This window comes from Cryptomeria japonica, chromosome 9, assembly GCF_030272615.1.
Source record: "Cryptomeria japonica chromosome 9, Sugi_1.0, whole genome shotgun sequence".
Taxonomy (NCBI): Eukaryota; Viridiplantae; Streptophyta; class Pinopsida; order Cupressales; family Cupressaceae; genus Cryptomeria; species Cryptomeria japonica.
In genome coordinates, this window is record NC_081413.1 from 318,365,236 (window position 1) to 318,509,414 (window position 144,179).

Consider the following 144,179-nt stretch of genomic DNA (forward strand, 5'->3'; position numbering starts at 1 on the left):
TACTTATTGTCAAAATGTCTGCATCATGAAATTCAATATGTAATGGTATCTCATCTTGTAAAGGTGCATTAGCTAATTGATCAGCAATGACATGTCCTTTGATATCTTTTCGACCAACATATTCTATATCAAACTCACTTAGTACCATAACCCACTTTTCCAGTTTCCCTGTCAAAGTTGACTTGTTCAACAAATACTTTAGTGGATCTATTTTTGCTATTAGTTTCACAAAATGAGTCAGCATATAATGTCGTAGCTTCTAAGTGGCAAATACAACTCCTAGGCATGTCTTCTCTGTTGATGTATAATTCAATTCATAGCCAACAAGTGTTCTACTGATGTAATACATTGCTCTTTCTTTTCCTTCTTCATCATTTTGTGCTAGGAGAGCTCCTAATGATACATTTGTCGCTGGGATATAAAGTAAAAATGGTTTCCCTTTGATTGGTGATACAAGTACTGGAGGATTCATGAGATATTCTTTGATTTTCATAAAAGCCTCTTCACACTTCTAATCCCATTTGAATGGAACATTCTTATGTAAAAGATGAGTGAATGGATGGCATCTATCTTTTAATTGAGAGACAAATCTTTTGATTGATTGCAATCTTCTTTGTAAAGAACATAATTGACTTATGTTCCTAGGTGACTCCATTTCCATGATAGCTTTGACCTTTTCTGGATCTACTTCAATTCCATGAGCTGATATAATGTACCCAAGAAGTTTTCCAGAGGTTACTCCTATTATGCCTTGTAGATCTATTTCCCCATTAGTCTCCTTGCGTCAAAATTTGGGTCCCCTTTGTTTTCCCTTTGCTTCCCTTTCGTTTTTGACCTTGGAACTCTGGAGTCCTGGAGTCCCGAGGTCCTTTTGCTTTCCTTTCATTTTTTACCTCGGAACTCCGAAGTCCCAGAGTCTCGAGGTCCCTTTGCTTTCCTTTCGGTTTTGACCTCTAAACTCCAGAGTCCCAAGGTCCCTTTGCTTTCCTTTCAGTTTTGACCTTAGAACTCCGAAGTACCGGAGCCCCGAGGTTTTGCATCTTCTGCCTTAGAACTCTGAAGTCCCAAGGTAGGGGCCTCCTTTTCCTTGCTTCGAAACCCCGGACCCCCGGAGTTCTGGGGTGGGGTGTTCCTTTTTATCGAGCTCAGAACCTCGGGAACCCAGAATCCCGAGGTCGTGTTTAAGGCCTTCGTATGGACAGACTTGGGGGGAGCTATAAATAGATATGATGGACTTTTAAAGTTCATTTGTGCCTTCAGAGCTCCTTCTCCCTAGCTCCAAGTCGCGAACCTCCAGACCTCCGAGTTTTTCCTTGGCATTTTCGGGCATTTCAATTCACTAGGTTGGTGATTTTTCTTGCTCATGTTGGTGGTTTCTAGTTTAGATTTTTCTTTCCTCATTTTTTTGTGATTGTTGGTTTTTTTTTTTTGTGTTGTTTTCGTGTGCCCTAGTTTTTAAGCCCAGAACCCCAGAGTTTAGGGTGGCTCTCACTTCACTTAATCTTGGAACCTCGGAGTTCTGGGTGTCTTCCACTTAGGCATAAGCCCGGAACCCCGGACCTCCAGAGTCCCAGGATTCCTTTTGCACCCAACCTAAGCCTGGAACCCTGGGGTTCCGGGCCTTCTTCACTTATGCTTATCCCAGGACCTTGGGACCCCGAAGTCCTGAGGTAAATCAACTTTTATGCTTGTTATAAAAAACTGAGGATTTGTGTTATGCTTGTAGGTTCGAGTGGTTAGATGGACTCATCCTCCAGCAAAAGAGGCAAAGAAATTGATAGACTTCTAGCCACAATGAAATACCATTACCAAGGACAGGTCTATGTTTCAAAGCTAGAGGATCAAATCAGATGGGTCACGGATACTGAAATCGGCCATATAAAAATTGAAGATATCAAGGCTCAATTGGACAAACCTATTTTGGAGGCCCTCCACCAGAGAATCAAGAGGTCCGGCCTAGTTGAAGCTATTGTCTTCCCACAGTCATTACAAGCACCAAAGTTCATAATGACCATTGCCCCATTTTATAACTCAGAAACTAGAAAGTGCATAGATGCACAAGGAAAAACAGTCATAGACTTGTCTCCAGATATGCTTGGGTTCGTCTTTGGAGTCCCAACCAGGGAGGAGGTATTTCTGTTAACCGAAGAAGAGGCCTTAAAGGCATGGAATGACAAAATATTAGCTAGTAAGAGGCACATGAATACAAACTGGTTATAAGAGGAAAGAAAGACAGGACTCAAGGCAATGGAGATCCTAAGGGCGGACTTTAGAAAGCCTCAAAGAGACTTAATCATTATGCTCAGCAGGGCCTTTGGCAAGCCGGATTGCAAACATTTTCATCGTTAGATGTTCCAATTCATGAGCACTATTTTAATAGGAAAATAATATTTTGATTGGTCGCAGATCCTCTCTGACAATATCTATAAGAAGATGAAAGAAGTTCAGCATACTCAAAACTTCTTTTTCACATCATATGTCATCTGGATAGCCACTAGAGTTGGAAATTTTCCAGGGCTACAAGTAGAAGGTCAATTGGGAGAAGAGGAAGGACAAAAGAAGATATGGGAGTAGTATGCTCAGCTCACTCTAGCCAATGCAAAGACTCATTTTAAAAGAGTTAATGATGCCTTCGTCTTCCCAATAATAGTCAAATTGATAGGAGATGCAGGATATCTGATTAGCCCAGAGGAGATGGCTATCATCCGAGAATGGGCATGTTGGTTTATCCAAAACCCACACTCTACTTACATCAGGGTTAGCGGATTCATAGGAAACCCCATGTTGTTGCCCCGATACTGCAATGATAGGATAATTTTGCTAGAGTATGTGAGGCAGCTTGTGAGCCTCCAATCACTTTTATCATCAAAACACAAAGAAGGTATCAATTTCTCAGTATCTATTGGATACTTTGCATGTTCAAAAATACAAGTAGCAAAATTAGCAGAATAAGAGCTTCAAGATTTGAACTTGAAAGAGTATGATCATGTTAAGGAGTTCTATGATCCCTACGGGAAACTTAAACAAGCTATGCCTAAGGCATATGAGGGGCACAGGCCCAGCTTGAAGGAATTTTGGGTCAACCTTCAAGACAATTTTGAGGTTAGGGAGAAGAACTATAGCAGGTTGTCTGTGTCACAGGTAAGAGATTTCGAAATCGACACTAACCTCCCTAAAAACCTTAGGGATGATAGTGACTTACTTGATCCAGCTTATAGGGAATCAAGGATAGATAAAAGGCCCCTCTCCCCAATAAAATGGTCTGCAAGTGAAGACACAAATATGGAAAAGGTCTCCCAAGTGGTCATCAACAGGACCAAGCAATGGTTACGCCAGAGGGTAAGGCCTAGCATCTCAAAGGCGAAACAGAAGGAATCCACTTCACAGGTACCTCAATCGAGGGACCATAAAGAGTATGCTTGAAAGACAAGGTCAACCTCGAGGCAAAATACGTCCACCAATCCAGGTGAAGAAGACAAACCTCAAGAAAGCACTGAGGACTTACTGAAGAAACTCCAAGAAAAGATGAGGGAGTCTGAATTATTAAAGAAGCCTGCGAACCTGGGAGTGACTGATGGATTGGGAGTGGTACCACTTGCCAAAGTTCTCCCATCGAGGATGACTATAGGGAACACTAAAGGAGAGGGTACCCAAGAACAAGATGAAAATATAGAAATCACTTGGGAGATACCCGCTCAACCACCTTCAACAAATGCCACAAATGCTCTAGGTACCAATTCCCTTGCACCACCACTAGTCAATATATTGGCAGGACAGCCCGAAGTGCAAGGCTTCAAGTCTACCACTGAAGGAATAAAATTTAGAAACATCGAGTCTAATTCGGATCAGGAGGAAGAGGATCTTGAGCAACAATGACCGCTAGAAGGTGAACAAGAAGGGGATGAGGTAGGAGACCTCTTGAATGAAAGACTAGTGCTAACCCCTCAAGATCAAGAAGACCTTCTTAAGGATATAGTAGTTGGGCAAGGGGAAACAGAGGCAGGTCACAAAGAAATGGCATTTAATGAGGAGGTCAATGGTAAACTAGGAGAGTTGCATAAGAAACAAGCTCTCTAAACCAATTTAGCTCGTCAAGTTATACCACCTCAAGACCCCAGGCAAACGGAAGTAGATGTAAGAGGCGGAGCAGAGGAGCAGGTAGAGGTTCATGTTATAACTACAGATATAGTGTCATATCAAGGTGACAAGGATGAAGATATACCACAATGGATGGAATTTACCTTTGGGAAGAAAAAGAGAAAAGCAGAGCTCCCTAAGGTCACTGTACAACAAGTAATAACTAAGGAGCCACCAAAGGCTAAGAAGCTGAAAACTATTCATCACCTATCAAAAACTAGTTCCAGTGAAGTGATTGCAGATGTGGCAGTTCCATCTCAGGCCGAGGGACAAGCTTCTCCCAAATACCAAATATCACGGATAAATTTGGGAAAAAAAACCAAGTGGGGGGAGCTAGATACTTTGGAGTTAGCCACGAGTGTCGTTAGAGGATGTGTAGAGAAGGAGCATACTTCCAACGTGGACCTCAAAGCACAACTAGGACAATATAAGTAGCTGCTAATTGAAATGAGCAAACCCCTGGACTCCTGCAGAACTGATGACTTACCTTCTACCTCATCGCTGCCAGAGGAAGAAGTAAAAGCGCTAATGGAGGTGAGGCGGGGTGCCGCTGCAACCAAGTCATGGGCCCAAGTAAATACGACCAAAATAAGATTATTTTTGCAAGATACTATGGGGATGTATAGTAAGGTGGTATAGGTAGGTGGAGATTTGGCTTCTTGTTCCACACAATGGGAACAGAAGTCGAACATTTTCACCAAACAATTCCAAGTTTTAAAGAAGATATTGCAGCTAGGGGAAGAGACGGTGATAAAGGAGGACCTCTTAGGGGGTGACAACTATAAAAACTTACAGTCTTATGTATACATCTTGGAGCTGAAGATTGAAATGTTTCAGCAATATATCAAGGATATGATCGAGATTTGGGACCCCCTCCTTAGGGAAATTTTGTCATACGAGAATTTTGTAAAGAAGATGCTAGAACCTTTTGGCCTCAGATTAGCTGATATAGGAATAATGGACCAGCAGTAAGTTTTGAATCAGTGGGATGCATATGAGGCACAACACCTAGGACTCATGGCCCAGTTTGATGTCACCCTTATGGACAGGTACACATATCTAATTACTCAGTATCAAGAGGTGGCACACATAGTGAAAGAGTTAGAGGAGGGGAGAACGCATGCGGATGAAGTTTTGAAGAAGTATAAATTTAGAGTTAAGCATGTAGCAGATCCTCCAGTTCAAGAAGTTGCATGTATTGTTGATGATTTTATTTCCATAAATTTGTGAAATTGATGATTTTGCAGGTTTTCTGGAGGTCCGTTGTTGAATGTTAACTTGGATAATATTTGATAATTGCTCGGATTACTAATTGAGTAGTTCATTAAGTTGTCATTATATTGGTTTTTATTGTTACTTTATTGTTTCCCTTTATGCTTCGTATTTTATTTCCCAAAGAGTCTTAAACCATAAGAATACAAAAAGAAAGGAAGTGTAGTTATCCATAACCAGCGAGATTTAGTCCCAACCAACAGGCCCCTTTACAGGTGTAACCACATCAACCATTGGGTTGCCCATCATCGTCGAGACTCGACTATAGAGACCTTGGAGTAGTGAGTTTTCCAAACTTGTTACTTTTCAGGAGAGGTGGTGAGTGTTCACACTAGCTACCTGACTGTTGGCGGGGGTGTCAAAAACAGTCATCAACAACTCCAAATGCACATTTCTTTGGATTTAATCTTAACTGATATATTTCAAGCCTATCGAATATTTTGCCCAAGATGTTCAAATGTTATTTTCTTGTATGAGATTTGCAAGTATATCATCTACATAATCTTCCATAAATGTATGCATCATATCATGGAAAATTGTTGTCATAGCTCTTTGATAAGTTACTCCTGCATTCTTAAGCCCAAATGGCATAACATTCCAGCAGTAAGTACCCCATGCATAGGTGAATGTTGTCTTTTCTTGATCTTCAGGGCGATTCTTATTTGATTGCATCCTAAGAATCCATCCATTAATGAAAACATCTCATGTCCTGTTGATAAATCCATAATTATATCAATGTTGGGTAGTGGGAAATCATCTTTGGGACATGCCTTGTTCAAATCTTTGAAATCGGTGTAGACTCTTATGCTTTTATCTAGCTTTGATACTGGCACAATGCTTGAAACCCATTCTAGATAGGCAACAGGTCTTATGAAACCCACATCTAATAGCTTTTTAAACTCAGCTTTTACAAGGAGAGCGATGTGTGGATGCATCTTCCTTAGTTTTTGTTTAACTGGTTTTGCTTTTAGATACACATTGAGATGATGCATGATAAGATCTAGATTAAGTCCTTGCATGTTTGCATAAGACCAAGCAAAATGTATTTGTCTTTGTCTAAAGATTTTTATGTATTCTTTCCTCTCTTCATCTGATAATGATGCAACAGAATGAAGTATCTTGGGATCCTTTGGTGTGCCAATGTTTATTGCTTCTGTTGGTTCTATTAGAATAGTGAATCTCTCCTGAAAATACATAGGGAGGATGTCAAATTTTCCATCTTCTAGCGCCTCAAAGAGGTTTTCACCGTCAAATACATCCTTTATTTTTCCTTTTGATTGATCTAGTGTTACCATAAAATTGTTTTCAACACTAGGTCTTTTTCCTTGTTTTATTTCAATTTTGCAACTAGAAAGTTTGGCATTCTCCTTACTGCGAGAAACGTTACTTGATTCCATGATGAAAGATATCTTAGGTGTTATGGGTTCAACAACATTAAGATACATAGCTAAGGCATGGTCATTGGAAAAGACATCCAATTCAGGGTTTTCTAAGTTAGCCCAATCAATTAGTTCTCGATGAAGAAGGGGTAAGTCATAATCATCGTCATTGTTAGGTGCTTCAAGGTTCATGACATAATAGTCATAATTTGGTGTAGAGTAGGTGATGTCATAGATAGAATGATCTTGAGGTTGGTCTCTCCCAAGTGTTCTCCAATCAGTTCTAATGAAATTAGTATTGGTATTTTGTGGTTCATACTCAAGTGACTCTTCAGCTGACGTTTGGCCCTTAAACAAATGGATTATATCAACACACACATCTTTAGTACTGCAAGTTCCTTCTTGATTAATTTCAATAGATTCATTTGTATTTTGAAGTTGACATACTTGTGCATATGATATAGAGGATTCTTTTGCTAGCTTTTGTCTTCTCTCGAACTCAACTTCTTCTGGACTAATAGCCAATCTTGCTTGACTATCTCTTAGTTCCTCTATGGTTCTTCCATACCTTGGTACATCTTGATCATCATTTGATAGAAAAATGATATTTCTTGATGCTTGATCAATATCTGTTTGTGCTTCTTGTGGCGTTACTTCTTGGTCTTTTTCATCCTCTTTCTTTTGTTGTCTTGTATATGCCTCTTTTCTCTAGATCCTGAGTTCTTCTTGTCTTCTTTCTAACTCTATCTTTTGTTTTTGATTAAGGTAAAATTAGGTTTTGAAGGGGCCCTGAAACCCTTTACAAATAGAACTTAAATAGCAAAATCGACGAGATACAAAAAGGAATAGTCCAACGAAAAGCCGACAGAAAACCAAAGAAAACCAGAAAAAGCCCCACAATGCCAGCAGGCCATCCAGATTCCAGAAGAGAAACTAGTTGATATTTTCTAGGGCATTTGCCAGGGTGTTGCTAATTTCATGTAGCTCTTTGATGTTATCCTTGAGATTAGGGAGATCCTTTGCAGAAGCGGCCACAGCTTTCTTGACACTAGCCCTGGTCCTCTTTGCAGTGCCACCAATTGGAGTAGCATCACCGCTACCAGTCTGGATAGTCTCTTCATCCAAGTCAAGTTCCACAACCGGTTTTGGAGAGTAGGTATGATCAAAGACCTTAGCAATATCCTCCAGGTTTTTAGTGACAACAAAAAGGATACTCAAGATAATGCCCATCAGATTTTTCATCGCCTCTCTCCCATCTTCCAATGATTTAACCTTATCCTCCATATTCTGCTTCCAGTTTATCTTCTCTATATTTTCATCCTCCCTCTTCTCATCCATATTTTTCCCCTTTTTTCCAGGTTCTTCAAGAGCTCATAGGTCCATCTGTCATAATCCATTCTCGCCTCAGAGAGTTTCTTGAGTTTATCCAAGATTAACCCTTTACCCACACTTTCCTTATCCTCACTAAACCTGTCCTTAGTTAGGTCCTTCTCAAAATCTTTGTTTATTTCCCTCTTAGAATTCACATCAGTTTCCTCATTATCCTTGAAATCCACTTCCTCCATCAGATGGCTATTGTCCTTACTAGGGCAATCACTGAGGATAGGGCTTTCATGACCAGGCGAATTATCACCACTTTCTTCTTCATTACCCAGCTCCTCATTATTCCAGTTGTCTTCACCGTTGGAGTCATCTGTCTCCATTTCACTGCTTTCCATTTCAATTTCCTTTGTTTCCATCCCAGGGACACATTTTCTTTTTTTGCTAGAGGACACCTTCTCCTTGTTGGAGTCTCCTCCTTCCATCTTTCTCTTACCCAGAGACACGGAAATCCTCTTATTTTCTAGTAGGGCGAGGGTTTTGCAATGCTCATAGATGAGCAGCAAAAGCCCGCAATGGAGAATCGGGCTGGAAGGGTTTTTCCTGTGTTTATTTAGGGACCTAAAAAGGTAGTAGGGCAAGGATACCTTTTTGTCGTGTCTGAAATGGTTTAAGAGAACAAAGTGGTAGGTGTGGGTCCTGGAGAAATAGCCTTCAACAATGATGTATTCCATAATTGCATTCAAAACCCAGCCCAACAGTTTCTTGATATTTGCAACTTCGTAGTAGCCCCCAGTGGCTTTGTCGATTTTAACCCTCTCTTTCTCTTTCTGCAGGAACAAATTGACCGCGTTGTTGGAGGCTTTAAGGTCTCAAAATAAATTAAGCCTAGTGTGGGGCATGCCAGTCACAGTAGATATGAGCCCAACATCCACCTTAAACTTAACTCCATATATTTTAAAGGAGCCATTAGACCAGTTTTCAAAAATCTTGGAAATGGTGAGGTTTACCCTACCTTTGTCATAGTCCACGAGCTTCTCCATGAAGCTGGTGAGAGAACCCTTTTCTAGTTTCGCCCATACTTTCGATATCACTTTCCAAGTCGACGTATTGTCTGGTTCCTAACTCTATCTTTTGTTTTGTTAAAGACAAGTCTTCATTTGTGATAGTTGCTTGCTCTTCATTCTTTTCTTCACTTGATATACTAGATGATACATCTGGACCCCATTCATATTCATTTGATTCTATATTTGAACCATTGTCTAGGATTACACCACTGTACCATATAGGAATATTGTATGGTGCAAATAGTTCTTTGATTTTTGCCATCTCCGCTTTTACTACTTCTGGAATATCTTGTTCAGATTTTGCATTTTCTTGTATTCCTTGAACTTGTTGACAAGATTCTTCTTCTCTTTTGATTGCAAGTTCTTGTTGTTTCTCATGTTCTTTTTGTTTTTGTTTTTTGGCTACTATTTTTGCTACATGATGTAGCTTTTCTTGCCATTGTTCTTCTTTAGGGACCGATTTCTTTCTCCACTTTGGCTATTGATAATTATGTTACTTTTGATTTGGTTTTGAATATCCAAGTCTTGATTTATCTTCTTTAGATTACGAGTGACGACAAATAGGTTTTGAAATACCTTGATGTCGCTTACCAATTGGTCCTTTTCCTTCATATCCCATTTTTTTCATGATCTTATAACCATTGCCATATTGCTCTATGGGAATATTGACTTCTGCAGTTGTTGCTATAGTTTCATTTTCATCTTTGTACAACCAACCGAGAATGTCCTTGTCTTCAGTTTCTTCTGCAAGTGTTCTAGTTCTAACAAATGCTCCATTAAATATTTCTTTTGATTTTTATGAAATCTATGGTTGGATATTTGTAGGATTTCCATATGATTTAGGTGAAAGTGGAAAATTATGCAAAGAATATTTTCCCATTCCTTCATCATTTAATTTGAGCTTTTTCTCAAAAGTTTCCCATAACTTTTCTTGAATTTCTTTGGTAGGATATATTGATTCTCTATTATGTGGAACTCTTATATCTTGTGTTGGCTTCAGATTATTGCAATATTGGCTTGAGTCTGCAATTATAGTGACCTCTTGTCCCTCATGAGGAAACTTTACACATTGGTGATATGTAGAAGGAACTGCTTACATGTTGTGAATCCATGGTCTTCCCAAAAGAATGTTATAAGAGAGATTCAAATCTAAAACCTAACATAATGTATTATTTTCCACGGGTCCTATTTTGATTGGTAACACCACGGTTCCTTTAGAATAACCCTCCTCTTCATCATAAGTCTTAATGGTTATTTTCTTCTTTAGATCTACTGCATGTTTTGAATATCCCACAGCCTTTATTAAACTTATTGCACAAATGTTTAAGCCATCTCCACCATCTATGAGTACACGTTTGACACGAGTTTTATTAATGGTGACCTCAAAATGTAAGGGAGCATTGTGAGAATGTTGCAAGGATATGTCATCATTTTCAAAAAATGATAAGCAATGAGGGGCTATAAGATGTCCCACCATGTTTTGGAAATGATCTACATCCAAGTCTTTTGAAATTGTTCTTTCCATTAGAGCTTTTTTAAAAATTTCCTTATGCATAGGTGAAACTTTGAGAAGTTCCAAAATTGATATTTGAGCCGGTATTCTTTACAATTATTCCACTAAGTTATATTGTCATGAAGTGGAGGTTGATTCATTCGTTATACCTAGAAATGTGACCTTCACTTTGCTTCTCGTAATAACGTTGATTGGTTCTGAAGGTGTGTTATCTTTAAGACATTTATCACATCATCATATGTATAAGTGTAGTTCACTTTGGCTTTGCCTTTGTCATCTTTTGATTTAGATTGTTCACCCTTTTCATAGTTTGGAAGCAGAGTTTTGAAGGCTAGGTGTGATTCGTTTGTCTTATGGCTATCCACTGTGAGAGTTCCATTATTGAATAAATCTTGGATAAGGTGTTTCAATCTTTGACAATCATTAGTTTGGTGTCCTTTATTTCGATGGTAATTGCAAAAATGATTGTCGTTCCACCAATTTGGTTTGATTTGTGGTTCATTACTTCTTACTTCTGGTAAAATAATCAGTTTGTTCATAAGAAGAGTTTTTAAAGTTGATTCCAAGGGTTCTCCAATGTTTGTGAATTTCCTGTGAGGATTGGAGAAGAAAGACTTGGATTTATTGTTTTCTTGATTGTTATTGCTTGGGATCTGACTTGATAGATTAAAGATTAGTTGTTATTTTGTAGCATAACTGTCGTCATTTCCTCCATTGATGACATTCCTATTCTTTGACCAGAACTTGGGTTTGTCATTGTTGTTGTTGTTGGTGGTGGTGTTGTTGTAAGAATTATTGTAAAGTTTTAGCTCTCCTTTCTTTATCATCACGTCTTCTATTTTTAGACCATTCTCAATCATCTTGGCGAAAGAAGGAGGACATTGCATTTTTAGACGATAACTCATTTCATTGATAAGATTATCAATGAATATACCCATCTTTTCTTCATCAGGTACATCTCTTGGATACCTATTAAACATTCATTTCCATCGCTGCAAGAAGATCATGAAAGATTCACCATTCTTTTGTTTAACATTGCATAAATCCAGCATTGTTATCTTATTTCTTACATTGTAGGAGTATTGTGAAATAAACCTATTCACGAGTTCTTCAAAAGATTTGTTTCCAGATGGTAATCTGGAGAACCATTCCATTGATTGTCCATTTAAACTCCTAGGGAATAGACACATCAGGAAAGTTTTGTCATGTGCAAATTCCATTCTCATAGTACAAAACTCCCTAATGCGATCTTGAGGGTCAGATTTCCCATCGTATTTATCATATTTAGGGATCTCGCAATGTGCATCATACTAGCACGGTAACCAAACTCCTGTCAACTAAAAACAAAAAAGGTAAAAGACAACATTTGAAAGAGTAGAAGCAACAATGCAAATAAAAACATAACATATATAATGTTGTATACAGTTACACACAAAGATATATATATATATGTGTGTGTGTGTGTGTGTGTGTGTGTGTGTGTGTGTGTGTGTGTGTGTGTTGTGGAAATGGTATCATATTTAAACTTTTATCAAAAGGATACGGGCAGATATCTTCCAATGAATACTTCTTGGAGCTTGTTCCATTTTGCATATCTTGTATCTATTGTTGTAGAGTTTGCATTTGTTGAGTGAGATTTAACAATGGATTATCCATATGGTTTTTCCTTGTCTCTTCGTAAGTTCTTCTATCACTACGCTCTCTTCTTGTGTCATCATGTTGTTTTCTTGTTTCTTCACGACTTTCTTTGTTTATATCTTCGTTATTTGGATCATCTGTGTTTTGAGTATTACTTGTTTCTGCATCTTGTTTCAAGCCTTCTATGTTAAAGTCTTGTGGCAATTTAGCTCCTGATTTTGCCAACATCAAAAGATATTTTTCTTTTTGCTTTGCTAATAATTTTTCCATTAGTCTATCAAATTTGAAATATTTCCCAAGGTCTCTAATGGTGTTACTAACTGCTTCTTCATCAACAGTCGTATACCCAAAAGTGTGGAACATTGAATTATTCTTCTTCCATTTGTTTTTGTTATTTTCTGAGTTGTTCATATTGAGCTCTAGTCCAAAACTGGCATGTGATTGTTTCAAAACTTTTGAAGTTTTCTAAAGACAACTCAATAGGTGATTATTACTTTAGGATGGTATACTTTGTTGATTTTACCACTATTGTTTGTTCGTTGTGATAAAGTGTCTCTTTGTTGAAAAGCACGTCCTTGCAAAAAAATTCTATCAAATTTTGTCCCACAGCCACATAAATAGTGACAAAAATGGTGTAGGAATGTCCTATATTTTAATAAGATCTTGCGATTGATATACAAGAATCTTATCCATTTCTGAGTAGCTTTATAACTAGGTTTTCTTTTCTTAAGGTGATACTTAAAAGTCATATAAGCATATGATAGTTTACATGTTTGCTTGATTCCAATGTGAGCACAATTTTGATTTTGATATAACCTAGGTTCAAAATAGGAAAGATATATCCAAGGTAATCAACACAAGGTGGATTGATCAAGTTTCGTGATAGAGGATTTGATACATCCTGATGAGAAACTGACAATAATGTTGATTTTTGCACTTAAGATGTTTGAATCAATATCTTGTTGAATGTTTTATGCTTATGAAAACCTTTTTGGAAATAGGTTGTTGGATTGGTGACCCAGCTATCGAACTAGTTTGAAAATGTGTGAGAAATCAAAGACAATTCTACTCAAGAAGTATTTTGATACTGATTTTAAAATTTTGGTTTGATATGCTTTGTTTCAGATGTGAAAAGGCCTTTGTGCTAATGTTTTTGGTCAAAAGTGCTAACTTATGGGATAAAAGTGTTGTTTTGTTGCTTGAAAGCGCTACTCTGACTATGTTTCAAGGATTCTTTTCAAATTTTCCAGCAAGTTGTCGGATTTTTGCTCATCTTTAGATAATGGCTTTCTTCAATTTTTGACCATTCTGAGCATATTATAGACATAGAAGACATGATGTTTGAAAAACAAAATGCACAAGCAAGTACAAATCTTATGGCAGGTTGAGATAATAATTGTTGAATCTCACATGGGGTTTCCCTCGAGGCTATGCTATTCAAAGTGGATATTTAGATGCTTGACCCCACTGACTCCACCCTCGGCACTCACTTCTCTAGGGCAGCCAAACACCAATTTCCATGAAAACTCCCCATGGAAAACTTTATCTCTACTAAGAATTGTATGTGTGTGAGCCGCTTCAGAGGTCCGACCTCCTGCGCCAACAATTAGAAGAATTTTGGCAACTAGTACAAGTGGTTTTTAGTAAAGGTTGCTGGTCATGTGGCCATACATGTTACACTTTTAGCTCTGTAAATACAGAAGGTTCGTAGCCTATAGAGGTTATGCTCCATAGGGTTTATGGGGAAACATAGTGTCGGTATGAACTTATCAGCACATGTTGCCTATGACTGTCGTCACAAACATGATTTATTTAGAGTGGATCGGAAGGACTCGGTATTAGCCCATTTCCACTTTGGGTCATTCCCCTCTCACTAACCCCCTCAAGGCAGCTCAGGAAGGCAAGCCCTCTAAAGGTTACACATAAAAGAAAGTGGGTCTAGTTTTCTGATCACTGTATGAGGGTGAGAGCATACTTACCTACTACTTCATCAAGCATGGAAAACACAAGTTTATTTTAGCCTTCTAAAATCTATGTGCAACTACTTTAAAGAAGTCACTCAAAATGCAAGTTGCATGCTGTCAATTTATCCTCTTAATTAAGTTAAATGAGCAAGATATGATGTGTTACTTTCCAAAATAAAACTCTTAATTAACTACGTGAGGAAATGCATGAAATTTGCTTAAAAATAAACCTGCACATAGATATGTTAGTAGTTTAAAAAAAATTAATTCTTGGACATTCGGACCTGCAGGAAAAGTTTGTTAGTTGTGAATAAAAGCGCTCTCCTAACAAATGTGTTGTCTTTCACCTCAAAAGTGCTAACCTAGAGGACAAAAGTGTGAACCTACGATACAAAAGCGTTGCTCTGCGGACTAAGAAGTGAGAAATCACTAACAAAAGAGCTAACCAAAATGACACATGCAGTAACCTGTAGGACAAAAGCGTTGCTCTAAGGATTAAATGTGTTGATTTGTAGACAAAAGCGCTAACCTAAATGCCAAATGCGCTAACCTGCAAGACAAAAGCGCTAACCTATTAAATAAAAGCATTGTCAGAACTCACACAGACGTGAATCTGGATTAAAAATGTGTTAAATTTGTTTTTGCGAGAGCTAGACATGATATTAGAAAGATATATGTGAGGCTCCAACCCCACGGTGGGCGCCAAAATGTGTCGACTTGAATTTCATCATCATAATACTACGTGCAACATGTTAGTTTCACAAAATAAAAAGGAAATGCTATAGGAAATCCAAACTCAACCAATGAAACTACATGAAATGAATATTAAAATAAAAACACTATTTTTACCTTCATGATTTAAGTCTCATTATGTCCTAACCCCACTCTTCCTAGTTGCAGATGATGTGCTCTCAGACAAGCACTGATAACTTCCAAGTTGGCATATGAAGAATGGACCGATAACTGATAGTTAACTGATACTATGATATGCAATGTTAAATGATTATGCTAAATGAGAAATGCTAAATGATTATGCTATCTGCTTCAAGATTAAAACTCACGGATGCATAAGTTTTCACAGGTTGTTAACTTAAAAACTCACTTGAAGAGTAAATCTTTCTCAACTCAAACTCTCACATTTATAGACTTTGAGAGGATAAGATGATGTGGCCTAGATCAACAGTCATGATCAGATCTGCAGATTTGGATGGTTGTGAGCAAAGGTGAAGGTTGAGAGAAAGGGGGAAGCAGAAGAGAAGTGCCACTCATCTCACCTTGACTGGGTTGTTGACTGAGGAAATATAGGGATGGTTGGAGAAGATTTAGGCATGAGAGGACAAGTGGACTCAAGTCCTTCCTAAGATGTAGGGATGTTGGAGAGAATATAGAAGAAGGTTAGGAAATATGTGTACGTACACAATATTTTATTTATTTTGGAATTTGGAGATAACTGGCTAATAAATGTTTATTTATTTTAATTTTGTTGAATTAATTTAGCCACATGATGGATGAGTTAGCAAAGGAAAGATGAAGTGGAGATGAAAGGATGAGTTGGAAATGAAACTAAATAATTTAAGAAATCGTTTAATAATTGAGACTATAGGATAGAAGAATAACCATTAAATATTAGATATTTAATTGATTGAGGAATAATTAAATATTAAATATTTAATTAATTGATTAGAGGAAAATGATAAATGAATTAATTAATAAAATATTTCAATTAAATTAATTAATAGAAAGACATGAAATGAATTAAATAAATTAATCTTTTCAAATTAACTATTTAATAGAATAATAATTATTAAATTAATAAAAAATATTTATTTAATCGCTCATAGCCATTTTTATGTGTATATAGGTATACATTGTAGTTTGAGTTGATAACTCATCTCACTATTTAGATTGTCTATGAAGATTTCTATCTTTTCCTTTTCAGGCACATCTCATGGATATCTTGAGACCACGTGCCTCCATCGTTGTAGAAACACCATGATTGTTTCATTGTTTTTTTGTTTCATGTTACACACATCCAACATGGTGATTGCGTGTTGGATGTTATAGGAGTATTATGTTATGAACCTGTTCACCAACTCATCAAATGATCTGATGGGAGGTGTGAGTTTTGACAACCACTCAATTGTTTTCCCTCCCAAACTTCTTGGGAATAATCTCATTAAGTAAGTGTCGTTGTGAGCAAACTCTAAGCTTATGGTACAAAATTCCCGAACGTGATCACGGGGATCACTTTTACCATCGTATTTGTCATACCTTGGTATATCTGAATTTGGGGGAAAAGGTACCATGTTCAAACTCCTATAAAAAGGATAAGGACAAATATTGTCTAATGAATATCGTACTGTGGTCCATTGTTGCATGTCCTGCATTTGTCTTTGAAGTGTTTGGAGTTGTTGTGTAAGAGCAGCTATGGGTGCGTTTGTCCTTCAATGGGGATCTTCCCCTCGTTCATTAAGATTATCTCGATTGTGGGCATGGTCTTGTTCATGAGTGTTGTCTTGTTCATGGGTGTGATCTTGGTTGCATATGTTTTCTGGATCATGTGTCTCTTCTTCTTTCCGTTGTTCTTGATAAGAATAGTTTCTCACTCTTGTTCTTGAAATTCTCTCATATGTATTCCTTAAGTTTTCTGTGTTGAAATCTTGAGGAATATTAACTCCTTTTCTAGTTAGCATGAGTATATATTTTTTCTTATCTTCTTCTATAAGTCTTTCTACAAGTTTTTGGAAAGTTGCATTTTCTTGACATTCTTGGAGAAGTGTCCTGATAATTTTGTTTCGATGATTTTGTTGTGATGTTGAGAAATAACTTGTGTGACTTGATGGATGATTTTCTAAATAATGACTTGAAAACACAACAGATAGAAGTGATAACAACTTGTCTATGCTAAACAAATAGTGTATGTTCTTTTGAGGATGTTTTCGAATCCCCGATGTTTTCACAGGCTTGGATTACAAAAAGAAAGATCAAGTAGGCTCTTTATTCAAAATTCATTGACAATATCATAGCCCACTAGTCTCGATACTCCGTCAGCTCAAACAACCTTGTCACCCCCTAGGGAGCGCCCGTTTTTTTGCCTTTTGCCAGAAATCAACCCAAAGTGAATTTTTTCACAATTGGGTAGCTATCTTGGGAGATATATGGTGAGTGATATTGGGGGTGAATTATTCCCCACCCTTGCACTATGATATTGCCAATGTTTGGTAACTGACTCAGCTCAAAGCTTCTAATTTTATGGTTTTTAATTAGGCTTTTATTTGGTCTTCAGTGATAAACTCCCTCGGGAGGCTTCCCAACCTTTAGAACAAAGGCTTTACGTATCTTAAAGATACTGGGAGAAGACTAATTACTGAGCAAAACCGTTGGAGGGGATTTTCATCAGCCTCCACATTTTATTATAGTGGGTTGGAACACTTGGCGATAAAGTCATTTCCCACTTAGGTCGTTCCCCTCTCACCGGCCTTAATGGTGCCTGAAGGGAAACTCAAGAGGGTAGGCCTTCTAAAGGATTTAATTGCTTGAAGTAAAAGAAAACATGAAAGAGTGGTCTGGTTTTTTGGTCACCCAATTAAGGGGAAAGCACATACCTACCACTTTCAAGACAAGGAAAACAATGTTCTTTTTATCATTTTCAAAGAAATGATTGGCTAAGACCTATTTGGAGATGTTGCTCCAACAAGCATGGTGTTATTTTTAATCCCACAAAGCAATTTGTTTGTTTAATCTAGGAAATGAAATCCTGGTCAACTTAAAAATAATGCCCGTTGCTTTGAGATGGAAATCACTTTGCAAAACAAAATGTGGATTGTTCTTTCTAATCTTGCAAACAAGTATTGATTGTGAATTTTAACCTTTGCAAGAAAATAAAAGATTGTTTGTGTTAAGGAATATAGATCAGTGATAGAGAAAAAGAATAAGAATAATGCTATATAGTAAGAACAGACTTCCAAAGTGATCATTGATATGTATATATTGATTACTGATATATATATTTGATTCATCTCAAATAATGACCAATTTAATTATCGATTGCTTATTGTATAACGTAATTACCATAGTTATTGATTATGTTGACAACAAGCATCGATATCATTGGGCATATATATATTGGTGAAGGGTTATGTGTACGTAGGGGCATGACCTCTACCTGGATTTATGCCACGTAGGGTCATCACCCTACATAACCATAACACTTCACCATATATTAGTTATTCATCGATATATTTATCGTGCTTAACCATAACTATTCAACAATATCGAACATGTCTTTGATAGTCATCGGATGATACAATGATAACAGTCATTAATCTGCTGTAAGGAAGTCATCAATATGTTAATATATTAGTTTACTTATAATATATTGCTTGCTTCAATCCGAATGAGGCTACATCCTTAACACTCCCTCTTAGAAAAAGAAGATTAAATTTCATAATTATGTTTAAGGAACAACATTCTAGATATATATTCATTTGGAATGAGCATATACATTCACTCAATAATGCTTACCAGTGAAATACTTCATATCTCAGGGAGATATGGATTATATGATCTCCAGCACTCTGGGACAACAACTACATGAAGTCTATTAGATAAAAACCTTGATAACAACTGTAAGATTGTCATTATCACAGGTATTATGTTCTTCAACATATTAATTTTTGTCATTATCATAGGAGCAATAATATCATGACATCCGACACATTCTAGGACAACAAATTAATGTAGTCAATCATGATATGATTGTTATCATAATCTCTGACATATTTCGGGACAACACTTAATGACAACAAATCAATAACTCAAATATAACAAATTCAGTATTAAGATTTCTGACACATTCCAAGACAACTACTTAATGTAGTCAATCTTGATAACAGATCAGGCTATTGTTGAGGTTATCACCTTACAATAGCGATCTTACACATACATCACATGAATTGTCACCTTTCATGACATAACACACAAATGCAATATTGCATCCAAAATATTCATGAATATACCAAATTACATATGACTGAGATTCAATATCAAAAATTTAAATTATAATTTAGTCATACCAAGTTTACCTCTAAAGTACTCCAGTTTCAACTTTGCAAGAGGTTTGGTGAATATGTCGGCACTTTGCTCTCCAGTGCTAATGTAGGCCAATTTGATAACATCTTTGTCTACCATTTATCTTATGTAATGGTAAGGGATTTCTATATGCTTGGATTGATTATGAAAAACTGGATTTATAGAAAGTTTGATGCAACTTTGATTATCACAGTGAATTACGGTGGGGTTTAGGGGCTTCCCAAATAGTCCAACTAGCAATTTCCTTAACCACACTACTTCATGAGCTTCCATGGAGGTAGCCATATATTCAACTTCAATGGAACTCTGAGCAACTACTAACTGTTTTCTGCTAAACTAGGATATCATAGCCGATCCACAATTGAAATAGCACCCCGTTGTACTTTTACGATCAATGGAACTGCTTGCCCAGTCGGAATCAGAATACCCTTGGAGTTGTATCTCAAAATTTTCATACTTCAGGCCAAGTCCAATAGTACCATGCATGTATCTTAGAATATGCTTAGCAACCATTAGGTGAAACTTCTTAGGTTCGCACATGAAATGACTTAACATATTAGTAGCATAACAAATATCAGGGCGAGTGTTTACCAGGTACATAAGAGATCCAATAATTTGTCTATAGTATGTAGGATATGTAGGTTTTGAATCTACTGCTTCACTTTTGAGCTTATGAAGATTTTTTTTCCATTGGAGTGGATAGGGGTTTACAATCCATCATACCAAATTTGGTCAAGATATCAGTGGTGTATTTTCCTTGATTTAGGAAAATATAATTCTCTTTTTGCCATACTTCTAGACCCAGAAAATAGTGCAGAAGACCTAGACCCTTCATATCAAATTCAGCCACAAGATCTTGTTTGCATTTTGCAATAAGATGATCTTCTCTTGTTATCAACAAGTCATCAACATAGAGAACAAGTATTAAAATGTCACCATTCGATATTTTGAAGTATATGTTAGGATCTGCTTCATTTTTGGAATATCCTAGCTTGGAGAGATAACTATCTATCCTTTCATACCATGCCCTGGGAGCTTGCTTAAGGTCATGGAGATCTTTTTTCAGTTTACACACATAGAGGTTTCTATCATGTGTAGCAAAGCCTTCAGGTTATTCTATATATACTTCTTCCTCAATAACACCATTCAAAAATGCGGTCTTTACGTCTATTTTATGTATCTTCCACCCTTTAGACGTTGCAATGGCAATAATGGTTCTTACAGAAGTATTTTGGGCAACTGGAGCAAATGTCTCTTCATAATCAATTCCAGCCTTTTGAGAAAACCTCCTGGCAACGAATATGGCTTTGTGTTTTTCAATACTACCATCTGGTGCATATTTGATTTTGAATAACCACTTTGAATAGACAATTGATTTGTCTTTTGGTCTAGGTACAATGTCCCAGGCATCATTTTTTAAGATAGATTGGTATTCCTCAATCATTGCATCTTTCCAAGTTTGACATGTTAAAGCCTCTTCAAAATTTGATGGTTCATATTTTGTAAGCTTGGTCATGAGTGCAACAGAGCATGATTGACTTCTTGTTTTCTTGTTCTCTCTGAAGATTTCATCGGGTGCCACATTATTTTCTTCAATCATATTTCTTGCCCATAGTGGTCTTTTCTTGTTGTTAGGATTTTTAGCATTCTCAAAATTATATGATTGAGGTTCATGATCTTCTATGCTATTCTCCCTTTGATTCTCAATTGTAAGATTTTCATCTGATTTTGTGATTTGGTCATATTCTGCACTTAGAGAGAGTTTATAAGCAGCATCTTCTTCAAATTTGACATCTCTACTGATTTCAATAGATCTTCGTCCTAGAATATAAACTCTGTGACAACCAAAGATTCTTAGATGGCTTAAATCTAGTTTATTCCCTATAAAGGCTTCTTCAGGTGTTATATTCTCTAAGATTGAATGAAGGCATCTATTTTGAATGTACACTGTTGTATTTGAGGCTTCAGCCCAAAATGAGATATGTAGATTTTGATCATGCATCATGGCTTTAACGGCTTCGATGATGGTTATGTTTTTCCTTTCCGCGACTCCATTCTGTTGAGGATTATAAGGTACTGTACACTCCCTCTTAATCCCAACAAAAATGCAGAATTCTTTAAAATTTTCAGAGATATATTCACCCCTATTATATGATCTTAGAGTCTTTATTTTCTTCCCAGTTTGATTTTCCACTAAGGCTTTAAATTCTTTGAATTTCAATAACACTTCATTTGATTATTTGAGTTTTATGAAATAGATCCAAGTTTTCCTAGAGTAGTCATCAACAAATATCACGTAATACAAAAAACCCCCTAGTGATGGTAATGACATTGGACCACACAAATCAGTGTGGACAAGTTCTAGTATAACTTTTGATTTGTGTTCACTTGAAGGAAAGGACCCTTTTGAGTTCTTCCCTAGAGCACATCCTTTACAAGTTCCAACATGATCATATTTTAGACTAGGTAATCCTGTGGTGATCTTTCCTATAGAAGGTAGGGCACTAAACCAAAGATGTCCTAATCTTCTATGCCAAATTTCATTAGAATTTGATACTTCATGATTTAGTGCATATTTTTTAGCATTACATAGTTTATATAAACTACCATCTCTAGATCCTACAGGAATAGTATTCTTTATGTTAGAATTTTTAGGTCAGAGTAGAACTTTATCTTCATGGAAGGTGATGCGATATCCTTGATCAGCTAGTCCTGAAATAGAGACCAAATTCCTTTTGATACCCAGTACAAAAAGAACATCTTTCAATTGTAATGTAACTCTTGTTCTTAATTGAATTGAGCAGGTCCCAATTCCTTTCACTGGATAGGTAGAATTGTCTCCAGTTGTGACTTATTCAGTTGAGTGCCCTTCAAAGGTTTCGATTTGATCTCTAAATCCGGTTATGTGTCGTGATGCTCCACTATCGATTATCCACACATGTTTGTTTGAATTTAGTTCGCTTGATAAGGCTAAGAAGAATAGATGATTCTCTACTTCCTTGACTTCAACTATGGTTGCTTGGGCTTTCTTTCTTTCTAGGCAGAACATGTGAGTGTGTCCAAATTTATCACACCTATAGCATTGAATCTTGGAGAAGTCTCTGTTTTTGTGATTATTTCCTCTCTTCCGTTTGAACTTATTTTTCTTCCCTTTGTTCCTTGTGTTAGCATGTAGTGCTTGAATTTCTCCCTCTTTGTTTGGACCCATCCCTCTTGTAATTAGTCGAGATTCTTCTTGAGTGCAATCGTTCTTGAGTTGATCAAATTTCGGTAGTGTAGTTCGAGCACTAATGCCTTGAATAAAGGATTCCCAACTGGAAGGTAATCCCTTAAGTGCTATTAGAGATAGCTCCATATCATCTACATTATTTCCAATTGTTGACAATTGGTCTTTCAACTCTGAAATCCTCATGAAATAGGATGTGATTGTTTCTCCTTTGTTCATGTTGATATGCATTAATTATTGTTTTAAAGTAAGCAATCTACTTGCATTATTTATTTCATATGTATTTTGGATGGTCTTGAACATATCATAAGCTATAGTTAGTTTTGATATGGTTGGAAGAATGTGATCTTTAACAACATCAATTATTATTTTCTTAGCCTTGTTGTTGTGTCTTTTCCAGGTTGCTTTCTCTGGTTCGTCTTTGGGCATCTTTGTGTCTTCTTCTATATATGCATCCAATTCAAGTTCTTGAAGAATTTCTATTATTCGAATTTTCCATGAGACAAAGTTGGATGCGCCTTTGAGTCTATCCTCCACTCTAACATTGTTCACCATGATTGTTCTTCCTTTGATTTCGAATGCAAGTTTGAATTTTAATTAAAAATGTCACTATCTTTTATTTATTTCTCTACCAACCTGGCTCTGACACCATGTTAAGGAATATAGATCAATGATAGAGAAAAATAATAAGAATAATGCTATATAGTAAGAACAAACTTCCAAAGTGATCGTCGATATGTATATATTGATTACTGATATATATATATATATATTTGTTTCTGTCAAATAATGACTGATTTAATTATCGATTGTTTGTTGTATAACGTAATTGCCACAGTTATTGATTATGTTGACAACAAGCATCGATATCATTGGGCATATATATATTGGTGAAGGGCTATGTGTATGTAGGGGCATGAACCCTACGTGGCTTTATGCAACGTAGGGTCATGACCCCACGTAACCATAACACTTCACCATATATTAGTTATGCACCGATATATTTATCATGCTCGATACTATCATGCTTAACCATAACTATTCAATGATAATAATATTGAACATGTCTTTGATAATCATCGGATGATACGATGATAACAATCATTAATTTGTCGTAAGGCAGTCGGCAATATGTTAATGTTATTTTCATTCAATATATATATATATTATTTTTCCATTCACACACACACACACACACACACAGATATATATATATATATATATATATATATATATATATATATATATTAGTTTTCTTATAATATATTGCTTGCTTCAAACCGAATGAGGCTACATCCTTAACAAATTGTTGTTCTTTTTATAACCTCAAATTTTGAAGCATGAACCTAACTTGCAAGAAGGAAAAAATGTGAAGTTGTTGTTATTTTTTACCTTGCAGATTTGATTCCTTTTAAACCCCCAAATTGAAATGTGAGATTCTTTCACCAATTGAAACTTAATGAGATTCTTTTGAGTTTGAAAAGAAAATGAGTTAATTTTAGCCAACTTTGAAAAAGCTAGAAAATTAAAATCAAATCCTACTTTAACTCCTTTAATCCTACATCAAATTGTTAGACCTACAAGAAAACACAAGTTAGAAAAATCAAAAATCATATGGTCAGCTTCACAAGCCTAAATTTTTCTGACTTTGTTATAACTTTTTATTTTTCTCTGTCAGAGCCACTTGCTAAACTTCCACACAGATGGGCTATAGAATGGTATAAAAGCACTAAAAGAAAACACCTACACGCTACTTTGATGCATAAATGCGCTATACTGATACTCCTATGTGCTGAGATATCAGAAAAGGTTATGTGCTAAAAAGAAGTTTAAACGAGCTGAGAGATGGTTCCCATGTGCTAAACAGTGCAATGAATGCACTAAACTTTGCCACAAATGCACTATAGTATGTTCCAGATGTGCTAAAAGAGTATTCTGGCATGCTTAAAATCCTTAGCCTGCACAAAAGATGATGTTATTTTTGGGGATGAGCCCCACAGTGGGAGCTAGAAATATATGCGGGAAAATACGATGACCAGAACAAATAAATTGAGATCAAAAGACCCACATACCAATGAGACTCTTGGTGCAAGTATATGAACTAATTGAATTAGTTTAACCTCCCAAGGGGTGTCCCATTGTTCTCTATCTTACAGGATCCATAAAGCCAATGTTTGGCTCTCAGATCATTGAGCAAATGACTTAGGAATGACAACTCCAAGAACGAGTGATATTTGATCTATATGCATGAATGCATTCTATGATCTATATGATATGTTAAAACTATGATGATTAAGCTAAAGATGAAGATAGTGATATGATAAAAGATTAACAAATTATGCTAACATGGTATACTAGCTAGCATGAATATTCTATGATATGGATGCTTCTAAAAGCTATGATGATGTTTTAACAAAGAGAGGCTAAAATGCTTAGTAAATTAGGCTATAATGTAGATGCATAAAAACTTGGAGATATATTGAAAATGGAGAATGAGAGCTCTATTTAAAGAGAAAATAGGGCAATGGATGGTTAAGACTGAGTAATCTTAACGAGGGCTAGGATTGAAAGTTAATCAATCCATGTTTACAATTCTCACCAATAAAATGGTGACAATTGTGATCAATAAGAGGTTGCTTGAGAGGAGATGCAAGAAGCATTAAATGCCTAAGAAGACATGAAGGTTACCCTAGGAGGTAAGGGTTAAGGTTAGGTTAGGGTTATCCAATGAATAAAGCTTTTATCCAAGGGGTAAACTCTTGTGCAAGGGTTAAAGGGTTAACTAGGGTCAAAGCCATGAGTGCTTGATGAGACCCCTGGGTTAGATGAGGGTTAAGTTAGAGAGAAAGTCTCTAACCATGCAAGAAGGTTGAGTTAACCATTAATGGTTAAGAAGACTTTGGGGATAAATTTGTAAGAGTCCTTCCAAATTTGGGGGAACTCAACAAGTTAGCTTGTTGAAGAAATAAAACCTTTAATGCATTTAGAAGACTTTCTTCCAATTTTGAGAAGAGACCTCCACAAACTTAGGGAAATGACATGATTATGTTAGATAATTGATTAATCCCAAAGACACTGAGAGGGGGGGGTGAATCAGTGTCTGACTGGTAAATGAAAGATTTAAACTTATTTACAATTCTGTAACTGAGATTAATATGTTTGTAAGCAAACAATAATGTGGTAAAGAGAAATAAAGGAATCAACATCAATGCACACCATAATACAAATATTTTGGTGAGGAAACCCGGTAAGGGAAAAACCTCGGTGGGATTTGTGACCCACAATATTTACTCACTGGCCATATGAATAAATATTACTAGTACATAAGGGGCCTGCACATGCAGGAAGGCCAACTGCCTAGAGCTCATTGCTCAACAACAAAAGTGGAGTCTTACTGACTACAACATCATACTGATGTAAACATAAAAATGAACTCTTACAACTTGCATCAAAATGTTGGATGAGTTCGTTGTTGTGCTCTGTCTGATATTGGTTCTGCCTTTGCCAAAAACCCTAGCCGGTATGCTGTCAAATGATTTTGCTTATACAAAATAGTCTTCGCTCTACTCTGCTTCTTATTCGCTCCAAAATTAACACATCAAAATGCATATACAACTATTCGCTATCATATCCTATATATATATCTCTATCTTATCTCATATCATCGCTTACTTCATTTTAAATGACCTACAAGAGCTCATAAACTTTACAATGCAACATGTCAGCCATAAAAATTATAATTTACATTACAATTTATTTTGCATAAGCAATATTTATTGTCAAGTCAGCCTGCAATACTAGTATAATCTTCTGCCGGTGTGAATAAGCCTTTGTTATATCTGTCGATGTCGGTAGGTGAAGTCTATGGCCGGTTGATCCTGTGGAACCTTGTTGCCATCAATGACAACATCCACCCTTCTCATCTAAGTGTATAATGCCAACAGATTAGAGGGATCAAGGCTAAATGATTAAGATTAGATGGGTTCTAAAAGAATGTTTAGGAGACAAGTGGGAGATGTAGGAAAATGCAACTGGATGAGGGAAAAGGATTTTAATTAAAATAAAATTACTGTATTTCAACTAAAATAGATGCAACTTGCATAAATACAAGTGGGGGATTTAATAAATAAATTAGATTTATCTATTTACAAGGATCAATTTAATTAAAAAAGGAGAAAGGGGAATTAATTAAATAAAGTGATTTATTTAATTAAAGGCTAGAAAAGGTTTAGGTGAATTTAATTAAATAAATTGAGTAACCCATTTAATCAAATAGATGAAAATGAAGAAATTAATTAAATAAGATTTAATTAATAAGAGGAATGAGACTAAAATAAATATTAAATATTTATTTAAGAAAGTGGTCAAATTTATACATCTACAGCTAGCAATGACAATTTTCAAGGTGATGAGATGAATCCCTTCCATCTCAACCCTAGGTCATGTGTGTCCTTGAGTAACTGTTTATTTGAAGAAGAGCTACAGGTTATCCATGCTTAGGCCCCCCTACTCCTCAGAAATTGAGTCTTAGTAATAAAAGGTCAAAGAATCCCCAGGGTCAAAATTTTTCACAACAACTGGCTCTGGACTCTATAATGGATAAAGATGCTCCCCCTCATGAATTGAAAATTGATATTCTTTCCATCAGCTCTAATCTCAAACGTAGTGATGAGGCCTATGGCAAATAAATTGTGGCTACTAATTTGTCTGAGCCACCTGGTATGAACTCGAGCTGCCTAAAACCAACCATGTGGTTGTTAGTAAAGATGATTAAAAAAGAGGAAAATTAAGGACAAACCAACTACCTTTGACTCAAGGTCAGAGAAGAAGGTTAAGAAAAAGGGGAAAGAGGACAACATCCCCAAGTGCTTTGATAGGTTATATAAGAATTAAAAAAATGTGCCTACTCCTCCCTAATCCTTATGAATTTTGACATATACGATTGGAATGTTAGGGGTTTAGAATAGAGGGATGGGAAGTATGTTGTGACAACTTGTTGCAAAAATAGGCCCAAACTTAATTTTTTCTACTTACAAGAAGTTAAAGTGTTGCATTTTCATGCTAAAAAGGTTCTTAATTTCATCTAGAAAAATGCATAATGTGTTGTATGGTCATGAGAAGAGAAAGGGGGGATCAATTATTCTAATTCACCTTAAGTGGGCACATAACATTGACCAAAAGGGTACATCTCCATGCAATAGATTAGTGTGTGTCTCTTTGGCCTTTGGTAATGAAAAAATTGGTATATGTTTACTTTATGCTTCTAATGAATACAAAGAAAGATCAATGTTGTGGTACTGGATGGCTATCTATTTCCCTAAAATCCCATGGGTTTGTATTAGATATTTTAATATGATTGAAAGTAAGGTGGATAAGAAAGGAGGCAAGGATTCTTTATGGAGAGGAGATTAGTATTTGTTCTAGTCTAAGATGAAAAGATCTTTGAATTTAGTTCACTCTTTAGAGAATCTTAAGGGTTCATCATGCTTAGTTTGGTGCACTTGGTGTAATAATCAGTCTCTTAATAAGAGGATCTATTGTAGATTAGATAGAGTATATAGCAATAAATCATGTTTTTCCTTAAGGGTCTTGTAGGGGATAATCTTGTTTCTGTGGTCTCACATGCAATGTCTAATCACTCCCCCATCTTCGCTAAGATTTTATGGGGTGGTTTTTTTAAAAATCCTAAATCTCACGGGCCATGTTCATTCAAACTTAATGCCTCTCTTTTCCATGATCCTGATTGTCTTGGGGGCATTAATATTGTCACTATCTTAACTAAGGCCCTTTTCAATAATATTTGCCATATTCAACTTTGGGACTCTTCGGTGGAGGTATGGAAGAAATTGTTCCAAATTATGAGTAAGAAGAAAGCTCTAGATATGAATAAACTTGATAATATTCTTCATTAGAAACTGTAAGAGATTGAGTGTTAGATTAAAATTGGTACCAAGCGAGGATCTTGAGATTAAACTTATTAGAACTAATGCCCTCATTAGGAAAAGTCTAAATTACAAGTTTCAAGGCCAAAATATTAGAGCCAGAATGAACGGGCTTAAGGAGGGGGACAAAGGCTCTAAATATTTTTTTCAATTTGATCAGACTTAAACAAGAAAGATAAATGATTGGACCTATTGCTAATAAAGGGGAGACCTATAATGAACTAGGGTTCATCAAAAAAGGTTTTCATGAATTCTGTCAAAACCTTTTTACATTTGAGCTCTGTAGTAACAATGAACAAGCGAGGGAATTTTATCTTATGTTGATTCCTAAAAGAGTATCTAATGAAGATGCTCAACATCTAGACAAAGATATATCTATACTAGAAATTTAATGCACCATTAGATCTCTTGCTAATGGGAAGTCATCGGGGGCAGATGGGCTTACTGCAAAATTCTATAAGGAGTACATTGACTGGATTGGTCAAGAGTTGATTCAATTGTATAAGTATACATTTGACAATGATTCCTTGGGGGTGAATATAAACAGGGGAATCATGAAATTTATTCCCAAAGATGGGGATAGATCCTTGGTAAAAAATTGGCACCTTATTACTCTTCTGAATGTATCATATAAAATTCTGGCCAAAACTTTAGTTAGGAGATTGACATATGATCTTGGAAAGGTAATCTTTGTTACTCAAAATGGGTTTATAAAGGGGAGATATTTATTAGAGAATATTATCACTAGATGGGAAGGCATGCATTGGGCTAAGGAAGATGGTCAGAACTTGATGAATACTAAGAGGGGGGGTGAATTAGTATGCCAAAAATCTTTTCACTAAAACACTTACACAGTCTAAAGATAAACCGGTAAAGCAGTCTGACAGTCAAATCGGTTACCACACATACAAATCAAAATGCGAATAATACATTCACCCACAAGTGCAATACAACCATAACTCAAGATATTTGACGTGGAAACCTGACTGGGAAAAACCACGGTGAGATGGAACTCACAAGTCACTATCTGCAGAATAGAAACCAGACCGGTTAAGGTCTTACAATGTTCTTCACCAGAACAGATCTTGTTAGGAATCTCAATCTTTGTTAGGAGATAAGTCCGATTAAAGACTACCTTGTTAGAGGATTTTAGATTCACATGTGTGAACCACCTTGTTGGAGGATTTTACAAAGGCTTTGAGGCCTACCCGGTTAGGGGCTACTGACTTGTTAAAGATGTGAGTAATCAACAAGTGTTTGATCTATCTAATAGCACAAACTACTTGGTTAGATCCAGTATTGCTCACAGCTAATGCATTCCAGCATTACTTCAATCTTCTCTATCTCTCTCTCAGTTACAACTCGATCTTCTCAGATAAGATCACTCTTCCAACAATTCAACATCCACTTTAAACCCTAGCTCAACATTAACCCTTTTTTGCAACAACCTAAAACCCTAGACATGATGTCCTTTTAAAGGAATCTGATTTCATGTTGGTCCAATAGGATTTCTTTACAATTTCCTAGGTTGAATGAACCTAGACATACTTAGTAACACGACACAGGAATCACCGTTAATGTGTCGGCACCGTCAAACAATTGGTGGATTGGTAACTCATCACAAAATGTTGGTTGGTAACTCATCATAGAGTATTACCGGTTCATACAAAATACCGGTTGCCGGTTTGACAAAAATGAAGATTGGTAAGAATGTGTTGTGCCGCTTTTCTCCCTCGTACCACTTGTGATCTGCGAACCACTTGGGGTCGTCATGCCACTTCAGACCGGGAAACACATTCTGCAAAATCACTACTAGTCTAAAGACTAGAATACAACATACCGGTTGGAACAAATACCTGTTGGAACAAATACCGGTTGAGCATGAGCTCATACATATAAAGGGGATCTCAATACAAGTGTGTGTCCATCAATGACAATCACAACATAAACATCAAAAATGCCAACAATCTCCCCCTTTGGCATTGATGGCAACACTTAGGAAAATAAAATTTTGACATCTAAGTGTTTTACAACAAAAACTTGCCATTAACAAAATTGCTCCCCCTAAGCATATGCACTATCCCTTAATCAACAGAGTGTATAGCAATTTTGCTTTCAGAGCATAATCATCAGAGCATATAGCATATATCACAGCATATATCAAAATTTTAAAACAGATACTTCTCCCTCTGATATACTTCTCCCCTGATATATCAAAATTTTAAAATTTTAAAACCATATACTTCTCCCCCTTTGCCAACAATGACAAAGTGTCTCTGAAAAACCTATTTCCATATATATATATATATATATATATATATATAAGAGTTTAAGACAATAATGAATAATACTTGTCAAAAACTGCTTTATAGTCCTGCAAAAATTGTTTCATGGAAAGAGACCAAGACTCAAGTAGGGAGGTCGCCACTTCCTTCTCTGTCTGTATTTGTGATACGTGTTCCTCCATGGCATCTATTGTGCTCAATTCTTGTGTGACTGTCAGGGCATCCAGGTTCAGATAGCATTTCTGGAGAATTTGCAGTCGTGGAAGCAATACTAGTTGAAGCTCCTGCAAATCCCTAGACCTTGTGCTGATCTCTTGCTCTATCTTGGCTGACTGGATCTGGAACCGGTGAACGGTTTGCCCATATGCTGCAAAGGAGTCATAAGGAGTCTTGAATGTACTCAAGTAGGACTGTAAGTCCATTTGAAGTTGTTGCTTCTTGGCTAGCACATCATCACAGAACAGATGAGGTTGATAGATTTTGTTGAGTAGCAAGTTTCCCTCATCCAAGGCACTCCTTATGTTCTTTTGATCCTTTAGCAGTTCAGTACTAAGCTCATTTAGTTTCTTCACGAGAGCAACATTAAGAGCCTTTTGGTGCTCTTTCTTTACATTGGCCTCTGCTACTTCTTCTAGACCCTACACCTGATCATCCACTAAAGTACACAGAAGTTTGAGTTGTGCTAGTGATGAATCAATGTCAGGAAGATTAGTACCGGGAATTAAACCGGTAAGTGTGTCTACATCTGCCTGAATGATGGCCTGTTCCTTTTTCTTGCGAATGATCTCAAGGTTCTCTTGAGCAACCTTGATGCTCTGCATAAGCTCTGACTCACTTGCAGATTGGAGATCAAAAGGACTAGAGAGATCAACCGGTGAGGGTTGACTTTCGGTTGCCTTCAGAGTCTCCACTTGAGAGCTTTTTGCCACTTCTCGTTCCTTGTCTTATTCGGCTTTCTTCTTTTCCGCTTCTCTTCTCTTTTCTTCTTCCTTGTCTTCCTCTGCCTTTTTCTTCTCCTCTGCTCTCCTCTTCTGCTCTTCCTTTTCTTCTTCTTCACTATTCTTCTTCTCTTCCTCTTCCTTTTTCTTCTTTTATTCCTCTTCCTTCTTCTTCTCTTCCTCTTCCTTCTTCTTCTTCTCCTCTTCTTTCTTCTTCTCTTCCTCTTCCTTCTTCTTCTTCTCCTCTTCTTTCTTCTTCTTTTCTTCCTCTTCCTTCTTTCTCTTTTCTTCTTCTTCCTTCTTCTTTTCTTCCTTGTCCTCTTCTTCTTTCTTCTTCCTTTCTTCTTCTTGCTTCTTCTTCTCTTCATCTTTTCTTTTCTCCTCTTCCTCTTTTCTCTTCTCTTCCTCTTTTTTCTGTTTCTCATCTTCATCCTTCTTCTTTTTCTCTTCCTGTTCTTTTGTTGCTTGATGTGTGTCCACAGCTTGTTCACCACCCTGATCGGCCTGTTGCCCCTATTCAGCTCCCTCAGAAGGTATGTCCTGAGTGACATCTTCTATATCCAGGGCATCGACATCTATGGTGTCGATTGGTTCCTCCACCAGGTTTCCTTCCTCATCAAAAACCTCATCCAGTTTGGAAATAACCATTTCCTTTTCCGCTTCGAGGTTGGCCATTCGAGCTTTGTGAAAGCTGATAGCATGGGCCATGTGTTGATGTGTATCCTTTTCTACATCATCAACTCTCCCCTCCAATAACCAGAGTCTTCTTCTCCTTGTGAAGAAGAGACCTTTATTTTGATCCAATACATCAAATAATTCTGAATTTGAGAGTTCGGGGAAGTACTGTGCAAAAAATTTCTCCCTAATCTCTTGTTCCTTTTCAATGGCAATGCGCCATTTGTTATCCAATGCTTTAAATAATGAATCCGGTGTCTGAGATTTAATCTCTGAAGGTGACCAGTCATTTTTACATAAATAAAGAATGATTTTCTGCAATACTTCATCTTTTTCTTCACTATTGAATTCATCATAATAATCTATTAAATCATGAAGTAACTTTCTCCTAATATTCTTTACTGTTCTTTGACAATGTGTCAAAGGTTTGTAAGAGGAGATATCTATATGTACCGGTGCGGATGTTGCTGGTTCATTCTTCTTCATCTTCTTGGTCTGTCTAGCCTTCTTTGGTTGTTCATCAGACTCGGTTTCTTCAGAGTCTGGTTCATTTGCCTTAGTCTTCCTCTTTCTTTCAAAGACTTTAGCCGGTGTTACCTCCGGTTTCTTCTTTTCCGGTGACCACTTGGTCACTCTTGGAGTCACAATGGTAGCTGGTGCTGATGCTTCAGGCACTGCCTTAGCTTTCTTAGCTACCGGTTATTTTCCCTTCTTCACCGATGGTTCTTCAACCGGTGCAATCCTCTCCAAGTAGGTTCCGGTTCGCTTAGCCTTTGGATCAAGAGGCGAGGCAATAAGGGTTGAAGCATACCCTTCCAACATGTCAAACATGACCTCATAGCCCATAGGCTCCACTTCCTCCATTCTAGGTTCAACAGCCTCCATTAGACATTTGTCCACCTGAACAGTGAAATAGATGTCATCTTCATACTTCTTCACTATGTCACCTAAGATTCGTACCCTCTGACCCATCTTTCTTCTGAACTCATCAAAGTATTTGTTCAATACCTCAGGGTAGTTGGTTCCAATGGCTTGCACACTTTCCTTTATCTGCTTGGTTACCAGTTGGTCAGGGGACCACTGGACATCTCCTACACCCGGAAAGTAGCCTTGGAAATAGAAAAAACAACCCTACCAATAGTTGTCCAAACTTAAATCTTGGTGAATTGTCCTTTTGATTACCTTAAGATTTAACAAGAGTTGCCTCTTCACACCAGTGCATATGTCAAATGATTTATGCTCTATAATCATCTGGTAAGCGGCATTTACCACTGCAACAGATACAGAATTAATCCTACTGGTGAGCTTGGTCATTTCCGTTTTTCTTACCGTTCTCAAGGCTGGCACTTCCCCTGTGTTGCAGAAACCGGTGACTGCATGAATTGCCTCGGGCGTGATATCATGCGTTCTCTCTAGGTACATCTTGTCACCATGGACTCTGCTCAAGATGATCCTGATGTGATCCTCTGTGAAATCTTCTAGAAAGTATACCGCATGATGGAGTTTCTTCTTCTCTAAGATACTGAACTCCGGTTTGATCCTTTTGTCCTTTCCGCAAAATAGACCTAATTGAGTATGAATGGCTAAGGACCCTAGGTCTTCTATCTTGCAATCAATATAATCTGAAATTCCTTCTTCGACTATGACTCCAGCTGGAACTTATGACAAAGCATTATACTTGGACTTCCTCTGAATGAAACTTTCTGACTCAATGGATGTGCTTGAACTGGTATGAGATGCGGAAGCCATTGAAGAGTATTTCAAGAACATGAAAAATACCTTTCAAACGCGAATTTAGGGCTTCCTGATTCTGCTTTACTTCACTCTCTGTCGGATGCCAAATCATCGCTTTGAGTTCTCCACTACCGCTTGCAAACTAGATTTGAATCCCTTTCAAAGTTATCCAATTTCTTGAAATCTAAGCTCAAATCGCCTTTTCTTCGCTCTGCACTTGAAAACTTTTCTTCGCTCAAAAACAGATAGTGAGAAATGATTTGAAAAATGCATTTATACATGTCTCTCACCTACCATCATTAATGCTCCTCTATTAGGTCGTAAACCCTAATTTGCCTTTTTACCATTTCTAATCTTCTACCAAGCGACAGGTATAGCATACCGGTTAAGGTCTTTTACCTGTGTTAACCGGGTGTTCGAAAGCATTTCGCCATTTGCTCCCCCTAAGCCTTTGAGGCTTAGTTTGCTGGTTCCGATATTTCCACACTAGGTGTAGAAACCGGTTCCTCTTCCGACATTGTTGGTTTCTTCTTCCATGTTTTCTTCATGTCTCCTTGAACTTTTTCAACATCTATTTCTCCTTCCAGAGTGACCGGTATATCATCAGATATACTTTTTCTACTTCTACAGAATCTTGCAATGTGACCCAGTTTGTTGCAGTGATAGCAAACAAGTCCAGGTGCTCTCCAAGGTCCATTGTACACGTTTCCAATCTTCCTCCTGCATGTTGCAGCAGTGTGACCATGACCATGATAGATCATACAACTTTCTCTCCTTGATGACCACCTCTTCTTGACTGATGATTGAAGTCATTAAACCGGTTGTGGTTCTAGTTCCTAAAAGATTCAGGACCAGTTCCTTGGGTCCTCTGAGGATATCTTCCAATGTTATCCACTACAGACCTGCATTCAAATGTTGTATGCCCAAACTTGTTGCATGCATAACAATGACCATTGAACTTATTGAATCTAGGTACATTGTTGATAAAATAAGGAAAATTATTGTAGGCTTTGCTCCTACATACATTGGCAGTGTGTCCTTCTTTAAGACAATTAAAGCAAACAGGTTTGAATTTTTGCTTACCTTTTCCTTTTAGTGTCGGTTGCTTCTTTTATGCTTCAAGATTTGTTCTTGAGGATTCTCCTTCCTCATGTCCAAAAAAACCAAGACCATTGGTATTCTTTGCTGGTCTAGGTGACTCAAGCTTTTGCTCTAGCTTGACTGTACTTTTGTCAAACTTAGCAAGTATTTCCTTTGACTCAAAGAGTTCTTTGGAAATAGCAGTGTTTGTCTCCATAAGACTTGCATTTTCAGAGATGGCAATGTTCAGTTCTCCTTGCATGTCTTCTTTTTCCATTCTACTCTCATGAAGGCGAGCAGTTAGTGCACTAATCTCATGTTTCAACTTGAAGATCTCATGATCTCTGTCTTTTACTAGATCTTCACCTTTTCTCCGGTTCTCAAGCTCTTGACTGAACCGAATAGTCGGTCCTTCCAACTCCTTTCTCAGATTGGAGTTTGAATCATTCAGCTTATTCACTTCAGCAATCATAGCTTCCATGTTAGCTTCATCTTCAAAACTACTTTTAGATAGTTCCATCAGCTTTTCTACATGTTCTCTTCTTTTTGCTTGAGATGCCTTGTATTTGACCATAAGATCATCATAGGCTTGCTTAGACTTAGTGAGCCATTGAGTAAGTTCCCTCAAGGTGTATTCCCCCATATCTCTTTCCAAGTGGTTAAACTTATAGAAAGGTTGGCTCTGACACCAATTGATGAATACTAAGAGGGGGGGGTGAATTAGTATGCCAAAAATCTTTGCACTAAAACACTTACATAGTCTAAAGATAAACCGGTAAAGCAGTCTGACAGTCAAACCGGTTACCACACATACAAACCAAAATGCGAATAAAACATTCACCCACAAGAGCAATACAACCATAACACAAGATATTTGACGTGGAAACCCAACTGAGAAAAACCACGGTGAGATGGAACTCACAAGTCACTATCTGCATAATAGAAACCAAACCAGTTAAGGTCTTACAATGTTCTTCACCAGAACAGATCCTGTTAGGAATCTCAATCTTTGTTAGGAGATAAGTCCGATTAAAGACTACCTTGTTAGAGGATTTTAGATTCACATGTGTGAACCACCTTGTTAGAGGATTTTACAAAGGCTTTGAGGCCTACCCGGTTAGGGGCTACTGACTTGTTAAAGATGTGAGTAATCAACAAGTGTTTGACCTATCTAATAGCACAAACTACTTGGTTAGATCCAGTATTGCTCACAGCTAATGCATTCCAGCATTACTTCAGTCTTCTCTATCTCTCTCTTAGTTATAACTCGATCTTCTCAGATAAGATCGCTCTTCCAACAACTCAACATCCACCTTAAACCCTAGCTCAACATTAACCCTTTTTCGCAACAACCTAAAACCCTAGACATGATGTCCTTTTAAAGGAATCTGATTTCATGTCGGTCCAATAGGATTTCTTTACAATTTCCTAGGTTCAATGAACCTAGACATACTTAGTAACACGACACAGGAATCACCGTTAATGTGTCAGCATCGTCAAACAATCGGTGGATTGGTAACTCATCACAAAATGACGGTTGGTAACTCATCACAGAGTATTACCGGTTCATACAAAATACCAGTTGCTGGTTTGACAAAAATGAAGACTGGTAAGAATGTGTTGTGTCGCTTTGCTCCCTCGTATCGCTTGTGATCTGTGAACCGCTTGGGGTCGTCCTGCCGCTTGAGACCGGGAAACACATTCTGCAAAATCACTACTAGTCTAAAGACTAGAATATAACATACCAGTTGGAACAAATATCGGTTGAGCATGAGCTCATACATATAAAGGGGATCTCAATACAAGTGTGTGTCCATCAATGACAATCACAACATAAACATCAAAAATGCCAACAGAACTTTGTCATGGCTTTGCTAGATTTTCAAAATGCATATGGCAAAATTGATTGGGCCTTTGTTCTTTAGATACTCAAATCTTTTAGATTCCCTCTAAACTTTTGTAAATGGATCAATATCTTGTTTAGTGACTCCTCTATGATTATTGATGTGAACGAAGAATTGTTTGAGCCTATTTTTCTTCAAAGATCTATTAGAAAAGTTTGTCCAATAGCTCCTGCTCATTTTGTTATTGTAGCAGATGTCTTGCATTACATTCTTAGGACTGATATGATTTCTCCTCCTCTCAAGGGCATTAGACTCCCTAATAATGAGAAACTCTTGAATGTTTAATTTGTAGATGACACTACCTTATTCATTGAGCTATCTGGGGCCAATTTTGATAATAATATTAATAGATTAAATATATTTTGTGATGCATATGAATCTATAAATTGCCCCTCATAAATCTACTATTATTGGTTGGACAATGGATCCACCTTAGTGGCTTTAAACAAGGGTTGGGGTTGGTTTGATCCCTTCAAGGTCATTAGATATCTTTAAATTCCACTTTCTATTTCTCTTTGATTAAAATATATGTGGGAGTGGGTCTATAAAAAGTAGGGAGGAAACATTTGAAATGGTAGACCCACATTTTGTCCCTTGTTGGTAGAATTTAGGTAGTGCAAAAGATTTTGGGATCTCATGACATCTATCATTCTTCTACCTAGTTGTTTGCCAATGGGAAATTTAACAAATTGTAAAGGATTATGAGAGAATTTGTCTGGTCTGATGGCAAAGGTACCCACAAAATGCATAGTGTTTCTTGGTGCTTGCCAAGAGACTAGGGAGGCTTGGGGTTGAAATATTTGATGACTCAAGGTATTGCAAATGCTTCAAAATGGATCTTCAATGCACTACATGGAGAGGAGCCATGGAAGGTCCTAATCAGTAATAACTTGAAGTTATTAATGCCCCAAAAAGGCAAACATCAGCAATCTCTACACAATCTAGATGTTCTCTTTAGACAATTTGAGATTAGAGTTCATGGATTGATGTTCTTTGCCTCTTTATGGAAGGCTTGGGCTCAAGTAAGGCACCTAGTTTCTAATTGTTGTACAATGTGAAGCAATTTCCTTCTCACGACGTTTTTAGTAGATCAATATGGTTTATTTTGGGATTCAATCTTGGAGAGCCAAATATTTCTCGGCTCCTTGCTCCTTTATGCAATTAGGCCTCATTTTTCCATTCACATATGATTTATTTAAAAAACATTTATATGGGTCTTAATTTGTCAAATTTGGCTAAGTGATTTCCTTTATTGTCCCCCATGTGTGTATCAACGTTGGATGTTACAAAATCTTAAAAAAATTAAGTGTGAGGAGTTGTTTTATTTTAAATTTCCAAGGTTTGTGCTTGTGTTAGACTTTTGGACTTTTGAGGTTTCCCTTATTGGAGTACCTTTTCTATTCAACCTCCAAAACCCTAACTCTTTGCAATATTTTCTTTTTACATTATAGTTTAAGACTTGCCCTTACCTAGGTACCCATTATATCTTCCTCCAAATCCTTGAGACCTTGACCATTTGCCTTAAAGTGCCTTTCAATGTTAGTAGTTTTGATCAGCCCTTTTATTGAGTACTCATTCATCGACATCTCTACTCCTCAATCCCTAAAATAAATAAAAAACTTTCACTCTTGATGTCTAGGTTTGATTCGTCTTTAAGTCCTTGCCTTGTCCCCCTCATTTGCATCACAAGTAAAAATGGAAAAGGAAAAGAGATGTCTTTGTAAGAATTTGTTGAATTTAGCCAAGATCAAGAGCACATTGAATATCACTGTTGTCATGAAGGATTGCACCTGTGATGCTAAGTATGAAACTCAACAATCCTGTGAAATGTGGGAATACTTTTAGGCTTTTGGGTAGCTCAATTTGAAGGTGAATCTTCGGGTTATGGGTAGACTTCCCTTGAATCCCTCCTAAAACTAAATGACTGATGTGGAAAAGAGAGAAATAATCTGAAAATGCTGAAAAAGAATTTGCAACTAAACTAGGAGGTGATACACCAAAATGATAATGATAATAGCCTAAAAACCCACAAAAATATGATAGAAACTTCGTCCACACAAAACAATTTTACTCTTCAACCACATAAATAATTCCTAGGAAGGCTAAGGGAATCATAAACTTGGAAGGAAAACCAATTTCACAACCAAATTGACAAATACCTCTTTTACACAACCTAAAACCTGTGACTATATGAAAAGCAAGGAAACATACACAAAAAAGAGACGGAAATTCAAAGGTTTCTAGATCAAAACATAGTAAATCTCTATCAAATTTGTAAGTGAACATGCACAATTAACAAGGCAAACACATGAAACTCTGTAATATTCAAAGGAATCCTACTATATAACTGAAAGACTATAGTGTTGGTTCTTTCTTTTTTGCATTGTATCTTAGCATTATAGTCTTTCAGTTTTTATAGTAGGATTATTTTGATTACAAAGTTTCATGTGTTTGCCTTGTTAATTGTGCACTTTCACTTGTACATTTGATAGAAATTTGTTGTGTTTTGATCTAGAAACCTTTGAATTTCCATCTCTTTTATGTGCATGTATCCTTGTTTTTCATAAAATCATGGGTTGTAAGTTGTGTAAAAGAGGTATTTGTCAATTTGGTTGTGAAATTGGTTTTCGTTCCAAGTTTATGATTCCCTTAGCCTTCCTAGGAAATATTTATGTGGTTGAAGAGTAAAATCATTTTGTGTGAACGAAGTTTTTGTCATATTTTTGTGGGTTTTTAGGCTATTATCATTATCATTTTGGTGTATCACCTCCTAGTTTAGTTGCAATTTTTCAGTATTTTCAGATTATTTCTCACTCTTTTTCACATCAATCATTTAGTTTTATGAGGGATTCAAGAGAAGTCAACTTATAACCTAGAGATTCACCTTCAACTTGAGCAACCCACAGGCTCGAAGGTGTTTCCATGTTTCACAGGATTGCTTAGTTTCACACTTAGCATCATGAGTGCAATCCTTCATGATATTAGTTTTTTTAAAATGTTTTGATTAATTAAAAATAGGTTTTTGAAAGGAACCCGAAACCTTGTTACAAAGAAGGAGAAAGTTAAAGCATGAAAAAGGCATGAAACAACAGTGCCTGGTCACCCATACATAGAACAAATCCTAGTCAAAACAGAAAGCGAGCACAAGACAAAGAGATCAACACTAGACAACCCAAGGAAAGCACAAAGACAACACCAAGACAACATAAGGATAGCTAAATGTTTCTCATGAGTTCTTCCGCATGAACCACCATCTACTTCATATTGATCATAGAATTTTTCATCTCTTCCAGCTCTTATTCCTTGATATCAACCTGCTTCTGAGTGTTGGCCCTTGTTCTTTTTTCATGACCCTTCTTCTCAGTCTAATCCTTATCATCCTCCTTGCCTTTAATCTATTCAAATTTGTTAATCAGGATGTTAACATGGTCAATCGTGGACTTTAAAAATGTTACCAAATTTTGCTACACCTAAATTTGGTGACCTCTTTTCATTGATCAAATGTTAATTGACTTAATTACGATAACAAAGTGTAAAAATGGTTTTAAAAGAAGCAGTCGTGTTTCAATCATATCTAAAAATTTATGATAAGGGGTTTCACAATTTTTACATAGAAAGTAGAAGACTTCAAGACGAAAAAACCCATTAAATTTTGTGTAAACCCAGTTTGTAGTTTTCAAGAAAAACCTTCACCGCAAAATAACAGAACTTGACTGTCAGTTTCAGTAGTTCAACATCAGTTTGGGTCAGTTTTGCATGTTTTTTCATCAAATTCGACCCAAGGAGAATCATTCATGCAATTGATAGAGATTTCAAGGTGGAAGATCAAGTTGGAACTACTAGTCGTTCTTAATTAAGTTATGTTTACAAAAAAAAAGAAAGATTTATTAGATTTAATATTTAATTTTATTATTTATTGAAATTAATAAGTAGATTGTTTCAATAAATATTAAAATAAAATTATTATAAGGAAAATAAATAATTTATTTTAGCACTAAAAAATAAAACAAATTGTTTAATATTTTAAGTGTTAAAATAAAATTATTTTAAAGAAAGAAGATAAAAGGAAATAAATTATTTCAAGAGATAAAGGGAGAGTGTTATTTTGGCATCATGACATGCAAAGTTTCAGTAAAGGGGGTGTTTCTTTTTCAACATTATTTTTGGCTAAGGGTTTCATGCAAAAAATTTCAAAAAAAAGATGATTTTTCATATTGACTATTTTTAACAAAGTTGACAGTTCTATATTTGGCAGGAGGGTGTCTTTTCATGTAGTTTGAGTTGGAGGCTTATTTTAAGCAACATAAGCTATTTTTGGCAGAGTTTTGCATGAGTTTTTTATACCATTTTGGGCAAATCCGCCTAAGGCTTTTTCCATGCAGTTTTTCATATTAAGGTTTCAAGATGCAGATTTCTTCATCTTCTCTTCTATATAGTCTCTCTCATATTCATTATTAGAGAGTTCTTTTTCTTTTCTTAGCGTGATTGTGGACTATTTTAGGCCCTTTCATACTCAAGGATAGGATTATAGCTCGCATTTTTGAGTTTGTAACAACAACAATTCATTAATTTTCAATAAGATAGCAACAGATTCCTTCTCGATACTTCTTATCTAGTGTTGAATGAAAGATATTGATGATTTTTTTGTGATTTATTCTTCGAATCCTTTAATGTTGCCTCTTTCAAGCAATATTTTTTTAGGAGGATACATGGTTAATGCAGGTGATAGTTTGTGTAATCTAATTTTGATGGGTTTGTAGTTGTGAAGATAGTTTATTTTCTTTCAAGCAAGATTTCTAATCAAGCCCTTTCTATAAAATATTTATGTATTCACATGTTCAGTTGAGTTGTGAAACTTTCAAAAGTTATTTGTTGAAGATTTTGTGGGTTAAGCGGTCGCAAATTTTAGAAGCAATATTTGGTGCATCACCTCGTAGGGTAGGTTTAATTTCAATATTCTTTCTATCCCTTTTCTCAAGAAAGTTTGTAGGAGATTCATCAGACAGGAAGCCAGCCTGATCTCTGGAGGTCTACTTTCACGATAGACATACCCACAAGCCTGAAAGTATTCTCATGTTTCACAAGATTGTTGAGTTTCATACTTAGCATCACAGGTGCAATCCTTCGTGACAACATCAATAAAAGAGAGACAAAATATTTGATAAGAATAAACTATATTATAATCAAGAGCAAAATAATGGATCACCCGGTTAGAGGATTTGAACAATGAAGCTTGTTAGAGCTTACCCGGTTAGGGGATTTGACTGTTGCAGTGATTAGAAAACAATAGTTGATGTGATCCAGTAGTAGCACAAATTGCTTGTATAGATCCTCTTCTGCGCACTTAACTCCTCTTTACCAACATACTCTTTGACTTAACACTTCTGTCTTTACACATAGCATATCACTTTCGCTCATACAAAATAATTTATTGTGATGTCAATATATAAACATTTTAGATTTCATGTCGGTATCTAGAAATCATAACACAATTACCTAGGTTCAATGTATCTGGTCAAGTGATCATAACTCATCACAAAAATACCACCAAATCTTGTCAGTAAGGATAACTCATCACATAATCAGTGAATATCGATTGGAACAATCAATATCGGTTGGAGTTAAACATATAAATCATTATCCTTAATGCTCCTGTGATAATCTTTACTGGATCTTCATGTTGTTGCCGAGTTATGTATATCCACCGGTTGTCTCCATATATATACCGGTTGTCACCAAATATCGGTTAGAAATAAACCTCTAGTATACCGGTTGTAGTATAAACAACTTTGAAGTTACACCGGTAGACAATATGAATATGTGTGTGTGTGTGTGTGTGTGTGTGTGTGTGTGTGTGTGTGTGTGTGTGTGTGTGTGTGTGTGTGTGTGTGTGTGTGCATTTCATTAATGACAACATATGATGAATTCATTACAATCATCATCAAGCCAACAATCTCCCCCTTTGACATTGATGACAACACTTAGAAAATTTAACAGTAATACCGCTAAGTGTGCTTACAAAAAAAATATACACATACTCCCCCTTACTACATACATCATACAAAATTTTCAAAAACACACATACATATTTCTACTCCCCCTTTGACAACAATGCCAAATTGAAAAGCAATATATATATATATATATATATATATATATATATATATATATATAGAAAAAATTGTATCAAAATGTTTTACATATACAAAAACTTGTAAAATTGAATTAAGATTCATGCATTCACAAGTCTCATGAAAATAACAATAAAGTTCCTCTCCAACTTTGATAAGGCATGTTTCTTGCACGTTCTCAGTGTACTCAAGTGTAGACATAATTTGTGTATGGAACTCTTCCATAGAATCAAGTGTACAGGTTTCTGGAGTAGCTAAAATAGCTTATGCATTCTTGTAGGCTCTCTGTAGTATGTCCACTTGAGATGTGAGTAGGCTCTTCAATTCGTTCAGTGACTAGAGTCTTTTTGCTTTCTTAAGATCATAGGTATCCAACTTGTTGTGCAAATCATCCACAAATTTGCTAAAAGCAAAAATAAAGTCTTGAAGTGGTACATATGCATTGCATATATTTTTTAGCTCTTGCTATGTTTCAGTTCGCCTTTTATTGATATCAGAATAAAAAAATGAAACATTAGAAGTAGAAGCAAGATATTTGCCTCCTGTTTCAATAGCTTTTCTTAACAAATCTTTATTCAAAGATAGAGCAAGTTTCCATGTATCATTTACTTTCATAAGATGCTCTCCACGCCTCTTCCTATAACTCTTCTCAACATAAGTTTGTGTTGCTTCTTCAAGTGACTTATTTTGGTCAGATGCATCAGCAACCAATTGACCAAGTTTGCTAATAGGGGTTGTCAGATGTCCTATAGAAGTTTTTGGTAGTAGACTTGATAAAATATCTACTCCATTCTGAATTGTTTCAATTTCCATTATTTGCTCTTTAAGTCTCTTCTTGTGTGCTCTAGATTGCATGATAGTTGCAATATTCATCATTCTAGATGCACTCATATTGTTAACAACTATAGGCCCTGATATGCCTAATGAGTCATCATCATCTTCATCAGTCTACTGAATGACTGATGCTTTTACCGGTTCAGAAGATGTTACCTTAGCAATTGCTTTCTCTTGTCCTTTCTCTATTTCCTGTTCAGAAATATGTGTGTCAACATTTTCATTAGATTCCTTTTGAATGTTTTGTGAAACCGGTGGGGATTGGGGTTTCTCAGGTTGTTCCTTTTCTGGTGGAATATCCATTGTTGGTTGAGTTGTCGATTTCTCAACTGAAGTAACCTGTAAGTCAGTGATTTTAGGTGGTTGCATATCTGGTACAATGATGTCTCCAGATAGATCAATTGTATCCTGAATATCATCAACAACTTGGATGATAGTGTCATCCTTCTTCTTGACAGGATAGACCACATCAACTTGCACTATTTCTTCTTCATCCATTTCAGGTCGATCAACATTGTCTTCCTCATCCTTAGAAGAATGTATAAGATCTTCTGAGTGTTTGATATTACGAGCAATCTGATGAGTCTCGGTCTCAACAGGTTGCACTTTTCCATTGATTAGCTTCAATCTTCTCGTTTTGTAAGCAAAATGAACTTTATACTTATCAACCAATTCATTCAACTCATCCTTTGACAACTCAGGAAAATATTGTACAAATATATCATCTATGATTCCTTTTTCTTTCTTTATTGCTTCCTCCCATTTATTCAAAAGAATAGTATACAAGGAATTAGAGATATCATTTTCAAGATCATGTGGTAATCTATTATAATGACACAAATGATTGATTACCTGTTGAATGATTTGCTTCTTTTCTTCTTCAGTGAAAGAATCAAAATGTTCTTTGACATTGTCAAATCTGTTTCTCCCTAATGTCTTCACTATCCTCTCAAAGGTAGTCTCGGGCTTGTAAGTTGAAATATCAAAAGGCACAGTTGCCTTCGACACTTCCTTCACTTGCTTTGCTACTCTATCGGTTGCTTTCATCTTCTTGGGTTCTTCCTCAGTGTCAGTACCTTCAGATTCTGCTTGGAGATTTAGTTTTCGACCTCTTTTCTTAGATGCATTCTCCTTCTTTGCATAAACTTTAAGTGTCGGTACCTTTTTGGTTTGGACACTTCGTGTCACTCTTGATTTTTCATCACCGGAGGTGCTTGCTTAGTCTTCTTTTTTCTTACCTTTACCACTCATGGTAGGAACAATATTGGTTCTGGCTTGTGCAGTCTGATCTTCAACAATATTCAATTTTGCCTTCTTTTTATCCTCTGGATATGCCAATAGGTTATTAGAATAACCAATCAATAAGTCATAGTTGACCTCATAACTCAAATCTTTCATTTCTTCTTCTCTAGGCTCAATTGCCTCCATTAAACAAAAATCAGTGGTAACTGTGAAAACAATGTCCTTAGCAAAATGTTTTACCACGTCCTCAGGGAATCTTACTCTCATGCTCATTTTCTTCTGAAACTCATTGAAGTATTTGTTCATTGTAGCAGAAAAGGTGTTCTTCACAACCTTGATACTGTTCTTAATTTAGGCAGATATTGGTAGATCCTTAGACCATTCAAGATCACCTATTCCCGACAGGAAATTCTAAAAAGAAAATAATAGCCCGATCAATAACTATCCAAATTTAAACTTTAGACTGTTGTCCTTCTTGATAGATTGGATATTTAACATTAATTGGCTCCTTGTGGCCTCACATAGGTCATAATTAGCATTTTCAGCCATCATCTTGTAAGCAGTATGCACCACTACTGATGGAACACTATTTAATCTGCTAGAGTAGAATACCCGGTAGCCTATAACCATAGCTGCCAACTTTACCATTGGGTCCCTGATGTTATTGACAGAAAAAGAATGCTTATCAAATATTGATCCGGTTAGAGTGTATATTGTCTCTTTTGAAATACGCCTCAACATAGGTACTTCACCGGTTGAGTAAAAACTAGTTACAACTTGAATAGCTTACTTGGTTATAGTATGAGTCCTTTCTAAATACATGTTTTCTCCATGAACTCGACTCAAAATAATTCGAATATGTTCTTCTTCAAAATCTTCAAGAAAGTAAGTTGTGTTATGAAAACCTTTTTCATAAACCCTTATATATTCTGATTGAATCTTTCTGTTCTCATCGCAAAGGGATTTTAACTGAGAATATATCGATAATGATCCTAAATCCTCAATGTTGCAATCAATGTAGCTGGACAAATCTCCTTTCACTACAACACCACTAGGAACTTGTGATAAATCATTATAAGACACAACTTGTTCTACTTCAATAACTTCCATAGGTTCAAATGTAATCATTAATCTCTCTACTGGTTTAGAAGACGATGCCATTCCAGATAAACTAGATTCGAAGCAGGATTTTTCAAAGAAATACCTTATTTCACGCACGCTACCTCTTTAACCGATTGAATGCTCAAGTGCACACCAGTTTAGTCTTCTCCAACCTTAAAATCTACTTGATTACTCAAATCACAATGCAACTTCGACAAATATCGACCAACAATCCTTTCTCAGCTCTACAAGCGCTCAAAAATTCTTTCTTGAATGCGTTAGGGTAAAAATAACAAAGTGAAAACTCACTTTTATCTTTTTTACCTACTGAATTAATTGCTTAATCGTTAAGGTTACAAACCCTAATTACACCGCTTAATGATACATAGATGTAAAACTAGTTTATAACTGATTGACAAAAAGTTATCAAAATTTTAAAATTCTCTTACCGCTCATTCATTTCAAGGGGTCCCAAGGTGGATTTAGCGTTAAGTTCCCCTTAGCCATATTGAAAAGGCTTAATTCACCGGTGCAGGATTCTCCACATTTGGTGAAGGAGCATTTTCTTCTCCAAGTGAGTCGTCACTCTTCTTCTTCCATATTCGATTCATTTCTTCTCTAGTTTCTTCAACATTAACTTTATGCTTTCCTTTCTGATCTTTAGAAGGGTTGACCGGTTTACTCTTTCTAGATCTACAGATTTTTGCCAAGTGTTCCAGTTTGTGACAGTGATAGCAGGCCATACCAGATGATTTACAAGGTCCTACATTACCTCTCCCGGTTCTTCTTCTACAATTCATAGCCATATGACCAAAGTTGTTACAGATGGTGCAAATGACATTTGTTACCTTTTCCATCTCAAATAGACTAAATCGGTTGTCATAGGGTCTTTGCCAGTTCATGTTGACCCGGTTGTCAAAGTTTCTCATCCAGTTGCCATTTGGTCTTGAATGCATATGTGGTATAGGATTATTCGCTCCATATCTGCATTCCACTGATCTATGTCCATACATTTTACATGTGAAGCAATGACCTTCAAATTTCTTGGACACATACCTAGCATTAGTATTGTAGCTTACATTTCTATTAAGTTTGTCTCTACAAACATTTGTAGTGTGACCAGGTTTATGGCAAACAAAATAAACAAGTTTAAAGGCCTTCTTATCGATAGGCTTTTTGACCTTAGGAGCAGATTTATTCTTGAGAGTGTTGCTCTTGGTACCAGAGGATTCACCTTTTTCAGATGTGTGAAAACCAAGTCCAAAGGTATCACCATTCATCCTTTGTGATTGAATTTGTTCTTCCAGCAAGATAGAACTTTTGTTGAACTTTTCCAATTTCTCATTTGCTTCAGTGAGTTGTCTAGTGAGATCTTCATTATGTTTTGACGGGTTCTCTCTCAGAGATGATGCTAATTCAAGATCTAGCTATAGGTTCTCTTTTTCTTCTCTTTTTGCATTCAAATGCTCATGCAAGGTAGCATTCTCTCGCTTGATCTTGGAAATCTCATGATCTTTTTCTCTGGTGAGATCTTCAGCAGTTCTCCTAGCTTCCAGTTCCTGACTCATGCAGATAGTAAGACCTTCTAGCTCTCTCCTTAGATTTAACTCTTTACTGTTTAGTTTTTCAACTTCCTCAACTAGAGCATCAATATTGGTCTCATCTAAAGAACTATTATCAGATATTTCTAATATTTGTTTAGTTATCTCTCTTCTTTTGACTTGAGAAGCTTTCAGTTTGACCCTTAGGGTTTCAAGCTCATTCATACTAGCCTCAAGCTCTCTAGCCATCTCTAAGTAGCTCATATCCCCCATGATATCTTTAGGGTTTTCTTCCAAGTGATTAGGCTTTAAGGAAGTTAGGCTCTAATACCAATTGATGGAATTGTAAAGCACTGAGAGGGGGGGCTTAATTTGTGACACCAAAAATAGTACTACTTTAAACACTGACTGGTAGATAAACTTAACAAGTTTGTTAAACAATATGCATGCAATCAAAAATGATATAACATCATCCACAATAAGTAAAACATCCACCATAACACAAGTGTTTATACATGGAAAACCCAAATATGTAAAAACCACGGTGAGATGGGACTCATAAGTTAACTATCTACAGTAATAGATAACTGACCGATTAGGGTCTACAAATGCTCTACTAGGAGTGAATCTTGTTAAAGATCCCAAAGCTTAGTAAAAAGCTATACACTGCAAAAGGTAGTACACTGTAAGGAGTAACCTCGGTGGAGGATTTCTAAATCCAAACTAATGGATCACCTGGTTAGAGGATTTGAACAATGAAGCTTGTAAGAGCTTAGTCGGTTAGGGGATATGGCTATTGCAGTGATTAGAAAACAACAGGTGATGTGATCTAGTAGTAGCACAAATTGCTTGTATAGATCCTCTTCTGCTCACTTAACTCCTCTTTACCAACATACTTTGCGACTTAACACTTCTGCCTTTACACATAGCGTATCACTTTCGTTCATACAAAATAATTCATTGTGATGTCAATATATAGACATTTTAGATTTCATGTCAGCCTCTAGAAATCATAACATAATTACCTAGGTGCAGTGTATTTGGTCAAGTGATCATAACTCATCACAAAAATACCACCAAATCTTGTCGGTAAGGATAACTCATCATGACTTGTGATAACTCATCACATAATCAGTGAATACCAGTTGGAGTTAAACATATAAACCGTTATCCTTGATGCTCCTGTGATAATCTCTATTGGGTCTTCATGTTGCTGCCGAGTTATGTATATCCACTAGTTGTCTCCATATATATACCGGTTGTCACCAAGTACCGGTTAGAAATAAACCTCTAGTATACCGGTTGTAGTATAAATAACTTCGAAGTTACACCGGTAGATAATATGAATATATGTGTGTGTTTGTGTTTCATCAATGACAACATATGATGAATTCATTACAATCATCATCAAGCCAACACTAAGCACTTCGCTCATTCCCAAGAAATTCGCTCTTTGTACGTGCCAAAACAACACCTTATCACTTCACACGAATTCAACCACGTCATCACCATCTTACAAACATAATGTAATACACTTCCGAACTCAAAATCATTACCGGTTATAAGATTTGAATATCGTCTCTTAAACCCTACTAAAAGCCTATAGAAAATACATCAGTCAATCACAAACATGACTTCCGGTAGCCAAAACATGATGCGGTTCCATTCATAACCTCATTACAATGTTACAAACACATATTCCAAACCACAACACCTAATTCCTCAACAATCTCTAGATCGAATTACTTAAGCATAACACAGTTTCACAATTACTGGTTAAAGTCCTATTTGACAGTTAATAGTCAAATCCATTCCATATATTTTCGGTCAATCATAGACAACTTAGATAACATGATAGAACAATGTAACCATAGTTGCCATTAATGAAAACATAAATTGTATAGGAGTTGAGAAAATACAACACCATAGGAGCCCAAATAATCTCTGCAAGTTGAAAAACCTGTTACAAGGAGAAGCAATGAAGCAAATCACAGAAGGAAAGAATACACAAGAAAAATATGCTCCAAAAGATGAGAGCTCAATAAACTCCAAAATGTATTGACAATAATAATCCTTCTTCATACAATGAAAAGAAAGAACTCAACTTTTAATAGGTCAAGAAACCCTAAAAAGGGAAAACCTAGGTTTGCACATAATAATTAATTAAAATAATTAATTATATGCACCTAAAGTTAGCTTAAGTGTAAAAGAGATAAAGGGAACTTAAATAATTAAACAAATAATATTTAATTAATCAAGTAAATACCCGAATACTCTAACACCCCCCCTTAAGCTAGACTTAGGGAGAAGCTAAAACCTAGAACAGCTACTAAAAGCAATAAAGATGGGTCCCGACAACAAGGCCTGATCAGGTACCCAAATACAATGAAATCTCTATGAACTGGAGAAATATAGAAAACCACATGGGAACAAAACTCTACTCCAAAAAGAGATGGAAAAGAATATCACTGAAGCATGAAGACCCTGCAAACTCTGTCGAAGAATAACTGTTGTTTTGAAGAACATCCACTGAACTAGAACATGACCAGGTAGAGAAGACTGTAATCTACATGAGTGCCCTCAAATGACACTACTCGAATCAGGAGGCAAATAAGACAAAAACAACTGAAATCGAAGATGCAGATGGCATGAAAAACCAAAGCCTAAAGAGCTGATCAATCGAACCACATAAGCATTAGAACCAATAGGATAAACCTCTCCATAATGCCGAAGTGGGAGAGGGACAGGAACACTGAAAAAGACAGCCAAAAACAACTGCATGACGAAGAACCAAGAATATCAAAGGTGTTGAGACACATCATCATGAGGCGAATGTCGTGGAAGGAACACTCACTTGACAAAGGAAGATGGCAAATAGCAGGCAAACATCAACCCCCTCATGGCACTTGATCAACAGTGCATGTACAACAAGACACAAGATATGCAAGATTCCAAGTAAACAATGTATGATGACACTTTATCTTAGTGCATTTGCATATATATAATGCTACAATGATAAGAAGATTGGAAATAGAAATGAGAATCAAAACAAAGACACCCTACTCAGAAAAGAGATCCCAGGACCTGAAACAACCACGATATCCACCAGAGTGCTGAAAAGCAAAAAACTAAATAAAATATGCATGGAGAAGAATCTAGAAAAAAAACTCATATTTCTGGAAAGTACACAACATAGGCTTTCCGAAAATATAAAGTTTTTGAAAAACAGAGTTTGGATGCTCATTCTACGTCTCTCGGAGTGCAAAAAAGAGACCTCACTTTGATTGAAAAAAAGAAATAGTCAAATAGAAAAATTGGAAAAAAATACCAACACCATGAGGTTGGCCTTGGAACCAGCTTTCCGATGCCTATTCATTTTCAAAAAAATGACTCTGTATGCCCAAGATAGGGCCAAAAAACCAAACCCCCTTGAAAGAGCCAAAAAAAGGGGTTTGGTGGTTGGTGGTGGTACGGTGGCCAGGGAGCGGCACTCCGGTGGTGCATCGGTGGCAGCCGGGTGGTAGGGTGGCGGGCCGGTGGTGGAGTGGTGGTCGGCTAGAAAAAAGGGCTGGGTAGCGGTGAGGCCAAGCGGCTGAGCGGCGGGGGCCAGGGCGGAGGCCGCAAGGTCGGCGGCGGGCTGGGCGGCAGGCAGGGAGATGGGGCCGCAAGTTGAGCGGCGGGGGCCAGGGTGGAGGCCGCAAGGCCTATGGCGGGCTGGGTGGCTGGGGCCGTACTAACACCTGCAGGGGTCCCACGGTACCCTGCGTACCGTGGGAACCCCCCATTAAAATTGCAAACAAACAATTTAAAAAAAAAAAAAAAAACCTATTTTCACCTTTGTTTTTTATTTATTTATTTTTTAAAATAAATTTTGGCCTACATGCCGTAAAAAGGAAAAAAAAATCATTTTTTCTCGATTTGCGTGCCAGGGTCGTACGACCTAGATCTGAGAAAAAAATTCACCCAGAGGCTCGGGAACCAAAATAGGTTGAATTTTATATGACCATAGGGGTTTTTGGGCCTTATGAGTACAATGGTGAGGTCCATTTAGGCCCAAAGTGCTCAAAAAAAAAGCTCAAACCCTAGGTACATAAAAAATTCCTGAAACCCCAAATTTGCTTCCAAAGCCAAAAAAATTCTCAAAACAAGAACAGGCAGCTGCAGATCTCAAGCTCTAATACCATATAGGAGTTGAGAAAATACAACACCATAGGAGCCCAAATAATCCTGCAAGCTGAAAAACCTGTTACAACTAGAAGCAATGAAGCAAATCACAGAAGGAAAGAATACACAAGAAAAATATGCTCCAAAAGATGAGAGCTCAATAATCTCCAAAATGTATTGACAATAATAATCCTTCTTCATACAATGAAAAGAAAGAACTCAACCTTTAATAGGTCAAGAAACCCTAAAAAGGGAAAACCTAGGTTTTCACATAACAATTAATTAAAATAATTAATTATATGCACCTAAAGTTAGCTTAAGTGTAAAAGAGATAAAGGGAACTTAAATAATTAAACAAATAATGTTTAATTAATCAAGTAAATACCCGAATACTCTAACAAACTGATCATCAAGTCATCAAACAACATCTCAACTATATCATCACCAATAGTCCTTATATCGGTTCATCAATATCATCAACAATAATGCCAATATGCCAACATTCTACCCCTTTGGCATTGATGGCAACACTGAAAAACCTCATCAACTGAACTGAAATGATATGTTATGTACTCGCTCTTATTTCTCAACATCTCCTTTGTATTTCTTCTGCCAGTTATCTAGTTCTTCTTCTTCTCAACTAGTTCTTCTCCCCCTTTGACAACAATGCCAAAGGTGCAAATACCTCTTTCGTCTTCATCTCTGTTGTTGCCATCTCTGTTTATCTCATCGTAGTTGCTCCCCTTGAGGAGTAGCCCACTTCTCATCAATCCAAAACTGAAAGATATTCAATGAATTCATTGGATTGATGCATCACCAACATCTTAGTTGATCTTGTGTAGATGTACAACCGCTAATCTACCTCTGAGATATTCAAAGGTTGTCTTAGGCAAAGGTTTAGTGAATATATCTGCTAACTGCTCTTTGCTAGACACATACTCCATTCTCACTTTCTTCTCCTATACTCTTTCCCTCAGAAAGTGATACTTCAACTCAATGTGCTTTGTCCTTGCATGCAATACAAGATTTTTTGAAATATTAATAGCACTAGTGTTATCAAAATGGATAGTCACTGGTTCAGACATGTATTCCTTAAAACCATCCAAAATATGTCTCATCCATATAGCCTTAGTACAATTCATTGAAGTTGCCACATATTCTGCTTCAGCTGTAGATTGTGAAATACAAGATTGTTTCTTACTTATCTAGGACACCAATCTTTCTCCTAAAAAGAAATCACCACCGATTGTGCTTTTCCGGTCATCAACATTTCTAGCCTAGTCTACATCTGTGAAAACTTTTAAAGAAAAATTATCATTGTAAGGACATTGCAAACCATAATCAATTATTCCTTTCAAATACTCGAATATCCTTTTTACCACTACCATGTGTATCTTCTTAGGATCTTTATGAAATCTTGCAACCAATCCAACAACATGTGCAATGTCTGGTCTACTGTGAACAACATAATGCAACTTTTCAATCATAGACTTGTATTATTTCTCATCCATAGATGGCGAATCATCTCGTTTTGACAATTTACAACCTGTCACCATCCTCATTAAGTTTGTTTCTAAATACCCATTTTGTCCCAATTACATTTTTGTCTTCCAGTCTAGGAACAAGAGACCATGTATTGTTCTTCTCAATCTGGTCAAGTTCTTCATTCATTGCATTCAACCAGTCTTCATCTTTCAAAGCTTCTCTAACAGTCTTCAGCTCAATAGTTGAAATCAAACAAGCACTTCATGTGATCTTTTTTCTCATTTGAACTCCAGAATTCCTATCTCTTATTATTTGATCAACAGAGTGATTTAACTTCACATATCTAGGTATAACTGGTTTTGGTATAGAAGTCTCTTCTTGTTCTTGTTCTTCATCTTCATCTTCATCTTCATCTTCATCTTCATCTTCATCATCTACCGATTGAGCATCATCATCTACACTATTTTGCTCAACATCTTTCTGCACTTCCAGTTCAATAATCACAAGTTTTTGATCATCATCTGCTTCATCAGATCTGCTAGTATCATCAAATTTGTTCGTGACTAGGGTTTCCAATGAGAATGTTCTTCCACCAATTCACAAATCTCCACAATCTGCTATCAACTTTAATCAAAGTAGTAGTCAAAAGCTCTTAAATGTTTATGACGTTCTCCAGATGTTCTCTCAACAATACTAAGTGAAAAAATATGAAACTATCAAATAACTTTTATTTTCCTTTTACTAAATCGGTTGAAAATACCCTAATCACTGTTCAACTCTAAAACTTGATATCGACACACATATCACATTCAGTTTACCAGTTTGATTACAAAATCACTTCATAACAACATTATGCATCAAAGTATGCAGATTTAACTTACCACATACCATTCAGGGGGTCCGAAAATGGATCTGACAGTATGTTCCCCCTAAGCCTCATATATAGCTTAGTTTTCTGGTGAAGGATTCTCCACACTAGGTGAAGAATTGGAGTCCTCAGACAATATCTCACTTTTCTTTTTCCAAATCTTGTTCATCTCATTCTTGGTTTCCTCCACATCTACTTTCTTCTTTCCTTTCTGATTAACAGACTGATTAACCGATTTGTTCATTTTAGCTCTACAAAACTTTGCAAGGTGTCTCGGTTTGTGACAATGGAAACATGCCATTCCAGATGCTCTCCAGGGTCCAACATTGCCTCTACTAGTTCTTCTTTTGCAATTCATAGGTACATGTCCATATTTATGACAAATAGTGCAAACTACATTCCATCTGTTCTCCATTTCATAAGGACTAGACCGGTTCACGTAAGGTCTCTGCCAAGTAGGGTTTCTCTAATCATAGTATGATCTCTGCCAATCACCATTAGATCTCTGACCCATGTAAGATCTTTGATTGTTCAACCTAGATCTGCACTCAACATCTCGATGCCCATACTTGTTGCAATTGTAGCAATAACCATTAAAAGTACTAGGCTTATATCCATCATATGTATTAGGTCTATTACCATTAACAACACTAGATCTATTTCTACAAACATTAGTAGTATGACCTACCTTATATGATAGTTAAAGCATACTGGCTTGTAGGATCTCTTATTGGTGTTCTTCTTTTTCTTCTTTGGTGCAGATTTGGCTTCATGCAAGGTGTCCTTGGTACCTGATGGTTCTCCTTGTTCAAAGGTTGTGTATCCCAATCCATGTGTATCTTCGTTCTGCCTTTGTGACTGAATCTGCCCATCAAGCATAACAGTGCTCTTGTTGTATTTAGTCAATATCTCATTAGCATCAGCCAACACCTTAGTAAAATTTTCATTCTTTTTCATAAGACTCTCTTTAAGAGACATAGCCATGTCTAGATCAATTTTCACTTCCTCTTTTTCCTCTTGAAGATGTGCATGCAAGGTACTAATCTCCCAATTCAGCTTAATAATGTCATTCTCCTTATCTCTTATTGTGTCTTCAACTATTATTCTGGCTTCCAACTCTTGACATATTCTGATAGTAAGGGCTTCCAGGTCTCTCCTTAGATTTGCCTTATCATCATTCAACTTTTCCACCTCATTCACCAAGGTATCAATGTTTGCTTCCTCAGATGAACTATTCTGACTAATTTCATACAACTGTTCAACTTGCTCTCTTCTTTTAGCCAATAAAGCTTTATACTTGACCCTTAACTCACCCAGGGCTTCTTTAGATTCTGCAAGCCTATTTGAAAGCTCATTGTAACTCATATCCCTCATGTTATCCTCAAGGATCTTTACCTCAAGCGGTTAAGCTTCTACACAAAGAGGAGCTAATGCTCTAATATTAATTGTTATTTGTGAAGATTTGATTGTTGCTGAGAGGGGGGGGGGGTGAATCAATAATAACAATAAACTTTAAAACTTTAACAATCAATAAAAACTTATTTTCAAAACAACTCATAAACAGTACCGGTAATAACTAAAATCATACTGCTAATCAGATTGATCAAACTATTATTCTAAGTGTTCATCAACATGCATGTAATAGAAAGATATCAACTCAACACATGAACACCAGGATTTTCATGTGGAGACCCAAATGGGAAAAACCACGGTGGGAATTGGTACCCGCAATATTTTTTCAATCTTTTGGAATGTGCCCTGCTAGGAGCCTAGCCCGATTAGGCGCTTACAATTATGCTTGACTAGGAGAAGACCTTGTTAGGAGTCCCCCGGTTAAGGGATTTACCTCAGCCCTGTTAGGAGCTTTACTCTAGGAGTAACCTTGTGAAAGGATTTAGAACCCAAGCTAATGAGTCACTCGGTGAAGGGATTTATACAATCAGGCCTGTTAAGACCTGCCCGGTTAAGGGATTTTGAGTCTGTTGCAACTGTTAGGGAACAATGGATGTATGATATGAAAATAACACTCTCTGCTTGCTTGTACAGATCCTTTCCTACTCCAATTTTCTTCTCTCTTACAAACACACATTGGTTCGACCACACACTCTTCTTTTGATCACTGACACAATAAATCATCACAGACTTACCCTAAATAAACTTTACAACTTAGTTGGTTACAAAACCCTAACCTCATACTAAGTTTTATATCATATATCATCACAAATCTTTACAAATCATTACAGATCATCATATGGATCATTACAACAAATTACAAATCAATTACAGTCATTGAATGATCAGCACACATTGATCTGATACACTTTCAAACCCTTAGCTCATTCTACTAAGAACTTCGCTTATTCCTAATAAATTCGCTCTTTGTGCGTGCCAAAACAACATCTTATCACTTCACACGGATTCAACCACGTCATCACCATCTTACAAACATAATGTAATACATTGTCGAACTCAAAATCATTACCAGTTATAAGATTTGAATACCGGTTCTTAAACCCTATGGAAAATACATCAGTCAATCACAAACATGACTTCTGGTAGCCAAAACATGATGCGGTTCTGGTCATAACCTCATTACAATGTTACAAACACATATTCCAAACTGTAACACCAAATTCCTCATCAATCTCTAGATCTAATTACTTAAGCATAACACAGTTTCACATTTACCGGTTAAAGTCCTATTTGCCAGTTAACTTTCAAATCCATTCCATAGCTTTCTGGTTAATCATAGACGACTTAGATAACATCATAGAACAATGTAACCATATTTACCATCAATGACAACACAAACTGGTCATCAAGTCATCAAACAACATCTCAACTATATCATCACTAACAGTCCTTATACTGGTTCATCAATATCATCAACAGTTATGCCAACAGTTTGTTGTTCTTAAAATGGTTGATCTTTAAGCCATCTTTTTTTGTCTAGAGAGGTCTTAGTATATTTTAGGACATCAAATATTGTATTTTTGGATTGTTAATTAAAGAATACATCTTGTAAAGATTAGGAATATTTTATTGTGCACATCTCCATGTAATGTTATGTATCCATGATAGTTTGTAATTTTATTTAGCTGAATGTATAGTTGTAGCTGTGAACTTTATCTCACCACATTTGTTGGTGTGATTGTAATAATGGTTATATGAAGAGTGACACCTACTAATGCATTACAAATACTTTGTAATTTTTTCCCTTTGTTACATGTGGGTTATTATAGCTATGAGATGTTTAATTAAGCATGTGCACCATATGGAATGTAATATTTAATTTGCATATAAATGAAATTTAGTTTTGTTAGTGCCATACTTCATGATTTATCTTTCATCTTTGTTGTTCATGACTTTGTTACCCAATGGAGAAGGTACTAGTCTATATTGACGATGGATTAACCATTCCGTTATTTAAACACCATCCATCCTTGTCAGCAATACGATTAGAATATGAATGTTTTTTATGATTTAGTGTTACAAACTAGGGAAATATCTTAAACAAACCCCAAGTTGTTAAGTAATCAACGAATCTTGAATTGTATACCTACACCTTGTGATGGTGCATGTGCAAGGTGTTAAATCAACCATATAAGAGGTCTTATGCAACTAATTAATCTCAAGCTAATCATAAATATATGGATCAAGTATACATTTGGGTATAGTTTTGATTATTTTTAATTAAAAGGTAATTGTTTTTTTGAAGGGACTTAAAGCCCTTTTACAAAGTGCTACCCAAATAAAAACACAACCAATTGACAACAAAAATACAACCAACAAAGAGAGACTAAACAACCAAAAACCAAAAAATAACAAGAAGCATTATTATAGCTTCTTCAAGGTTTCTATCTCATCCAAATCTTGATTATAGAAGTCCTCATGTAGTTTTACTAGGCCCAACAACTCATTCTTTCCCTCTTCAAACATTTTCTTCATGCTACCATGAGTTCGAGAGCTTGAACACTTTTGATTACTCCGCTTTGCTTGTTTACCCTTATCCTTGTTACCCTGATCCTTGTTACCCCAATCCTCATTACTTTTTTCATACGAAGAAAACCCAATGATGTTCTCCTCTTTCAACTCCTTTAACTTCTTAGTTAAAATATGAATTCCCTCTAATGTATTTTTGAATATGCAGTGGTTGATCCTAACAACTCTTTCCAAGTTCTAATTTATATCATGGGCATTCTCCTTTGGGCCCATAATCCTTTTCTCATAGTCATTTTTTCATGTTGAGGAGATCCTTAGTAATTTCTTCCAATATGGGATTAGTCTCCCTATCACTAGGCAGTTTCCTATCCATCTCCTCATTCAAGCCTCTCCTACTACTCATCCTTTCTTGTATCACTTTGAGCTTGACATTAATTTTGTTACTTTCTAGAAAGAACCTCTTAGTCAATTTGAATACGTAGCCCCCTCTCTGGCCAAACTCATAACATTTGAAATCTTCTCCCTCCTCACATGAATATAGGATAAATCCTCAGGTATTCTACAAGTAGTATTAATTCCCCATTCCTCCATACCACTACCCTCATTTAGCTTGTATCCCTGGCTTTCTCTTTCCCTTTCCCTTTTCCTTTATCTCTTTCTTTCTCCATCTCACCATCACCCTTTATATTATGATTCTACTTTTCCATAGCTTTCATTTTTTCCTCCTCATTATCATCATGATTTGAGAACCTTCAGACTAGGAGATTTATCTCTTGTATTTCTTCTTGAGGGTTTTCTTATTACCAACACTCTTCATTTTTTTAGGGTTATCTTCCTCATCCGAGGGGGGATGAGAGAATTTCCATAGAAGCCTCCCTATCATCCTCTTCAATCCATTCCTCCTCCTCATCTCTTCCCTTAGTATTAGAACTCATGTATAAGTAGTGAACAATATAGAGTTTTCATTTCTTTCTCCCATTGAACTTTTCCTTTGAGTCAATCTTAGGGAATTGGGCTTTCATAAACTCCATTATTGATAGAATTAACCCTTCGTTTAACATAGGGAGCTAAGGGTTTTTACAATGCTCCTAAATAGTTTAATTCATCAAGGCCAACTAAAAATAAGGAAATGAAACCGACATCTTATGACAAAATGATTCAACAAAATAAAATCCACACCATAAATAGTAGTGAATATAATGTCTAGAGTTATGTTTCTCATAATACATTATGTTACCTTTGCCTAAATTGGCTTTATGGAAAGGCAATCATAACCCCCAAATGAAAGCTCAACTACCTTACTTCTTTCCTTCCCTTTGAAAACTATGTTGCAACTTCATCACTCGCCTTCCTATCTCTAAAAAAAATTATCCACTACACAAGTAGACTAGTAATTTGTGTATTCATATCTTCATTTATCACCAACTCTTGACCATTCACATCTTCATTTATCATTTGAATGATCTTTGTTATTTTTTCGCTCCTTTTTGATATTTGAGGGGTAGTAGTATTTAAAACTAATTATAAAGGGTCATTATATATTGCTAGGAGACATGTTCTTTTAGGCCAACCCCCATAACCATGTACAAAAGTTTGAAGGTAATATGCAAGGGCCTTACAATGATGTACGTAGATCATTACTCATTTTAGTGCATTGATCAAAATACTTCAACATAGATTGTTCCTCTAATGTTCTAGGAGGAGAGATGATAATTAATGAAATAAACAATTAGATACAAACATTTAATGATGACATGCATATAGATACATAGGTAAATATAATAAATGCTCAAACTATATGATATATTAAAATATACACATATAAGAATAAAATTAAAAAAAAAATAAAAAAATGTTATAAAATATTTGAAAACTAAGAAAATAAATCCTACTCCTTGAAAGAAGATGCAAATTTCCATATTACAATTTAATTAAGGTATTTTATGGAGAGGTGTTCTTACCTCGATAATATAAAATACAAGGAAGCAATATATTTGAGCTTAACCAATTATAGGTTCCGATCGACAGTCGAGAACTCTTGAAGAGAATGGCTCCTAAGGCGAAGCCAAAACCCAAAATCAATGCCCAAGCGGCTGTTTCACAGCCTGATCAGCCAACGATCTCCATTGAAGAGCTGTTTACTAGCTTAGAGAAAGCCAGCAAAGGCAACGATTACAAGCAAATAATCAAAATAGCAGATGAGATTCTGGGTGCGGCTCCTGCGGACCAGGATGCGTTGCATTGCAAGGTGGTGGCCCTCATTCAATCCGACCGTGTCGATGAGGCTCTCGCCCTCATTCATGCTTCCTCCCATTTCCCCATCGATCTCACATTTCACAAGGTACCTCATCCATATTTTTCATTTTTTAGGGCACTAAACCATCAAAAGAGGCCGTTTGAAGTAGCTACTTTTACTTGGGCAAATGTTAGATGGGCGGAACTTCCTTCTTTTCTCCTTGAACAATCTAAATTGGAGACATGCTATGTTTCTATGTTCTCGAGTGAATACGCTCCTGAATTACAAAGGACTTGGTTGGCCTCTTATTATACTTCAGAGCACAGTGTTAGGACATGGATTCCCACACCCGTTTTGGGCTCGAGCAATGCAAAACTATTAAAATCAATCGAAATCATCTGTTTGCAAATAATTCGCTCAAATTGAGTATTTCGTGATTCAAATTCCGTATTTTTAAACTTCTTATCTCATGAGTGTTAATGTTTGTAACTTCAGGAGACATCATTACTTGCGATGGTTGCGAATTTCTTGTTGCTGTTGTTTTGTTTATCTTGTCGCATCTCTTCACAGTTCGTAAATTTTGCTCGACCGTTTTGAGTTCTATGTTCGTTGTGGCTTATTTCATCTCTTCTAAGTTTGCTGGAAGTGTTTCGGTTCTTTATCATATCTGTCACCGCACTTCTTGTATTGATTGTGCACTTTTGGATGCCTCGTGTCTCCTGCGATTCATCTCCTATTCTCTTCGTATTCCTTCCGAGGAGAGATTCATTCATGTCATCGTCTATCTGGCTCATGTCGGTGTGAGTTCATTTGTGACAACGCTTATGTGGCTCATGTCGGTGCGGGAGTATGCTTCGGTTTGCTTTGTAACTGCCTGCTGTCGAAGTTATGGCGTCGTGGCTTTCTGCCTTTGTCTCGAGATATCTATTCGAGCCCTTTTTTCTCCTATAAAGTAGTGTCTGTAGTTTGTCTGTTGCACGTGTGAAGTCCGTAAGGAAGACAATCTATTTTATATGCTTCAGTGTTCTTCTGTGCATAAAGTGTTTTTCTATTTGTATATTCTTCAGCGACTTTAAAGATTATGCTCTAGTCGCATTGAGGAAGCTTCAGTCTTCAGAAGATATAATCAACTTCTTCTCTTAACCGAAGTGTTAGCAATCAAATTTAGAGGACTGCTTATTCATGCTTGAGAGCTTTGTATTCTATTTCGCATCTTCAATAATACTTAATTTTTGGTGTGGCTGGGTTTTTCACCCTCAGGTGGAGGGTTTTCCCAGGATAAATTCTTGTGCTTCTTGTTCTTGTGTTTCTAATTTCGGAGTTTTAATCTTTCTGGCTTTATTCTTAACAATGAGCAGGAATATAGATATTAAATGAGAGAAATAGATAAAGTTTGCCAGCAAAGGTTTTTCGTTTTTGTTCTATCCTTTTAGTGGCTACTTTCCTAAGTGAGCGAGCTGGAATGAACTCACTAGGCTCATTTGATGAGTTTTAAGGGGGTTTTGGTTAATAGTCTCGAAAATATACATTAGATTCTTCCTTGGATCACATTATTCCATATTACCTGATATCAAAACCACGTCTACAAGTCACATTAGATGGACACCACTTAACATGGAAGGGGAAAGATGGTAAATTGAACTTGCTAAGGCTTAGTTAGTGAGCTTTTTGGTGGTTCGTAAGCTTACTATGCTTTAGAGTCTTCCTCAAAATGTAATATTCTACTTTAGTTGATGTGAAAACCAATTCCTTTATCACATCCTCCAAGTAATGTTTAGATGGAGACCACTTGAATTGGGGTGCGGATAGCTGCTTGATCACTGCCAAAATTGCCTCATCTTACTTCCATGCCACAACCAACAGATGTAAACATTTTGAATGGTAAATGTCTCTTGTTCAATAGCATTTTTGAGGAAGATCGGGAGTTTTTGTTGTCCAAATGTTTGAACTAGTGTTTTAAATCTTGGTGACTACTTTCCGGTTGGTGAGTACTTGCCAAGTTTTGGTGTCCAACTTTTCTGAAAAAACTTGCCGATTTACTTGGCGAGTCTAATAAAGTGAGCAACTCAGCAAATAAAGTTAAAATTCCTTTAAAATTGACTTCTGTTATTTTTTCCTTTAGAATTTGATTCTCAATTGCTTGAAGTGATTGTTGGGCGATTGGACAATTTATTGAAAGTTGGAGTGCAATTTGAGAGGTATTTTCTTGGGTTTATTGTTATTTTTTTCTTAAATTTTCTTTTGTATTTCAAAAACTTGGTGCTTAGGTTTGTTTTCAATGTCTAAATTCTCTATAGCATGTAGGGGCTTATTCAAGGTGGAAAGGACTTCACATGGAAGCATGGCACATTTCTTGTAACCCGCGATTATTGTGTATTTAGTATGAGAGAAGATATAAGCTGCCTCAAAGACCACCTTGCTCAAATCACAAGCCGAGATGTCAAGTTGTACAACCAAGTGGACGAAGGGCAATGAGATATGAGTACTTTCTAGCTAAGAGGAGAAGAAAATTAAAAACAAGAGGATGAGAGAAATCACTAAGTGCATGATGGATTCAACCTAATTTAATGAGAGACCCTTTTATTGGCTTGTAGATTTTGCATTCTTCTACTCATGTTGAAGAGAGTTCAAGTTGTATTATTTCTTCAAGCTTGTTTATTCCTTGCACTGTTTTAACTTCTAGGATAACAACCTTCACTTGAAGGTATTGCTTGACATCAAGAGAAACATCACGAGGCAAGGATGGTGGTTGCAATTTTTTGGAATGATAATAATATATCATTCGATGTGGTGAGTAGTTCATATTGAGATGCATTCGTAAATGCACTGACCATTGTTAGAGGGTTTAAGCTAAGTTACCGGTTCGGGTTCGGGTACCGGTTCGGGTTCGAAGAACCCGGTACGCCGGTATGGCAAAATTTTGAAAAGGGGTTTGGGTTCGTTTGGGTTCGTTAGTACAAAAACATGTAAATTATATATATATGCAACCTATAAGCATGAATTAAGATTAGCATGTCACATAGCATCATATAAACAACAAAACCAACATAAACTTGTAATCGTAGCATCATGATCATACCATAACAGCATCATATACATCAAGTCTAATATCAAAATGATAAAATATTCAAGTATCATTGTTTCAACTTTCAACAATTTAAAGTTTGATCATTAAATGGATTCAAACTAAGAACATCCAAGTTTAATTTTTCAAACTGAGGACCTGGATTTTGCCGGCAACACCCCCAACGGGGTCTGGGGGCAGCGCCCCCAGCGGGGTCAAGGGGCAGAGCCCCTTGCGGGGTCGAGGGGCAGCGCCCCTTGCAGGGTCCCGGGGCAGCGCCCAGGGCGCGCTCCCTGTCGTGGTACAGGGCGGGGTCGAGGGGCAGCGCCCCCGCCGCCAACACCAAATCACAACCTTCAAACCCACACGGAACTCCATGGCGTGCATCAGTTTTCTGTTTTTTTAAAACGTCTAATTTTCTGCTTATTAAGGTTATAACTTTCACTTTTTACAAGGCGGAATTGAAAAAAAAATTAAATTTGCATTGTTTTTTGACTTTACAGGCTGCCCAGCCACCCAGGTTCGACTGGGTCTGCCCGGGTTCAACCCCGGGTTCGACTGGGTTCGACCAGGGTCGAACCCACTCTGGGTTTTTCGAACCCTGGTTGAACCCAGGTCGAACCGGACCCGTACCACGGACCCGGTCGAACCCGGACCCGTACCAGGGGGGCCCAGAGGCGAACCCGGTAACTTAGGGTTTAAGATATCAAATTTGCATGATTTAGTAGGTCAATCTTAGAAGAAATCATAAAAAATACATGGCTAATAGTAGAAGACCAAAGAGAATATGGCAAAAGAACGGCTGCAACATTGTATCTAATTAGTGGATAGATGGTAGGAATAAAACCATAATTAGCTTTCTAGTGTCTTCATGTGGCTCATTGGCATTCTTTAATTTTGTAGATGCCTTACATAGAGTCAAGAATTTAGTTAGATACTCTATGTAATTTGTTGGAGATGGTGGTCCATGAGGTGGGGTTGGAGAGTGTCATTTAAGTTGCCATTGACATTGTAGCTATAGAGAAACTTCTTTAAGAGAGGCAATCCACCATTTTTTGGACTTATTGCATTGTCCATTGCGTTGAGGACATTTACAAAATTGGGTGGATATAAGAGTATGGTTGAAGATGCAAGAAACATCACAAAATTTCCTTTTTTCGAGCTTTAAGGTGTAGAGCCCTTGGTCAAGGTTTTGCATTTGGTTTATGGGATTTAATCGTAGAAGCATAAATCCTCAAAAAAACTCAATTTTTAAAAAATCCCTGGCCAAAATGATTTTTTCTCCAAAAAATCTCGATTTAATCAGCCAAGATTTTTAATGATGTTCATCAATTTTAAAAAGTTTACATCACAAAAAATTGCGTAAAAAATACTCGGGAAACACATTTACTATCCACCAACTTGTCATGATACCCTAATCGAGTGAAATTACTATTAATTGGGTTTTCTTTGATTTTTAGCACAAAATTAAGCGCTAGCCACTGGGATGTGGTTCACCTTCAAAGATTTGTTAGATTTCATCAGGTTGCTGAGGCAAATCGCATGTAGGTGACTTTTAATGGACATATATTTCTAATCTATATGTAAAGGACATTAAAATAGAGACACATATATTTCTAATCTATATGTCCAGGAAAATGTTTAGGTCATTTTCCTCAGGCTCATCTTATTGCTTTCCATGTATATAAATCCAAAGACACAATTTAATGGGAAATAGTAGACAATATCATAAATACTAAGTAAGACTTCTTTCTGATTATTTTAACATATTTGAACCTTATAAGAGTACTTGCCAAAAGTAAATATAGAAAGACAGACCAATATTGGCTTGATATCAACCTAAAGAGGTTTGTTTTCTTGGAATTCTTGTGAGCCTGACTATTCAAAAGAATTTTGACATTTCAATTGTCAACAATAATACCAAGGTGGTTGTTTAGATTATCAAGGTTAGGTCAGGACAAATTTCCTTTTCATCTGCTAACAAAGTGTGATAATTTGGAGCCTCAATTTGACAGTAGCTATCAAGTTTTAATGACAAGCTGGTATGGTAATGACAATTGTATAATCAAGTGGGAAGCAGAAGGACATACATAACAATATATAGATATTGTAGAACCAGAAGCAGAATGGCTCCTATCAGAAAGATAAAAATCAGCTTGTAGTGCTGAAAAAATGAACTGTAGCAAAATTTAATATCAAAATGAAGGCTTGTTTTGGTTATATTTAATATCCTATATATTCTACAGGCTTAGTGCTTTGTTAACTGGTGAAACTCATTGCTTAAATGCATGCCTTGCAATTATTAGGGAACTACATTCTATTTAGGTTTGTCATATACATGGAGGTTTAGAAGGCTTGCAAGGAGTACAATAGCAATACATGAATGCTTCAGACATATAGTGTAGCATTCCATGCATGTTAAAGAGGTATTAGGCAAACTAATACATGCCTTGACAAAAGTCATACCCTAGTCTTACGGGCTTATCTTAATACCTCCGAATGTAGGCCTCATATATTCCCTTCAATGATCTAGATGGATTTCAGCAACAATTGTCCCATTGAAAGTGAATGTTCCTCGTGCTTTGATTTTTCATTGAAACTTGTACCTATAATCTCCCAAATTCTCAACTCAAAGTCCAATGTTTTTAACTCTATCATCCATTTATACACAAAATGAAGGAAAATTTACTTGAATAATAATAGCTAAAATTGTGGCTCAAATAGTTGCTCTCTTCTTTGTACTAGCAGGTCTTTATTATCTAATGAAAAAATATTTAACACTCCCTTCACTGTTTTACAAATATTCTAAAAATGGTTATCAATGAGAACATTTTAATATCATTTATGGTCTTTTGAGATGTAAGATTCTGTTTCAAAAACATTTTCTATTACTCTATCCTGATCTTTTTGATTCAAAACCTATTGCAATTGCTTCCTTTGTCATATAATTTCCCTTTCACACTGTTCTAGAACTATTAAATCACAAAGCATTTGTCATATATTAACCAGTTGATTCCTGTTTTGTAAGTTATGATGCCTGCTTAGCAAAGGAAAGCTGTCTTTTTAATGACTTTTTTGAGCCTGAGGATTTTGAGATCTTCGAGACCAACTTGGATAGTCAATGAGGTTGAATGACTTAGGAGGGGCTCTAGACTAGGAATTTCATTTTTAGGACTTGCAACTGTCTAGCATAGCTCTATTTGTTGTAGCAAGCATCATTGGCTACGTTTGATTTTTGGGAACTTTGTACTTAGTTTATAGGTTGACTTTGTACAAACTATTTTGGAACTGAAATTTTGTCAATTGTAACCATTCAGTCATTATTTATGCACTATGAAGTATGTTTTGTGCAATGCAATGTAATCAGCAATATGAATATAAACAACAAAATCCTATTTTCTAGAATTCATGGGTTAGACTCTCTATTTTATTTGCTCTCTATATCTCTGTGCTTTGGAAATGCCTTTAAATTTTTAAAAAAATTAGTTTTTCTCTTAATTTTCTACAATTTTATTTTTTAAATCTGATTTTTTTTTTCAAAAAATCTTATGCTTTTGGTCTGCTGAATTTTTCTCCAAACGATTTTTGTTGCTATGGACAAAATGTTGATGTTTATTTCTACGAGTTATGATATTTCTATGAGGTCATAGACAAGACCAAGGAGGTTGTATTAGATTATTATGGTGGAAATAAGAGGAAAGTATGTCATTTGGTAAATTATTGATGCAAATGGACCTGCTATTGAGTCAATGCCTCGATATTTGGATGTAAAGTCCCCAGATTGATTCAACACAATAGGTTCTGTATTTTTATTCTAGTTTCAGTGTTATGCATCATTAATTAGACAGTTACTGATTCAGGTTCAGATTAAAGTATGACTTGTCATGTTTCAGATTGCCGCATAGTTACTGGGCATAAAAATTCTCTCCATGTGCCTATCTCTATTGCTTCAGACGTTTAAGGAAAAGATAGCAACTCAGTGACATAAAAATTCTCTCAATGTGCCTATCTCTCCATGTGTTATCTCTATTGCTTCAGAAGTTTAAGGAAAAGATAGCAACTCAATGACTTAAACAGATATTTAAATTCAACAGACAGAAATACTGCAACTTTATTTAATTTGTTAAACAACACACCCCGTGGGGTTACCTGTGTACTTCTGCCGTGCTCAATCTGGTCTGCTGCCAACTCCAAAGTATTGAATAACCTTCCAGCAAGCAGGGAAATTATATCCACGTGTACACTGAAACTGCTAGCCAATGAACAGCTCCAGAAAGTATGATTGAGAGTATGAACTATATTGGAACTTAAAATTGATGCCAACAGATTGGGATAATAACGTTTTAATGCAAAGAACCCGATATGGGGTTTTATCCAGTTCTGTGATTTTGCCTCTATAAACGCTGCAACCAACTCTTCGTGATAACTGTCTCTCCATCCTGAATTTAATATTCCAGATCACTCCCTTTAATAACTGTGTGCTAGATTGCTTCAGGGGCTATGCAATTATAGCCTTTGATCTTCATCTCTTTATTCATGAACTCCCATGTTACCGATGAGAGAATTTCTCATCTGGTCTGATGCCAATAAAGATATTCATGCGATTCTTAAAACTAAATTCACCAGTTTCAAACTACTTATGCCACCGTTGTCAATTCACAATCCTACTGGAGTCACCGCGTTTGCATATGTTTCTGAATAATTAATATTCACTGAAACTACTATGCATTCCGGTTATATCAAACAACAATGACCAGTGTTTCTGGCAGATGCTCAACCAGTAGGAGAGCAAAACTTCGATTATTTGGTCCCCCGAAGTATAGACGATGGCTTAAATATTTCAAATATTTGACTTGAGACTTTCTAATATAAACTTCTAACCACCTTCAAATGAATATTTATTAAGCCCGATAAATAAAGCTCATACCTTATTAAATCGTCAACTCTGATAATATATTATTCTTTGCAAACCTGTAGCTGCACTGTCAACTGTACCTACTCTGACCTGCTGTAGAATAGTTGTTATTTTCTGAACTTACTGGTCTCCATAACTCCATAATACACCCAACTGAAGACTCCGTGTGAATCTTCCAAGACCAATTTGGACAAATCTTGCACTGTTGAAACTGGTGACTCCCAGGCACTCAACTCGAGAATTCATTATCTGAGAAATCCTCAAATCAATGATATTGAATAATATAAACTGATGATAATCTCCAATCTCAATACCACTACTATAATATTATTTTTCCCGTACAATCAGCTCCACCAGTTATGAATTAATGTGACTTTTTTTAATTAAAACTTAAGTCACTTTATTAATTAATTATTTAATATTTCTTATAATTTTCACTTGAAGCAAAAATATTAAATAATTAATTTAATTCCTCCTTTTAAAGTTTAGCTTGGGATAGGGGACACTACATGGGATAGGGCATCAACCATACACTATGAGATATAGATCAAAATATCAACTGACTGGTAGAGGCATAAATCATTCACAAAACAAACAAGGCAAGCTATAAGCTACTTGTTGAGCTCCCCTCACTATCTCCCCTGTTGTCACCAATATTGTAGAAAATTGCATTATAAAGTAGGAAAGCAATAATGTTGATATTCTCATTCATTGTGACCTTTCTTTCCTCATTGAGACCAATACAACCTTTTATCACATTTTGAATTCCTCTTGACATATCAAGGGAAATCTTTCTCTAGCCATGTTTAAGTTTTTGTTTACCCCCATTCAAGAAGCTACCCTTTCTTAGAGCGAGAGCCCATCGACATTTGTCGAGTTGCTAAACAATTCATTTTCTTTGATTGCATTATCTAGGTTCTGAAGTTAATCCTCCAAAATGTATGACTGCTCTAATGCTTCCACTATACTTGATTCCTCAATGACATTTGTAAGATTTGATAGGAAGATGGAAGCCACTATGTTCAGGTGTCATTGCAGGAATTCCATCAAAAGCTTGTTACCAATTACCTTCTAGATTAAACTTTCAACCATAAGGAAACCAATCAAAAAAACCTTGCTAGGCCTAGATAGATCAAATCTAGCTATGTTTTGTTTTTCCCATTTCTTGGGCACAATGTATTCTTGCAGGTTCAATGCTTGTGGCAATAAGCTTGCTAGGTTGATCATATCAGGACATCAAGTCCTTATATCACTTATCTCCAGCACTTTGCCAATCTTGGACCAGCCAACAAATTTCTCCAAAGTGACCGTTGATGAATCTTTTTGCCAATCCTTGATGTAGGGGCATCCTTAGGAGCAAGGGCAATTGTGCATCATCTAAAATAGTTTTTATTTGCTTGTTTGCAGGTTTCAATTTACTAATTAGTTGTTGAAGAAGCCACCACATTTCACCTGAGTTTTTACTTTGGGTTTGTGGTTTTGAGAAGATTTTTAGATATTGTTGATGGATGTCATGTTAATGTTTGAGGTGATTCTGGTTAGTAAAAGATTTTAAATTTGTTTGTGCACAGTTTTAGTTGGTCCTATTTGTGATAGGGTAAACGGGGTTTATGCCAACAAAAGAATATTTGTAGGGATTTAATTGATTGTTGAGGATTTATGTCCTATACTACGTGGGTGATCTCCACCCATCAACTGTTTAATTAAGAAGTTAGTTATTTTCGGTTGATGACACATTTATGAAGCATTGAACTTTGTACCACCTTGAAGTTGATGTAGATCACTTGGAAGGTTAGAGATTACTATATAATTTTCATCTACAATCATTGGAAGGAGAGGAGGGAGAGTTAGGAAGAATTGAGGGCAGAATATTCTAGGTTCGAGTTTGAGCACAAGAATGAAGGTTTGAAATGAAGTTAAGGATGAGGTATCTGTTGTCACTGTAAGTGTCAAATATTAGCTGAATCATCAGTGTAATTGTTTTCATTAGTAGTAACAAATAAAGGAGCTGCAACCTACATGTACTAAGCTTGTAGCAACAAGTTGTAATAAGTTGAATGCAGGGATAATAATTTTGTTTTGATTTTTGTGTAGCTCCTTGTGATAGTGTGTTGTTTGGGTATTTAGCTTCATGGTTGGACAATCCTTCACTGGATCCTCCACTCATGACTAAATGAATCCCAAAAATTTCACCACCTTGCCTATGACCTAGAAGGTATCATTGTTGGACTATTTTGGTATTGACAAGGAGGCACTACTAATGTCATGTGACTATCCTTTCTTATCATGTTGTACCACTCAAATGTTGCTCCAAACTTCTCAGTATTGTAAAACCTAGTTCTATTATTTGCCGTCATCATTCTCTCTTCACTATTGATGGATTGATTGGCAAGAAAATGTACTATGACATTGGCTTCTTATAACAATGACAAAATTCATATGCTGTAAAAGAAACCAAAAACCTCTGAGATACCACTCAGGATGTTGTTGACTTTCCAATTCATTGTCTGACTTTTTTAATTGCATTGATCATAACCATAGAATCATCCTCAATGAATAAGTGCATGATTCTGTAGTTCTTGGCTAAAACAATTCAATGGGCCAATGTACAAATGCAAGAGAAAATGGCTTTGTTGTGAGGTTGCAACCAACATTGAAATAATGGGAGGGTTTGTGGGAGGGCCCCCACCCATCTTAGTCTTGCACACAACCATGACTAACATTTGTTGGTGAGGGAGCAACGAATTAGGAGATGGTTGGCTGACTCGTCATCATTTTCACATAGAATGCACTTGTATTGGTTGATAAGTTCCTATTTGACCAAACTATTCTTGGTCAAAATTTAGTTGTGCAATACAAGCTAGGAAAAGGCACCACATTTTAGAATGCACACCTTGTTGCAACATAGAGAGATTGGCAAATTTCCATGGTTATCCACACTTTTAAGTTGCCAAATAACCCAACTTGATTAAATAAGCCCCATATTTGGCACTAGCCCATTGAGTGTTGTCCTCACTATTATTATAACTTATTATTCTGTGTTATAGGGTCTTTCACAATCTCTCCTTTGCTTTGGCAAAGAAGTAGCAATTAGCAAAATTCCTTCCAAATGCCTTTGGGAAGACCATTCTCCCAATTGAGCCAAAAATAATATTTCACATTAATGCCCATTTAGCTTCTGGCCTACCTTTGGTGTCCACTAGCACCTAGCAATTTGCAAGGTGAAGATGCTTGTTCCATGAATCTTGCAAGAATTTTGCTTTCTCCCCATTTTATTCTTCCCAAGTGAGATGATTAAGGATTAATGGTCTGCAAGGCAAAAGGAAATTCTAGTTATGAAATCTGAAGGGAGAATTTGATATTGTAGGGATTTGAGCTTGATCATTAGAGTCCAAGTATTTTTTTGAAGGAGCTTGCACCACTTGCCATTATGTTTGGAAAACTAGCCTGGAATCAATTTGGCTCCTAATGTTGTGTTCTATGCTTTGATTTTGTGCATTCCCATGACACCATTTTCTTTGAGCCTATAAATCATATCCCACACTATTGGTTGCAGTTTCTTTTTATCCTCCAAACCTTGCAATATGATTTTTTTTAGCTATCTTTCAATGTTCTTAGAAACTTTTGTAGGAGCCTCTAGGATTGAGAGGAGGTAGATAGAAACAATAGCCACAACCAATTTGGCGATAAGTAGTTGCCTTGCTAAGGTCATAAATTTTCCTCTCCCATTTGAGAGCTTAACTCATGAAGTCTTTAAGTGTTTTGTTAGAGGGGAACACAACAAGCTTTGACAAATAAGGGGACATCAAGATGCTTGCTAGGTAGTGATTCATTGCTGAAATTTTGGCTATATTCTTTCTTGTAGGTTAGGTAGAGTGAAAAGGAAAAATAATGAAATTTGTTATTATAACAAATTGACTTGAGGCAGAAGAATAAGTAGACGGGACACTCTTAATGACATTTGCCTCTCTGATTTTAGGACTCCCAAAAAGCATGGTGTTGTTAGCAAATTGTTGATAGGTGAATGAATCCATGACCTTCATTGCAACAATACTATTCTAGTGACTCACCTTGTGAACTACTTGTATATATAATTACAAAGAGGAAAGGAGAGATGGGGTCTCCTTGTTGGAGTCCTTAGAGGCTAGGAAGAAGCTTGTTGGGTTGCCATTGACTATTATGGAGTATCAAAGGCTTGAGATGCAACTTAAGATCCATTACCTCCATTCTTTGCAAAAACCAAATCTATTGAGAATGCTGTCTAGAAAGGTGGTGTTGACTCTCTAGAGTCTCGACTCATCGAGATTGATTAGCATTACACTTCTTTTTTAGATGCCATATAATGAATCACCTAATGTGATCAACATGCCTTCCAAGATTTCTCTTTGTGGCATGAAACTCCCATGTCTTGAATGAGCTTGAAGGTGATGTCCTTGGTAATCATTTTGTATATAGTATTGCAAAGTGAGACAGGGTTGAACTTTGCAAAATACGTGGGAGAGTTGTTCTTTGGAATGAGTGCTATGAAAGTGTAGTTGAAGTTCTTCAATTTTTTTTTTCAGGTATACCTTTGCTACAAGTAGCTCGTCCTTTCCCATGATATACCAACATTTTTTGGAAGAAGAGGGTAAGGAATTCATCTAATTTGCCCCATTCATTGATTGGACTACCACACATAGCTCATCCAAAGTGAAAGGGGCATTCAATTCTTGGTTTTGCTCATTAGTTATGAGTCAAGGGATATGTTCTTGCAATATTGTGCTGTTCCTTAGGGCCTATCTTGACCTCCTAAGAATTCTTCAAAGAAACTAATAGCCTCCTTGCATGTATCCCTAGCATCCTCCAAAGTCTTCTTGACCTAGTCCTTGGTGGACATAATCCTATTAGTTTCTCTACATGCCTTGGTGGAGGGTGTGAAGGATCTAGTATCACGATCACCCTTGCCTAGCCATGTGTCTCTTGACTTATGGCTATAGTAGTTTTTCTCTCTTGCTAGAATTGCTTGTGACTTTTCTAGTAGAAACTTTTCTTGACAATATATTTCTTGTATCATCCCATTTGCCATTACCCATTCATTTTCCTCTTCAATTTTTTATTTTTTCCTTTTGAATTGTTCTTGAAGGAGTTGTGGTTCCAAACTTTGAAACATTCTTTCATGTAGCACAACTTTTTAGCTAATTTGAACATTCTAGACCTCATAAAACAAGGGATTTGCCCCGCCTTTTAAAAGGTTCATCAATGTTGGGTCCTTAAATCATATATCTATTTGAACCTAAAGGGAACCATTTCAAAGACTTATCCTAAGAGATGTTCAAAAGAATGGGATGATGATTGGAGCTTGAGGTAGATAGAATTTGACTATCCACCACGTAATCTTGCATGTGCTAGAATGACCTCATTTTGTAAATCTAAAAGATTATTGACCATGTGCATTTTGTTAGTGGCATTAATAGGACCTTCCTTGTGCTTGTGGGGGGATTTGGCTTGTGTTGACCTAAAAAAGGGAAGAGTAGTTTGGACATTAGAATTGACTTGTTCCATTGTTTTGGATTTTCTAGATTTCTCGACTTGCTTTTGAGAATATAGGAATTTTCTTTGAAATGGCCAAGGTCTTGTCTTCGATTGGATAAGTCTCAACAATCTCCTTTCCTCGTTCCATTCCAAGATGCCCTCTACACTACACTTGAGTCCAAAGTGCAATTTTCAAAGTTGAACTCTTCCAAGGCTTCTCTGTGAGTGTCATCCTCATAATGGGCAAAGATCTTATTCTTTTGTCTAAATCCTTGCTCTTGGACATATCTTACACGTCAAATGTGATAAGGGGAGCAATCTCCTTATCTTCCATTAGTTGAGGCTGATTTGAATTATCGTTTGTTGTAGGAGGAGTTGGATCCTTCCATATCTGCTTGGGTTTTCTCAAAGCAAGGGAAAACTTATTGACATGCTTGGGTTCTCTTGCAACCAAATCAAACGATGCTTGGATCTTCTTGTTAAATATGTTATTTCCAGAAGCCCACCTTTGAGTCGAGGATATTAGAGGGAAGGAGAGGAGTTGACGAATCTATTTTTTATGTATGTCCTTGTGAAGATACCTTCCTTCCCTTCAAGAACATTTTAATCAACTGAGAGAAATCACAAGGGGCAATGCCAATTTTATGCAAAGTTTAAGTCTCCCATTATTTCATAGGTAAGTTGTTAAGTTAGAGCAAACATAGGGCTTTGGAGATATTAGCTTGCAATGGATTGAAATTTTGTTTCCATTTTTTGGAATGCAAACCTAGCCCCTTGAAGCATCCACAAATCATTCAAAGTCTTGTGTAATTCTTGATTGGGAAAGTAACAATAAGGGATCCTTTGGACAATGTCGCGATCTTGGTTTTATCCCCCCAGTTTTTTGAGAATGCTTAGTAGGGGATGGGGACAAATGATGCTTAAGTTGAGATTGTGTCATGTTGTAGTCATCACCAGATCTATCATGTTTCCTATACCTTCGATCCCCCCCTCTCCCCCCATTTTCAGCCCGAGAAGGCTGCCCTCAATTTTTTTGAAAATCTTGCTCCTCAGCCTGCCATGTGCCATTGTATTGGTGGTTTGAAATTTGTGTCCATTAAAAACCATTTGTATGGGTGTGATTTCATGCTGATTCTTTGCCATGAACCAATAAGTCTAGATTATTTGGAATATTCGGAATTGTCCTTTGCACAGTTATTTAATAAATTCAATTTTAAGCTTTATGTTACAAAGTTGTACGTATCACTTATTATTTTTAAAATATCTTATTTATTTGTAGATTTATGGTGGGAGGATTATGGTGCTCAAATACCAAATCTTCTAAGGCTGGCCATTCATGTTTTGTGCCAGCCTTGTAGCACTTGTAGATGTGGGCCCAATTGGAGCTTGTTTGAGAACATTCACACCAAGAAGAGCAACAAGTTGACCCAAGAATACCTTAATGACTTTGTCTGTGTCTAATACAACCTTCACCTGCACTTCAAAGAGGTGGATGGGAAGGAGTCTCATGATGGCATTTACTTGGATGAAATTGATAAATACTTAAGTTGAATTGTTGAGGATTTGAATCTCATGTTCATTGACGAAGATCTCATTGAATTATAGAGAGTAGCAGTAGTAATAGAAGCAGAAGTACTGGGAGATGACATACTTGATGAGCCACTTTCTTAAGGACAATGATTTAAATTTGCCTTCTAATTCAATGTCAAGTACTACTAGGATGGGGAAAAAAGTAGTAAATTGTAATTGTACATTATTTAGAATTTTGAACTTTGAGCGTTGAGGGATATGACATGTAATCATTGATTCATGAATAATTGATAATCAAAATAGATTTATGCATTCTCTAAAGACTAAATTCATTCGTAATGCTTCTCATGCATTATTAAGTCTGTTTCATAACTTTTTGTAATTTATTCTATTTGTCCGGTGTGAATTTGACTAAAATTTTGGGCTGCCGAGTTTTGGTCGAGTGTGGACTATGGGTTGAACCATATTTTTAAAAACTCGGTCTTCACAAAATATTGACAACCAAATTTTTTGACTTAGATTTGGAACTTGGCAAAGATCAGTGACTTGACACATTAAGAAAATACGTAAATTCTTAAAAACTTAAATAACATGCAAAATACTGTTAAAAAGTGTAAAAATTTACATTTAGAGAAAGATTTGTAGTTACTTTTTGTATTAATTTGAGTAAAAAGGAGTACAATGAACATCATCATATTTTGATTGTTCATCATCATAGAAAATTACAAATCCATAAAATATTTGAAAAATCATTTTTGACTAAAACTCCTCATGGATTGCATTCTTCAATTAGATGGTAAGATTTCTCTTCAGGGACAATTCATCCTTGAGAATATCACCATTCAATGCAACCCCTCTTGATGCTACTGCTTTTGCTTCAGTTTCCGTTTGCATGGCTTCCCTCGCAAATTTAGAGATTTCCTCCTTGGTAAACAAGGGTCGTTGTCCTTAACAATGCAATCACATCATACTTATCCTTCCCCTCCAACTTTTTCTTGCAAAGAGGCTCTGTATTGCACCAAAATGAGGTCATCGGGGCACTTTTGTGTCAACTTGTCGCACATTTTTTGTGTGAATGTCCCCAAAAATGCTTCAGCTGTGGTCACACCAAGAAGCACTTAAGTGCTGGCACAAAAATGACAATTGCCAAGCTTTGATGATTTAGCATTTTTGCACTGTATTCTTCACACCACAAATCTGCAAAGAGAATGTTCATAATTCTGGAAGTTAACTAGAGTTGCACTTATCAAACAAGTCTACTATCTATGATATTGTGATTGAACTTTTGGAGGACTGGATTTGTTTTTAGCTAGCTGCTAGATTATTTTCCTTTAAATGCATAGATGGGAAGAAAACAACCTCCTCTTTGCAACTTTGTAAATCTACAACTTGTAATAAATTGCGTCTCTAAGGATTTCATCAAATGTTATCCTCTCTATCCATGTTTTGATGCTATTAACATTCTCTGATGCTATTAACATTCTCATCCTATTTAATGAAATCAAAGATGAAAAATTGGGAGTTCAAGTAATAGATTGTTGCATGTATTTGCTGGTGGAGCTGTTTGTTTTACCTTGAATCAATTATGCACTAAATGGGTTCATGTTTTTAAAATTTTCCCATACTTTAATGGATGGCCTTCTTAGCCTTGTCCTTGGCCTTATACACAACCCATTATTTCTATTATCCAGCAACTCTAGAAATCTAAGCAAATGTTTCATATCATAACAAATTAGTATGGAGTTTTAAAATTTATAAAATATCAGATAACATCAACAAATAAAAATTAAATGAGAAATCAAAGTATTAAAATTTAACAGTTTTACATACTTAAAAAAAATAATGAAATTGATTACTTTGTGTTGTGACCTTCTCACACATCGCCCCATTGCTAGCGAGGACCCCCTCTTTTCGAGCTTTCTACGTTGTTAGGTTAGGGTTTTGGATGCTTAGTGGGCAATTTTGCATTTCCCGTGCCCGAATCTTGGGGTTTTGATCATGCCTAGTGCCGTCTAGGGTTTTTGAAGTTATAGGATCAAGTTGCAAATGTTGATATTTTAATGATCCTAAGTTTTGTACAAGTGTTTGACCTCTTGAGCGTTAACGTGTTTTTAAACATGCACATCAGTGATTTTAAAGTGCCAAGGTATTGCCAGACCTTTGGGAGTTGTTTTCTCGCTCCTAAGGTATTATTTAAATTAATTTCGCACTTTATTCCAATATTTTCCTAGTGTTTCGCTCACATTCCATACTACCCAACCCATTCCCCCACTCAAAATCCACACTACACATGGGTTTCCCCTGAAATCCATACTGGCTACTATTTGCCCCCATTGTTTATCCATACCTAGATCGATTTTCCCCTAGGAGAGCTAAAATTTGGCTAAGTGTCAGGATTTATCTAGACTGCCATCGATTTTCCACCAGGAGTGCGGACTGGAGTGCGGACTAAAGTGCAGACAACATTGAGGACGATTCCATGCTTGGGTCGATTTTCCACCAGGATATTTGTGACAAGTGACTGCGGATTTTTGTCCGGATTTTCATCCAGACAGAGTTAGATTTTCCACTGGGTGCTTTTTGAAGAGTTTTGAGTCTGGATTTTCATCCAGACAGAGGTCGATTTTCCACCAGGGAGTATTTTTCCAAGTTAAGTGAGTTTGAAGTGTGGATTTTTCAATTCAGACTGCCATCGATTTTCCCTTGGGGAGTTTTGTGTGCATTTTTGATGAAGTTATGGATGGATTTTTATCCAAGCTAGGATCGATTTTCCCTTATAGGGAATTTTTGACAATTTTAATGATTCTTAAAGGGATTTTTCAATCCCAACCCAAGTCGATTTTCCCCTGGAGGCTTATTTTGGATTTAAATTGCAATATTTTAATAAGCCAGCCCCATTTAATTGCTTTTAAATAATGATTAACGATTATTTAAAATTTTAAAAGCAAAATTTAATAACTTGCAATAATCATTTAATATTTGAACCGTCTAGAAGCAAGTTAGGTTTTTACCAAGCAAGTATTTAAGCAAGTGATTTATCCCACATTGCTTGTGTGGTGAAAGTAAGAGGTAAAAGCAAGTATAAGAGAGGAGCCTTAGCATTATTTTATTATTAAATCTGCCAGGTGTCTCCATGAAAGGCAATTTTTCTCCAAGTTGGGTGAATTTTAGCAAGTGAGTGAAGTGAAGTGTTGGGTTGAGGATTCTTTCCTCCCCTATTTTTTCCGGCTTGCTGATCTATTCCCCTTTGTTGCCATTAAAGACCAGTTCCAGATTTTCGATTTTTGCTAAGTTTGGCGATTTTTCCAAATTTGGCAATTTTTGGTGAAAGTGGTGATTTTGTGTTTGAAGACTTGGGCGATATTTTCCTCCATTTTTTTGCTTGCTGTTCCAAGCCTCCATTGTTGCAGATCTAGGCTGCTATTAATAACATTTTTAGAATTTGACTTTGGCGCCATAGCTGGGAAAATTTCAATTTTGCTTGGAGAGTGGTTTGGTACCACATTTTGGTGATTTTCATGCATGCTTGGTGGCTGCCATCATTTCCAGCTGCTGATTCGCTTCAGATCTGAGGTTTGCTTCAGATTTGACCTCCATTAATGGCTGCCATTAATTTTCAGATTTCAAATTTCCTTGCCCAGCCAATTCCAACTTAGGCGATTTGCATTTGGAGGTATTTTGTGGAGTTTTCTGTGCATTTTCAAGACCATCTTATCACTATTACAGGTCTGAAAACTCCGTTGTTAGGCGGTTGTTTTCAGAAATTTTCATTTCCAGCCACCTAACCATTTTGGCGATTTTGCTTGGAGCTGATTCCTTAGCCATTTTTCATCATTTTCAGGGATTTTTAACTACTTTGCAAGGTGCTGGTAAGTCTGAAATAATCAATTTTCAGACTTGTCCTTAGAAATTAATTTTTTACCAGCCACACTTACATTCTTGAAAATGATTGTTTTCATCATTAGAGCTGATTTTTATTGAGTTTATGCACATTTTTGAAGATTACAACATGTTTTAAAAGTCTAATTTTTCAAGTTGTCTTCAGAGTTGTTGACCTCCATTTTTGACTGCGAAAGGTGTCTTCAGACATACTTTGTGTGAAAACACAACTTTTCACACCTCTCCTTAGTCATCATTAGTTCGGTATACTCCTTTGCATTTTAACTTACATATTTTCTAAGCATAAGGAGGTATTCATGAATTTTATGGAAGGCTTCCATGCCTTAGTGTTGTCACACTTTGAACTTAATTGTTAAAATTTACCAAGTGTATGGACTATTTTCCTGACTCCATGCTCTAAATTAGCTAAATCTTTAGAAAGTCAGGAATTTTATTAAGAACATTATTTATTTTCCTAAGTCTAACTTTGAGCTTCATACAGGTGCGATGTCAAAGTCTGGATATAAGGAAAGGAAAGAACTATTGAAGATGATGGAGACTGGATTTTATCTAGAGCTTAAGATTTCATCCAGATGGAAGGAGATCACTGATACAAACATGCATTTCCTAGACTTCTACCAGATGCACCGTCGGATGTTCAGAGTCGGAGATCAAGTTCCTTCCCCAACATATGCGAACATTATGAAGAGTGGCATTTTCCATGCCGCTGGATTTCCACAGTCCATACAGTGCAATGAGCTTATCCTGGAGTATGCACGATGCTATGATCCGTTCAGAAGAATGATCAAGACTCCTAAGGGCGTTGTCATCGAATACCTTGTTGAGGATGCTATTGCAGAGGTGTTCGAAATTCCACGCGGAACGAATATGAAGGATGTGAACAAGGAGGATTATGCAGAAAGATACACGAAGAAGATGGGTGTATGCAAGAATTTAATTAACAAAGAGTGGATGATCGAGCCTAGGTCTCATCATTCCAAGGCTCCCAAGACACACTTATGTGCATAGATATTAAGGAGGAATATAGTGATTTGATATTCCTACTCAGCAGAGTGATGGGGATGCCACAGAGGGCAATATTTGATGGATGGATGTTCTACTTCATCCAGGATTGTCTTAGAGGAACACTAATAAATTGGTCGAAGATTATGAGTGACAACTTGGAATTTCAGCTAAGGAATGTGGAGCGGTCCAAGTCATTCGCCATGACTTCTTACCTGGTATACCTGCTTGCACGGTTTGTTTCATACAAAGGATTAATATGCAAAGGTGAAATTGGGAATGGGCAAGGACAATTCCGGAGTCATGAATGCTACCCCCAGCTGAGCATGTATAGAATTGAAGACTATAAGAGAGTGAATGATGCATTCACTATGTACATCACACGGATGCTGCAAGGCGGAATCCACAAAAGATTGTCCAAGGAGGCAACAGAGTTAATAGAAAAGTATGGAACGTGGTATATACAGTTTCCCACTTTCACATACCTCAGGATTCATGGGTTTCAATCTGAACCCTACAGACTTCCTAGGTATCCAACTGACAAAATGATCTTGTTGGAAGTGGTGAGACAACTTCTAGAGTTCGATGTTATTCAAAGAAAGAAGCACATGACCTGCATGACATTCCCTATTTCAGTTGGGAAGATGTCAGAGGTTTGCCAGTCAGCCATAGCCACTAGCACTGCGAGTGAGGAGCTTGCATTCTATCAATTTGCTACATATAAGAAAAGAGAAAGATTTGATCCAGACAAGAAGGTCGGAAGGATTGGGGGAGAGAAGTTCACTCACAAAATTGACATAGAAGATTATTGGGCTAACCTGATGGACGAGCAAGTAGTAAAGAGAAGAATGTGGTCCAGAATGTCAGTGGATTTTATGAGGAAGTGTGGACTTTTCCTCATTCCTGATCAGGTATTAGATGATAGAGATCATACACATCCACTGTATGAGAGTGAAATGAAGGCAATCCTATTGTTAGAGTCAGAAGAGATTGACTTGAATATATATTGATGAGAGAGGTCTTGAATTTCTCCCGCACATGAGTAGATATACAGATGAATAAGTTAGTTGACATGGGTGTTCCCTTCACTTATGAAAGGATGAAGCCAGAAGAGTCTACTTCCGAGGATGATCAGAGGACTGTCAGTGATGTTAGGATTCATGCAGACGAAGAGAGTCAAGCTCCCAAGAGAAGGAAGAACATGCCAGGAGAAGTCAAGGCCAGAGGGAAGAAGATTGATGAGATGAAGAAGAAACAAAAGACTATCATTCCTCCACTTATCATTCCTTCACCCCCTCCCAGTGTCTCATCAATCAAAGTGATTGAAGTTACAAAGCAGAACAAGGAGACTCAGCAGTGTTCCAACACAGTGATACTACCAGGGAATACTCAGGAATTTCATGCCATAGCGACATCTGCACCTCCGAATGATAATAATAATCAGCCGGAATCCCCTACTGTCCTTTTGGAAGTTAGTTTGGGAAATGAGGTATATGATTGGACCAAGAACAACCTTGATGATAATGAGGATGTTATCTCGGCATTGAGAGGACTTGATCGAGAAATATGTCTCGATGATGGTATGTAGATGGCCGCTATTCCTGAATGGTTGATGAGAAGTATGGAGAAAAGTAAACAAATGATAGAGGTATAGCCTATTGACGTCATTGATGACTACCTAGCTAGGAGTGCTAAGGAGAAGGAGCCCAAGAGAGCGGAGATTTTGTCGCACATAGCTAGAGATGAGACAGGAATGTGGATTGCGCGGATTGCTGTTCCTATTGCAGGCGTGACAACAGACATGGCTACCCCTATGGATTTCCAGATCACTTCAGTTGCCCTTGGTCGTACATCCAGAAAGCAGGAATTTCACGAGGTTGGTGAAAACCTCAAGGCAATTGATGCAAGGTTAGATAGAGAGGTTGCAGAGAAAGAAAGGTACAATGAAGAGAATATTAGACTCAGAGAGTATATTGCAGGGACAAGGCGTGAAAATCCCACCCTTATTTCCCCTATTGCAGTTGGCCATGGAATACATTCACATTGTGAGGTAGCGAGAGCTACACAACTTGGATGGTGTCAACGTTTGATCGTGATAGCCTGAAAATCTTTAAGTATACCTTAGACGATTGCACTAAGGTTGTGTCAATACTTGATTGTGAGACCTTGCCTAGTTTGATTCCACTAAATTCTTTCATCATTTCCTACATTCCTAGGCTTAGAATAGATTTCCTGAACCCTATTCCTTTTGCTCATTTTTTAGTAAGAAGTAAATCCAGAGCCACATTGATAAATCTTGAGTTGTCAGCACACCTATTCCGCATCATTCATGATAATCCAAAAATTTGCGTAAGCCCCCAAGTGAAACATAACAATTCACATCGACCATTGAGTTACCCACTCGTCAAGACCTGACATGTAGAAACCTTGGAATCATTTTAGTTGATCTCATTCTTAGCATCTGAGGTGATTTTGTTCAAGAGAGGGTAAATTACCTTGGTATTTTATTCTGAAATGTTTTGTGCATAAAAAACACATCAACACTTTGCAAGTTCATAATTTTTAAAAGTTAAAGTTACACTTACATTGAGGATCTCATCCAAGCTCTTGGCAAACACATCATAAAAAAGTCTTGACAACCCTTTATCCTAAGGATTTCTTTGAACATGGACACTACAACCTCCTAGTGCTTGAGTGCTTGCAAATATTTGTGTAAGAGATTTTAGTGAGGTTGCAATGCTTTGCAATGTGATGAAGTGGCAAATTGTGTGACTTTTGATTGTACAAGCTTCATTTCTATGGTATGTTCTCTCATCAAGTTAAGCAATGAAAGGTGGCTGTAAATCTATTTGGTGATGTTTCTCATTTTTTCAATCATGGTTTTCATCCATCCAAGTTTGGCTATGTCCTCAAATAGGAGATTAATGGAAGGGGTGACACAACTCAAGGGCTCTGAAATGTGGTAAGGTGCTGCTCAGCAAGTCTTCTAGGTGCTACATATGTTGCTGGACTGTTGGGTACAACTTGTATAACATTCCCAATACTCATTTCCATGATCACCTCCTCCAAAATGTAACATGTAGTCTTTGTATTTTTCACTTATTGAAAGGCATCAGTTGACTTAAAGAACACCAGCTAACCACTTCAAGCTCACAAGGAAGTTGATAAACATGCAGTTCCTACCTCCTGTCTACTCATAAGACAAGATATTGGAGCTCTTTTTGCACCAATTTATTTTCTGACTTTCACTATCTCCTCAGTATTTTTCTCAATTTTCTTCAATAAGGGCTCATTCAAATCATGTGTTCTAGGTGCCTAGAATTCTTTTTCAACAAGATTCAATGCATTGACCAACAACTCAGAATATGGTCTCCTCATAACATGGAACGGTCTGTTGTTATAATACCAAAAATTTGTGGTAGCTATTCTTGCTTCACGACTCCCTAGTTCCAAACAGTTTTTTCTAGTGAAGGTTGCACACAAGTATTATGAGGAGCAAAAAAGCCTTGAGAATGCAATCAGATAGAATTCTTTATACTGGATGAGCCTTGTATCTGTGGGACAAGACAAGAGCCTATTAATTCAATATCTGAATTAGGATAAGAACTCATTACAACTGTTGATTGATTGGATTTAGTAGGCTTAAGCAAATGTAGCAAGTTTGTATGGATTCTGAATGATGATTAACCATCTTAGGGTGTGTATGCTTGATTAGATTTTAAGTGTGATTTAGAATGATTTTTGAAGTGAAAGCTGAGACTCTTGAATAAGGATTGCAGTTTATTTTATCTCATTTGATGTTGTGATGTTTGATTTGAAGTGTGTGGAGGTCATAGGTGAGGTGGAGCACTAGACAAAGTAGGAGGGTATTGTGTTCCATGGGGTATATGATTGGTGATTGAGGTGGCTTTGAGGTGATGCAATGACACTAACAACTGGGAGAAACAATAAAAGTGGATGACACATTATATTGTAGGTGAACAAAAGTGCCAAAACTGAGACATAATAAACACACAAAGAAAACCTGGCTAGAGAAATTCTGCCCAAAAAGTAGTGAGGCAGTGAAAGACAAGACCCTAAAGAAACCCAAGGTGACAAGAAATAACTGGATAAATGGGAGAATTGGCAGAAAAAAGTAGAATCCTAAGTGGGAACAAACTGAGCAAAGAAGTTAGCAGTGGATGAAAAGAAGGAAATTAACAGGAAAAGTAGGCAAAGGAAGGTGGTCAACATCTCACAGCCTTAGAACAGTTGGGCCTGGGGAATGCAACCAATTACAATGCTAAAAGGAGATAAAAAAAGGATGACTCATAAATGAATGGGTAGTCCAATTCCACCAATGGTTCAATGTAATGCTCCCACCTAGAAATGACAGTAAACAAAGTCATCAAGGGTGGACATGTTGCTAATAAAAATAAAACCAAGAAATCGTCCTTATTTGCGGGGCACTTATAGTGGAATTTATCAATGTTCAGCCAGCAACAAGTGTCTTCAGTCCTAAGTAAACATAATAGAATGTAATGTCCCCACTTTGAAATAAAATTTAATAAAAAATAATAAAAAATTTAAAATACAAAAAAAAAAAAAAAAAAAAAATTAAATTAAAATATAAAGAATATAATTAAATATAATTAAAATTTAATTAAGTTAATGAATGGTCAAAAGACGTGAAATGAAAAGCTGTGGCTCCCTCAAACATGAGATATAAAAGGGAGAAGAGAACCTCATTTGAGGAGGGATAATGGGAAATCACAAGTGCAGATCTGATTGCGAAAGGTTGTGTCCCTTTCAAAGCGCAGAATAATGAAGAGTTGCACTCTTTCAAAGGGTGCTAATGGTGAAAGGGTGTGTCTCTTGCCAAAGGGCGTAAATGATAAAGAGGTGTGACCTCTCCCTCACATTGAGAGATATAAAGGAAAGGAATCGAAAGCCTCCAGGGATATCGCGATCGATCAGATCAGATTGGAACTGTTATTGAGTTACAAGCAGTAACATCCTTGTTCTTGGTGGTATGGGGATGTATTAATAGACTACAATATGTATGACAGTCCTACTTAATTTCTTATACCTTCGTAATACTTGAAAAACCAATATATTAAACGGTCTAGTCCTTGATCTTCTGCTAATGCCTTCGTGAGGATAGGTTGGTTTGTGTAGGAAAAGGTGGAGTAATTCGGTCACAATATGGGTAGATCCCAAGCTGGGTACGGTCATGTATTCCTGAAACCTTTAGGGGAAGTTCCCAAGATGGGGTATGGATACACATGTCCCTAAGAAACCTTGAGGGAGCCCACTTGTAGACTGTTTCAAGCACCCTAGCACAGTAATTCCACCATCTTCCATTAGGGTTAGAGAAGTGAGGGCAAACCCTAAATTTAATTAGCTATTCATTGCATTATATATATTTCTAACCCCAATAACCTAATTTAAGACAGAATAATGTTTAATGATGTATGTTAATTATTGGGAAATTGGCTGCCTCCTAGTAGGGGACATTACATAGAAGGGGCAGCAATTTCTAAAATTCCACAAATGGGCCGACATGGTGTGATTCCTAAAGGGAGGGTTATGAAATAGTAAAGTAAAATTATATTTAAAGTTTAATTTTAATAAATATCAAGAGACATTCAAAGAGTGGCGACTCTTGGATAAATAAGATATATATGGGAGATCATTCCATGAGAAGAAGACATGATTCAGGAATTATTGGAAGAAAATATCAAGTGACTTTGCAATTAAATAATTACAGCCAAAGAGGACACAAATCCTCCAAGAGAAAATAAAGAGATTTAAGGATGAAAACCCTTAATTTCTCCTATCAAGTTATTGGACAAAAACTCATAACTTGTCTAGTTATCAAGGATAAACATTTAGGGAAATAGCTTTAAATTGGAAGAAGATACATAGCATAAGAAATGTTCTAGAAAGGGACATTACATTCAAAAGATATTTGTCCAAGGCAAAACAAAAGGAAACATGATAAATAGGGGATGAAGGTTACACGCTGAGTTTAGCAAAATCCTTGATTCATTCCCGGAGTGTGATTTCCAAAGTATTCCTATGAGCATTCAAAGCCAAGTCTAGTTTACTGAAAGACAGAAATCCTCAAGGAGAGGAGTGTTGAGGAGTAAGTTGAGATTAGTCAGAACAAGTTTCGTGTGGAGAGTAACTAAAGGGGCAATACCATGGGACAGGGAGAAGGAAGAGATTGAATTAGAGTAAGGCTGCAAAAAAAGACAAAAGATGAAATTGAAGAAGGCAGTTTTTCTTGTGGTTGCTGATGTGTCTATCTTTGTTTGAATTTGTGACATTGTTTGACTAGTATTGTCTTGTTATCCTTGTCATTTGGAGCCACCAACCTTTATTGTGAATGTTTGGGTTTACTTTGATATTCTTGGTAAACCTATAATATTGCTTTTGTAATCCTAATAGTACTCTAAGGCACTCTGTGGTACAAGAGTAACAATTGAATTATCCATATGATTTTAGGATTAAGAAAATGTGTATATGTATGTAACCTGGAAGCAAGGACTCCAAATTAAGTACCATGAGGTCCTATGTGACACAGGAAGTTGTGAAAAATATTGTACATCTATCTGTGCTCAGTTGGAAAAGATAGGAGGCACTAGCATTCTGGAGATTGGAGCTCCAGTGCATGGTAGGTGGTTGGCAGCCATCTGAGTTGGTGCTTGGTGGAGGGTTTAGAATTCATTTTTTCTGATTTATCCAAGCTTGGGCCCCCTGTATTATGAAGTGAGTTTCAATCTTCTTTTATGTTTTTTCTGAATTTGTGTCTAGATAGGAAATTGTATTTGTGTGGTTTTGTAGTCCTGGATGCGTCTCATCTATTCCTGAGTTTGGCTGTAGCCCATTGGTATTGAGGAACAAAAAGAATGTGAAGCATGACAGAGGAAGTTTGTAGGCATGTTACTCATCTCAGTGTGTCAGGATGGTTGCTAGTCTGCAGCAATCATCAGAAGCTACTCATATGCTGCTCTCATTACGCTGTATGGAACATGATACCCATTGTGAGGGTGGCCAGGTGGAACATTAGATCTGCACACTTTGTTTGGCTGGTTGGAGCGACTGGCAGTAATGCATGAGGAGATATTTGGTGATATCACTTAAGCTTGCGATCTTGTGTTCTCATATATGTCATGCCCCAACCCTAAGGAGGAAAAGACAACATATAAAATAAAATACTACACCCCTGATCTGGATATTACAAGAATCAGCCTTGTTGAAATGGCGATCCATGTGGCATAAGGAATAATATCTGAAGCAAACCATTTTCAAACAACTGCGATTTAGAGATGAAACAACCGTTAATTATGAAAGGATGCCTCTTGGTAAGGGTTGTGTCCCTATGCCCCTCTCAAAGGCTATATAAGGAGAATCTCCCCATTGAGAAATGAGGGGAGGACAAGAATAAGGGTTCAGATCTGATAGGAGTAGTAAAGAACAGAAAGGAATAAACTTAAGACACATTCAGTTTGATACTTCTTCATTGATCGACCAAATGCTTCTTCACTTAACCTATGTTTTGTTAAAAAAGGATGACTCAAACAAGTCAACGAAGGGTTGCCTCTAACAGTGTTTCCTTGGTTAAAAGGCAACAGTGTGAACAGAGATTCACTGGTAAAATACTTAAGTATTAACTGAGAAAAGATTACATTTATAGAAATTACAAAGCATTGTAGCTAATAATGAAACCAACTACTTCTAACTACCTGCTACTATAGACATCTAATATGCCAACTAACTAATTATATTATTGACCATTAGTAGTAAAGAAATATTATTCTAACACTCTCCCTTAATGGTCAATCTATCAAAAACACCAAGTTGCCCCCTGAATTTTACAAATTTATCCGGGCTCAGAGACTTGGTGAGAATATCCGCAGTTAGATCCGCTGTCGGAACATACTGCAACTGAACTGATCCATCTTCTACCAGTTTCGGATGTAGTGACAATGAAGCTTGACATGCTTGGTACGTTCATGGAAGATTGGATTTTTTGCTAGTTCGAGCACCCCTTGATTATCAGTATACAAGGGAGAAGGACTTGTTTGCGGCATCTGCATGTTACACAGCATCCTCCGTAGCCAAACTACCTCACATGCGGCCTTGACTGTTCCTCGATATTCGGCTTCGGTCGAGGAAAGAGCCATGACCTGTTGCTTCTGGCTGCTCCAAGTGACGGCACCAGTACCCAAATTGAATACATACCCAGAAGTGGATATTTTGTCATCCATTGATCCTGCCCAATCCGAGTCAGTATAACCAATCAGCTTTGGATTGTTGCACCTGCTATACAGAATGCCATAGTCTGAAGTGCCTTTCACTAGGCGCAGCACTTGCTTCGCTGGAATCCAATGATCAGCTTTTGGGGCAATCATGAAGCGAGAGATGTAGTTGACAGCAAAACAGATGTCAGGTCTAGTGGCAATGATGTAGATGAGGCTGCCTACTAGTTGCCTGAATTCGGTTTCATCTATTGCAGGTGAATCAGACTTGGCTGATAACTTCAGCCCTTTCTCTATAGGTGTGGAAGCAGGTTTACAATCCTTCATTTGAAACTTGTCAAGCAAATTGCATGCATACTTGGACTGTGAAATAAAGATATTGTATGTGCTGAATTACCAGTATTGATCAAGTCATCCACGTAGACAACAAGAAAAAGGATATCATCATTGAAGAGTTTGACATGCAAATTAGTGTTAGAGGGATTGCGCTAAAAACCATGTTCAACCAAGTACTGATCAATCTTGAAGTACCAAGCTCGAGAGGCTTGCTTCAGGCCATATAGGGCTTTTACCAATCTGCAATCCTGATGTTCCTTACCAAGAACCTTGAAGCCAGGAGGTTGAATCATATAAACTTCTTCTTGCAACTCACCGTTGAGGAATGCACTCTTAACATCCATCTGGTGAAGTTTCCATCCAAACTGAGCTGCAATGGCGAGAAGAAGACGAATTGTGCTCATCTTGGCAGTAGGAGCAAAAGTCTCCTCATAGTCAATGCCCTCCCGCTGTGTAAATCCCCGAGCAACCAATCTGGCCTTGTACTTATCCAAAGTACCATCTGCATGATACTTGACTTTATAAACCCATTTACAGTTGTTAGGTTTCTTCCCAGGAGGCAGATCAGAAAGAACCCAAGTGTTATACTTCAGAAGACTATGGTATTCTGTCTCCATAGCCTTTTCCCACTCAGGAATGCCTTTAGCCTCGGAATATGTTTGGGGCTCATGGATGCTGTGGATGTTGGCCATAAGTGCAAAGTTGATTGTATTCTGCTGCTTTCTTGTGGCAGACTGATCTATCCTCAAGAAGCTCATCATCACAAAAATCTCCTATTGTCTTGGCCCACCATTTAGGCCGGAGGGTAGAAGTACCAACATCTGGCATTGGAGGAACAACATCCCCTGGAGTTTCCGGAACAAAGTCATCTGGATGTGAGTCCTGAGGAAAATCAGGTAGTGCTATATCATGACCGGTAGACTCCTCATCTTCAGAGTCAGAATGCTCTGAAGCCTTCCCATCATGGGAACTAAGAGGAAGATGAACACCAACATTAGAAGTCTTCACAGACTGAGTCGTAGGACTAGGAGTAGTAGAAGGCATAAATGGACCAGTAGTCTCATCAACCACAACATCACGATTGAAAATGAGACGATTTGTCTCTACATCAATCAACCTGTAGGCCTTGGGGTTGTCGCTATAACCAGTAAACATAAGTGTTTGGTTCTTTGAATCCAGTTTACCATGCTTGGCATGTGGAATCCATGCATGAGCAGTAGAACCGAAGACTTTCAAATGGCCCACTTTAGGCTTGCATCCTGATTAGGCTTCTTCAAGAGTCATCTTCTTAACGACATGTGTAGGTGACAGATTCAGGAGGTAGGCTACAGTGTAAACTGCTTTAGCCTAGTATTTCTTAGGAACATTTCTATGCTCTATCATAGAACGAGCCATTTCAATAATGGTGCGATTCCTACGTTCAACGACACCATTCTATTGAGGGGTGTATGGTGCGGTGAGTTGGCGCTTAATGCCATGTGTAGCACAAAATGTAGAGAAGTCATTGGAACAAAACTGCCCCCCGTTATCTGACCTTAGAGTGACAATTTGAGAACATAATTCTTTCTCAACTAAGGCCTTAAACTACTGAAATGTATTGAACACGTGATTTATTTTTTAGAAAATACACCCACATTTTTCGATTGAAATCGTCAACAAATAACAAGAAGTTCTTGCAACTAGTAACAAAAGGTGTATTCATTGGCCCACATACATCATCGTGAACCAATTGAAGGATCTTGGAGGCTCACCAAGAATCAACATCCGAAAATGGTGTCCAATTTTGCTTCCCAGCTTGACAAGCTCCACATACTCCATGATTTTGAGGTTGGATCCCAGGTAGACCAGCAGCCAAACCCTCTCGAGATAATTGAGAGAGATAGTGCACATTTAAGTGCCCATAATGCTGACGCCTAAGTGTTCTGATGGATGTACTCCTAGCAACCAGAGCGTGCTCCTGAGTATCGCCAGAATCAACAAGTCTATACAAACCATGATCCTCAAGTCCCATAGCGATTGTAGTACGAGTCTCCCTATCAACAATGCTGCAGATGGATGAACTGAAGACAACATCTAATTGAGGAGAATGTCTCATGATCTGATTGAGGGAGAGGAGATTATGTTCCATGCTTGGAACATAGTAGACATCAAGAAAAAAAAAATTTCTACTGCCTAAGTGAATCTGGACGGTGCCCTTACTAGCAACTGTGTACTCTTCTCCTCCAAAGATTACTGAATCTGAGAATGGTTCAAATTTTGTGAACCAATCCCAACGATGAGTAAAATGCCGCGAAGCCCCTAAATTGATATACCAAGCAGAAGAGTGTACTGGATCTGCTGTTCTCTTGACCATAAAAGCATAGAATGCAGATTCTTTTTGCTTAGAGTGCTCGGCGACATTGGCCTTTTGTTGAGATCCTCCCTGCTTCTTTTGTTCAGAAGCCAATCGAATTCAACACTTGGCCTTCACGTGACCAAACTTATGACAATAATTGCACTGAACATTCTTGTTGTTGTTGTTCTGAGAAGAACCAGAGCCTTTCGGCTAAGAAGAGGGAGCCTTCCCTTTGTTCTTAGTAGAAGATTTGGCAGAGAACGCTTGCTCGATGGAGGTGGAATTGGTACTACTTCCAAATTGTTGTCATTATCGATCTTGCTGTAAAAGCTTGTTACAAAGATCGGGAAACTTCAAATCGACGTCAATGGAAGTGATATTGAGCGTTTCGATGAAATGCTCATAAGCTTTGGGCAAAGTCTTCAGAGTGATGACGACCATGTCCTCTTCCTCCATTGTCCGACCAATTGCCTCAAGTTGATCACGAATGTCCTTGATCTTTGTCAAGTTATCCTGTAGAGGTGTCCTCTCATCCATCATAATAAAAAAGAGCATGTTCTTCAGAAAGAATGTTCTACTCTTGTCAGAGGTTTCATGGAGACTCTTCAATTGATCCCATATCTCCTTTGCAGTTTTTCCGGACGATACCTGAGGTAGTTGCTCATCGGTGACAGAGAGTTTGATGAGTATGACGGCTTCCCGGTTGTGCTCATCCCATTTGTCTTGATCTTTTCCGGCAGTAGTTGGACGTGAAGACATCGATACTCAAAATTGTCAACATGCGTTGCTTCCAAGTGTTGTAGTTGCGGCCTGTTTTTTCCATGGTGGATTCGTTTTTCAGCGGGGATTTTTTTTGCCAAAAATCATCACGCGATTCTTTTTGCGTCGGTTTCTTCCGCAATGCGTTTATTCACGCAACTTTCTTTAACGCATGAAGTCATTTTTGTGCCCGTTGTTCGGCTTATATAGCCCGATTTTGTGTGCTTGCAACGTGTAGGGTTTGAACGTGATTTTGCAGCCTTAGTCTCTTTTTTTACACGTAAAGGAATTTTGTAACCCTCTGTTTACCCGCACGACATTTGCTAAATCTCGAAAATTATTTTCGCGACCTGTTCTGGCTGCTAATTCGTGACATCCGTATTTTTTGTCCACGATTTCATCTTTTTTTTGTGCAGCTTCTTGTTTTTCGGCAGCAGAGATTTGTTGCACGATTTTTTGCGCCTGTGTGGTATGTGCAGATTTCGTGTTTGCCGCCTAGGGTTTCTGCAACTTCGCCTAGGGTTTTGACCCTTTGTTTCAAGGCAATTTTTTTTTCCGATTGCAGATTCTTGGTGGGTTTTTGAAAACCTCAACTAGGTCGCTGCCAGAATTTTTTGGGTATTCCGAAAAATTTCTGCCTCAAAAACCATGCTAGGGTTTCAGTTTCTGCCTTAGAATCTGACTTGCAGATTTCTTTAAAAAACCCTCTGTTTTCATTTGTTGGTTTTCATGCATTGGAATTTGTGCCTTAACCAGTTCTACCTCAGGGTATGTGATGGCATCTATGGCAAACATTATGCTCGAAAGTAGCCATAAATTCAACGGCTTCACTGGTAAAATACTTAAGTATTAAATAAGAAAATATTACATTTATAGAAATTACAAAGCACTGTCGGTATTAATGAAACCAACTACTTCTAACTACCTGCTACTGTAGACATCTAATATGCCAACTAACTAATTACATTATTGACCATTAACAGTAACAAAATATTATTCTAACTAACAGATAGTCATGAAGAGATGCAACCTTGGGGAGGGTAATGATCGGGGAGAAGAACATAACCCTTCATTACCATTGGAGGGATATATAAGGCAGATTGGTGCTAGCAAAAGGGACATGGAATGGAGGAAGGATATCTGATGTGAGTAAGAGTTATTCAATACAGCAGATTAAGCAATCTACTAGTAATTTGGTATGAGATATAGTATATTGTGCATTAATTATTATATGAATATCTTGTTGACATGGATCCTAATAAGATTAATATGGCATTCTATTCCTTTAAATGTATAAATCGAGTATTTATTTATCCCATAATCAATCAGATTCAAAGTTGGAGGAGATAAGCTAGGGAGATGAAATTTATCAGTTCCCTAGAACTAAGTAGACCACCCCAAGGGATGGACCTTGTCATAGTGGGATGTTCTTGCCGCTTGTGGGCCGAGGGGCAAGTTGTCATAGTTGGATGCTACGTGCTCTTGGGCTTAGTTGGGCTGAGCAGTTTACTGGTGCCCTTTCAAGTTTTCCTACCGAACCGACTATAATATGTTATGGGTTAGTCAGCTAGTAATAATGTTTATAATTCCATATAATATACTTGCTCACTAATCCATGTATTTGTTTGTTGTTTCTTAAGTTTACTAATGATTAAATGAATTTACTTTAGTATGTTACTGTCAAAAATAAATTTCATTGTTGGAATTGTCAAATTTGGCCACAACACGATTAATCCCGATTTGGGGACACTACAATATATGATGTTTCTTGTGTAGAATGATGCTTGTGGTAACTAGTAGGTTTGGTATGAGATGTTTGTTAGTATGTCAATGTGAGAGTACTTGCTCACAGGATTGGTGGTGCCAAAGAGGTAGCACAACAGATGGGAGGCCAAGGTTTACAAGGTAAATCCACAAACTAAATGTTCAATCTGTTATTGGATGGGAACACAACAGAAGGAGGTCTTTTATTAGGCAAGGATCATATTCAAATGTTGAAGGAAAAGAGTGGCATAACACCATTCCTGACTTTGAACCTAGATTGCCTCCTGACTTTGAACCTAGATTGCCATACTTCCAAGCGGGGTACCTGGAGTTGCTACCACTGCAGCTACCTCAGGATGCATCTCTACTTGCAAAGTTGTGAACTCTGGCAAATACTCAAAAAACAATCAACAAAAAATTTAAACCCTAGCTTTGAAAGAAAGAAAATAGAAAAAAAGATAAAAGATTGAATCCCTAGAAGTGCTACCACCATTCCTGACTTTGAACCTAGATTGCCATACTTCCAAGCGGGGTACCTGGAGTTGCTACCCACTGCAGCTACCTCAGGATGCATCTCTTATTGCAAAGTTGGGAACTCTGGCAAATACTCAAAAAACAATCAACAAAAATTTTAAACCCTAGCTTTGAAAGAAAGAAAATAGAAAAAAAAGATAGAGATTGAATCCCTAGAAGTGCTAGAGCACAATAAAAATTATTCACATACCCAAAAAAACAATCAACAATAATTTTAAACCGTAGCTTTGAAAAGAAAGATAACACCATTCCTGACTTTGAACCTAGATTGCCATACTTCCAAGTGGGGTACCTGGAGTTGCTACCACTGCAGCTACCTCAGGATGCATCTCTACTTGCAAAGTTGGGAACTCTGGCAAATACTCAAAAAACAATCAACAAAAATTTTAAACCCTAGCTTTGAAAGAAAGAAAATAGAAAAAAAGATAAAGATTGAATCCCTAGAAGTGCTAGAGCACAATAAAAATTAGTCACATACCCAAAAAAACAATCAACAATAATTTTAAACCGTAGCTTTGAAAAAAAAGATAAAAAGCTGAAACCCTCGAAGTACTAGAGCACAATAAAAAAGAGAGAAAAACTGGCAAAAGCCAAGGTTGAAAAAACAAAAAATTAGTCACATACATTTCAATTCCAGTCGATAAATTTGTTGAAGTGGTTGATAGATGAACCAATGAACCAATAAGCATTCAAAAGTATAGAACAAATAAGGAAAATAAAGCATTTGATGAGCATGCAACAATTAATCATGGGATGAACCCGAAGTAATTAAAAAATAATGTGAATATGAGTTATTACAAGGTGAATTCCTCCAGCATATAGGTGGAACTTCTTGTGATGTGTGGGCAACTGCAGTTTTACCTTTTGTAAGCTTAATAAGACATGAACAAAACTTACCACCTCCAAGATGGCTTTTATTAAGTTATTACTTATTTTCAAATAAGGCTGTCCACCAATAGGGTCTGCCTGAATGCCGTCGCTAAAATTATTTTTAGTGATATGCAGAAGATGCTTTTATATGTCAGATTTGGTCTGCATGAAAAAAAGACGATGCACAGAAAATATCCAACACAGATTTTTTCAATAATTGTTAACATTTATTTTTTCTTATTTCAGAAATAGTTTTTCAAATAATGTTTGATATGGGATTTGACATTGGCTATCAAAGCATTTGGTAAAGGATTCCAAAACGCACTCGCATTAATTCAGATAAGTTTTTATAAAAGATAACTTTGTATATATTCTGAAACATGCTCTTTTAAAGGCTTCTAGGATGCATTAGTTTGAGAGTTCAAGTAATAGGACATGCTTTATAATTGAACTTTATACACTACCTACTAGAAACTTCTTTTAGTGACTGAAAGGCTCAAATGAGCTCAGCAAGCTAAGTCATCTTTTGTGTTCTCTTATGTTCAAACACTGTTTATGTTGCTTTTGCACATGAAGAACATAAATAGGTTACTATTAGCACATCTATGAAAAAAATTATCCTAAAATATGAAGCATTTGTCGTTAAGAATAATTCTGTAAGATAAAAATATCTCATAATTCTGGAGTGCAAAATAACAAAAATGTTGGCATAAAGCTGGTAGGATGCATCTTGGAATAGTCTTTATCCTAATGGTTCTGAGGAAGGGGTCACTGTATCCAGGAAATTGTATTGATAATCATCAGTTTCTTTTAGCTGACGTAGTTGCATCTGGACTAGAGGGTTCCTCAATTAAATGCTTCTAGAAGGATCTGTATTTCTTATAATCTCAAGGCCACTTTTTCAATAGGCATTTTGACAGGACACTGAAAAATATAAAAGCCCGTTATTGCAAAAAATATCAGCATAGTTTTGATAAGTCAGACTTAGAAAGATGTATTTATAAAATTGTTTGAGGCCCAATGGTATGCAAATTTAATAGAGATGCATTGTATTGGCTATTGTCACTATATCAATATTCTGCTATTGTATTATAACAGTGTGATGATCTTACACAAGTTTTGTGCACTGTCAGGCGTATTGCTTGTATCGGCTGAATCGATTGGATGAAGCATTAGCAGCCTTAAAAAGTCTTGAATCAGACTCCAATGTTTTGCAGTTAGAGGCACAAATACTTTATCGTCAAGGCGCAATGGATTTATGCATAAGTAAGCATGAGAAGCTTATCCAGAAGTTCAAGATTGATTCCATTGAGCTAAAGACAAATATTATTGCTGCATTCATTTCTGGTGGAAGGTCTCCAGAAGTCTCTTCCCTAATGGGGACAATGAAAGTAAACCCTAATAGCAGCTTTGAGCTGGCATATAATGCAGCTTGTGCTCTTATTGAGAAAAGTAGCTTTGCAGAAGCTGAAGAGCTTTTGCTTCTTGCACGCAGGTAATATATTTTGTTTCACTGGCTTTTTATGGTAGTGATTTGATTTGATTTGAATAAGAATAAAATGGGAGTGTGTAAAACCAAGATTAGTTTTAATTTATGAGATTTTTCTACACATGTTAATTTGAGGTACCTGCAATGTACTGTGTTTGTATTAAGTACAGATGTAAATCTTACTAATGCCTTGATGTTTATCAAAAATTCTGTGCTAGTGGGAGTGTTATTATTATTGGGATTTAGAATGCCACTAATTTGGATTATAGCAAAAGGACTGGCTTAGTTACATCATCAACATAGTGTAATGAATATTTCATTTCATTTTGCTGACTATTTCAGGATTGGCCAAGAGATGTTGATAGAAGAAGAATATACTGATGAAGAAATAGAAAACGAATTAGCACCCATATCTGTTCAGCTTGCATATGTGAAACAGGTTTTTTTGAGCTTTCAGTGAACAAAATCCAATTTTGAATAGTTGCTCCATTACGTTTTTTTTCAAATTTTTTTTTCACGGAAACTCATTCTAAATAAGTTAACTCTGACAGGTTTTAGGGACATCTGGGGATGCAATAACAACCTATAACAATATCCTAAAACAAAAGCTGGCTGATTCTTCATCAATTGTAGTGGCGACAACTAATCTCATTGCACTCAAGGGTACAAAGGATGTTTCTGATGGTTTGAAGAAATTAGACAAATTAATTGAAAAAAGTGATGGAGGACAAGGATTGCAGCTGGTTGATGGCCTTGAGTATAAGCTCTCATCTAGGCAGAAGGAAGCAATCTATTGCAATCGCTTGCTTTTGTTGCTTCATGCAAACAAGTTAGACCAGGTATTTTGATATTTTTAGCTACTTATGCATTTGTGTATTGAGTTCATATGATACTGAAGTTTGGAATTCTAATCTAGAAGTAGCTTTTGTTTGTTTAGGCGCGAGAACTAGTATCTGCCCTGCTCAGCATGTTCCCAGATAGTTTGATGCCAATTTTGCTTCAGGCATCCTTATTGGTTAGAGAAAATAAACCTAATCGAGCAGAAGAAATTTTAGGACAGTTTGCTGAAAAGCACCCAAATTATACTACATTGGCACTTCTTACGCAGGCACAAGTTGCTACAGCTGCTGGCCATTATCTGGTGGCTGTTGAGTCTTTGAGACGGATCCATGAAATACAAAACCAACCTGGTACTGTTGCTACCATGGTATCTTTGAAAGAGAAGGCAGGTGATGTTGATGGGGCAGAAGCTATACTTGACAGTGCTATAGACTGGTGGAACAACAACATGGGAGAGGATAAACAAACTTTGGATTTGATAATGCATGAAGCAGCTTCCTTCAAATTCAAACAGAAGAAGGTGAAAGCAGCAGGTGATTTGTTTGAACAGCTTGTCAGAAGCTCTTCACTTGTTGTTCGTGCAGAAGCTTTGACTGGGCTTGTATCTGCTACAGCTCATACAGATCCTGTTAAAGCAGAGGTTTATGAAAAGCAACTCCCACCCCTGCCAGGTCTATCAAGTGTTGATGTAATAGCATTAGAAAAAACACCTGGTGCGAATCCCACTTTGACAGGAAAACACCTTCGGGCTGAAGATGCTGCTAAAATGTCTGAACTAGGAGAAGATAAAAATAAAGCCAAATTAAGAAGAAAACGCAAGAGAAAACCTCGATATCCTAAAGGTTTTGATCCAACCAATCCAGGCCCACCACCTGATCCAGAAAGATGGCTACCAAAGAGGGAGAGGTCTTCCTACAGGCCAAAGAGAAAAGATAGAAGAGCTGCACAAGTAAGAGGTTCACAGGGGGCTGTTGTGAGGGATAAACCTGTTGATTCTTCAGCAAATGGTCCTAGCAGCTCCAAATCTGGTCAAGCATTGGGAAATGCTGGAAAGATGACAAACACAAAGGCTAGCTCAGAACCTGCGAAGCCCTCCACTAGCAGTTCCCAAAAATCCAAAAAGAAATCACGTAGGTGATTGAGAAGGAAACAATGGAACCTTTTAACTTACATTGCATTTTTTATATTTTATTGTGCATTAGATAATATCTTTAGTGATTCCTTTATCTCCATCTTTAAGCGTTTTTGACTTGCCTTTAGTGAGAGGAATGAACTTAAGGGAGTTCACTCATAGTCCAATTTTGGCCCACTTGAATTCGAAAGGGTTTTAGTTTTTTGCAATGTGTTGATTTATGTGTTTAAACTATTTGAAATTCTCGGAGTTAAAGCATCACTTTTTATTTTTCTTTTACTGGTTGCCCCTCATTTTCTATACCTTATTTGGAGGGATTTGTTTGTATCCTAGGAAGTTTTCTCATGTAAGAAGATTGGTTGTAATAACTTACTTTTCAGCATAGTGAGAGATTTATTTCTTTTCCTGTTCACATATGGCATATACTTAGCATTGTAATTGACGTTTTATTTGAAGGTTGCATGGATTTAATGATTATATGTTCAATTATTTGCAATGATGATTGATATTAATATATTTTTTTTCCCTATAAAATTTTTCATGATGCTATGACATTTCAGTGCCCTATGAAAGCAATTAGATAATCACAGTCCAGGTATGAGGAATAGGTAGATGCATGCAGTGAGTATTATCTGACTCCTTGAGTGCAATTGACAAATAACTGGCATTTTGCAATCAAGATGGAGAACATGTAAAGCAAAATCTTACACCTTTATTTTAGCTGGATTCTAATTTGTGATATAGAAAACCCTAAGGTTGTATCATGCAAACAAGGTATCCTTAACTCTAGTTAGCCATCACCTTGGCTTTGTGCTTCATGTCATAATTATTTGATAGGTTTTAGATAGATTGTATCTTATTGATGCGAAGAAAAGTTTCCAACAGGCTGCTTATGGAACGTTGATATAGCTATATATGCTTGGCGGAAAGGCCCTTTTCCATCATAGATTTCTCATACCCAATTCAATTCGAGTGCCATTGTTGTGCTTTTTATTAATAAGTTGGCAAGCTACTTAAGAGTATGTCATCCGCGACTCCGCAGTGTCTGGTCTTCTCTGCATCTTCAGGGAAGGTTGTATGACTGTCACAAACTTTCCATAAGAGATCTCTCTTACACTCACTTGATTGGCATGGCATTCTTGCATGAGTGCATATCTTGCTAGGTCACTCCACCACCTGTCAAAAAATTAGACACATGACGACTAACTCTAGTGCCTTAAGTCTGTTACAACAAGGTTACTTGAAATCTCATCATCATTTAATTTAATGCTTAACTGGAGGATGTTTGTTGGCTTTAGTTTTCCGATGTATCAATGCAACATAAGGGCCTTGCACAAACCTGCACATTAAAAAGACTTCTGCTTGATGCTGGCATATTACTTAACTGTGAGGCTTGAGCAATCATTGAAGGCATAGAGATTATCAAGACGGGTTAGGTGGAAGATGGAGTAAAGAATGTTGTCTATATCTACCATGTTTTCATGCACAAAGAAATTAACATAAGGAAAGTTGTAGGAACATTCTTCTACTTCGTTTCTCAAATCGGTTATGCTTGAAAAGGAATTTTATTCATAAAAGTTTACACACTTGTTCACAGGTACATCCTAGGTGTCAAAAGCTCTGTGCTATCACAATCATGTATTGTTTACATTTACCTCTGTTGGGTACAGATAAGGTCAGGGTACTGCTATTTATAGCTAGGGAATCTGATTGGAGGCCAACCAGGTGTATTCATCTGTGTACACCATGTGTGTCCAGCATATCAATGCTTGTACATCGCAGTCTTTTTGTCTGGCTTTTTGTGTTTTCTGGCATGGCATATCTATGTGTCTGACTTGCTTTACCTTGCGGCCTTTGGTATTTGTCTTTCTGTATTTTGGCACACGTATATTTGTTGGTATCCTGTTGCAATAGTCGTTGCCAATGACCCCAAACTTCTTTGTTGTTTGTGCACTTTGTTTTTGTAGATTAGTGTGCCTTGGAGACTGTTACAACAAGGTTACATCGAATCTCATCCCCATTTAATGTGTAATTGGAGGATGCTTGTTGGCTTTAGTTTCTCTATGTTGTTTCACAACATAAAGGCCCTTGTGCAAACTTGCACACTACAAAGGCTTACATGAAGCAACTATTGCTTGCATATTACTCAACCACGAGGCAAAGCAGTCATTAGAGGTGTAGAGAGTTTGTCAAGATTTGTTAGGTACAAAGCGAGCAATGTTGTCAATATGTGTTTACATGCACAAAGAAATTAACATAAAGAAAGTAATATGATCATGCATTCACATGCTTGCTCAAAGTAGTAAACTTAATAGGAATTATATTCATAGAAGCTTACACACTCTCACGTCCATTTACAATTCTGGGTCTCAAAAGCTTTGTGCTATCCCTATCATGTATTATTTGTGTTACATTATAATGTACAAAATAAGGCCAGGGTACTATATATGGCTAGAGAATGTTGAGGGGTTGATTAAGAGTATTAGTTTGCTCTCGTGTCCAACATATTGACGCTTCTACCACAACGTTTGGTGCATGGCCTTCCATATTTTCTAGCACAATCTATCCATGTGTCCAACTATGCTAGTTTTAATTGTTTGTGGCACAACATATCTATGTGTTTGTATCTTTTGTGGCACAATAGGTCTCTGCACACTTTCTCTCTTAATTTTTTGTGTGCATCTCCAGTTGCCTGAACTTATGTGGGGTTGAGTAAAATGCTTACCAATTTGTGTCGTTGAATCAATTATAACCATAATGTTGAGACTTAGATTGACCATGTTAACCAAGCAGAGGGACATGATTGTTGTCCTTGAGAAATGGCTGTATCGATGATTTGAGGTGAGGTCCCAAATCCTTAAGGTTGGATAGTATCCCGGATGCCAAGTATGTGAAACCTAGGAAGAATACCACAAAGCCTATATTCAGGTTGGGCAGTTGAGAACCAATTACCAAGGTGGGTAGGACCTCCTTTTCTTTTGGCTTTGCTAAACCAAGGGGGATTTCCCTAAGGTGCTGCAATAGATGTTAAAACAGAAGCAAAACACTCACCCTAACACAAACCATACCTATTGCATAGTGCACCTCTATTTTGATTGTCACTTCATACTTATATGCTTGTTTGGGGAACTCAAGGTTAAGCGCCTTATTAAAGCAGGTGAACTGCTATATGATTGTTTGAGAATATGTTTTATAATTAACCTTTATGCTTTTATATATATTCAAACATGGCAATGAGAATACAGTAGAATAGATAAAAATGAAAATTGTTATACTGATTTGTTTTAAGTGTGTTGGGATGATGGGGAGATGGAGCTAGTAGGAGACCATTTCCTTTATCCAGTTCTGCAGTAGTCCTCGAGTTCTTACAAAAGATGTAATAATTGAGACAAAAGGTGATACTTTAATCAATATATCACAAAAGACTATGGCTTTCAAAACGCGAAGACAAGTTGGGCTTTACACGTACATTTAGAAAAACAATAATTGGTTGCAAAATATTAAATGAGTCTACTTAATAATCCATGAGCATGCACATACATTTTTTTTATTATGTTGAAAAGATACCTTATTTTATAGTCAATTGGCTGGCCAACTATAACACACATACATAAATGTATACTATACACAATGAGACATTCAACTAAGGTTGATTCTTCCTTTAATCTTTTGATCTACACATGTTACAAGTGTTTATCTCAAATTTGGGATGAACCTAGATTATTATAATGTCAAAATATCTTTACCCATAATTTAAAACTGAAACTCTAGGGTGTTTTGTGAATTGTTTTTTTTTTCCATTGTCTTCTTCAAGGCAAATCTGGAAAATATGTCTTCCCACACCATCAAGCAACCTTGGGAGAAGAATCACGGTCATCTACAATTGTATAGGCCTCCCATGTTTGCTTGTATCACCTTCACATGGCCATACAACCTTTACATTAGCAACCATATGCTTTTGTCTTTCAAATAAAAAAATCTAAGAGCATTGATGCCTCAAAGTGGCCCAACTTATAGGTACAAGAGACATCAAAGAGCCTTCATATGTTGAATCATGTCCATTTCAAGACCATTAATGGTATCTTGTTTCATGCAAGGAGGTGGGTAATATTTTTTTTTTATTGTAATGGAGTTCTGAGACTTGTATTTAAAGAAAGTTTGATAAGCACATAGGGATGATCAAGTACGGAATCTTGAAATTTGAAAATTGGATATTTAAGGAAAAAGTTGGTGATGGAGGAAAGGATGCATGAAGGACCAAACCCAAATTCCCAAAATTTAAGGCCAGGGGGCTGCGTAGAGGAGAAAAGTGGAGTTGAGGGGGAAGGCATACATGGGATGACAAGTTTGACAAGCATGCTGAGATGATTGAGTCTTAAATCTTGAAATTGCCTAAAATCACTTAAAGAAGGCTCAATCACAAGACAATGACCACAAAAGTACCATTTAACAAATTTTACTAAGGATATTTGATGAGAACACTTTGAATGAATACCCTTGGACAATTATCCAACACAAGGGATCTAACTACATATTTCTTAGATTGGTTGTCAGCAGAGGGTGGATAGGGCACAACTTATGTAGTAGAGAACAAATCAAAGATGAGACATAAAAATGAGGTGACAATACTAACTCTAGTTGGGGATGTGTCTTTTGCAAACACAATGAGAATCTAGATCTTTGAGAGAAGATCAAATTAGGGACAAGAGGGAAGATTGAGACAACAAACACTTCATCAAGATCAAACTGGGATCATAATTGCAAAAAAATACAACAATATTTACAAAACAACATGACACAAATAGGGAAACATTATGGACACGAAGACAATAATTTGTAGCCAAATACATAGAGGTATGAACAAAATAAAGATATGACTGCAAGCATACTCACAACATCATTTGTAGGTCAGACCCTACGTGAACACCCATGACACATGTCTATGAACAAGTTGTTGCATTTGCTTGCCTGCACTTAAGATAAGCTTGTTGAAGGAACTAATTTCCCTCAAATTAGTATTAGAAATTGAATTCTGCATGTAGGCACATGCAAACTACTACTACTTTGGTTGTCACACTGGAAGTGAAGGTGAAAATCATTTGAACATGGCAACCACAAGTAGTAGGAACCATTCTCATGCTCAACTGTTTGAAAACATATACTTGCACTATCCTTGGTAGCATGAATCACACCTTGGCCTATACATACGTTAGCATGGGAAAAAATGTCTTGTTGAACATTAAGCTAAAAAGTATCACATGCTAGTAAAACCTCAAGTTGGACTGAAATTTGTAAATGCTCTGGTTCATCCAAAACCTAGAATCCAACTTTACCTCAAATGTTGATGTACTCCTCCATGATTAATTCAAATCAAATTTCATATCCTTAGAATATATCTCTAAAATTCAAGGCATTTCTTGTAAGCACTTGTTGGTGTACGTTTTATCATCTACCAAACATTAGAATAAGATATCCAAAGGTATTCTATCCTCTCCTGAAAAATCATTGCTGATTCCAAGGTCTATGTGTGCGAACAAGCGACTTTAGTGGGATAGCTACTTGGGTAGAGTATGCTGAAAATCTCAAGGGGGACTTACGTTTACTAATGTCTTTCAAGCTTTTGGACTTAGATAGATTTATCAATTTCAGGCTCTTTCTTTTTTGGATTTTCCGGGATTCAGACTTTCAAAAAGGGAAAAAAGGGGTAGGGTTTAAGAAAGCTGATCTAAACCTACGAATTCTGGAGATGGTATTAACTGGGTGTTCTTAGGAAACCGCACTTTGCTTCGCAACACTAAGGACAACTACACAAAGTGGGTGCAATCTTCAATGGTTTGTGCTTATGATCAAAGTTTTGGCATACACAGGGGATAGGCTCAGACTAACTTTGCACAGTGAAATGGAAATCATCCATTCACCAAAAGTATGAGCGGAGATACACTGTTAATTAATACTTATCAAATCCTTCATTCAACTCTAACAACTTTGAAAGAAAATCTAAATTAACTTCTAATTAATGTGTTGAGGAAATTGAAACCATGCTAATCACTCAAATAACAAAGATTACAAAGCCTTAAGAGGAAGCGCACATGCAATGTATTATTTGAAAAAATGACCTTCACGCAACAACATATCAAAAATCTCACACTCTCCAAATGAGGAGGTAGCCTTATATAGTTTTTCAGAAAATAATGAACGACCAAGATAAAACAGTGATCAAGGGCCCAAATTGAAAGCTACAAACCCTAATTAGGGTTTCTCAAAACTCTATTAGTTTAGACAAACAAAAGAGTGACATGTGGCACAACTGCTATTATCACTGAGGTAAGTGTCTAGTTTCCTTTTTTGCAGATTCAATGTATCTGGACACAATGAGTCAAACCTCTTCCATAGTGACACTTGACAAGTTACTAATCTGGAAGTTGACGATGTCCACATCATCAATACACATGGCGAGGATGCACTCCCACTCAACTGCCAGGGCGAGAAAGTTTTTGTCAATGAGGAGAAAACTTGCAATTCTTGAGAGATCCCCTTTATCAATCATCCTTAAGACTTTGAAAAAGCTCGACTGAATTCTGGCTCTCAGGTTCTCTACTTGCAGGTGTTTTTCTCGCATGCCCTTTCTTTGCCAAATTTCTGATGCCACATGAAACACTTTACTTATAATTTCTCTAACATTCTTCTCAATCTCAAAACACTTGGTCTCAGATTTCTTGAGGACCTCAATCCTAGTGAGCAAAGCACAATACCAAGTGTTAAAATCATACTTATCCCCAGCCTGGACGACACCTGCATCTATCAAGTCTTGCTTTGACAGACCTCAGATAATCCTCAATTGTGGAGGTATTTCATCTTGGATTTCTTCAATATCCTCCCAATTTGCAGCTAAGTCCCGAATTCTGCTGACTAATGAAGACGCTGACTCATGTGCTAATACCAAATTTTCCACAAGTATGTCAGCCCGTGCCGAAGCATCTAAGGTCCGTTCCTTAACTTGCCCGAATGTGCCCTTCATGTCTTCATAATCTTTCATCGACTCCTGCGGAAGAGGCTGCAGAGGGGTAACTAGTATCTCATGATTAAATGACTTAGTTAGATGGAAAACATATTTTCTCCATTGCTGATTCTCTTCCTCAACCTTAATTCTTTTCTCCTTTTCCTTGGCTAGTCTTGCTTTGAGGGCGTTGCAAGAATCATCAAAATATTGGATCTCTTGAGCCTGAGTAGGCTTACACAAGTCTATTGTAGTGATCTTATAATCTTTCAGAGTAACATCACTCTGGGTCTTTCCTTCCTTCGATACAACTATCTGAACCGTTATGAACCCTGTACTATCCCTTTGAATCAAAGAGAATTTTCTAGCTGGCTTAGGTGGTTTAATCACAACTGGTTCTTTCACCTTCGCCAAAAATGCTACAGTATTCTCTTATGAGTGGGTCTCATTAGGAACCTTAGCCCTTATCCTTTCTCTCAACCAATCATGAATGGTTGATTGCTCCTCAATATTTTTATCAAATCCACCATCTATTTCTCCAGGCCCCGTAACTATAACATCAAGAACAACCGCTGGACACTCAACTTGTTCCTTGGCTAGATTTTGGACAACCTCTGTCATTATCTCTTCAACCGAAGGAGAAGGCACTCTTACTTCATTATCCTCCATATCTGTGTCCATCTCCTGTTCTTCAATTGTATTCTGGTCAGGCACAACAGATGCGACACTCAAGGTTGAATGACCTTCATTTGATTCACGCCTTTCCCCAATAATTTTCTTCCCCTTGGCCTTTCCAGAATTTCCAACAGGTTCTTTTATCTTCCAGGACCCAACACTTTCTGGATTCCAAGCATTGCCTGAAGAGATACCATGGTTGGAAGACATAGAATCATCCATTCCCATCAAATCATAACTCAAGGCAACATCTTTGGACTTTAGCTGCTTTGTCTTCTCAGACGTCCACCACTTAGAGTATTCGACCACTGTCTTCATGAGGTTTGCCAAATCCGATCTTTCCCTGTCTACCCAATCAATCAAGGCAAGTGGCTCATTTCTTATTTTCTTGAAACCCAATTGTTCAAGTTTAAGACTGTCTTCCACTTGATCAACGACCCTAAATACTTCTATTGCTCGTAACATTCCTAGGAGAATTCTTGACCAAAATCTCCTTCTGATTTCGAAACTATTGGCTGCATTATCCCAATAATCCTCTAAATCAGTTTCGTGCTCAAATACAATTCCTTCTACCCTTTTCATCTTACAGAATAGATCAAAGTTCCTTCTTGCCTTGTATTGGTAGAAGGGGTACCATGCCAGCTCCTTTTCAGCAGTGGCAACAACTTGTGCTGATGGACACGTCTCCAATCCATTTCCAATAGTGAGAGAAGATGTTCCTGCCTTCTTCTGCTTCTCTCTCTGAACCGTCATGAAGCTCTCCAGTTGCCTCACAACTTCTAGTAGCACAATTCGGTTGGTGGGATAAATTGGGAGCTTGTAGGGAGATCCAGAAAATCCTTGAATTCTGATATAGGTGAATTGTGGGTATTGGATATACCAATGCTCGAATCTTCTTATGAGGTCTTTTGACTCTTGAGAGTCTTTGATGTAATCCTCTCTGCAATGTTCACGTAATATGCATCATTCACATTCTTGAAATGTAATTTTTCTTCCATATGCAGCTGGGGGTAACAATCGTAAACATGAAACTTATTCTCTTTGTTTTCCACCTCTCCTCTGCAGGTGAGGCCTTTGTATCTGTAAGTTCTAGCAAGGGAAAAAAGCAAATATGAACTCATGTAGAAGATTTTATCTCCCTCCAAATTTTTCAGCTGGCTGTCCAAGTTGTTGCTTATTATCTGAGCCTAGTCAATCATCTTGACTCCATTCATTATCTCACTAATGAAGTAAAACATCCAAGGCTTAAATGGAGCGCCTTGGGTATTACGCATTATTCGGTTTAAAAGGACAATCATGTCTCCAATATCTTCTTTAAAATATGCCCTCACCAAGTTCTTCTTTGATAGCTGAGAGGTCCCCTTTCTTGGTTTATCCAGCCATGAATGATTGATGGTAGCCTCGTACTCCTCCATGTGGTCTTGATACATGTGATTGGCCTCATCCTTGGTCACATATACAACATTATGATATTTTGGGATTCTAAATGCCTCCCTTATGGCTACATCATTGATATTAGCCAACACTCTTCCGTCTGGTGCTACAACATCTTTACTGTCAGGGTTATAGTGCCTCGCACACTCAACTACCAACTCCGTGCACTGCATAGTAGGGAGAAAGCCAACAACATGTACGCTGCCACTCTTCATCATCTTATGCACGATCACAATAGGCACAAGGTTGTCCAAGCCGAACATCCTTTTGTTAAACTCCCTCAGATTGATATGTCCGAGGTTTGTATCACTGACATTCTTCCATTTCGAGTTCATGCTTGATTCAGGAGGAGCATCCTTGTGTACTTGAAACTTTATCGTGACTGAAATCTACGAAAACACATGAAGCCTAAGTTAGAAATCAGAATTTCAATTTAAAATTTGAGGTTTTGAATGACCAAGTGGTTGAAGTTGTTTACTTCATTTTTCATACTTAGTCATTAAAATGGAGTTTTCACATGTAGGAATTTCAAAAATGATAATAAAACTCCATACTCTAAATTCTGATTTTAATCCAAAAACCAGGTCTGCAATAATATCAATCTCATCCAAACTTGTTTTGAAAGGTGGGAAATAAGAAAGAAGGTATGAATATTCAGTCCAACTTGATCTTTCTTATTGAAATTTTGGATAAATCTGTTAAAATCACCTCCAACGAACTTAGAAAACTCAGAAAATCTAATTAATCTGCCTTCAAAACCAACTTCACCTTTGAGATAATGAGAAGAAAAAGACAAGAAGATAGAAGGAACTCGATGAAAACTCAAAAAACGTGGTGAATCTGCCTCCTATTAGCTAGTTTAACTCCCAAAAATCTGAGAATGCTCAAGTTTAAAATGATAGTTAAACTCAGATCTTCACCAAAAATATGCCCAACCTGCAAAAAGCTTTTGAAAATGTCTTCAAACCTGCTAGATAACTCCTTCAATCCCGCTCTCAACACTTACAAATTCGAACTCTTGTGTGTAAAAATGAAGGAAAGAATGTCTTATTTGTATTGAAGTTGGATTTCATAATTAGAAACATGTAGATCCTCTTCCAATTCATGTTTCCAATTCGGTTTCAGTCTTAGATACTCATGGAGAAAGTTTCTAATTTAATTTTGAGTTGCAATGTCATCTTCATCTAGTTCAAATCTCTCACAAATGTAAGTTTCTAATTTGATTTTCTAGCTCATATTCGAACTTGATCTTCAAATAGCCAGCTTTTATTTCAATTTTGAGTTCATATTCAAACTTAATCTTCCACACAAACTTTCTAATTTGGTTAATAGTTTGAATTTTTCATGAATCTGCTGACATCACTTGAAGAATATTCCATTTAAAAAAAAACCCAGTCAGCAACCTTTGACCTATTTTGACCTCCATTATGAGCAAGGTAGACTTTGTTGAGTTTGTCTCATCATTAATTACTTTGGGCAGAGTTCTTAATCTTTCATTGCAAGGCATACTTTTGTAGCATTTAGGAATTTCTTTCTTCCTAAGGTGGACTTTACTTGTCTTAGGCACCTCATATGTTTTCTACCTAGGGTGGACTTTGCTTGATTTATCTCCAAGTAGGAAGGCGAACTTCAAGCCTTTCACTCTCCAATGCACACTAGTCCTAGGCGGACTTTGGAGGGGTTGATTATACTTTGCCTCAAGGCGGACTTCTTAAGACTTGACACCTTTAGTATACACCATGAGGGTGGACTTTTGAGTGTTGCTCCCATAAATTGAAGGGTGGACTTTACTTGCCTTATGCTCTTGGCCTTCAAACCTTCCTCAAGGCGGACTTTCTGATGGTCTTGGAAACCTTGAACCTTTCATTGCAAGGTGGACTTTGATAAGGTCATGATCTTAGGAGGGGAGGCTTTTTGCTTCCTCCAAACACTTTCAACTTTGACAAGGTGGACTTTCTTGGGCTCCCTCTTCATCATCTTGGGGCGGACTTTGTGAGACTTATGCACCTTCACCTTGGGCAGAATTTTTCAAACATGCTTCAATGCTTGGGCAGACTTTTGGTTCATGCCATTTTGCTATCAAGAGCAGGGCAGATTTCTTGAAGAACATGACCATTGCATTTGCACCTTGGGCGGACTTTTGGAATTCACCTTCATGGGTGGACTTTTGGGGTTGCACCTTGGGCGGACTTTTGGAGTTCACCTTCATGGGTGGACTTTTGGAATTGCACCTTTGGTGGACTTTTCTATCTTTATGGCACCAAGGGGGAGCAGACTTCACGAAGATCATGATCATGCTTCCCTTCCATGAGGGTGGACTTTGAGAAGCTCCTGTCACAACATTAAACACCATTAGCCGGACTTAGAAATATTTGGAAAACTTTAAAATTTAATAACTTCTTCCATTTTCGTTAGATTAACATGATATTTGAAATCCACACTCAGGGAACCCATCCAAAGCGTCATGCCCCCTAAAAAATAGGAACTTAGCTTTTTGAGTTAAAACTTGAAAATTTCTGATCGCAATCGATGCAGGTTAGTGGTATTGGTGCAAGCCCTAGGTCCCCACTCTAAATAAGCAAAGAAGACATCCCTAAAAATAGGGAAAACTTTCTAAAAATAACCATCCCAAGGATCGAGCTAAAAATGCCAAAACGAAACTTCCTAAAAATAGGAAAAAGCAAAAAAACAAACTTTTCAAAAATAGTAAGTTGTCCGAATTCGCTCAAATCAATTGCGTTCTTTGTCCTTTCTAGGCACTTTGACGGTGTCTAGACTCTGTTTTCACTTGTCTTGCAAAAATTGAATTATAATCCTCAATACTCAAACCGTTCAAAACTTGACAAAACTGAGCAAAACTGAAGCAGAAGGCCACATGACACTAACAAAAACCCTAGAAAGCAAGAAAGGAGAGGGTCCCCATTCTCAAAGGGGTGATGGGTGAAAAAGGTCATAACAGGACTCATAATCTTCAAATTGCCTCTTTGCTTTACATTGTTCAACACAATCTATTGCAAAAATGTCGTTGCTTGGAAAACAATCGATGATTTGCTCTTCTTCTTTACCCTGCAAACCAACAATTTGATTTATTTGAGGACACAACTTCAGTATTTGTATACTGAACTAGTGAGCTCACAAATGTGTCAGCAACACAATCCTTATGAGCAAAATAAAGTTGTTTCAAGCCAAGCACTGATTTTTCATGTCAAAATCTTCAAGGTTGAAAGCAATTGAATCATGCACACTATCACAATCAATTTTCTCACTTGCAACAAGAACTGTGCGAGCTTCATCATCTTCAGGAGCAACAAAACAATGACATGTAATGAAAAACATAATTGATGTGCTTCAACTTCCTAAAAAAGGAGTTTACAAGAAAAATCACAGGTTCAAGTATGTGGGTACCGAAAATATCTGCCACCTTAAAATGGTAGGTCTAGGGCCACATAATCATTTCACACAATCTCTCAAAGAATGTTTGAATAATTTATTTTTGAATCTAATGTAAACTAGCTTATTGGTATCAATAGGATGTTTATAATAGCTAATTTGGTTTTGAATAATTTCAACATAATGTCAACTATTCACAAGTAGGAAGGAGTGCAAACTTTTCAAGAATCATAGTTCTATAAAATAAAGCACATGTATAAGGTTATTGGGTTGATCAAGTCCAATAAGAAAGTACAAAAGATAAAAAAAATATATCAATATCATTTAAAAACAATAATATATTATGACGATCCACAAATCACTTCAAAGAAAATGGTTCTAATCTCTCTTTTGAATGGTTCTATTGTTTCTTTTGTTTAAGTTTACTAAGGTATTTTAATTTTAATTCAATGATATTGATCTATTCAAACATAAATACAAATTTAAAAGGTTGTCTCTCCCCTTATAACATATGGCACATCCTGTGTATGATACTAATATTTAACACCTTCAAATAACATAAATATTTTCTAGATTTAAAGATATGAAAATGATTTTAAGACATGTAGATTATGAGACCCATAATGTAACATAATATGAGCCTATGCAACAAATCATGGTATAATTTCTAATAGACATAACAAACATAATAAACTACCAAATATAATAGTAATAAAAAACTCCCAACATTTAAGAAAACTTATAACATCCATCCTTATTGCTTCCTCTAGTCTCTACTAAGCCCTAGCCATCCATAATGTATTAATTAAATACTATTTTCCCCAACTTCCTAAAGCTAAGATAGTATGTATCTAAGTAAAAATAATAATACTAGGTATTTTATCGCTTCCAATTTCTTCCTTCTTCTAAGGTCAATACCATGTCTATTCAAAGCTTCAGCACAAATAAAATGAACATAGAGAAACAATATGGGATTTTAAAATTTCAAAGTCTAGTCAATTTCAACCAAACTTGAAAAGTCTAACAAGGGACATATTGAATATGAAATGGTATTAAAGAATGTTTGAAGTTTATTGATGATTGATATGCAGTTGATGATAAGTAGTTTGTAAACCATTAACACGGTAAGTCATATATATATATTCTCTTTTTTTAAGAAAAAAGAGTTATTGTGAATACAAACATAGATTCTATAAGTTAATCTAATATCAATATGAATGAAGTTTTTCTCATTGTATATGAACTAGCATTTTAAGTTCTAAAGTAATTATTTGAACTAAAATTCATTTTATTCCATGTCAACTTAAATTTATTCTCATTAAAATTGTCACGCACAATATGAATACTAAATTCATATCTGAATCAAAATTACTTTACCAAATCCAAGCCATGTTTATGACCATCAATATCCTCTTGCCTCCCTTACAAACATTTGCATTCAACATTCAAAGATACAATTTCTCCCCAAGGGTTCGATGAGGATTTAATACGTATTGGAGAATTCGATATTCCTTCCTAATCAAAGGGTGAGTTTAAGACACTATAGTTGGTGACAATGTCAACATTAATAAATCATATCGTATATTAAAACAACAAGGTCACACATTTTCTTCATATGACTTGAATATCTCTCAACGACTCTCCCGCTGTCAATGGCTCTCCTACTCCCGCTAGTTAGAACTCTTCCCTCCCTACCTCGCTTGGTCTTCCGTCCCTTGCCTTGGCTGCTACAGTGGGAGCTTCTCTCCCATCTAGGGATCCTACTCTAGTAGCCTCTCCTGGAGCTATTGCGACACTTGTGAACCCCATGGGATTGATGGCGTCAACTCTGGCTCGTTGTGCAGTGACTACTTCTGGTAAAAGCACTGTGGATATTGCTCCTCTTGTGAGGAAACACAACTTTGCTCGTGTGGCTCATTCTGCGATTCCCTCCTCCACTAGTATTTGTCCTCTCCCCCGTGCCAAGACATCTCTCGTGATTGTCTATGGGTAATAATGTGGTGCATAACATTGGATTTTATTAGCGTTGCACCTTGGTGTGCAGATTTTTTGGGTTCTGGCCATCCTTACTAGATCTTCATCGTTGGGTGAGTGACTCTTGGAAACCTGTAGTTGCTTACAACATTGAACTATTTCCTTGTGCTAAGGGATTCTTCATTGCCTCCTTCACTTCCTTGGAGAATAGGGATTTGATTTTGGATAAGGTGTGAGCCTGGAACACTCACCCTCTCTCGATTAAACCTTGGACTACTACTTTCAACCCTCTTACTAAACCACAAAATGTGCGTCTAGTTTGGGTCTGCCTTTCGAACCTCTCGCTTCATTTTTGGGAGCAGTCATGCTACGAGGCTATTGGCAACTCCATTGGTCGCTTCTTAATAATGGATGGGGACACCTCCTCTATGGGCCACTCCACTTTTGCTCGTATATTAGTTGATATTGATGTTTCTTTACTACTCCCTAGTGACATGGTCCTCATGGTTGGGAACCAGCCTTGGACACAACTGCTCAATTTTGAGGGCCTTCCCTTCCGCTACCGAAAATGCTTCGCCACTGGCCATCTGGCCTCAGACTTGTCATTGTAATATTCCCCTTAATTTTTTTTTTGATTTTCTCAATAAGATTACAAAGCAAACACAATAACCCGTTGAGGTTAGAGAAATAAGCCAAAACAACCGAAAGGGAACCCTTCCACCTTTTGTTCACCGAGAGCCCAATCTGGGAGGGTGAGAGCATACGGTGTGCTGGGGATCGTTAGCACCATAAACTGAACTAAAATTACAATGCACAGGCGACAAGCCAACCCCTTCTGCTTATCCAACAAGATAAAAACTAAACTACTTGGTGGTGAACAAACCAAGGAAATCAACAAGGATTTTCAACACAATCACTCTACCACATATTTTAGCGGGAGGACAATAGATAGAAACTATCACTCCACCACATATTTTAGCGGGAGGACAATATCACTCAACCACTTACTCTGCAGGAGGACAAAAGTTACAAACTGAATTGCAAACAAGAAGGCGACTATGCCATCCTCTTCCACTTCCATAGTGGGAATTACAAATAAGAATCAATAAGAATGATTGATCAATACTACTGAAACAATCTTACAAATAGATATATGAGCATAGATAAGAAGTTAAGTGCAAATATCGAGCTATCCAAAATCACACAACATAAACACTACTCGTTGTTTTGAAACTGAAAAATCAATGACATGCAGAACCAACCATTCCAGACAACACCAAAAAAATTACAACTCACTCAATTCTACACTAAATCACACCAAATCTAAAACAAATGACATAGGCGATCAATCCCCAAACCTCAAACCAGCAACGTGGAAGCTTCAAGAGTGATGCACACAACCCGAGGCACCTCCCAAATGGTACGACCTGCTGTAGATTTTGATTTGCAGCTAAAAATCAGAATCACCACACCCCCATCTACAAATTGGTGATTTATATCGCCCAGGGAGTGCAGTTGGATAGAGCTAATACCCAGAATGTGGTGATCAATAGGCAGGGAGATATGAACGAAATAATGCTTCAGCCACCATGTCCAACAACACCAAAAATTACAACAACAAACAAAACTCTCCAAATCCACAGAAAACGCAATCCACAGGATACAACCAAGCAATCCAACAAAATCGAACTGCAGCTAGGAGTGATGTCTCACACTCGAAACTGCAAAGGATACTTTAGGAGGTTTTCACCCTCGGAGAAGTCTGGAGTCATTCCAACAACATAACAATATAAATTCTTTGGATGACCAAATGAGAGGCCAAACACCTGTATTTATAGATTTCCCAGTCTGAAATTCAAATCCAAATTACCGCCAAATTCACCCCCTTCAATTTGTGTTTCATTTCCCCAAGGTGGACCCAAGTATGGCATCCCACTCATAAGTCAAAACCACGGCTAGAGGGAAAAGACCACGATTTTTTGACATGTAAATACACTTTGTTAAAGAAAATAATGTCTCCACATTCACTCTTTGGCACCCCCCTTCATAACATAAATATTTCGCCCATCAGACTTAGGAAAACTTGTCCTTTTCATAATGATAAATTTTTTGTATGTGAGGTATTATAATTGCAGGGTTCCGTGGTTTTGCTGTATCTGAATGATGTGAATGGATGTCGATTTGGGCATCTATGAAGCGTGTGGACTTCAAGCTGCATAAATGCTTAAGTTAGGCAGTCTGTGGGCTGCTATGTAAATATTGTTGGCATTACAATAGAAAGGAGATTGTTGGCATTTCAATAAGGATATTGAGAAGGTTGTTGGAGATTATTGATATAACTGAAGAAGGATGATTACTGTCTTAATAATATTATTTTGTCATTGATGTCAAGAAATTGATTTTCTGATTCAGTATGATGTTGCCATATCTTGAGAAGTATGTTTTGATGAGTATTAAGAGGTTGGTAAGTGACACAGAAAGAATGTGATAATGAAGGGGAATAATAAGTTATTCAATGGGAAACTATTACCGAGTTAGAAAATGATGAGATCATGTTGTTTTGATTGTTTTGATATCCTACATATGTTGTTGATTATAAGTTTAATACTGTACTATGTCACCGAGCAAAGAACCTAGTTGGTAAACCCTAAGGTTATCGATATCGGCTAAAGAAGGCAGAATGTCTACCGAGTGAAGTTCAGTATTTACCGAGTAACAACCGAGTTATAATAGATCGCATTGGATGAATAAAAGAATTATTTAATGAAGGATGCTGATGAGCTGGAGATGAATAAATGATTGGTATTTCGTGCAAGAAGTTTGTTGAGGATCGACGACAAGGAAAATCAAGAGGAAGATCTACAACACAGATTGAACCGTAATAACATAACACAAGTTCCAAGGAAGGAATGCAAGTTCCAAGGCGAGGTAAAATGTTTTTCAGATCGAAGGATACCTTGAACCTAGTCAAGTTTGAAGATCTGATGGCTAAGATTGATCATGAGAAATGTGATCAAGGAGATTAAGCGGTTAGAAATTGTTTATAAATAAGGAATTGTTGATGAACAATGTATGCGGGCAAATGTATGCACAATGATGCTACATTAATGTTTACCGAGCACAGAAGCTTGAAGATCTGATTGAAGAACAGATTGAGAAGCCCAACAAGCGCAACAAGGGACAAGATAAGTCTTATGACAAGATTGTTTTGAGCAAATAGAATCTGCTTTAGCATTTCAGATGTGAAGTTGCAGATATATTTTATTACTTTTATTTATTTTGTAAGTGACAAGAAATTTCTTAACCAAGTGGACTTAACAGTCTTATTTGTAAACCCTCTAGCAAGGTAACATTCTAAATGAGTGTTTGAAATCCTTTGACAAGTTCACTTCTAACAAAGTGCAAGACTCTAACAAGTCTGAGGGAAATCCCTTAACCGGGTCACATCTAGCAATGTGTTTGTAATCTTTAACATGATTAGATTTTAACCGAGCATACTCTAGAAGGGTATATTTCTTAGTGGGTCCGAAATCCCACAGTGGTTTTTCCCTATTTGGGTTTCCACGTTAAATCTGGTGTTAAATGTGTTATGATGTTTTAAGTGTATCTGTTCATGAGTATTGAATGATTTACAGTCATAGTTGCATATCAGTAAAGGCTACCGATGTTGAATCTGTTTGATATATTGAAGATTAAGTTTTTATAATTCACCCCCTCCTCTCATCTTAACTAGCAAATGTGTACAACTTTTGTGATGTTTTGGTTCGGACTTCATCTTGCTGAACATACTCCAGGAAGCATTCGATACTTGGGGATGATTTGGACATTCGATATTCTGGACATTATGAGATATATTGTACCTTTTTGGCACATTAGGGATATAAGCTTCACAACCTTTCTATGTATTATCGAACAAGGATCGAAGTTTTTCTTTCTGGTTCTTTTTTTCGGGAGCTCTTTGAATTAGTTTTTTATTTTTTTATTTTTTTATTTTTTTTAAAGAAATATATAAATAAAATATATTAAGTGGCATTGCCACCCTCTTTAAAAAAAAAAAAAACATTATGCACAATTCGCAATAAAATTAATTAGTAATAAAATAATTATATTAAACCTTATGATAAGGAAATAATATCTAATTAAATAACTTATAACTCCAATACTGATTATCATCAAAATCAAGGATGAAGCTGAGCAATGAAAACCACTAAACTGAACTGGATCAAGACCCTATCCAAGACTGCCAAAAATAGCAATGCTCAAACTACTACTTACTAAAAGTAGTAAGTCATGAAATACCGCTTCAAAAAGCGTGATCTTTGCACCTAGAGAAACAATTTGGAAAGCTCGGTAAAACTGTACCATCCAGTCAACCAAACCCTAACTTACTAAAAATAGTAAGTATGCAAACCTCAACTGAATGCGATGCATGTATCATCAGTGCAAAGCTCTCTGAAAACCTAGTAAAACTCCACAATCAGAAATTCCAGACTCCAACTTCTTCCCACTCAAAATCCTCTCAGAAGATGAGAACCCTAATTTTGCCAAAAAAAAGCCTACGGGCCTCTTGAATAGGGTATTCTCCACCAAGAATGATCACTTGCTGGAAGGGGACATTACACACGTTTTCTTGTCGAGGAAGGGTTCCCACCTAGTGGAAGGATGCTACTCTGGACCATTTAACGGTCTACGCTTCACAGGGACTTCCTAATAATTCAAGTGTTGCCCAACTTGATTTTCTATCAGACCCCCTGTTCCTAGAAGCTACTTTTGTCACTGCTTTAGTGCAATCTTCTACGCCCCCCTTGCAGTCTACGAAGATCCCTTCTGGTCCGCCCTTTGATGATTCCCCACCGAATGATCTATAGCCTGTGGACCCTAATGAGTCTATTGCTTGGATGGTGGTTCATTGACGGCGAAAAGGGAAATCCTTTCTCCCCCCACCTCTTCCCCCTTAGTGGGGCCGAATATCTCTATTCCCCCTTGATTGGGGTTGAGTTTGTAATGTTTTTGCAGGCTTTCTTCGCTTGCCTAGTTTGTTTGAAATTTTGGATTTTTTTAATACTTTTAGACTATGTAAAGGGTCCACATCTTGTATGATACCATATATTATTATTCTTGAAATATATTCGAACATCTTGTTGTATAAGGCATGTAGTTTAGTTGACGATTTAAAAAATTTCTCTAATTATGACCTTAGACTACATGTAGAAACTTGAGCTGGTTACCTTAAAGAGGTATTATTGTCCACTATGTGAATATTGAATCATAGGACCCTTTTGTATTCTGTCATCTTCTTCTAATGGTACTTGGAAACAATATCTATATCGACTACAATTTTTGGGTTAGAAGATGTTGAGAGAAATTTGTTCAATGATTTTCTACAGGATATTATGGCATTATATATATAAATAATTAGATTTACTTAAAGTTACCAACAATTCATATATATTTTTGGCAACTTTGAATAGAAATGTTGCTTATAAGCAACTTTTTGGTCATCACATCTTTCAATGTTGAAATTTAGTAATCGAAAGTCATCTTTATGAGACATGATTTGTGATGAAAAGTGTTCTCAATCTTTTGAAATAAGGTATATTTCTTTTAGGGAGGAATCCTACAAAAAATTGTTCAAAGATTTGGACATCAAACATTGTCAACTTAAATCTGAAGTTCACAATGATCTAGGGAGATATGCCATCTAATCTCCAAATCTAACTATATTAGACTCAAGTGTATGTGCAAGTCATTGTGAAGGTTTGAGAAATTAAAGTATTTCATAGTAATTTATTATAAAAATATATTTAAATAATTTCTAATTAAGAATGGATTAACACAAGCTCTTCATGGAACATATGAGCTATAAAAAATGTATATAGTCTTTGTTTCTTATTGTCTATATTGTTATGAAGCTTTTTTAGGGGTTAGATTATGTAGTTGAGATTGCAATAGGGCATAAGAATAACTATGTAGATCGATATATTATTTGAAAGCACATAGAGTAGGCCTATTGACTAGCCATGGTAGTGGTCCATCAGGATGAGTCTAGATATAAATATGGGGTTCACTAAACAATGATAACCTTGAACTAGATTTTTAAATATGATTGAGCATTTTCAATAATAAGCAAATTTAATGTCAATGAACAAACAAAGAAACACCAATTAGTTTATGAACAGAGGTTATGATCTATCATTTTCAATAATAACCAAATTTAATCTGACTGACCAAACAAATAAATACGAACTAGTCTATGGACAAAGGTTATAATGGTCTCATAGAATCAAGTCTCATGAGTCAAAGGTTAGGGAAAACATATAATGTTATACATACACAAGGATCATTCTTTACCCTAGAATTCTTTACGTATTTGCAACAAAATTAATACTGCAACTAACATAATTTGCTATGTATAATGTTATCCAAAAGAGATATAAATAACAATGCATACCATACATGTGATAATTTATAAGAACTCTAAAGGAATATCTAACATGGTAAATTTAATAACACAACCACATAAATCAATCATGTTATTACCAAATTCATATCTTATATTCTCAATATATTCTATCATCAAAGTTTTCCAATACTTATTTAAATTATGAGCACTTGGAACAATCATTCTCACTCTAAAAAGATTTCAGTGGTCTTGGCCCTCATAGCTATGACACATCTAGGAGGAAGCAATTCTTATTCAAAACTAGAACGGATGCTTCCCAAGCATTAACACAACACACTCTAGAGTAATTTCTCAAAATGTGTACAACATTCTCTAGAGTAATTACTCTACATGCTCTTCACACATCATGCAGGGTAATTACCAGTTCTTATACAATCAAATTTAGGGTTTAAAACTTATAGGTCTTTTAATTTTCAAGGTACACTTATGTATTCTCTTCTCTCAAACCTTAAGATGATATTAAGGATAACAAATAAGTGACATCTTTTATATTTAGGGGGGCACCATGGATTTCATCACCAAGAAGACAAACCTCAACTCTAGCATTTCAATGAAGTATAAAAAGTTGGGAGTGAATTGAAAATCACATCTCATGGAAGGGAATTTTGTCATTTAAGCTAAGCCCTAAATAACTTTATACCTTGGGGAAGTGAAGGGGAAGAGTGAGTTACCCTTTACACTTAGCTTATTTAGCATAATTTACTTTCATACTCATGGATTAAGCAACAAATAAGTTTTTTTTATTCCAAGGATTCCCTTAGAATGCCTTGCTCATCTAGATAATACCTTTTAGGAACCCTTTTGTAGTTCTTTAGCTAAATAATATTTTGAGAAGTTAATCACCACAAACTTTTGAGTGGTAGAGGTAGAGCTTATTGTTGGGAAATCTTAAGACTCCAAAATAAGGGGTGCATAGGTGGTACATAACCTTGAATTCCTTAGCTACCCATGTCCTTGGTAGATAGTATATAGGTGAGCCTATAAGAGGTGTCAATATTTTATTGAATAATTCTAGGATTATTAATGAGTATTCTTTTCTATGTGTTGTGAATACCAAGTTCGTTTTATAAAACAATACAAAAAATAAAAAAATATTCTAAAACAAAAAGTCTTTCTCTTTGTTTGCTTACATTAGGATTATCCTCTTGCTAAGGTTTAGGTGTTAGCCATCTCCAAGCCCATTCTCACATCTAACAACCATTTACATCCATCAACCCCATCTTATACACCCAATCATACCCCCACACATCCATGTAATGCCACAAATTACACCCCTTGCAATTTCACATTGCATAGGCCTTCACTTTAGTTGAATTAAAGAAAATGATCAAACTACCATCCCATCATCCTACCTTGCATTTGTCACGCTTAGTCTCTTGATCATTTGGTCCAGATTATGCATGTATATGTGCATGTTGCGGAGAAGTCCATGTGTCGCACATTTGTCTTGCAAATATATGCAATTAAAGGTGGACATTGGGATGTTACACTTACTAATTTTGATAGTGTAAGGCCTCTATGGGTTCACACTCACATCGAGATGACTTCTAGTCCCTTAATATTACCTTTTTACACCTCATTTTCAAGCTCTCTTACTCTCTAGTTTATTGAAATCACTCTCTTTCGCATTCATGAATCTCTCTTATATTGTTTAGACCATTTTCACAACATACCAATCCACCAACTTCCACCATTATTGTGCATTGAAGATCTGCTAACTTTGAGACCATTCCTTCCTTCATTGCAACAAGTTGCCACACTTCTTGTTATTGAAGGAGGGTAACTCTCTAGATTATCTAGTTGTTCATTTCATTGTCTTTAATCTAGCATATCTTTATTGAATTCTTCTTGTTTCAAATTTCATTATCATTTTTATCACAATCTTGTCTTTAGGTTGTCCATGGAAAATGGGGGTTTGATTGTAGAAAACCTATAAACATAGGGACCCCAAAGTTTTTGTCCTTGGTTTTATTTGTGCAACTTTTAGCAAAGGAGACTGCTTCATGGTCTAGAAGCTTCATATCATGGACCCTCTCTAAGTATTTATTTGTTTTACCTCATCATCTTTTTTATTTCCTTTCTATTTTGTACTCCACTTATTAGTATATTTCATAGTATTTTGTTCATAGGACACTATATAAATCATTTTGTACTTTCTGGTACAACCATTGTACTCTGTTTGTATAGGATGTCTACGTGTCACATTGTTGTCCTCGACACACACATGCATCCTGGATAGAGGGCATATAGAATTATCTAAAGAGTCTTTGTGACATACACTTTTGCCTTCTATGAACTAAACATTTTTATCATTTACTTTAGAATAATAAAACACACATTTCCCTTCTAGTGAAAAACGTCAAAGGTTTTAGTGCCCCAAAGGTTTACTCAGAGTGGAGAGTTGGATTTTGAGTCCTTGTGGGGTTTGACCACCCTTTGTAGTGTTTCTCTTTTCCTCTACATTTTGGTGAACCTGATGTGAAATTGCCTTTCTGATTAAAATTTGTCAAAACTTGGTTAAAAAACCTTTAAAAACTTAAAACAATCGACTTTCCTTGTCTTCCTTTTTCTTGCTCATTCTTGAGGTTGTTAGTGTGTTGTAGGAGCTCTTCTATGATATTTATGAATTAGATTGATTTAGGGATTATGGTTAGAAGAAGCTTGAGAATAAACATCCCCCCTAATTGTTATAGTCCCACAAGACTGGGTTTGATGTTCTTAGGAAATGTGGATCCTTTAGATCCTTTTACTTTTTAATCTTACCTTCAAGTTTAGGTTTGGGAGGCTCACCTACATCTAGTTATCAAGCTAACTCTCACTACAACACTCCATCAAATACCCTTGTTGGGTCTCCTCACTCTCATTGTTACATTTGATTAGATTTAGTCCCTTGAGGAGAATCTAATGGATTTCTAAGGATTCCTTAATCAAGAGAATTTCCTTCCTTAGGTTGGTTCTGTTATCTTTAATTTGAGAGATATTCTTATCTTAGATCACAAGGGCCTTGGAGTGCTTAGGGAATTGACTATGATCGTAGAGCCCCATGTTCCTTCCATTATGCCTAATCCTTACTATAATCAATCGAACATCACTGGTCCTTAGTTGGGTGTTTCCATGCCTAGGGTGTCTGTCTATATGGTTGATTTAGGCCCTACCATTGATTGTTTATTTGGCAATGCTATTACTACCATCAATATTTCTCAGAATCCCTTAGGGTACACCATTCCACCTCCTAGATTTTCTCTTTCTACTTCCACTATTCATGTTGCTATAGTTAGCACAGTTGTAGTTGCGACTGCTATTTTTTCTACCCAAGTCTCTGTTGGCATGGGTAATCTGCCTTTGCCTCCTCAATCTAGAATTCCAGTCCTTAACACAATATTGAAAAATATGGGGCAATTACAATAACAACTTGCTAACCTTACCAATGTTGCTAATTAGTCATCACTTCCTCAATATTATCATCATAAACCTTTTTCTTTGCATATCCTTAATGCTCCCCTACCCCAAGTGGTTGAGATTCCTAAATTCGATAGATATAATGGTAATGGTAATCCTCATTTGCACATAAATTCTTGTAATACTTCCTACAATGATTTCCATCATTAGGATTATATTTTGGTTAATCTATTCTCTCAGTCTCTCGAGGGGACCATATTATAATTTTATAGTGATTTACTTCATCATTTTATTCAATCTTTTCGCTAGTTGATGGATCTATTTCTCCAAAGGTACCAAGGTAATATTGATAGCAACGCTATCGTTGACCTTGTTCACTATAAGCAACAACCTAATGAGAAACTTATAGATATCATTTCTAGATATCAATGTGTATCTTCTAAGATCCATTATGACTTTCTCGACAATGATCTCTAGAGGATGTTGATTGGCAACTTGTAACCATAATTGAGGGACAAAGTTTCCTTGAAAAAGTATCCTTACTTTTAAATCTCTACATTACACTCACAAATTACTAGCATGTGTTGGCTCAATTCAGAGCTTTTACTTTGAATTCTTGTGTTGATATATTTGGAGATGCTCTTCTTCAGGTTGGTCAAAGAAAAAAAAAGTAATTTCTAATGTGATAACAATTCTTTAGGCAACTAAGAAGAGAACACAGGAGCCTCAACAAAATTGGATGTTTACTAAATTATCTAATTCTTATTTGAGTGTGTTATAAAAGCTATTAAAATATAACCTAGTAAGCCTTCCTGAGATCCAACCACTCCTAGAAAATAGACCACACACTTGTTGGTATGATGGTTCTAAGTTCTGTCAATATCATTGTGTTTGTGGACATTTTATTAAACATTTTGTGCATTTGAGACATATCATCCAAGAGCACATAGACAATGATTCCATCAAGGCTAGAGATAGAAAACAAGAGTTTGATAAGTCCATTGAGAAAATAAATTGTGATTTGAAGATCTATATTGATCCTTTTCTTGCACGTTATGCTAACTTTTTCTCTACATCATCTTCTGCTCCACTGACTGACTGTCCACATTTGAAAATGGTCACCATCACTCTGATTTCTCTCCCAAGTCAAAAGTTCAGAACACTTGACATATCACTCACACCTAATGACTCACCATATTATGGGGAGCTTGCTCTTATGTACATCCTTGTTAAGATCAATGGTAATATTGTCACAAGTGTTATGGTGGATCCTTCTTCTAGTGTCAATGTGATCATGGAGAAGGTCCTCTTCATCAATGGAATGCACATGGTTAAATATGATGAGTGTAAGGTCACCATTTGTAAAAATGATGGCCTTTATGTTCCTCCTCTAGGATGTACTACTATGACAGTCCTTGTGGGACCGAAGACAACATCTAGTGCATTTATGGTCAATCCCAAGTATGACTTATTCTAGGTGAAGCTAGGCATTCCATGGCTAGTTTCTATGGATTCAATCCCTTCACTTATGTACATATGTCTTAAGTTTCCTCATGAGGGCACCATGCATACTATCTAGGATACTTGATATAAACCATTGGTGTCGTGTCATGGCTTTTCTCTTGATCATTTTTGGCCTGCTTCGATTGGACCTCATTAACGTGGATGGATATCGCACTTCAAACCAAATAGAATTCTTAACAATGGAACCTATCTTACTTGGAATATTAGTGGATATTTAATATCAAGGCTTAGGATAGTCAGGTCTTGACCTACTGAGGTCACTTAAGGTTTGTCGTTCTTATACTATTTTCACAAAGGGAACCTTTGATTTTCTTCAAATTTTACTAAATCTTGCAGACTGATTCATAGGAATAGTATTTTTGTATGGTCTTAAATCACCAGATATCTAAATTTCAAGAATTATAAAAAAGTAACAAAATATTGTAAAGGGAAATAAAATTACTTCTATTGATAATATTTTAGATTTCAAAGCATGTACACCTTGACAACATATAGAATAAAAAAGAAACAAACTTATACTTAACTAGAGATAGCTCACAATTTCATAGAAATTTGTGATATCTTCAAAGGAACATCTATTAATTGAGAGAAATAACAAAGCACACTAACTTATTGTCCTACACAATGATTTGTATTCCCAAGATTAATAGAAGTACATATTTGATAATGCAATATTTGATGATTTGATTATTTCTAATTCCTATATATTATGCAAAGGATAGACAAACTGAAGTTTGTATGCAAAAATATATCAATAAAATTAACTTTAGAAGCAAAGAAGCTTTCTAGTCCAACAAGAGTCTAAAAATTCTAATCCACTAAGCATTTCCTCTAGATATTATTTTTTTTGGTTGACTTTAACCTTACATTTGTAGGCAGTGGGGGCACAAATGATTTTGAAAGTCTCAAGTATTTTGTTAATATTGCTTCTTGAGGATGAGTCTGAAAAACAAAATCTTTTACTTTGTGCAAGAGCGTATTGGTTTTGACTGGAATTAGTGAACAACCTGATCGCTAGTAGTCTATGAAGGTTCAAAAGGATACTCATTATGACAACTCAAATACCTACCCCAGTTTACCAAATTTAAGCACTATTGTTGGGTAGAAAGCATTTTAAGATCACCTATTTTACTTTTATAGCACACACGAGTACACATGACTTGTTGTGAAAGATTTAAAAGATTTTGTAGGGAGTGGATAATAAGATGCATTTTCTTACAATATTTGATTTTCAATAATTTAATCATTCAAAAAAGGTTTTGCTAACCTACAGAATTTGAAAATGTAAATTTATTGAAGAGAAAAACTTAACATATGGACCTATATCAAGCACCAAGCATTCTTCCTAAGTAAGGAGCAATCATTAAAATTTGTTGGGTCCCCATTTTTCATAGTTAAATGGGGTGTGTTGTAAAACCTCACAAGAAAACCTATCCTATCCCATGGAGATATGTTATATAAACCATATCACATGTATAAGATCAGTGAGTTAGCACCTAAGTTGGTCAAATCTGTTGTTTCTCTAGCTCCTACATTTGCCTCTCCATATCTATCTACTCCTATACAATAACATGCTCATGTTTTACTCCCTCTTTTTTTGGAATTAAGGACAATATCATTCTTCAGTGTAGGCCTCCTCATCATCCATAGACCACACAACCTCCAGTGGTGTCTATTGTTACAAAAGTCTGCACCCTTGATGAACTCTTGAGCTCATCAATTTTGTCACATTGAAACAACCTCCAAGTGTGGGACCTTACTAAATGTTAGGTTGAGTCTCCAGAGAAGGTCGTCTTCCTTATCAATCTAATGTAGGTATTGGACCAACCCAACACATATAAGTCCTAATTTATTGATTTGAAGGGGAATTGGGAGAAGAAGAAATGAATGAAATAAAAAAGGGAGGTTTGCACCTAGATTGAAATGTGATCTTCCTTGCCTATAACTGCACAAGGCATCAATAAAAATACCCAACATATGCACACAATTCTACCTAAATTAGCTCCCTATGGCATGAGTGAAGGTTGGAATTTTTGTAAGATAGCAAGAGGAACTGGAACTATTTCACAAATGACATCCAAAGAGGAATCAACACAGTCACCTATGCTAAGGAAGTAAATGGAGATACATTCAGAAAAAAAGGTAAAGACATTACTCAATTTGTAAGAACTGAAATAAGGAAATACAAGTAATTCTATTCATGCAAAGGAAAGAAAAATTCACAAATATAGAGAACATAAGTTTTCTATAGATGAAAGAAATAATATGCCTAAAAACAAGCTACAAAATTGCCTTTATAGTTCAAGCATAACTGAGATGAATTACAGTTAAGAAACCCTAACCCTACCTAGGGTTATGTTACTAAATACCTAAAGAGAATGATCAGATCAATAAATTAATCTGATTGCGTGAGGTACAGTCTGAAAATATCCTCCACATCTGGGGAGAAATAAAAATATCCCTACAAAAGGAGACATCTCTGCACATGGATGTCTCTGAGTACGTCTGTAGGGGAAAAAAGTGATACTAAGTATGGAAACCCTAATCCCGCTCTGATACACACTCATGGAATATGAAAGAGCCCAGAGAGGTAACGCATGCCGACTAGTTCTTAGGAGAAAGAGAGAATCGTTGATTACCTCTTAGGTTTTCTATTCCTTTGTTGTAAATGAGAGAGAGGAATGATGCAAAATGCAATCTAACGTAGAAAGAAAATATGCAAGCAAACACTAATCTGAGAATGCAGATCAAAGAAAAATTGATACACTACTGAAAAGTATAGATCAGAAGGCAAAATCAAAGGTGCACTTGTGTCTGAAATTTGAGCAGAAATGTCCTGGACCAGGGTGCCACGCCACTATCTTGTTTCTACAATTCTGGACCTGTAATTGACATGAGAGATTCTGAGATCTGCAAAGTACTGTTCTATCAAGTCCTGCTGACAGAGGGTGGGACCATGGCACCACACCACTATCCTGAATAGGACCAAGGCACCACACCCCTATCCATGACAAATTTCAGCACTTCTGAGACTTCTGGGTGGTGTTGATGCCTTTTCCATATTTGGAATTGCCTCCGGATGCCTATTTCTACACCTGCAACTAAAAATGGAAGGTTTGGGGTGGCTATATAGGGTTTTGCCTTAGTCAAAACCTCATGTTGGTGATTTCCACCTCCATGAATAGCCGATAATGTATTGAAAATGTGTGTGCAAGAACCTTGTGTGTGTGCAAGATCCTAAGAATGAAAGTAAACAACCTAGAGCAACCCTAAAGAGTAAACCCTAATTGCTTATAATTGAAAAAGTAAATGATATAAATCCACAGTGCAAAGTGATCTAAAGCATGAATATGAATCAAAATGAAGCTTATGCAAAGACATGAAAACAACATGAAACCATACCCAACCCCAAGGGAGAGGTACAAGCCAATTGTCAGTCAGTGATCTCCTATTGTTCTTCTACATCTTCAAAAGCCCCCAATTGATGAAATAATTCTTGATGAGTGTTTGATGGATGATTGTTGAATGTAATTGAAGACTTTAAAGATCTACTCTTTTACTACAAAGAAGGCTCTTTATGCTCCAAAAATATGCTCTTAGATTCTTAGAAGAAGACCCCTTCAAATGAAGAAAGAGAGCTCTTAAGTATGAAACCCTAGATCTTAATTTCATGTTTAGGCCAACCTAGGATTTGAATTTCCCACTAATATTTTGGGGTTAAGCATTATTATATCATAGGATTATGCTCCCAAAATTTTGGGAAAAAAGCCGCAGATCATGTGCATTCCCGCCATGGTCCGACCAACTTTTCTCCCAATTTTTGAGGCTGTTAGATATTATGATATTAGAGCGCATCCCAAAGTTACAACTGATTTCAAGATGTTTTGATATGCGAAATTGGGCCTAAAGGGTCAAAATAAGACATAATTAGGGTTTATGATTAAATGATTCAATGAAGAAATAAGATGAAAATGGGCACACTTAGGGTAAAGGGCCCAACTTTATAATGTGTAAAGTGATGAGACACAACCTTAGATTTAATTAAATTAATTAATTAAATGCTTAAAGGGGAATGAGAAATGCAAGATGCAAGACACACTAAGGCAGGTGCTAACCTAAGTGTGAAATTGTACCACCCTAGCAAGGGTGTACAATTTACGACAGTACATTTAGCCCCCACTTTAGTGGTCATATGAAACTACATGCATATGAAATCTAAATTACAGAAAAGTAAACATCATTTGAAAAAGGATATATCCATAAGTTGTCGAACGAAGCCCCCAACGGTATCTGCAGTACATAGTTAGGAACCACACCCTAAAAAACCACATGTTAAATCACAAAATCACCTAATGCTTACTAAGGAAGGCGATGAAATTCACAGGTAGCTATATGCCCCCCTGTTTTGACTTTCTTATTGGTGAGGTGAAACAGGGTATCATGTTTTCCACAATGAACTGTGATAAAGATTTTGATGAAGCAAGTTCACAACAAGACTTGATTACTCATCCAATCACATTATGGAACTAACACAAAGTGAGAGGGAAAACTCATGATTCCAACGCCACCAACGGTGCGAGAATCAGAGCTTCCTAGCTCAAGATATGACAGATTGAAGAAAAAGTGCAGAAATTAGGGTTTTAATTTAGAAACATAAAGTCAAAAAGTGCATAACACTTAAATATGAAAGTGACACCTTCATTTCTCACTTTCTAATTTTTTGGCACTATTCACTATAGAGGAGCCCACATACAACCCATCATGCCTTGATGCCAACTTGAGCGACCTATGCAGATGGAGATCTTATGCCAGTCTGTACTCGCTAGCCGACTGCTCGATGAGGTGAGTTGTCCTTCCATTGATTGTATTTGAATTTTTTAGGTTTTCATAGTTTTCAGAAGTGATTATGTCATCACCTAATCTAGGTTGGGGCCCTCCCTTTGGACACCTAGGGGTCCTAGGGCGCCCTGGTCCTCCTAGGGTACCATGGTGCCAAGGGGGCGCCATGGTCCCCTTTGGGTGCCATGGTCCCAGTAGGGCACCTTGGTCCACTCAGGGCACCCTGGTTCCTGTTCGGGGTGACTAACGACTACGTAGGATTAGACATTGAATGCTAGAAGCGATAGAATGATTGCATTGATTAGATAATGACAGATGATTAGTAAATTACTGATGATAGATTGCTTTGCATTTTGCAGACACTACTGTACATCTGCGAGCATACCGCTAGTCTCACCTTTTGGAGCCTTCAGGAGAAGATCCTGAGGCTGATAGTGGGAGAGAGAGATTTTCTACATGTAGTGGGCTTGTGGGATGCGATGATCATGTCGACCATTCGATTCCATTTTGCAATGCTGATGGCATTGATGGAGAGGTGGGATGCAGATACCTCAACATTCTCATTACCTGTGGGGGAGATGATGGTCACCCTTGAGGATGTATACCGCATTCTAATCCTACCCATTAGAGGAGAGACTGTGAGATACCGATCTGACCGAAGAGAGGAGGATTACAGGAGAGAGCATGTATATGCTATGGGGAGAGTGATATGCAACGAGACAAGGGGTCACATTATGGTTAGCTGGATCCTACACCTTACTAGCGAGGTTCCATTGATGAGGCGACTCATGATTGCGATCCTTGCATTAGCCGTGTGCCCTAATGAGCACGACACACATATGCATGGAGGACTCATCTACACCATACGAAGTATGGAGAGACACAAGAGAGTATACTCTTGGGGTCAGAGCATGCTTGCGCATCTCTATCATGACCTTGGGGAGTATGTGTTCGGATAGGGATGCAACCTGATGACATGCACACTACTACAAGTGTGGGTGTTTGAGCATATTACCTGCACTAGGCCTGGTGGAGCCCCCATAGAGCTAGTCCCAAAGCAGCCTAGGGTATATTCTTATCCTCTTACCCGTGAGTGGTGATTCGATGATCTCCTATATTGGAGGTTGAGCTTGGATAGATTGACATTGGGCAGGATCATATGGAGACCCTACCTTAGGATGTCCATGTGGGCAGGGATACATAAACAAATGTTCAACATGCAAAGGAACCATCTACCAGAGGGACGGTATAGCCACATAGTCATTCCCTTCTACTTCAATTGAGTTCAACGACAATTTGGGTTCGAGCAGTGTGTTCCTACTGACGTACCTGTGTACATCTGACACTCATGAGTGATGCCAAGGCTAGGAGCCATTCCTAGGCCTACCAATGATGAGATCAACATCACAGATTCAGATGGGTTAGATCAGGACATAGGGACAAATTATAGAGATGATTCGGGCATGCACCGATGGTACATCACATGGTGGGGGAGAACATACCTTGGACCCATTTTCCTAGTAGAATTCCCTGGAGGAAACTCTAGACCATGGAGATAGTCAAGCAACAGAGAGGGGTATGATGCATCCAAGGAGGATTCAGATGATCAGGCTGACGACACAGAGGAGAATGAGGTAGGTGGAGATGGAGGCGATCTTGATATCGGATAGGGATATCAGGATTGAGATGATGATGATGATGAGGAGGAGGAGGATGACGAGGAGGAGGAGGAGGATAAGGAGGAGAAGGATGAGTTAGGTATAGTTCATCACTCTAGGGTGGATACCAGACCCCTAGATCTATCGAGTCTCTCACTATAGGTAGATAGGGATCTCATAAGGGATCCTGATCCTGGTCCCCACTGGCTCACACCTACTGTACAAAGACAATATGAGCACGGAGAGCCTAGCAGGTCCTAGTCTCAGGTGGTCACTGTCCACGATCCCTACTGGCAAGAGGGAGATCCAAGTAAGGTTCCCTATTGTTGATTAACTTATGTATCTTACCTGTTTTAGATTTGATGATATAGAATGTTATTGATGAAAAATTTCTCTCTTTGTTGCAGCTACCGTCTAGGAGTGGCGTTCTCTAATTCAGAATGCAGTGACATAACTTATTGTGATTGTGCACGTTCCGAGTTCCTCATAGATAGCACACAGATCTCAGAGGAATGCAGAACAACACGAGGACCTTTTCTCCCCTATTCGAACAGAGGTGGAGGTCCTACGAGAGAGATTACGATAGACAGAGCGTGACCTAGCGACATCATAGATAGAGGCAGCCACATATTGAGGGATCATGATGGAAAGGGATCACAGGAGCTCCTCATAGAGTCACTCATAGTCCATATCACAATACACCCCTATGGGGCCACTCCCATTTCCAAATCAGGAGAGGGAATCTAGCCACCATCCTCTAGCTACTAGTCTTAGGGATAGGAGATGATTTTCATGTATTGATGTATATATGATGATACTCATGATTATGTTATTTTTAATGCTTAAACAATGTATGCATTGCTTAGATTAGAAGTAACATATTGAGTAATGAGCATGTATATCTAATTTAATTTCCATGTGATTGATTTCTTAATGCTTCATGATTAAATTGATACATGTGTGATTTAATTAAATAACTAAGTATTTAATCAAATGCTAATTTGATGATGTAAAAGAAGAATGTATTAAGCCTGAGAAATATATGACTAATGTGATTTAATTAAATATAACTAAACACAACATGATATAATTTCTACTTAACACATAAGAAATTGTATAACATGCTAACACATATGAAATGTAAATCCATTACAATTTACATAAAAAGAATCCAAGACAAACAATACAGTAATGAAACATGCTTGTCAAGAATGAAGTAATGTAGACCAAACAATAAAACATCATTTAATCTTACATACTTTAATGAATACATGCTAACATATTACCCAATTTTGAAGAAAAAGACATAGAGAAAGAACAGAAAGAAGACTGGAAAGATAGAGAGAGAGAGATAAGAAAAACTAGACATGGTATCTACGAAGGTGCATAGCATTTATGGGTTCCTTGAGAGGCGTAGCTTCCACATCTGCTATCTTGTAAGCACCTAATCCATAGACCTCCACAATGATGTATGGTCCAAGCCAATTAGGATTGAATTTTCCTTTCTCCTCAGGTAAGGCATTCACATTACATTGAATAACCTTATCATTGTAGCTTCGTTGCAAAGTTTTATGATACACTTGAATATGCTCAAAGGTATTTATACACCATTCATCAAGCATCTCAAGTTGTTGAAGTCTTTTCTCTCTATAGGAATCATCATCCACTATTCCCCTAAGAGAAACTCTCAAAGAAGGAATTTCCCACTCCAAAGATATAATGACATCAACACCATAAACAAGATTATAAGGGGTAAAACCCATAGAAACATGTACACTCATGCGATAGGCCCATAGACCATAGGTTAATTGAGTATGCCATTCCTTACCATGCTTATTTACAGTCTTTCAAAGAATTTGTTCAATTATCCTATTAGAAGACTCAACTTGACCATTTGATTGAGGATAATAAGGTGTAGAAAATTTATGTTGAATCTGATATTTCTCAGGAAACTTTTTTACATCCTTATTTTTGAATGACGTTCCATTATTTGAAACAAAGGCGAAAGATATCCCTAATCGAGAAATAATGTTTTCCAAAATAAATTGACAAATTACTTTAGTGGTAGTGGATCGAAGAGGAACACCTTCCACCCTCTTCACAAAGTAATCAGTGGCAGTTATGATGAAAGTATGTCCTTGAGATGAAGGAGTAGATATTTTACCAACAAGATCCAAACCCCATGTAGAGAAGGTCTAAGATACTACTTGAGATTGAAGCTCTTGGCCAGGGGCATGGATGAAATTGCTATGTTGCTGACACTGATGACATTGTTTAACAAACACAAAGGAATCCTTTTCCATAGTTTGCCAAGAATATCCCATTCGGAGAAATCTTTGAACTAAAGATCTACCCCCAAAATGCCCCCACAAGCACCTGAATGTGCTTCTTCAAGAGCAATAGGGACTTCAACCTTATTTAAGCATCAAAGAAGAAGACCATTATAACCCCTCCTATAAAGAACACTAGAAATGATAATGTATCTAGCAGCCAATTTGTGAACCCTAGCCATGGTATTCTTATTAGCAGAATAAGGAAAGGTACCATCACTCAAATATCTCACGATATGCGAGTACCATTCATCAATATCTATAATGCAACAATATGCCACATCATCAGGATTATTAGAAATAGCTGGGGTAGTAAGGTTGTGAATAGTGAATTGAAGATCTACCAAGCGGTCCTCTAGAGACACAAGAGAGGCAACACATGCCATCACATGAACATGTTGATTATCTTTTCAAGGAACGGGCTCCATGGTATAAGAATTGAATTTTTGTAACAAGGATAAAGCTAGATCTTTATATTGTGATAATTTTTCTTGCTTAGCTTGATAAACTCCTATCACTTGTCTTATGATTAATTGAGAATCTCCATAAATATATAGATGTTTCACATTCACGCCAAGGCTTTTTAAATTCCAACTATAAGAGCTTCATATTCAGGAATATTGTTGGTACATAAGAAATTAAGATGATATGATAAAGGAATATGCTTCTTTTTAGGAGAGATTAAGACCACCCCTATCCCTGATCCCGTACGACACTTAGAGCCATCAAAGTACAACTCCCAAGTCTCATTAACCTCAATGGGAAAAATACATTAATTGGGAAAAGAATCTAGATTAGGTAGGGAGAAGGGTGAAGGAGCATCAAATAAGTGGCCAGTGAACACTTGACCCTTTATTGCCTTTTGTGAGACAAACTTAAGGTCAAACTTGGTCAACATCATAACCTAATTAGCTAAGCATCTGGAAAGGTCAGTTTTGGAGAAAAGATGTTTAAGAGGATCAAATTTAATGGTAACATGGATCTCAACATTCAAGAGATAATGCCTCAAATTTTGGGTTGCAAAGACTAAAGCAAGGCACTGTCTTTCTATAGGAGAATATCAAACTTCGTCATTGAGTAGAGTGTGGATTATGTAATAAACCAGGCATTCTCTACCATCCTTATCACATTGTACCAATAAGACTGCAAGAGCTTGAGGGGAAGCAACAATGTATAAAAGAAAAGGCTTAGTAGGATTAACAGGTTGAAGAATAGGAGGATTGGCCAAATAGGTTTTTAGGTCTTCAAATGCTTGACGATAATCCTCATTCCAGTGAAAAGTGATATTCTTTTTAAGCAATTGTGTGAAGGGAAATGTATGATCCGCAAGTTGAGAGACGAACCTACGAATAGCTTGGATCTTTCCTTGCAAACTTTTTAGTTGAGAAACATTCTTAGGAGGTGGCATGTTGACAATAGCATCTATCTTCTTTGTATCCACCTCAGCGCCACAATTCAAAACTATGAATCCTAATAATTTTCCACTATCCACACCAAAACCACATTTTCAGGGATTCAAACGCATGTTATACTTATGAATTCTCTCAAAGATTTGACGAAGGATCTTAACATGATCTGTACAAAGGACTGATTTGGCTAAGATGTCATCAACATAATCTTCTAAGGTCTTATGCATATAGTCATGGAAAATGAGAGTCATAGCACGCTGATAGGTCGCGCCTGCATTTTTTAATCCAAAAGGCATCACAATCCAACAAAACATACCCCAAAGAGTGGTGAAAGTAGTTTCATATTGATCTTGGGGATTGATGATAATTTGATTATATCCTGAGATACCATCCATGTTGGGGATTGATGAAGCTTTAAGTTTTTCGACAAGATCATATTCCTTACCAAGGGTTTGTGAAATACGAGGTGCTTGAGTAAGAATGAGTTGAGGATTAGGTAGAGGAGTCAGAATAACCAGAGGAAGGTTAGGTTTCCTGTTGTTTCTCATCTTATAGGTATGGGAAATTGCATTATAACTCTCCTTAGTTAGTTGTCTAGCATAGCTATAAGGACTCTTAGTGTGATTCCTTCCTTGAACCATAATGATAGGTTTGTTTGGACTGCTAAAGGAATAATGACCATATCCACCTTGAACCCTGAAAAGAGGTTGATTAGAAAGTGTAAAGTTATTTCAATTTTAATTAAAGAACAAGTTATGAACTATGAATGCTATATATGGATATGAGGAATTATGTCAATGTCTAATAATTCTGATTTTTATCTGCAGGTCTGAAGGAGAGAGATCATTTAATATTTTCTATGTCTTCTCCAAATGAATTCAATTGGCATATATATCATTTAGGCAATCAGTCAATTGGTGTATTGACCAGTCATGCCTTTTAGGCATGACCGATCAATGCACCCATTGATCGGTGCCTTTACAATTATACCATTAACACAATGCTGATTATCGGTTCAAAAACCCCCGATAGCATATTGTAATATCATAATATAATGACTGATCAATTTAATGAATCGGTTCATATAAACACCGATGATTCAAAGTGCACGATGAATATAATCCAACCAGTGCATTTGTTAACCAATGTTAATGCCAAATGAAGCGATGTATTCATTAAACCCAATAACAAATATGCCCGATATAATTAAGCCCGATAACAGATGTGAATCAATGCCAATGTTTATGCATCCGATAGTAAGTATGTATCGGCAAATTTAACCCGATAACTTATAGCATTTAATAGGCTATTGGGTTAATACCCCGATAGCATATTAATGCCAATTAACAATTGACATTAATATGCTATCGGGTTGTTAGCCCAATAGTATAATGATAAGCAATGTTTGTACAATCCGATAATCATATGCAATATAAATTAGACATGAAGCATGTAGATAAATAACAGAACAAGGAAGGTTAGGAAGATCTTATCTTGCATAAGCTACCATGCATTAACACTCCCTCTTAGCTTTGGAAGATAGATGAGGCAACTTGCATCACATTTCCTTTTCAATGTCAGTTAGCAAAAATCATTTATAGATGAGAAGTACCATCAAGACATATGATACAAAATAGAAGAACATCACCTGAGCATGTGACATAAAGTATTATTTTAACATGTGATAAAAGTAAGAGAATCATCACCTGATCATGTGAGAAATCACCAAAACATGTGATCTGTAAGATTCATCAAGATATCACCTAACACATGATATCAGTATTGCCTAACACGCAATACTTAAGGATAAGTCTATGAGAAAGGTTAGTTTCTCATCATATCCAAGTTGTGATAAGTGCAATAACATTTATAAATGTTTATCACAACATAGTCATGGCACATCCATGACTTACTAGAGATCCAACATGATCAATGGTTGAGATATCACCTACACGTGATATCAGTATTGCCTAACACGCAATACATGGATAACCATATGAGAAGTGCTTAAGTTCTCATCATATCCAAGTTGTGATAATGCAATAACATTTGTACAAGTGTTGTATCACAACATAGTCATGGCACATCCATGACTTACCAGTGATCCAACATGATTACTGGTTTGACTATCATAAGATCGTCACCTTATGATGTCTACATACAAGTGTTCAGTATCTGAGAGATCATCACCTCTTAGATATGAACACAGGTGGCAAGAAGCCAAGAGATAGTCCAAACATGACAAAGAAGTTTACACCTTAAACATCTTAAATATATGTAAGTATAGATTACAAAGCAGATTACCTTTCTATCATACCTAAACCCTTTCTGAAGTGATCAACCTTCACTCTGGAAAGTGGTTTGGTCAGAATATCTGCAGTCTGATTTCTTGTACACACATATTCTAACTTTATCACATTCCTCTCAACCATATCTCATACATAGTGATATGGAATCTCAATATGTTTGGACCTGTCATGAAATACTGGATTTACAGAGAGTTTTATACAACTTTGATTATCACACTAAATGACTGTAGGTTTCATAGGTTCTCCAAATAATCCCACGAGCAATTTCCTTAGCCATACTGCTTCTCGGGCAGCCATTGAAGCTGCAATATATTCAGCCTCTGTGGAACTCTGAGCTACTGAAGATTGTTTTCTGTTGATACAGGATATCATGGCTGACCCTAAACTGAAGCAACACCCTGAAGTGCTCTTTCTATTAGTCACACTGCCAGCCCATTCTGAATATGTAAATCCATGTAGATCTATGTCAACCTTTTCATATTTAAGACCAAGCTTTAGGGTACCTTGTAGATATCTCATTATATGCTTTACTACAACTAGGTGTATCTCCTTAGGTTCACACATGAACTGAATTAAGGCATTAATAGCATAGCAGATATCTGGCCTTGTATTTACTAGATACATCAGGGACCCAATCATCTGCCTGTATTGAGTGGGGTCAGTAGGTCTTGATTCTGCTACTGCTTCTTTAAGTTTATGGAAGTTGGTTTCCATAGGAGAGGTCATGGGTCTGCAGTTTAGCATTCCAAATCTTGTCAATATGTCCAAGGTGTACTTCCATTGGTTCAGTACAATATTATCAGAATTCTGCCATACTTCCAATCCTAGGAAGTAATGAAGAAGCCCCAAGTCTTTCATATCAAATTCTGTGGATAGATCTTTCTTGCATTGATCTATTAGGTGATCATCTCCTGTGATCAATAAGTCATCAACATATAAAATTAATATTAACATATCACCTTTATTTGTTTTGAGGTAGAGATTAGGATCTGCATCATTCTTAGAGAAACCCAGCTTTGAGAGATAGGTGTCAATTCTTTCATACCAGACTCTGGGAGCCTGTTTGAGCCCATAAAGAGCTTTCTTGAGTCTACAAACATGAGACTTTGCATCATGAATTTCAAACCCTTTAGGTTGCTCTAAGTAGACTTCTTCCATGATCTCACCATTTAGGAATGCTGTCTTAAAATCCATCTGATGTACCTTCCACCCCTTTGCTGCTGCAATGGCTAGGACAACTCTTACTGATGTGTACCTGGCAACAGGTGCAAATGTTTCTTCATAATCTATTCCTTCCTTCTGTGAGAACCCTCTAGCTACAAATCTGGCCTTGTGTTTTTCAATATTGCCATTTGCAGCATGCTTGATTTTAAACAACCATTTAGAAGACACAACAGACTTCTTGGTTGGCCTAGGAACAATCTCCCAAACATCATTCTTCATAATGGACTGATATTCTTCAGTCATGACATCTATCCATACTTGTTGTTTGAGTGCATCTGAAATATTGTTAGGTTCAGCTTTAGAGAGATCATTCATAAGTGCAACATAGTTGATGAATTTATTAGGCCTCTTGCTTTCCCTGAAGGTTCCTGAAGGAGCAGTGAACTTTTGAGCTTCTGCTATAGTTTTGGTGGCCCATAGTGGTCTTTTCTTGTGATTATCTATAGGTGGGTCTTATGTTTCACTTATAGTTTCCTCAAGATACTCCCTCTGAAGATCAGGAGTAGGTTCTTCTTCTAGGTTGGGAGTAGGATTATGAATTTAAGGTTCTATTGTATTTTGGGCCCTTTTGAAGGCTAAATCTTCTTCGAAGATTACATCCCTACTGAGTTCAATATTTCTCTGCCCTTGTACATAGATTTTGTAGGCTTTAGAAGTTTCACTGTATCCTACAAGTATTCCCCTTTTTCTAGAGGGTTCTAGTTTTAGTCTTTTCTCTTTAGGTACATGAATATAGACCGGACAGCCAAATATCCTAAGATGGCTAATATTTGGTTTTGTCTTGGTAAAGACTTCCTTAGGAGTTTTATCTTCAAGGTGTGAATGAGGACATCTATTTTGTATGTACACAACAGTGTTAGTTGCTTCTGCCCAAAGGTTCAAGTTTAGATTTTGATCTAGTATCATGGCTTTGGCAGCTTCTATTATGGTCCTATTTTTCCTTTCAGCTACTCCATTTTGTTGTGGATTATAAGGTATTGTCAACTCCCTCTTAATCCTAGAATTTTTACAAAAGTCTTTAAATAGTCCTGATGTGTATTCCCCCCCATTGTCAGTTCTTAAGGTTTTAATTTTGTTTTCAGAGAGATTTTCTGTTAATGTTTTAAACTCTTTAAACCTACTTAGGATCTCTTCTGATTCTTTACATTTCAGAAAGTAGATCCATGTCTTCCTAGAGTAGTCATCAACAAAAATTACATAGTACAAAAATCCCCCTAGCGAGGGTACGGACATAGGTCCACATACATCAGAATGAATTAACTCCAAAACTTTGCTAGTTTTCCTAGTACTATTCTGAAATGCATTTTTGGTATTTTTACCTAAGGCACACCCTTTGCATGCCTCTGAATGATATTGCTTCAACTTAGGTAGACCTATGACAAGGTTTCCCATGGTTGACAAAGCTCTAAAATTCAGGTAGCCTAATCTCTTATGTCATACTTCATTTGCATTAGTTGCTTCATGGATCAATGCTAGATTGGGCTCTGTACATAGCTCATACAAATAGCCTTGTCTTCGACCAATGACCTTAGCATCTTTGATGGAGGATCTCTTTGGTCGAGCCAACACCTTATTTTCCATGAAGGTCACTCTGTATCCTTGATCTTCTAGTGCTGATATGGAGATTAGATTTTTTTTGATGCCTGGAACATATAGTACTTCTTCAAGTCGTAGTGACATGCCTGTCTTCAGTTTGATCGTGCAGGTTCCAATTCCTCTGACTGGATGTGAAGAATCATCTCCGATGGTTACTTCCTCATCATCTTTCTCTATCATGGAGTCCAGTATTTCTCTAAAGCCGGTGATGTGTCTGGATGAACCACTGTCGATCACCCATGAGTTAGATTTGTTTGAAGCATGGCTTGTAAGTGCTGAGTAGAGGACATAGTTCTCAGAGTCATTTTCTCTTCTAGATTTCCTCACTTTTGCAAATGTGGCTTGCTTCCCTTTCTCTGGACAGTTTGCAACATAGTGTCCGAATTTGTCACACCTATAACATTGAACATGTGATAGGTCTTTCTTAGAAGTGTTCTTGCCTTGTTTAGCTTTTCTTTTCCTGAATTGCTTCTTTTTGTACTTCTTATTGATGTTTGTATTTAGGACTTGCAAGTCTTCATCTATATTCTTCTATTTTATTCCTACCTTGTTCAATCTAGATTCTTCTTGTAGACAGTCATCTCTTAGTCTTTCAAACTTAGGATATTTGGACCTAGCACTGATGCCTTGGACGAATGTGTTCCACCCACTAGGCAATCCATCTAGAGCAATGAGTGTTAACTCTTTTCTTTGGATGTCGTATCCAAGGGAAGCTAGGTCATCTCTTAGGCTTGATATTGTCATGAAGTAGGAGTTAATTGTCTCCCCTTTGTTCATACTGATATGGTTGATCTCTCATTTTAATGCCAGAGTACGACTTGCATTTGATATCTCAAATGTCCTTTCAAGTGCCTTGAACATTTTATAAGCCGTCTCCTGCTTTCTAATGATGGGCATTATATTATTTCTTACCCCATCCACTATTATTTTAATAGCCTTATCATTTCCCTCGATCCATGTGGATTTCTCAGTTTCATCTTCCGGTTGTGCACTTTCAATTTGGACATATGAATCAACTTTGTTTTCCCTTAAAATCATTTTGATTCTAAACTTCCAAGCTGAAAAATCTTCGCTACCTCCGAGTCTATCTTCGAATCTGATAGCGTTGGCCATTATGGAAATGTGATGTAGTTTGTAACTTAGTCCTTGAATTTTATCAAAATTGAATAGCCTTAGGTTTGATTACCTTGGCTCTGATACCATGTAAAGTTATTTCAATTTTAATTAAAGAACAAGTTATGAACTATGAATGCTATATATGGATATGAGGAATTATGTCAATGTCTAATAATTCTGATTTTTATCTGCAGGTTTGAAGGAGAGAGATCATTTAATATTTTCTATGTCTTCTCCAAATGAATTCAATTGGCATATATATCATTTAGGCAACCGGTCAATTGGTGTATTGACCGGTAATTCCTTTTAGGCATGACCGATCAATGCACCCATTGATCGGTGCCTTTACAATTATACCATTAACACAATGCTGATTATCGGTTCAAAAACCCCCGATAGCATATTGTAATATCATAATATAATGACTGATCAATTTAATGAATCAGTTTATATAAACACCGATGATTCAAAGTGCACGATGAATATAATCCAACCGGTGCATTTGTTAACCAATGTTAATGCCAAATGAAGCGGTGTATTCATTAAACCTAATAACAAATATGCCCGATATAATTAAGCCCGATAACACATGTGAATCGGTGCCAATGTTTATGCATCCGATAGCAAGTATGTATCGGTGAATTTAACCCGATAACTTATAGCATTTAATATGCTATTGGATTAATACCCCGATAGCATATTAATTCCAATTAACAATTGACATTAATATGCTATCGGGTTGTTAGCTCGATAGCATAATGATAAGCAATGTTTCTACAATCCGATAATCATATGCAATATAAATCAGACATGAAGCATGTAGATAAATAATAGAACAAGGAAGGTTAGGAAGATCTTATCTTGCATAAGCTACCATGCATGCTACTTCTTATGAGAAATAGAGATCCATGGATTACCTTCTTAGGTTTTCTATTCCTTTTCTGTAAATGAGAGAGATGAATGATGCAAAATGCAATCTAACCTAGAAAGCAAATACACAAGCAAACACTAATCTGAAAATGTTGATCAAAGAATAACTGATACACTATTGAAAAGTATAGATCAGAAGGAAAAATCAGAGGTGCACTTGTGTCTAAAATTTGAGCAAAAATGTTTGGGACCAAGGTGCCATGCCACTGTCCTGATTCTGCAATTCTAGAGCTGTAACTGACAGGAGGGATTTTGAGATCTACAAAGTACTATCCTGTCAAGTCCTGCTGACAGAGGGCAGGACCATGGCACCATGCCACTATCTTGGGTAGGACTAGGGTTCCATGCCCATGTCCTTGACAAATTTCTACACTTTGAGACTTCTAGGTGGTGTTGATGCCTTTTCCAGATTTGCAATTGCCTTTGGATGCCTGTTTCTGCACCTGCAACTGAAAAGGGAAGGTTTGGGGTGGCTATATATAGGGTTTTGCCTTAGTCAAACCCCCATGTTGGTGATTTCCACCTGCACAAATAGCCGATAATGTACTGAAAATGTGTGTGCAAGAGCCTTGAATGTGTGCAAGATCCTAAGAATGAAAGTAAACAACCTAGAGCTACCCTAAAGAGTAAACCCTAATTGCTTATAATTGACAAAATAAATGCTCTAAATCCACAATGCAAAGTGATCTAAAGAATTAATATGAATAAAAATGAAGCTTATGCAAAGACATGAAAATAACATGAAACCATACCCAACCCCAAGGGAGAGATACAAGCCAATTGTCAGTCAGTGATCTCCTATTATTCTTCTACATCTTCAAAAGCCCCCAATTGATGAAATAATGCTTGATGAGTGTTTTATGGATGAATGTTGAATGTCATTGAAGTCTTCAAAGATATACTCTTTTGCTGCAAAGAAGACTCTTTATGCTCCAAAAACCTGCTCTTAGATTCTTAGAAGAAGACCCTTTCAAATGAAGAAAGAGATCTCTTAAGTATGAAACCCTAGATCTTAATTTCATGTTTAGGCAAACCTAGGATTTGAATTTCCTACTGATATTTTGGGGTTAAGCATTATTATATCATAGGATTGCGCTCCCAAAATTTTGAGAAAAAAGCCACGGACCATGTGCAATCCTGCCACGGTCTGACCAAATTTTCTCCAAATTTTTGGGGTCATTAGATATGATGATATTAGAGTGCATCCAAAAGTTACAGCTGATTTTGAGATGTTTTGAGATGGGAAATTGGGCCTAAATGGTCAAAATAAGACATAATTAAGGTTTATGATTAAATGATTCATTGGAGAAATAAGATGAAAAGTGACACACTTAGGGTAAAGGGCCCAACTTTATAATGTGTAAAATGATGAGACATGACCTTAGATTTAATTAAATTAATTAATTAAATTCTTAAAGGGGAATGAGAAATCCAAGATGCAAGACACACTAAGGGGAGTGCTAGCCTAAGTGTGAAATTGTACCACCCTAGCAAGGGTGTACAATTTATGATACTAAAGGTTGAAAAGTCTTCAAAATGCGTTGAAGAAGTGTGAGTAGCATCCGTGGAGTCCCATCTAGAGTAATAGCAAAAAATCCTAGTAGTTAAGATCAAAATCCGATCAGATATCAACCATTGACTAGGTCTGCAATCGGTCATTGAACAAAGCATCTAAAATTACCTTGCACTTGAAAATTTGAATTTTGGCCATTAGATATCCCATGGCATGCGAAGATTGACGCATGAGATATCACCATGAAGCCCTCCATAGGGTTCAAAAAGAGTTTAAAACATGGCTGTTGATCAACCCCCTTAAGTGAAAATCCACGATCACAAATGTGCCACGTGGCGGGTCGAGTCCACTTATCTATTGCTGCTTCGCAATGCTTGAAAATTCTTCATATATTGATCCTGCAAAATGGTGAAAGCTATCGTGTTATCGTAGGCTTGAGAATGCCTTTGTATTTAATCGCTGC

The 144,179-nt window shown here is 36.8% G+C and overlaps 1 protein-coding gene across 1 annotated transcript; it reads left to right on the forward strand.

The window, feature by feature from the left end:
- The first annotated feature begins 60,464 nt into the window (after positions 1-60,464).
- Positions 60,465-99,215, forward strand: LOC131029752 (uncharacterized). Its single transcript, XM_057960398.2, has 5 exons — positions 60,465-60,814; positions 96,609-96,970; positions 97,307-97,403; positions 97,516-97,803; positions 97,902-99,215. The coding sequence occupies exons 1-5, from the start codon at positions 60,521-60,523 to the stop codon at positions 98,940-98,942; spliced, it is 2,082 nt and encodes a 693-aa protein (XP_057816381.1). The 5' UTR covers positions 60,465-60,520; the 3' UTR covers positions 98,943-99,215.
- Positions 99,216-144,179: the final 44,964 nt, after the last annotated feature.

Bases quoted from the DNA above. Each gene is read 5' to 3' on its own strand.
- LOC131029752 (XM_057960398.2), top strand. From the start codon at position 60,521: ATGGCTCCTAAGGCGAAGCCAAAACCCAAAATCAATGCCCAAGCGGCT. The intron at 60,815-96,608 runs GTACCTCATCCA...GTGCACTGTCAG, and splicing joins TCGATCTCACATTTCACAAG to GCGTATTGCTTGTATCGGCT. The intron at 97,804-97,901 runs GTATTTTGATAT...TTGTTTGTTTAG, and splicing joins ATGCAAACAAGTTAGACCAG to GCGCGAGAACTAGTATCTGC.